The following is a 144179-nucleotide window of genomic DNA, read 5'->3' on the forward strand; positions in this document are numbered from 1 at the left end:
AATCCACACAACACTCATTCAAAAAAGGAACATGACTTTTTTTCCCCCTATTTTCTTCACAACATTTAGGGTTGGGTTTGCATTTTATGGGAGTGGGGAGGGCGTGATCTGCACTACATTGGGAGACTGCTGATGTCAGGAGGCTTCTGGAGATTGTACTTCACAGGGGTCGTCTGGGTATTATCAAAATTTCTTTGAGTATGGCACCTTGCTCAGCAGGGCTGGGGCACACACCCAGCCGTCAGCTAGAGGGCAGGCAAATTTCTTATGATGAAGGAAAGGGTACCACAGATTTACCCAGTGTAACTTCACCTCTGCACAAGCACTTGGCTAGTTAGTCAGGCAGGATAAACAGTTGAGTACTTACCCCTCCATTGAACATCTCTGTGTTAGATGTTTCCATCACACCCCTCAACATCCCACAAGTAGAGAATGCATCAAGAAATTAAGAGGAGAGATGCTTCATTTTCATGCTGTTGTACAGGATGTAATAAAGGAAGTATTCTGAATGGCTCACCTTTTATTGCTCTTCAAGATTTACAAGCAACAAGGTAAACAGCACAGTCCCATACAAAAGTCCCGTAGGACTGGGAGCTCCTGTTCTAAAGGCCAGCGATGTGAATACTCCTCAGGATGCCTCCACTGCGAACAAGGCCTTTTGCACTCAAAAGGCCCCCTGCATCTGCTGGGAGTATGTATAAGAGCCCACCACCCCTCTCCGTTCAGATTATTTACTAAATTCATAAAGTGATTCATGTTTCATAGGCAGCTCTCTCAAGGATGATTGGAAGAAACTATGGAGGATCTGGGTCAGCTGTCATGTATTGCTAGTAACAGGTGATAAATCATGGGGGCAACTTCTCACTAGGCTGTGCCTCAGCTTATCATGCAGATAGAGAGGAGCATTTACAGCGATGAGTTACAATGTGGGAGAATCTGATCTGCTGTGAAACATACTGAAATATAACCAAGACGAATAAAAACGATCTGCTGAAAAGACGGTTAGTCCCCTGCAAGTACTCTTCTGCACAAACCTCAGCATGAATAAAACCTGAATAGCCAAGTACAACCGTTTTTACTGAGTGAATCTGAATTTTATGCCGACAAGGAAAAGGGAAATACTACAATCGACATCTGTGCCAGTGATCTAGTTCAATTTGTTCTTTGTCAGAGGCACCTCTTTGCAACCAGGCAGACACATTCTGTTCTGGTGCAGGATGTGACAGTTACAGGACTAGTGTTAACGCAGTGAATAAATACAAATCTACAGCAAAAGATACTCAATTTAAAGGACAGGAAGTCTTGAAGTGGGACATTTGGTTTTCTTTTGTAAAGACAGTTACGGGAAAGTAATTTGCTGTTTCACAGATAGCTGCAGGCACTGATTTTCAAGAATTTTGTCTATGCTACATTTGGCACGAAACTTCTTACATTGCGAAAACACTAGGAAATGACAGTAAATCCTGAAGAACTAATAGCCAAGCTGTGACAATACAGGAAAGGGTGAGGGAAGGAACAGAGGTATTTAGAAAGCCCCAGAAAGAACAGTGTTTTCCCACGTACAGAAAAGTTAACACAGAACTTTGCTAATACATTTCACATATGTTGGAGCCAGACTTGAAGACTGCTTAGCTTCTGTGACTGAAAACTGGAGTACAATAGAAAATGAAACAACACTGGAAAACAAAGTTCACTAGAGATTTATGTTTCAGGTTTAAAACAAAAATGACAAGAGGGACTTTTTCAATCTGAATCCAGTCAGAGGTAAACTAACCTTTGGATTGTAGAAAACCAGATGTATGGACTGATCGTGTTCAAGAGTGCAAACAACCAAAACATCTTGGGAGGTTATCAAAGTTTGGTTGTAGCTTTGCTTATGACAACTCTCCTCTGGAAGCAGCTTGCGTTTTGGTTTAGGGTTTGCCTATAATGGCTGTTGTGGTGGAGTCCATTCACCACAATGTTGAAGAGCAGCTGGGGACTCACCAGACTTCAGCAGGTCCTCCTTATTTCTGAAAACTTTCCAAGCTGAGATTGTATAATGCATAGGAAAAGTAGTTCTTTACCAGTTTGGGATCAGCCCTTGATTTGAGCACAAGCCTTCAGAGGTCTGAGAGGTGAAGGAGCAGATCTGCCATACAAACCCAGGCCCAGCTTCACTCCTATCACAATCATCTGACAACTGGGGGGGGGGGGGCAGAGTGGGACACAACAGGAGGGGCACGCACAAAAAAAATTCTTAATATAGCATGTTGTCAGCAAAGCATTTTCTCAGGAAGCAGAAGAGGCAAGGAAAATTAGCCATTACTTACAAGAAATATATTTTTGTAATCCACAAATAATTTTAGCAAACTTGCCTGCTTCAGTGTGTGACCACCTCCTCTTGCTGACAAACACAAGCTCATTTCTGCTGTACAGATTTATATTTCCATGACTGCTTAGAGAAAAAGATAAAGTGTTTTGCTTTTTCCTTTTCCCCCCTTGGCCATCCAGAAGTGGATTTCACAGGGAAGGCAGCATTTGCCAGCACGGCCAGCAGCCTTCCTGATAAACAGATGTCACATAGCAAATCCATGTAAAATATCCCTCCATCCACTGTAGTTAAAAAAAAGGATACAGAGATGCCTACCTCACTTCCCAGGCTGTTTTTGAAGCTTAATAAATGGGTTAGTACCAGGTGTAACACCAACCACCTCTGACCCAGGGGAGGCCCCTTGACTACCACAGCACCTTGTGCAGGAGACAAAGCTCCATTGCAAAAATTACAGTTGGACTCCATGACCTTAAAGGTCTTTTCCAACCTAAATGATTCCATGATAATGATTTTATTTATGAAAAACGATTACGCCTGGAGACTTGAGGCTCTTTTCAACAGAGTTGAAAGTGGACTTGGTGATTTTCTTCCACTAAGCACCACAAATGACATGAGGTTTAGAGACAGTTCAGTGACAGAGAAACAAATGTCACGGTAGCTCTGTGCAGCCAGGGGTGGCTGTGGAAAATGTTTCATAATGGAGAAAGTCATATATAAATTAGGAAAAAAAAAAAAAAAAAGGCAATGTAGGATTTACTAGTAAATTAATGTGTGTCTGTGGAAAAGTCAATAAAACTCCACCTGTGATGCACTGAAGAAATACACATGAGGAAATCGAGACTCGGAGCCTCCTGCCACACTGCCCAGCCTGATGGGCTGCTCCCCGCAGACAGAGGGGACAATGCACCTGACCACAACCCTCCAGGATTCTTCCACAAGAAGCATCTAAACCCCACCTCACCCGCACGCTGCACCCCTCCCTTGCCCCTTACAGAGCCTTATGAAAGGGTCTGTTCAACCACGAGGCGACGCACCCGCCAGGAAGCAGCCGAGGCACCCAGGATGCCCGTCCGAGGCGTCCCAGACCCCGCGGCAGCGCTCGGCCTGGCAGTCTTTGTGCACCTTGTTTTTCTCAGTGTCATTTCCCTGTTTGTGACCCCCTTTGCAGACAGGACTGACCCACCACTTTGGCAGTCACGGCCTGTGGGAAGCGGCAGCGCAGCCAGGCTGCAGCTGGCATGGCGTCATGGCGGGCGGGCGGGCTGCATCACCCACTGCCACCAAAGTCGGGTTCAAATGCCAGGCAGGGCAGCCCTGCTGCTTAAAAAGGGACCTGAGAGAAAAAAAAAAGGGGGAAAATAATGCAAAAAGGAGGGAGAAAAGGACCCTCTCAGCATGTCAGGGGTGGCAGGTGAGGAGTTGGACACCCACAGGCCTTGCCTGCTGCTGGCCGCCATCTTCTGAGGGTCCCTTCCAGCCAGGGTGAGGGCAGGCCAAGAAGGCCGACGACCTCCTTGCTGCGGGCAGCCACTGGGGACCCATCTCGGAGAAGGGAACAGCCCCGTGCTGCCTTCCCCACCGTGTTTCAGGTATCGTAGCCCTGGGGCTTCGGGCGGCAGAGACACGGCAGCAACCGTTGCACCTCAAGCAGAAGCCCCCAAAGCAGCGTTGCTTTGGGCTGGTTGAGGAGCCCGCTGCAAAGTGCTGCACCAGCCGCTCCGGTGAATGAGGGTGACATTTCCAGCACATTTCCAGATGCCGCTGGAGGAGCTGGCCAACACCTCAGGGCCACCGGTGCAGAGTCTGGTGCCCATCGCAGGATAAAAAGCAATCAAAGAATTTGGGAGCACAAGCAACGGAGCAGTATCAGCAGGGCCACGGTGACCTTCTCAGCCAGGCTGGATAAAGCCGGGGCAGTTTGTCTTCTTGATGCCCTCCAAACTCTTTCCAAACACAGACACAACTCATTCAGGCCATCTGCCAAGAATGGGAACATGCAACTTTCATAATGAAGTTTAAATATATTTCCTAAAAATAACCCGCTGTTTGGGGTTTTAGTATCAGAAATAAATCCATATACACCCATAAAACCTGATTATAATTAGTCACGTAAGTAAAATTATGACTGTAATTAACTGCAGCAATTAATTGAAATGCCTTTGGGACATTATTTCCCTTCTTGCAGTTGAATGCAATTTGCATTTAAAGTTATATTATAAAAGACATAAGATTGTAAAAAGTTCGGGTTATTTTATTATCTTTTAGCTATTTATATCTTCTGAAATCATTTGAACATCTAGTACTCAAACACAGTTCTGATTTAATAAAAAATCCAGTTGTCACTATTTTAATAACTATGGGTTTTGTTTTCTAATAATCTATCTCCTCCTAGCCAAACTTTTCCATGCCCTTTCTTTTTATCATATGAAGAGAACCTTGCAAAAATATATTCGTTTCCATCGACTGAAATTACCTTCATAATGTCAACACCCATTTGCTTCCCACGTTACTAAGACTACTCGTCGTTCCCAGCACGTAGGAGAAAGATCTTGATTGATTAGTTTCCAGATATGTGTGGTTATGAAGAATTTATGAGAGAAAGGAAGGCAGAAGTTTTGCATTTTGCTGATTGTGCTGATGTTGAGATTAAGCCCTAAATAGATCATAGTAATTTTCTATCAAGAACGCTGTCTCTTTGAAAACCTGGAATCATTTGAGCTTGTTGTACATGAAAGTCTCAGCATTACACAAAATGCTTTCTTACATGTAGTAAAACATAATGTTTTATGTCCTGGAACCCAACAGTCACTGCTGAACCTATGAATAATCCTGGGAGAAAACCAGTAAGCTCCCTAAGGTCAGTGCTCCAAATCACGGACAGAACTCAAACATTTTGGGAACTGGATGTTGGGACAGTCCCAGCCGAAGGAGTGTCCCTGTGTACAGAGAGCTCAGATGAAGTCTCCAAAGCAGGTTGAAAGCAGAAAATTTGCCAAAGCTCCGTTTACTTCTATGGTTTTACAACAGTGTGACTGGCAGAACACGGTGTCTTATCAAGCACTGCAAAAAGGACTCCAGTGTCACTCACATAAAATAACCCGCAATGGGTTTCTATTGTCCTGATTGTTAATATTGCAGTGCCAGAGCATAAACGGGAAGTTCAGGTTTGTGATCCCACAGATATGAATGCCCATGCTATGGAACAAGATTGATTTATTTTAAAAAGCCAGCTATTAAAGCTCATAAAACACAAACATTCAAATTACATAGACACTTTAAAAGCCAGCACGATTTCTACTGCAACCATAGGAATGACTTGAGATTGTGACAGAGAAGGGTTGGTAGGACAACAGGCAATCCACAGTTCATGATTTACAATATATAGCTTATATAAAGCTTGTTAAAAAGAAAAATCACACTTGACCCTTTCTCAGCAAGTTCCGAACGATCTTGGTAACAGATTCAGCCTCAAGAAAGAGATGTCAGCTTGGGGAAACACAGCACCTTGTTTTGCTAACATGAGGCCACACATGTAGGTGGTCTGTAGAAGGGCTGTGCAACAGAAGCGTGCACAGAAGCACCTCTGACAGTTCAAATTCATTTACAAAAGAAAAATAGCACGTGTAGTAAGATATATAAGATGGAATTAGCTCTTCCAATAGTTCATTTTCCCCACTTTGACTAAGACATACACGGCTAAGCAAGTCTTAACTCCTGCAGAAGACAGAGCTGCTTAGAGTTTTCAACTTTCTGGCTAAACAGACTAAGTAGAGGCTTAAAAAAAGACAAAGACTGAGATGAGGGTAAAAACAAACCCAACACACGAGAAAGTAAAAGTTTACTTTACAAAAGTTATTTTGCCACAGCTGCCCCCAGCAGAGCCTATAGAAGCGATAGCTTAATTTGCTTCTCCATTGAGGAAACCAGGAAGAACAGTACAATAACAAAGTCTGCCGGTCGCATGGGCAGGGGTAATAAGAACTTCAGTATCAGTGCCTGCTTCGCTGCAACTTACTGCCAAGTTCCTGTCAAGAAAGCCGAAGTGGAATGATTAACACATCCTGTGCCCTCATTATAGAGCGTTCAATTATCCCAGTATACTCCAAGGCAAACAGATCATTTTCAGTACCAGACCGCGCCATGCTCCCTGCACTGCACACTCTGCAAAAGCTCGGCCAGCAGCGGTCTGCTTGTCTGCACCTGATCCTGGGGGCTTGTGTGTTTGTTTTTCTTGTCTTCAAACTTACCTGGAAAGGAATTTATGAAAAGGCTGTGCTCGTATACCAATGCTCTAACACTCCTCCCTTAGAATTTGTATTTAGTAATTTTTATAAGCAGCTCCTTACAGCATGTTCTTGAATAACAGTGCTGTTTGTTCTTAAGAGGAATTTGACTGTCACTGATGGCTTTTAAGAGTACTCTACCATCAGTAATACTATTTCTAATATTAGAAGGACGGCAGCTTCCTCTCCTCCCACCCCTTGCTCCTTTTTTTCACTTTTTTTTTTTTTTTTTTTTAAAAAAAAAAAACCAAACAATGACATAGAGCAAAATGCAGCACTAGCAGTCTTTCGTATGAGCAAAGCGGCGATGTAATACAACCCTTGACTATTAGAATTATGCCCTTCCTGACAGACTGGAGGAGCTACAGGAACTTGGACTGAATGGACAGAAGACGGTCGTAAGGCTCCAGACTTCTGTATGCACCTAGATATAGGCATAGACACACGTATACATACATCAGTGGAAGAAGTAACACGCGAAAGAAAAGGAAATGGCAAGTACATTTCTAAAACGTACAAGATATAGGGAGGATATTGTCATGTACAGCTACACTGTACACAGGAAGGGAAGGTTAAGTTTTAGGAGTAGGCAACTGCCTTCGCCTATAGCTGAAAGACTCAATCACCCATAAATAAGCTTTTATAACAGCATTTACTAGATGCAGACTGTAGATCGGAATGCTAGCAGCATTCCACAAACCCAGCCTGCTGCTCCTGCCTGTCATGTCACCATACGGTGCTGGGGGTTCATCGATCGTCCGTTCCTTGGCTCTCTACAAGGTGCTCTGGGGCAGGGAGTTGGAGAAGTGGGGCAGACACTGACCCAAATCAAATTTTTGTTTGAAAAGGTAAAGATAAATAGCAAGACAGCTGGGAAGAAATTGCCCTCTACACAAACTATTACAATAGCAATTTTTTTTTTTTTTTCCTAACTGATCTGTAACAATTTTAAGTTCATATTTAAGTTTCAATTTTCATTGGGGGAGAAGACAGGGAATCCAAACACTCACAGCCAGTGAGACTTAATATTGTGATGGGAGTCTGACTTCTTTGCCAGTATGCAGTAATGCCTACTGGCCTCTGAAGGTGGGTTCCTAACGCCTCTGCCAGAGACCAGCAGAAAACCAAGGAGTTCGAAGACAGCTTTGTCAATCCCACCGAATGGCACTGCTCCCCCGGACCACCTCTTCTCTAGAAAGCTGCTCTCCACTGGTTGTGTTTCCAGAGCCAGGCATTTGGGCTCAAAGCACCAAAACCACTTTAACCCACATCAGTCTGGAATGCTATTTGTTAAAGCCGGACATTGTTTACAAATTAAATCAAAAGTGATTTATGGTGTGAATCTGTAACCCAGGCAGGATCATCTATGTAAAGGCCAAAGGTCCACAGCTGATAGACTGAAGCGCACAGCTAGGGAATAACCTGCCACGTGAGGGTCTCTCCAGCAGATAACTGCAAAGGCTAGATGAAAATACTAATATTCTGAAAAAATAATTCAATCAGGGCGCTTACAAAAGATCTAAAGGGTACAGCACAGCACAGAGAAGTCAACACAGCTGTGCAGCACACGGAGGGTATGAACTCCGGCAAAGCAGAGAGCAGAGCTTTACAGTCGCCCTGTGGCAACTGCATCGTATGCTGTGAGAAGTTAAAATATCAAATACATTCCTCAGACTGACCTGATAACATTTATCAGGGCGCTGTGGCCCTGAGGAAAGCCAGACACGAACCGCAAGGCTCTCGGTTAGACTGTGAGAATAGGTAGCACCAGCCCTGTACAGAACGCAGCAGGAATAAGGGCTGTGAGCACACGGGGGTACGGGTTCCCTCGGGATCTGTTCGTCCCAGCCAGGGTGCGCAGCTGTGGGCGTGGAACAACTACAAACCGTACAAGCGACCTGCCCATAACACTCAGTTTTTGGTATTCCAATTATTTGGGGGATCCAAGTCGTAAAATGACTGGAAAATATTTGGTACAGCTTGCAAGGGGCTCTCAGCGTCAGGCAGTTCAGCAAGGGGAGGCATTCTACACTGAAAGTACCTGTGGTGAAGGCAGCTGCAAGCAGTTGAGGGTCTCCGTACATTGTGCAGGTTGTTCTGCAGGCCCGAACAGCCAGCCAAAATAAATCTGGCCTCTCTCTGCAAGTGTTCTTCCTCAAATACCTTCCTTTAGAGTAATCTTTTATTTTAAGTAAAATACATAAACAAAAGAAAATAATGTCAGTGGTTTACTATTGTACACGTGAATCCAAAATACCCGTTATAATCCTCACCAAAATAAATTATTGTACTGGTTTGAAATGGTGGGAAACTTCAGTTTCCCCTTCATTCAGAGGGACAACATTTTCTCATAAGGCATTCCTCTGGTATAATACATGTTTTCATGGATTCAGACAAAAGTTATTGTGTATTTTTTCATATCGAGGCTACATACATTAAATTTAATACTGCGGGAAAAAGAGCCCGGTGAGACTCTTAAAAGATCTTTTTTATGCAAATGAACAATGCCATCTCCAATGGCTCTTGCAAGAGCCCCTTAAAGCCACAGCTTTCCACAGACTTCTGAGAACAAAATATCAGATACATGTGCAAAGAGCCTGTTTTCATATTTGAATGACTGTACCCTCCTTCTGCAGGCCAGGGACTCTGTGCAGCATTTTTCCAGTAAGTAGTTTACAGCTGAATTGTAAGACAGAGAACCCAGCTCAGCGAACACTCCCCTGTCCCCCTTTTTCATCCTTTTTTTTTTTTTTTTTTTTTAACCACAAAGCAAAGAGAAAGAAGTTTTGTTTAACAGACTGGAGCAATCTGAAGGATCAGAGCTCATGTTGCGTACGTGTCAGCTTTTCCATCACCAATACTGTTTCCTCCAGCTATCCTGCATTTATTTTTAAAAGGTCATTAAGCAAGATACAAAAGGTGAAGTGCAACGTTACAGATTTATAACCTGCCTGTGCACTTGTTAGACAAAGGGTCAGTGCTGCCTCGACCACAAAAGCTCAGGTAAGGCAGGTGTCTGCTTTCTACCCTGAAACATCAAAGCCCAGCAGTTAAAGGAAGCAAGACCAAACCCAGGTGAGAGTGAAATGTATCAGGAGGGGATATTCACATCTGTGTTCTACCCCTCACTTTCCTTTAATCAACTCCTAATATATTTTATTTATTTATTCGAACTCTACCCTTCTTCACACCCAGCTTGTCTTCTGCTGTGTTAGACTGCCTGCCACTCACACAGAAGAGAAGGCAACTTTAAAATATAGCTAGCGTTTTTGTCCCAGGTAAATCAAATAGGTTAAACAACAGTCCAAGCTTCTTAACCTGACAGATTTTGTGCTAGAAGTGAATCATTCTTCTGGCCACTCTTAATTCTTACTACTTTTAACTGCTGCCAGTTTGCCCCGTGTCTCATTAAGCAGCCGCATCTCTGGATTATGCTAAAAGCAAAATGTAATGACTTCTGAGTCACTATTTGAAAATATCATATATGCTGAAGGCAACCACATCCTAGCTTTTATTTCATTCATAATCATTTATAGCAATACAATTAGAGGGAAAGGTAGGAAGCTTAAACACCCAGTGTGACATCTTTGTTCACATCTCATGGTCAAACTGGTCCTCTGATATGCTGCCAACTTTTTATCAAAAAGCTTCCACCAAAATTCTCTTTGTTACAAGTGAAATACTGGGGCTGCCTACGCTCAAAGAGGCTGCGGGCCCAAAGCTTTATTCCCTTGCGTACGTCTTTTTAAACAGGAACATTTTTATAATCAAAACTGAAGATTAAAAAAAGCAAGACCACACGGCAAGCAAGCATTTACAATTCACGTGCTCGTGAGCAAGGTCATAAACATGAGCACACGGTGATGGTGGATGTGCCTCCTTTGGGTCTTCCTGCGTGGAATCCTTTCCTGCCCCTTGAAGAAGCAGGCTCATACAATGGGAACAGTTTTGATTACAAAAATCTCCAAAGGGGTTTTATTCCATATCAAAAGGAAAACATCATCTAACAAATATTCATCTAACTTTCTGTTCCGGTTGCGAGCGGATCACATAGGAAAACCTCCAGCGTCTAGATGAAGCATTGAGCCGTGATTTAAACTGCTGCATGAACATCTGATCATCAGAGCTTAAACACTGAGCCAGCTCTACCCTTGTGAGTTTGGAAATGAGTTCAGATGGTAGGAGAACTCGGGCTGGAAGGGCCCTCAGAGGTCTCTAGGCCAGCCTCCTGCTCAGAGCAAGGTCAGTGTGCAGTCAGACCAGGCAGCTGAGGGTTTCATCCAGGTGGTTCTTACAAACCTCCAGGGACAGAGACCCACAGCTGCTGGGTCAGCCTGCCCTGCTGCTGCCTGCCCTCACCATGAACAAGTTTCTCCTCGTACCAGGTCAGAACCGCTCTCACTGAAATCTCTGTGGTCTCCAGCCAAAGAGGCCGGCTGCACCTTTGCCATTACCTCCACGCTCTCTTGGGCTGGAGGGGGCTCGGGGAAGTGCCCGTGCACTCTAGATACGGTCTGACAAGCGCTCAGCAGAGGGGGATAATCACTTCCCTCAATCCACTGGCTCAGCTCCTGCTGATGAGGCTCCGGGTGCTCTTCGCCTTCCTTGCTGGCAGGACACACCGCTGGCTCCTGCCGAGCTTGCTGTCCTAGTCTTTAGTTTACTTTGAGGCTGCATTGCATCTGTATACGTTCACATAATCCCCATGGCTGAGCCCTTCCTCCCTACTCTTCCTCCCTACTTCGGGCAAGCCTTCACACACCAATCCCGTGTGCTTCGTCCTCCCCATGGCACGCTCCTGTGTGGCGCTGGCGCTGAGACCGGCACACTGGGGTGATTGTCAGAACGTCAGTGGAGCACCTGGAGGAGGGATCTGCCTCACAATGCAAGGGCCAGATCTCTGTAATCACATTGTTCCTTGCATTGTCTCGTTACTCCAAACATCGTAATACAAACATCGTTTGTAAGGCTCTCTTAATTTGCCACTGGTGGTGTTGGATCCTGTTTCTGGCTCCGAGGCAGCAGCTTCCCTTTGTTGTTATCCAGCTCTTAACTAACATGCACTCCTCAGTTTTCCTGCAGTTTCTCACTGGGAGGCCAAGGTTTGTTTATAATACGTACAAATATTTTCTCCATCAAAACGTTGCATTAAGTGAAGGGGCAATTTTTAATCTGCAAACCGTCTCAGCTGTTGTATGCTAAAGGTAAAGAAGGCTTAGGTGAAAACTCTGCTTTCTATATCATATTTCAGCAAATTATAAACAAGGTTACCTGTGTACCCAGAGCTACTGAAATACCTGGCTGAACTTCTCTCTGACAGTAAGACTGAGTTAAGCCTGTTGCCTCAAACTATTCCTTTGACTCCAAACACAGCCAGCACACAATCCACCACCTTTCCAATTTATTTGCCAGCTTAGTTCCTTCCTTCTACCTCAGTTGGACCAAAAACCACTCAAATGGATGGTGTAAAGACAATATAAGCTGCCAGATAACTTGAGGAATTAAAGAGCTAGCGAAAAGTCAGTAAGAAGATATGTATTTGCAGACAAGATCTGAAAGTCTAGATAAGATGACCTGTGTGTGACAGAATACTGATAAAAGAAGGTGTTTCAGAAAAGAAAATATCTTCACTTACCTTTTTGTTTTAATTAAAAAAAAAAAAAACTTTTTTTAATCACTTGTATCTGCATGCCCAAATTCAGTGATGACACTGCTTTAAGCAGAAGGCTGGACTGGATCATCTCTTGGAGTTCCTTCCAACCGGAATTATTTTATAATTCAATAGTTCTATGCAAAATCATACACCGTGCTATTATTTCCTTTGTGTTAAGTCTATGCTACACTCTGTGGAAAAGGCAGATGGTATAAACCAACCCTGATCCCTTCAGTTCGAGTAAAAGGGAAATGTGTCTGTCTCTTCCACGAGAGAAAATGAAATCTGCCGTGGTAAGGCCCCCAAGAGCTGCCTGAGCTTCCCACCTTCTGGAAAAGAGAAGCAGGTTATTTTAGCGAGTTACACAGGACGGAGAAACAACCTAATGAGAAACGCGGAGAGCAGCTTGGAGCTACTATTGCCAGCATCCGGAAAGCCCAACGATCACACACGAGCTCTATGAGCTCTCTCATTTGTACTTTGCACCCAATAAAAATCTAATACTGAAAAAAAAAAAAAAAAAAAGTCAGCAGTACTACGACAACTAAGTTGGCTTGACTGAGCACAAGGAGTCCTGTCTCTGCAGAGAGCAGACAAATGCTTTAGCAAAAGCTGTGGAGCATCTACTGCTATATTTTATGGGTTTTTTTGCAGGAGGCGGAACTGCATGACCTCTGATAAACAAGAGCAGCGTGCACCCCACCTAGGGACATCTGTTTGCTCTGCAGCTGTGATTTTTAAATACAGCATTAAAAGTCCAAAGGCGAAGTTCAGTAACCCAGGTAACGTGGGACAGCAGACCCAGCCGCCTTCGCTCTATTTTTACAATTTCACATTGACAAAAGAACCGCTGGAGCCAGCCCTGAGGTGATGGTTTAGAGCTAAAGACTAAGGAGAAGAACAGAGTATCTGAGAGCTTTCAAGAACTGCTGTTCGGTACCACACAGCGCTGCCAGCCGGAAAACACCCACACCGGGCCTTGAAACCGCGCGATCCCTTCGTGTGGCCCCAAACGGTGACGGAAAGTCAGCAGTGACCGCGATGGAAGCCTACGCAGCGGTCCTCAGGCTGCAAACGCGCACCAGGATGGCAGCTTCAAGTCCACGGAAAGGAAGCAGTTAGAGATCTGTCTGGAACGATCCTAAATAAAAACAAAAGTTGTATTTTGCCAGTATTTTTCCTCTTTTGTTTCTACGCTAACAATTAACAGAGAGCCTGCTGGATGTACTTCTGTACAACCGGCTGTTCTTTTCCTACTTGTTTATTTATCTTTTTTTTGTCTTAAAATGAGTATCCACACGTGCTTTTGTTGTCTCTGCACTTCTCACAGGCTTGACTAAACACAGGAAAGCAGCTTGGGCCGGTTTTGCCCCCACGGCTGTTCTAGGGGCATCACCACCACACCGCCAGGCAAGATGCAAATGCTGCCGGCAACTGGTTGCCTGAAAGCACAGCCATTAACCGGGGTTTAACAAACCAATAGAGATTTTCCTTGTGATTTTCAGTCTCAAGGTCATTTTTCATGCAATCTAAATAAAAGACTAAAACTGGGCTTTCCAGCACCCTTTCAACTCTGCCTTTAGATGAACAATTACCTGAGCCTACGACACCCTACAGACACCCCGATGTCCTGCTCGGTTATCTTTCCTCAGAGCCTGTAGGTTTTGTTTGCCCAGACAAAAGGACTAACTTGCAAAAGCTAGGAAAACTGCTACAGTCTGTCTTGATGATAAACTTGATTTAACCCCCAAAAGACAAGAATCTGGAGCTTGTGTGTCCATATGATAAAACAGCCAGGATGTCACCCGGTTTAGTTTCTTCGTGAGCTACCAAGACTTGTGAAGTGAGCAACTGGCACGAGCAAGAGCAGCATTTCTAGATTCTTCAAATACGCTTGGAAAATTCTGATTTATATTAAATCCAGAAGGATCCTTAATATATTTTCTAGTTTGCGGCTGATTTTGCTGAAGGGACCCTATCACACATTGCTTTTAATTTTCACAAACAGGAAATCTTTTACACGTGAACAAGGAAGTTGGAGGCTTGTCCCAAACAAAAGGCACAATATTCCAAGCTTCTGTCAGGTTTTTACTTTCCTGAAACGATAAATCAGCAAGCATGGATGATTGCATTTTACTAACTTCTTGCTTCAATTTACTGGACCTAAGGGAAAAAACGTAACAAAAGCTGCAATTAAGACCTACGCTGATCCTCCGGGCCCTTGGCCAGCCGGGCAGCTGTGCCCGCAGCCCGCGCGCTTTCTCAGGACACGGCATGGCCCCGATCTGCAGATAACGACTAAATTATGATATAGAGAAAAGCAGCGACACAGTCCCCTGTGCCAACCAAAGGGAGTGCAGGGAACAGGAGGACACGCGCCGGCCAGAACAGATGCAAACAGGATGAAGATGAAAATTACTTTTGGAGCTGGGCTTGTGCGGCTTGAGGGGACATGACAGAGGTCAGCTCCTTTTGGGAGCAGGGCATTTTCAGGAGTTGGTGCATCCATGCTCCCCGTCACGCTGGGGGAAAAGAGGTTTTTGCCTCAGAAGGCACTTTCCTTGCTGTGTGTTTCCCCTCCCTCCCAGGAGAAAGGCCAAAAGCCATTCGGTTGATGGACTTGACTGGAGGTGGAGAGGAAGGCTGCCTCACTACCTTCAAGGGTAGGCCACACGCTTCTAGCACTGCAGGCACACATCAAGGTACGTGGGCAAAGTTCCAGCACAGCTCAGTTCAGAACTGCTCCTGTCGTGCAAAACGGGCTCTACTTTGGTGATGCTGATGTGCGATAACCCTTAGTTAAATATCCATTTAGCATCTTCAAGGGCCATAATATAAGAGCAATAGTTAATTTTCAGCTAAACACAACCACACTGGTTTTGGTAACATTCAAAAACCAAAGGACCCCAAGCAATGTGTGACTCCTGACAGACCAGTGGGCTTCAATCCAGTTGCCAACTTGTACGGTTTTGACCTGGGAAGCCAAAGGCGTTTGACAGCAGAACATGGCTGCAGATTTTTGGCAGTGCTATGATTCCTTCACCTATTTAACGGCCCTTCTGAATCAATAAAAGTTTTACTACTGAAAACAGCACGTATTAACATCTTGGTAATTAGAATTCTTAAGTTTTTTTTAAATTGCGCTTTCTCAAAGCCTTAACAGAGGAAATTTTTGATAGGAACACTAGATCGTATTCTTTGATTCAAATTAAATTTTCAGTGTTGAAAATGCACAAATGACTCAAACGACACTGGAATTATCACACTTGTGAAGAACAACCACTCTGAATGGGAACACTCTGAAAATTTATCACTGTCACACCGCATTGAGCAAGTGTCATCATTTAATGCTCCACAAATGCCCCAACTGCAGGTGACAAATACAGCCAGGGATGGCTTCATTTCGAGACACCAGCTTCTCTAGCATCATCCTTGGTGATGCTGATGTGCGATAACCCTTAGTTAAATATCCATTTAGCATCTTCAAGGGCCATAATATAAGAGCAATAGTTAATTTTCAGCTAAACACAACCACACTGGTTTTGGTAACATTCAAAAACCAAAGGACCCCAAGCAATGTGTGACTCCTGACAGACCAGTGGGCTTCAATCCAGTTGCCAACTCACCCAGATTCACCTCCTTCTGGAAAAGAGCACGGCTGTAATCGCAGTAAGTCTCTCATAGTCAGTGTCTGCTCAGAGGAAATGTCTCAACACGATATACTATCGAGAAGGAAATAGGTGAGCGAACATTCCTAGATGCAGAAGCAGCAGCAGGAGCCTATCAGCACACCAAGACTGTATGTGAATGAAGCACCTTCGGATCCTTGTTTCAAAGGCGCCGCTTCCGAGAGCAAAGCCTTCATGTACGTAAGGGATCATTTCACTTTTGAAATGGATCGTTTTCTAACAACGAGTGTCATTTTTATTAACGGCAACACTGAACAAGGGATTCAACTGAGAAAATGTCAAACTTACCTTTTCTAAACAACAGAAGAGTTTCAGGTGAAAATACAGTTCAGGTACAGTCTGCTTACCAGAGCTACTGGAGTTACCGTTGCCTTTCTTCCCAGAAATTCCACGAAGCAACAACTAGGTTCACCTTCTGCAGTTTGATTTTCTTTCTAGACTGCAATCTATCTGCAAGCGCACATGTCCAAGCAACAGCAAGACCAGTTTTGACCTCTAACTCCTGGATGTTGTGACACCTCCAGTGGTTAAGTGAAAAATTTTGCTTTTGATTTTCCACTTTGTGAGCCTTAAGGCTTGTACCTACTAAAACCTAGCAGTAGGATACCTGTAAAATACACTGGCAGACATTAAAACAATATACACAAACACGTGCATCACAAATGGAAGAAGATTCCAGAAGAAATCTCATATTCAACTCCGAGTAAAAAGCCTAAATATTTTCTCAGAGTATTCTCTTTCTTCCTTTCCTTTTTAAATCTCAGCCTTACAATTTGACACACGCAGGGAGCACTTCCTCTACCAGTCAGACAAATGAGACAGACCTCCAGTCGAATTTACCTTGCTAAACTCCGTTTGTATCCTGTGCAAAATTTTCCCAAGGACTTTTTGCCATTAGCATTGACCTCACAGTTATTCGGATTTATGATGAAGCACATCTTCCTAAACAGCCATCATTGGTCTCTGCGTGCATGAAACTCCATCTCGTTTCTGCAGGTGGTACCAGAAAGTGGGATTCAGGATGGCTTCAAGTTTTTTTTCCCTTCTTAAAGAAAAGGCACCTAGTGGCACAACTTGTAAAGACAAATAAAAAGTAACCAAACACGTCACCCTCTGTGCTGACCGCAGTACAGGAACCGCTACAACACACGAGCCAAGGCGTACTCAACGGCTAGATGGGGCAGATGACCTCCTTTGTTCCAGCCCGAGTTATCCTGGGATTTTACAGGCTTAACAGGTTACAAAACAACATCAGAGGAAACGATAACGGCCTGTGCTACAGCGTGTGACTCTTCCTTTCGCTACAGGAAAGAATTTCCTTTGCTGGCAAATGTACCAGTTTCATTCTGCCCTGATGCCAACCGCTATCTGGAGACAACCGGGCACCCACACTGAAGCAGTGCAGACACGTCACTTCTTATGAACTACATTTATTTTTTAACTCACATCTTTCCTTTTGCTCCGGTGTCTTTCGTATGAATCATATGTTGAGCGAGCTGCTTTTATCTCATGGAAACAGATAATCTGCCTGACCTAAATAGCCTACTGATCAATTATACGAGCCCACCTGCAGAAATACTAAGTGTCATTTCCTTCAGATTCTAGTGTAACATGAAAAATTTTAACTTCAGAAGTTGTTCCACCTGGTGAGGCAAAGCCCTGTGCTAATAAGCAATATGCAGACGATTCCCACTGCAGACAAACTTTATTTGCCCATTTTAACAGGTTAAAAATAAGTGTTTTGGTGAGAGCACGTTATGAAACATGAATTCAGGCTTTTGCTGGCAGCGAGGAGGAGGCGGGCAGCGCTGCCGCCGCGTGGCTGCGAGCACCGTTGCACTGCCCCAGCTCCAGCTGAAGGCAAAAATTCAGCACATGCCATTGAAAGATTTGTCTCACAACTTCCTATCAAACCCTCCAGTGACGGGATCTTTGCATGATTTTCTTATAGTCCCACTATTTCTGGAACATTTTGAGGACAAACTTCTATTTACCTCACTTCTGTTAAACTCAAAAGGAGCCTTATTTAGCAGGGCATGAGAACTTCGCATAAAATTATTACAGCTGGAATTTTAATTGTCCAAGTACACATACAAAAATTAAGCAATTAAATATTTCAAAAGACATTTAATTTTTTTCCCCACTTCAATAACCAGCAGAAGGATTCTCAAGAGGAGTTAAGAAGGGATCCCACGTGCAATCACCGTGCTTCTAAGTCAGCACTGACCTCACTTCAGATCTATCAAAATGACACCATGGAAAAATGTGAGAACGACTGAATTCATGTGGTTCAGTGCACCAGTTCTTCATGCTTACTTGTGAGAAGGAAAAGTCTCACGCTCACTGTCTCTCACGTACGCAGACACACATTCTAAACAAGTAAATGGATTAATCCTAAACACAATTAACAGAAGGTTCTCAAGAGGAAAACTAAACTTAAAAACAAAACTTAGCTGAAATATGTTGGTACTTGGAACTAAGTGCTATGCTGGACAACCTGCAAAGAACCGCTCTGTGTTTGCTCACATGTTTCAACTCTTTGGATGGACGAATACATCAAGTTTAATGAAAACAGCACAGGAACTTCAAAGCAGGAAAACAGCTATTAAAAATTATCTGACAAGAAGTGACACTTCATCTGCATCCACAGTATTTAATTTGTTTGAATAATATAGTTACAGATAAACAGGTTCACTCCATATACAATTACCGATACCTTTTTTAATACAGCTCATATTCCAGTACATCAACACTATTGTATTTACAAGGTATTTATGTACATTAACATCTTTCTAAAGTCAGTGCATTGTCAATAAGTTTTATACAATAATTTACAAAGTGAATGTAGTTAATAGTTAACTTAATAAATTTACTACTAATTCATGAATTAATTTAATTTAAAAAAAATTAATTACAACCAATGTAACAAACACAGAAGATCAAATAACATTAGTAGATTGTGCTACCTGCTTAAATAAAACATTTCAAAGTAAATCAGTTGAAAATCTTTCACTTTTCATGGAGTTTGCGGAGGGAGGAGTAGACAAACGGGTACTGAAAAAGCTTCTAACCTAGAAATTCACAAGTCGTGTTTGCTTTTCTTCAGTCTCAACGTTCAGACCACTTTAAAGATAAAAGCCCGTATAGGATAGGGAGCGACACTTCACAAGTAAGACAATACTTATTTTGGAACCAATCTGCTGTCTTCAAAGAGGCACAACCTCCAGCAAAGGCAGGCAGGTTTTTGCTCGAGTAAAGACAGCAAGTTCAGCTGATGTCATTTCTTAAATGGATAAAACTCAGGTCTTTCTGGAAATTATAAGCTTACTGGTAGGTTTGGCATTCTTTTAAGATACATTAAAATGAACCCAAACACACATTTCAGAGATCAACTGGGTAAGTTTTAATTTTGTTAGTGAAGACACAAAACCTAAAGAATTTGGAAGCTGACATACGACAGAATTAGTAAGCTGCTTAGACTCAGCTAAAGAACAAAAGGCCAGAAGAGTGAAACGTCTACCTTCATTCAGATATGCAAACAGTTTAACACTGAAAAGTTTAAAGAAATGCCTCCTCAAAATATAACCATCTTTTTTCCAGCCTCTGCCAAGACTCAAGTCATGCTTTCCTTCATGCAATAAGCCCGCTGACTTAAAAGAGCATGTTGCAAGGGCGCGGAAAGCAATTCTGGTTTAATTGCAAGTATATGCATAACCCGTTGTGGAAAAAAAAAAAAAAAAAAAAAATTCAAAAAGGCAACTAAATTTTGAAAAAAAGAAACTCCATTAACTTATGAAACCAATTTAAAAAGCCCATCCATGAATGCTACGATAGCTACCTGACAGCCACAGCTTCTTATTCGTTTGAAATACACAGTGGATAATTCACAGCCATTCACTCCAGAGCCCTTACAACAACAAAAACAAACTATGTTTTTGAATTTAATTATACGAATTTTTAAAAGTGCAAATTTAAAAGCAACACCAGTCATGAAACATAAGCTCAAGCATCTTTCCTTCCAAAAGCTGGGAACATTTTGTGCAATGTGCACAGTTTAAGACACCATGCGTATAACCACAACTACTCTCTTCAACCTGAAGTTTCTTTTTGAGCCATCTCAAGAGCGGAGATAGCGCTCCTCAGGCAGAAAAGCCATTCCTGAAACATGTTGATCTGCACAGCCAACACATAGAGAAAACACAATTATAATAAACCATTCAAGTGTAGAAATTAATCTCTTCTCAAATTATGATTTGGTTGTGCTCCCAACATACAGAAAGAAAGCAACTGACACACGTTAGTGGTGGCAAAACTGGGAACTTCTCTTACTCTGGATGATAATTCCTTAAGTTTGTGCACTTTTCATTCTCTTGCTTTCCCTGTTTTGCCAATAAAATGCAATAAAACTGCAGGAAAAAGGAGGTAGCAATATCATGTTGTCCAAAGACAACACTACAATTTTTTTTCCCCATTATCTTAAACCTAAAGAGAGCCTTAGGGGGTTGTTAGAACAGTTGGTAAACTCCACACTACTTTGTTTAGCTCTTATTTGGACTATTTAATTTAGCTCTTATTTGGTCCTAGTCGGCTTTTCTCAAACCATTTTATTTAAAGGCCAATGGCAGTCTCAGCCTGATGTCTAACATCAGAAATGTTTAGAGCATGTAGTGAGATAACAGAACAAAACAATACTATCCTTATATTAACTGCTATTTCATTAGGGTTTTCTGTTTGTGCTTTCAGATCACAGAGTAAAATAACTACACTTCGGTTACCTGTTTCAACATCGTTTTTGCCAAATGTAAGTTGCCGGATGTTAACCCTCCTCACATTCTCAAAACAGTCCACGGAAGATCATCTGCTTACTGTAAAACACAGTACTTCTTGTAATCGGACTCAAAGTCTTCATCCATGCTGCTCGTGTCTGCCATCTTTTTGCCGTCTATCTTTGGCAGAAATTGTGCATAGTCTACCCCCTGCTGCTCGTAGAAAAGAATGTAGGCAGAGTCGGTGTCGATCTCATCGGGATGCAATTCCTGAGCAAGAGAAAACCCTGGTCTGAACTACGCAACGGGACAACCGCGTCACTGAACTTCAAACACACACAGCTGCCCTGGAAACAGCCTTTTTAACTGGCTGTTACCACAAGAAGAATTGCATTTTCTACCTCCCTTCTCACAGTTATCAGGCTCCATTATTTACTGGTAAAGCATGACAAATTGTATAGTGATAAATGCAAATACTTAGAAATGTCGGAACTCAATTAACTGAACACAAAACTGCTAGCATCATGAAAAAACAGCCTCAGTAATTTTTCCATCTTTGTACAAAATAAGTATCTTTCATTAGCCATGGCAGCAGCTGATGAACAGATGTTTTCTTGAAAAAAATCTCATGTACAGTTTCAGTTAACAATTTCAATATTTATCCAATGCAACTTTTGAGATGCTCATGATTTCAAAGAACAGTTCCCACCAAACGTAAATTTCTTTGGTAACCAAGAACAAAAATTATTTGCTACAAAAACAAATGACTTACCTTACAGCTACTGTCATTGTAGCAGTACCACTTGTTGTTTGGGTTTTTGGCATAAGTGACGTAATGACCCCCTCCCATAATTCCTGAATGGCACTGAAGAAAACAAAGAAGAAAATAAATTCTGGATCAAACATCAAAACTGATAATTCACAGAATTGATTCAAAAATTCATAATCTTTAAGTCAGTGACAATGGCTCCTGACAAGCCATACATCTGGAGCTGACTAACTTTATACACTTAAGCAGAAAAAACCCACGATGCAGAGATACACTTTTCAGTTGTACTCAGTTTTATGGAAAATTTGTTCTGCTGCCAATGGCTCAACTTTGTTCTCCTTCTCAATAGATCCCTACTTTCTGTATCGCAAACAGCAGAGTAAAGGCATTTAGTCAAAACAACGCCACGTAAAGACAGTCCACTTGTATAAAAAAGGTCAACTTACCGAAATTGCATATAGATTGTAAATAGGGTTAACGCATACTTCTTCTCTTTGGTCATCTGTGATATCATCCTCGCTGTGGTTATCGACTTGACCGTTGATACTGCCGTTACTGTATGCATTCTGCTCACAGATGTATCCGTTGGCTAGAGGCATCTCATTGTCCTGAGCAGTATATAGTTCACTCTGGCTACCACCCAAAATCTGCCCTCTAGTGAGAGCATCACTCTGATCAGAAGTAATTCTCTGCTCCTGGTCAGTACCATTCTCCTTACTTGCATCCAAATTTTCTTTGCTACTTGACAGCTTGTTTTTACCCAGCTGTGGTAGCCGCAGACGCCCTTTACCTCTTCCTAAAGTCCCTGGGCTACTATTTGGGCTACTGTTTTTACTTGAAGGACAGCTGGTTCCACTTTTCCTCCCCAAAGACGGAGATGCTAAAACAGAGAACACATGGACTACTAAGATAAGTAAATACATACGTAGTCTAAGATTTTTTTTTTTAAGTGTTTCTTTAAACAACCAAACACTAAAAACCACTGTTTCACTGCAATGAATGAGGAGCATATAAAAGTAAAGCTATCTTTGTGTGCACACACACATACACCTCGAAACTGAAATGTAACTCTCTGATGCAGGAGCACATTGCTCACTCTGAACTCAGCCAACTCACACGAGCAGATGGTGCCGATACCTGTTGTCACCCAGTAACTTTTTTTCATTTTTTGGTAAAGCTTCACCAAGCTTTGCAGGGCAAACAACAACAGAAAGTGTTTCAACATAAATGCAGTGCTTTGGCCAAAGAAACATTAAAATTTTGTTCATAATATAATTTCCTCCCCTCCAAATATCAGTATTGACAGGAATTTTGCCTAGTTATTACTTACCTTTGATATTATTCAGGACAGTAGTGTTAAGGGAGGATGGACTTCTGTTCAGTACATCTCCTTCTCCCAGTGTGTAAGTGATCTGCAGGTCTGTTTTCCTAGACTCCCCCTGGAGAGCCCGTGGTTCAGGAAGGCTGTCAACCTGGAGCGTCAGCTGCTTTCTTTGAAAATGACTTGGATCCCTTTGTACCAAAAAGGCACTTGGGTCAAAATTTTCTCTGGGAAATTTAACAATCTTCTGAGATTTTATCCAGCGGCCATTTACAAACTGAAATCTTTTCAGGTGAATGATCTAAAGGAAAAACATGTCAGAGAATAAAGGAGGACAATTACATCACAGTCAGTAATTTCACTGTTTAAAAATATTTTTTCCTGGAACATACACACTTTTATCATACGCTAACACAGAACAGTAACAATGCTGTAATGGAACAATTTGGATTTGGGGATCAAACTGCTAGAACAGGGAACAAATATTTTCGTGAGGAAATGATGGAGAAATTTGCTTCAATTCAGTGATCAGCACTGTGTGTTTTGAATAACCTACCGAATTTGAAAAGCAACAAATGCAGGTGTTACACAACTAGACAAAAGACCATGTTACCAGAAAGACTGCCTGACCGTGAATTCTGCGTCAGAACAGATGACACTGAACGCAAACCACCACCATTTCCTGCTGTATCAGCTAAAAAGATTCAAAAGGATTTGAGGTTTGTTTTATTTGCCTGCATTACAGAAACGCATGAAGCAAACTAAGTCAATGCCCCTCCTGAGACTTTTGTGAACAAAAGCACATCTTATTACTCAGAACAAGGAGACATACCTAGCACTTCAAATTTGTGATCAATGTACTTTGGTTTTGTTGCTGTAGAGGAAAATTACACAAGATCATACCAAAATAGGGGGAAGTCTCCAAAGATCCAGTTTTTTGGTGGCCAAACAATGGGTCTTGCATTTGGAACAGTAGTACATCTCATCCTCCCCCAGTTCTTCCTCACTGGTGAAGGCTCTAAGACAACTATCCAGATTGATGGGCTCTGCTTGAGCTCGTCGGCTTTGCTCAACACTTTCATGTTCTTCTACGATCTAAAGTGAGATAAAACTGTATCTGACTTGGAAATATTGACAAACTGCTCAGAGGAAGGCTCTGTTCACAGTATCACACAAATAACGTCATATAGTTATTTAGGATTAAAAATAAAAACTAGATGCACTAAACTTTAGCAGAAATTTTATTTTAGTGATGAAGAGGCAGACATACAAATAGTGCACTGTCCTTATTCTTGGATTCTGTTTACAAAATTAACCATAAAGCACAAGTTTACAGACTCAACTCACAAGTTGGAAGAGCTATTCTAGATTGACTCAGCTACAGGCTTACCTTTAGCTATGTTTTGTTGACTCGATGAGGAAACAGATTTACTCACAGGCAGAACTGTTTATAGCACTGGTATGCTTAGAAAACCCATCAAATTAACGTATTTTGTGACAAACTGTGGAGGCTAGATCAAAAGCAACTCACAACAGACAGAAAATAAACTGCTGTGGTTTCTTAAAAGCCTCCCTTCCACATTATGCTATGTAAGAGGTCTAACATTAAGACATTAGTTTACCCAGAATATACTGTCTGATGATTACTGACTTTAACAGAAAATGGACAAAAGAAGCATCAAATAAAATAGGTGAAATGAGTCGTGCTTCAGAGCTATTAACAAACAACAAAGGGGTTTACGTTGAAATTTTACCCGTTCTTGCGACGTCTGGTAGCGCAGATGGAGTGCAGTTGGATCCCAGTCTACCGCAATGTAAGCATTCCCAACACAAGCTCTGTCTTCTGTGCACTCAATTTTACAGCCACGGCAAAATCTGATTCAAACAGTTAGATGAGGTAAGTAAACTGTCTAAAAACTAAGTCTTACATTACCTCACACTCCAATTCTGCTCCTTGTTTTGGAACATAGGCACCCCCAAAGTTTCAGGCCTTGCCTTCAGTGTAAGAGAGAGGCATTTTTATAAAACAATAATCAGTATCAGTTTGATATTTTAACTACAAAATTTTAATAGAGATGAGAAATTAAAGCAGTTGGGTGAGCCCAACCATCTACCTGTGTATAATGCTGACCAAGCCTACCTTCAACACCAAACATTTACAGCGCTCTGTCTCCGCAAGTATTTTACAACGCGATAGCTGATGTACTTTATTTATCTAGTTGTAACAGACTTTTTTTTTTTTTTTTTTTAATGAGTACATTGTCTGAATACCTTCCAGGAAGGGTCTGGAATTTTCGTTAGCATGTCTTTGTTCAGGGAAAATTCCAAGCACGATTCCAGTGTGAATTTCTTATTGTCCATTTTAGTTCTTACTCTTCAAATTTCACTAGCCAGGGTAGATGATTTACATCTAAAAATTTAAGTTTGTATGGAACCTCCACAAATCACCCAAATACGTACACATATGTGCCTGCATATATACACACACACACACACACGCACACAGAATATTGTAAGGGGTTAAGAGGTTTTTGATAATCTCATGTCTGTCTACTACAGCTCTCCAAGTCATAAAAGCTATTCTACAGTGAAAGCCTGCCACATGAAGGTTTTGGTTAAATGAGATTCTAGACTCTTACTGTTTGATATTACCTCTGAAGTCTGAAACGTATCACAAGCTCATTACTATAAATTACCTTTCTACTGGAGCGATTCCCATCCTTAAATCTAAAAAGGACCACTTACCGGTACCACGGACACCAAGCACAAGAATTGCCATCCTTCTGAACTACCCTTAGGGTGAACGGATACTGATATCCCATGCTATCATCACTGAAACAGAAGAGAACGTAACGTGAAACACAAGCAATCATTCAGACTGCCAACTACCTTCCTTCACTATGCTTGCTATGTTTACTTTAAAAGGGCCACACACATCCCCTCCTCAAAACTGTAATTTTTATTAGATTAAGCTATTAAAACAAGACCTGCCTTTACATCGCCTAAGTTTGAGAGACACAATCATCTGTCACTGGATGAGAACGAATCAACCGATTTGTGTAAAGCCAGCCTTGAAGTGCAGCTAGAAGGTATACTACATTGAACTGTATTAAAAAGGATTAGAAGTTATTTTTAATCATTGCCATTATTAAATTGCAGGACTCTCAAATGACTTCTTACAAAACCAACCCACTAAATGGAATCTGCAGGCAGAAAGCATTTGGGGTAAAAGTGCACACAGTTGTTCCTAAAGTTGTTGACATTTAAAGCTTAATTACACATTAAAACCCGTATGATCGTTCAACAGAGGTATTACGAGAAGTCAAAACAGATAAAGATCAAGATGAACGCAGTTTTACATCTTGTAAGGAAGTCTAAGCCACTGTATTACGTAATTCAAGCCAGAGGCTGCGATGCCAGACTCACCAGTCCTGGGCATGATTACTGGCTTCCTGAGGCGGCAGAGGGCTAGCAAGCCTGGAAACCTGAATCCACACTGCATCATACAGGTCTTTTTTCCGTGTATGAACAGTACAAGGAACAATCAGTGGCATTCCAAACAGACTAGGACGATTCTTCTGAGATGAAAGGAAATATAATTCTGTCCGCATCTGCGCATGTGAAATAAAAGAATGACTCAGATATAAGCATGCATTAACTCACGTTGCCATAATTACTACAATGCTGACCTTGTTACTTATTTCAGGCTCTGGTAATTAAAATAAACCATTAATTCTACTGAAAATACTCTATTTCATCATTTTTTTTTCCAAAATTAAATACTGTATATTTTGATCATTGACTTGGAAACTTTTTTGTATTTTATGATACGATGGCAATATTATTAAGGCATTAGACCACACCAAGCATGAAGCTGTGTTTCAACCATGTACCATATTCTATACTTCATACAATGCATGTTTCTTACTTTTCCCACCACATGGTGATATTGTCATGCAGACACGCACCTAATGATGCTGATACCTGTCCCAAGATGACCTCTACACCACGCAAGCTAATGTTTGCTAGAGAAAGAAAAGCTTCATGTCTAAAAGAGGCACAGACTTATACACAACTTACTGCAAGCAGACAAACTAAACTCCACCCTACATCTCCTATTTGTAAGGAAGATTTAACACGCCGACTCAAGGACACCAAGGTACAGCAACTGGCTACCACTTTGCATAAGTTAGATTTTTGACAATGACACAGGCGGATTTCTGGAACAGCTTCCCCAACCAACCTTTGCTGGTTTTTAAGCTGTATAACTAGAAGCTTGTAACAGCTCAAAAGCATTATACCAATCAGCTAAGAGATTCTGCAGAATTTGAGTAACAGTGATAACAGTGGTTAGTGGCTGCTGCTGGAGAGAATAAAGCAAAAAAAGCCTCATACAAACACACAGTAAAAAAGGAAGTTAAATGGCTTCCTGGCCCACATCCACCAGGCTCTAAATGTCAACAGACTCTTTAAGTCTGTACGCAGCGCACAGAACGCGTGGCTATTTGAGGTGTTCAGTCATCCAGCTTCGACATTTAGAGTTCTACAGATGCTTTTACAAAGAGTAGTTCATGCTAACAGAACGACACAGGAATGTACTATATATCTTCACTCTGTATACAAAGTAAGGCTTTGCCACATAATGGGAAAGAAATGCATTTCTAGTAGCTCCTCTAATCAGATTTTTTTTCTGCTCAAGGAATCTGGAACATTTAATCAGGGAGTTAGCAAACGCCCAAGTATGCATCTCAGCATTAAGGGACTGGGAAGCACGCCAGTACTAGGGAAAGAAAAATACACCAACATTAGACATTGTGATTTAAATTTACAAGAATTGTCTTTCTGTAGAACTTGGCGCTCACTTAAGAGGGAAATGTATTCATGCCCCCTCTTCTTGAGAAATAAAGATTAATTTATCATCTGGACATTTAAAAAAAAAATCCTCGCTGACTTTCAAGGTGTTACATGAACCATTTATAACAAATGCAAAATCTACTAACCATTTTTCTGTGGACTGCAATGATATACCCTGTACATGGACTATCAGAAAGCAAGGGCACATGACCGTTGAGAGTCCAGTTGGCAAGGTTACGCTCTGTTCCACATGGCACTACGGTATTTGGCATTCCGTTTGGAATCAGGGTTGGTTTAGGAAGGTCCCCATTCATCATTATGTTGGGTGCTCCATTAGCTGATGGCCCAGTGGAGACATCTGTAGATAGACAATCACACTCTCAACTACCTACAGTAACCAGAATTGATCACAAGATTTTTTTATCCTTTCCATTCTGTTCAATTCATTCCATGAAATATCTTCCAAGACCAACATCTAACCTTTTATTTGCCTACAACTTTGCAAAACCAGAGCATGCAAGAGCAAAGAGGTATTTACAACCCATACATGAATCACAAACAATAAAACCAAAACCATACTTCCTATTTTTTGTGTGTGGAGCCAATCCACAAGTAATAGAATATTTTGCCTATTTCTTGTGTCTTTAACTAAAATCAGTATATAGCGATCCTCAGACTGCTATCCTGGACGTGATCCTAAAAGGATCACAGGCTATCAGCAGATACTAAGATTGCTCACAGCTTCTCTGTGGATAAGAACTCCGACCTACTTGTCTTTCCTTTAATCCTCACTGTTTACTTATTACTAAGAAATTAAGTTTTCTCCAGTGCCTAAGCACTGTGCATTTTCAATGAACAGGAAAATAAACATGTTGTCTTTTACCTGTCTGCACAGGACTCGATGCTGATGTAGGGGATCCTGGAATTGGTATTTCAAATGCACACAAAAACCCACTCACTGATAACCGGACTTTCTGGTTGTCTTGAGGAAAGTTCTTCAGTAAAAAAGGGAAAGTTAGTCAGATGTGTATGTACTTCTATCTGTGACTCTGAACATGTTTTGTTCTTTTGAACACAGTGTATCTATCAGCTCATCTCTCCCCTCCCATCTGCTTTCTTACACCTTTCTAGAGGGAAATAAAAGAAGCTAACAAGCACATCTCTTTGCAGATCTCTGCAGCAAGACCTGAGAGAGTTATTAATGGTTCTCTAAACAGACTGAGAGCACCTAGTTTCAACAAGTTCTAATCCTATTCAATGACAGCAAAAAACATTATACACACATATGCATACACACTATATAGAACTAATCCAGTCATTACGTATGCCTCCAACGTCTTGACAGTGTTTAAACTCATCACAGCACTCCAACTTGAGATTACCTCAAGATAATTTTATCCTTTTTTTTTTCTTCCTAAAAATATAATTAGTAATCAATCCAATTATACTTCTGCAAGCTTCTATATCACTATCAATTTTGTTCACAAGTGGCTTATTTTGGTTCAGTTTACTCTGATTTTAATTCTATTTTAAAGCAATTACGGTTTAAGAACAAAATAAAAGTTCATACAGAGATATAACTAAGCTGACTTCTTTATCACATGTTCAGCTAGATTATTTCACAGCTCTTGTAAGCAAAGCTCAGTGTCAAAAAGAATGAAGAACTATGCCACTGTACACAAATAACAAACAGAAACACCGAAAGTATGTTGCAGCAATGATTTTTTTTTCTTTTCTTTTCTTCTTACCTTTATATTGGAGCTATGCACTTCTGCAAGTAGAATCTGTTCTGGCTTTAGCCCACAGAGTTCACTTAACTGTTTCTTCAAACCTGTATACTTTTCATCCATGTTCAATCTCAGGCCGTATCGAACAGGAGTAGTACCATCTAATTTAATTACTTTAAAGGGGAAAAGAAACACACCAGTCAGCAAACCAGGAAAGTTTTTAAAAGAATAATACATTACAGCTATTTGGCAATTTTTTCCCCCCTCTTGAAGATATGATTTTTTTTTTTTTTTTTTTTTTTTAACCAACCAACTTTTAAGGTCTGCAGACACACGTCAGGAAATGTCTTGCTGCACAGGCAGTAGAAAATGGTTTCAAAACCTGTTTCACTTTTTAACTATCTTGCCTTTTGCCTCTTTCCCAACAATACATGGGTTCTTCATAGTACAGTTCATGACCCGTAAAGTATCTTTTGTTTGTACATTCCCCTTGAGTCCTTCTTTTTCACTCTAGGTAAATTTAGGACCACTTCCACAACACAGTGAACAGAAGGAAAGTTCTCAGAATCTCCATTTTACATGTTTCTGTACTAAGTCCTTTAGTCAAGACTGAAAATGGGCCATCTATGCTGTTTTCAAAGGTTTTGTTTTAGTTTAAGTGTATTCTGATGAAAATTCTTATGCTTTATTATATTAAAACGGTTATATTATTTTCAAGCATAAGTACTAACACAAAATTTGGATGTTTTATAGCTGATCTACATATACAATTTTTATTTTAGCAATGACAGGTTTACAGGGAGGTTAAACACTACTACTCACCTGTGATTTCTAGGTGCATGTAGCTATCCATTGGCAAAGGCAAGGATAAAAAATTAAAAGGGTCAAATCTAACACTTATATGTCCACAAGTTTTACATTTTACTTGTGACTTCAGCTGCCCATGAAATAAATCTACAACAATGGATCTGTTTCTTCTCAGATGGTTTTCCCAGGCCTAAAATGAAGTACAAAAAATCAATACAAAGTTAGAAACTGAAGACTACTTGCTGGAACCACAGGAAGCAGAATATGCTGGAAGACCTTCAAACTGTCATTGGCCTATGAGAGTCAAATTATTTCCATATAAGTTGTTTACCAGTTTCTAATAAATAAGAATTCCTTAGTTTCAACGTGAGTAAAGAGAAGTTATTTCAATTAACACGGTAATCAAGGTATGACATCATTTAAAGCACTTCTGAAAGGCTCCATCAGGCATCTTGAGAAATTTTAATACATCATAATTCTGAGTTGTTCAAAATGATTGTGATCATCTTTATACCTCTATTATAATACCTAAAACTCATTTTCAGCTCAAAGGTGAAATCAACTCCTTAAATCACAGATCTAACAAGTTCCAGAAGATGGTACAGCACTGAAAGAGTACTGCCACAGCCAGCCTCATCCACAACTTAGCAGCTTAGTACCACAAGGGAAAAAAACCCAGCAAACAAATAAACACCAAACCCCAAAATTTTAACCCATACCTCTGCTGCTACTTCCCAGTCTGGTCGACCATCGCTGTCTTTCAGTTCAACATAGGGCTTATCATGAACTCTGTTCAAATCCTCATGAAGACCATCCAAAAGAAAAGCCAGAAGCTCCTGTGAGTCTTGCTGTTGAAAGCCATTAAATCTTGGAGCGTATTTTGCTATTGTCCACTATAAAAAATGCCAGAAAGTTCTTTTAACATCACATACAAAAGTTGTAACAATAAATCAAAATACTGTAGACAGACGCTGTCAACGAGCACAAATTCAACGGCCAACAGTTAGAGGTAACTCCCTATGCTTTCAGAACAAAAGACCGTTTACAGGCAAATGCATAACTTTTTGTTGACAACAAAGGCTACAGAAGCCACATCTTATACCACAACCTCTGACTCATATCGGGTAACTCCTTTGACCTTACAACCACTGAACCATGACTATCTTCCACAGAAAGCTGCTCAAGTCCTGAGCACCAGGACTGACGAATCTTGGCCTCCTCCAGATGGGCACGTTTCCCCTGCACAGCCCCTTCCTCCCCCACATTCATTACAGGCAAGAAAGCAAATTCTGTGACCAGTCTGGAGTAACATACGTGATGACTGCCCAGGATATGGTCATCGGCTTCACAGTCAACTTCTAACATGTGAAATAGATGTCCAAGTTTCCTTCCCTTTCTCTAGGGGAGATACTGACTGGAGTTCCAGAACCAATACAACCCAGGTAACATCGGGAAAAAGTGCATTAAAAGATTTCTGCTCTTCAAAGAAATTCTTGCTTTCTACCTTTAAATAACACACCACAGACTTACCCGCAGCTTTAATGGTGCTATATTCTTCTGTGTTCCACTCCACAACTCCTGAACCAAATCCCCATAGCACTTGGCCATGTGTCCTTTCATTCCTATTGGATTTGTCCTAGAAATCATAAAGTAATTACTACCATACTAAAATTTAAACAAAGCTCAAGCATGGGGACAAATGAGGAAGTGCAAAGGCTTCTTGCTGAACTGTTTTAACTCTCCCAGAAAGAAAAGAGGTTATATTTTCATGTACTTTATCTAGTATCCACTGTATAACTGACAGTTGGTAACATTGAACTTAAAAGGATTTATTCATACTATCTACTTCTGAAAGCTGAAACTCATTTTCAAGAAATGTTACAGCATCTAAAATGCCAATGGTCTCAAATAGAAAATTACCTGTTAAGTTCATAGAGGTGTCTTCCTGAGATGAAATACCGTGTTAGAGGTTGTGTGTTACTGACACACTGGATACTGGAGTTCATGAAGCATGTGTTACCCAGATTGCTTAATCCAGTAGCACCCTTTTCAGTAGGAACTGAGAAAAAGAAAACATAATTATATCAATTGTGTAATGTGAGAAACTCAGAATGGTGTATCAGTAAAGTTAAGAACACGACCTTTTCATGGTAATCAATTCAATTTAACCTGCTCCCAATTACGAGACTACAGCTAGCACAGATGCAACAGAGGACCAGCCTGTTCAAAATATCTGCTCTCTCAACTCTACTTAAGTTAACAGAAATTGAGGCACTTTATTGGATCTGATCCACCACAGACATCACTACAATCCGTACAAACTATTTTCAGGTAAATAATTATGGTACTGAAGTTTCTGGATTAATTTGTTAAAACTTTAACTATTCCTTTCCATAAAGCAATCCGAGGTAAACACAAAATCCAGAATCTGCTATGTACCATTTGCTACTGCTGCATCTGAACATCTATAAGTTTATCTACGTTAATAAAACAGAAAGAACAAGCAAAGGCATAGGCATAGGAGATCTCTTCCAATGATAAAAGCACTTACATTAAAAAATTGTTTCAACATAATATAGCCTCGTAAGATTTTTCTTCTCATCATAATTGAACTGCTATGCTGAAACACTTACCTTTATGTCTGTCTATTTTACTGCTGTTTGCTATAAAAGACATCTCCTCTGGCCAGCTCATGTCTTTGTTTCGAACTAGAAAGAGATATGGTATAAGGACTTTTTAAAATTGTTTGCTACTTACTCTGGAGAACTTACTACAGCTGAAGAGGTTTAATTAAAATTTTCTAATATTTAGTTGAGATTAGAAATTCACTTGATTTTAGTTATTCTTTTTGCTAGTTTTCATTTCAATGTTTCCAATCACTGTTGGAAATCATTCCACTACTGGCATCATTCCAGCCATGCCAGTAACATCTTTAGAAAGCAGCCTTGAGATTCCTTTCCTGTTGGATAACATTTTTTTTTCGTACTTACTCTAATACTTAATAAGGAACCCCCAGATTTGAACAAATCTGTTCACTTCGTAAGCAATCACTAATACTTGTTGTTGTTATGAACCAAAAAAAGTCTACTTCAAAATAGGAACAAATTACATGTGTTTCAAGATAAAGTGGGACAAAAAACCGCAAGCTTTCCTCAACTTTGCCACCACCTCCCCACAGGATCCCCCTGTAAACCTCTGCCTTGCAATGACACAAGCCATACAGTGAACTGGCTTAAGGAGCCGAGCTAGCTGAAGAGGGAGTTATTTTCTCCTGGATCACTTCTCACAGCCAGGTCCTCAGATAGGCATCAAGTAGTTGTCCGGGGGTAAGGCAGGTGGCATAACACACAGAGAAAGGGCAGACTGCTGCTGTCACTGGCAGTGTCAACTTATTTGTCAACACCGTTGCCCATTTGTTTATTCAACTACAGCCTCAGGGCTCTGTTTCACCTGACACAGCTAGGTGCAGCCCCTCTCCACTCTCTCTACATATAAATTCCCATTTCTTCTGTTTAGTGACAGAATGAACTGCACCAGCCACTCTGCCAGTTTTAAATTGATTAAGTATGGAGCAGCAGAGTGGATCAAGCATGTACACTTCTGTTTCTCAAACCAAAAAAATTAGCCAAAAAGGTGAAACTAGTTGAAAACTCAGCTGATCCATGCACCCTGATCCCTTTGACAAAGGCTTAACGTATTGTGACTGACAGCACTGCCTGGCATAGTAACGCATGGCAGGAGGATGAGACAACAGCCACAATCGGAAACAAGAAAGGCTGGGATTGTTTACGTTGCCTTATCACTATGGCAACAGTCAGTCAAGCAGTCAAGTGCAAATGTGTGAGGTTCTCTCCAGATGTGAAAACAAAAGCAGTTTGTCACAAAAATCTTAGAAATTAACCTGACATGGGCCGAAACATGCAGTTTTCTTCAGCTTGTGCTTTGTGAGTAAGAATGTGTTCATGCAAATATCACAACCTGAACTCTTGTAAAACTAGTGAAAGAAAAATCATATAATGAAAAAGTCTCAGATGCCTCACACCGCTTTTGTTACATCTCTCCTATTTTAGTTATTACTGTAGGGGCATTGGATTATTTGAAACTTTGGTATTTCTTCCTGCATTTCTTTCAATACAAACATATATACAGACATCTATTTACACTTACTCTTCCTTCTCAAAACACTTGGGCAGTAGGCCTACATATTTGTGTACTTTGGGCAATTACAGAAATGGGTACTACATACAATTTATTAACTATACATACACTCACATAAAACTATCCATTTTTAGTGTGAAAACCAATTATAGGCCCTTTTTATACCTTCTATTACTAAATGCTGCTCATCTTGGATTTTAAGATACTCCAGTCTGTGATCTTCATCATCCAGCAAAGTAAGATAGTTCTGCAGAAGAAAAAAATACTTCGTATAGTTACCACTTCTAGATTTACAGTTCTCTGAGGATATTTTAATCTTGAAGCAATGAAATTAAAACAATATTAAACATTTCTTCACAAAAATGAGAGCACCAGTTTCGTACCTATGTTAGTTAAATACAGGAGTTCACTGATGTTCAGAAGCGCCTAGTTCAATGCTTTAATTTCATGTGGTATTTCTTTAGAATGAGAGAATTACATGCACTGAACAATTTGGAGGAATACATTCTGTTTGGTCATTGTGATTTGTTCACACAAACATTTGAAAAAGATCCTGGATGGCTGCTGCCTTCTGTGCCAACAGAAGCATACAGCATCATGCGTGTCAACAAAAGAATGTATTTTTATTTCCATTTAAAACAGCTTCTATGAAACTTCTTATCAAGCCTTTTCATAGGTCAACCAATTGCCAATTTTAAAATACATCACAGGATAATTACATGTTTATCAGGCTACCAGGAAAACAAATGATCTATTCTCTGGGTTGTTAACACCAAAATCTAAATTTCACTGCTTCGAGTGCACAAAAAACTTTAGAAAGCAAGTGGCAAGAGTTTTCCAACCTGGGCAGTTAAACTGCAAAGGAAACTTACGCCCACTATTGGGTTTTTTTCCTCTGTGTGCGTATTTAATAGTTTCAATAAAAGAACAAGGCATATACCCAACAGCCGATTAAAAAACACACCAAAACCCCCCGACATTACCTCACTATTGTATAACCAGAGGCGCATATCTTCTTCTTTTATACGTAGCCTCTGGGAGAGATATTCATGTATCTCTTTAATTGTCTGCATTCGACTAAAGCAGCCGGTGTAAGCCAACACTCTTTTTAAAGGAGCATTCGGTGAAGGGACGTTCCCTGGATTTACAATCATAAGAAAAGGGCAAAAGATAATGTATATACCCATAGGCCACTGAAATCACACCAATAACAGCTTATACACTACTTATAGTATAAGTACTTTTTGTGAAAAAGAAGTACACACTTCTACTGCTTTTGTTTATGGATAAAATAATGAGTTAAATTGAAAGCTAGTTGTTACTAACCCTTTGGGACAACAAACTTGCTATCACAAATTTACCTCCCTTCTTACTAAAACCTGCTAGAAAACTGCTCCCCTAAGTTTCCCGTAGGAAATAAATAATTTAGAAGAAGTTTTAAAAGACTGGACTATTAATTTTTTCTCTTAAAAACAGTGTATCAGAGACGATGGTAATTTTCAAAATTAAGGACTTCAAAATTTCATGAGAACGTTCTTTTTGAGAACACTGTAAGTAAAAAATAAGATTAAAAAAATTAGTCTTGACTATTTTTGGAGGTAGTATGACCTTGCTTCAGCTTTTCTATGGAGATAAATGCTAATCTGCGAAGACAAAATCAACCCGGCAGTTTGACAATAAAAGTATTTTTGAACAACTGAATTCCTCAAAACATATTCTGTGAAGATGTCGAGGATTCTCACCAGAATTTCTCAATGATCTCATGTTTGTAACACAAATTAATACCATCAGTCAAGATTGTTGCTTTTTTTCTGTAATACGAGCTCATCTTTAAATAAAACATTCGCACAAGAGACCAACTTTACATGCTTTATTTCTTGAGCTTCTTTAGTTTAAACTTAGGAAGCTCCCCAGTCCTCACAGAGAGAGGTCTGTAACACATTAATGAAAAGCATTATTATACAGCCAAACCCAACTGGGCAACTGCATTATTTCAATAGTCAGAGAAGTGACGCAGTTCTACTTTCACTGCCAAAAGATTAAAATAAAATAAATAGTACTACATGAAAAGATGCAATATTACATGCAATTAGACAAGAGAGTAAAACTATACTGTAATCATCTATAAGTGAGCAAAGCATCAGTTTTGCTTCAGTATACCAAGCAAAGTATTCATTTTTTTTAAAGAAAACAAAAAAGCATTTTCTGAGATTAGGGGTCAGAGGATTAGTTGTAAGATTACAGCAAGAAAGCATATTTGTAAACTCAAAAAGATTAATCATTGATTGGACACATACATTAGTGCAGAGCAAAATAACTCCAAATCAAGATCAAATTTGGCACATCAGAAGATTCTCTTTATTTGAATTTGGGCATTTTAGAATGTCCAAACAAAGCAGTTTCCATTTTATCAGGTCAAGTAGGAAAAATGAATTTGGGTAGCAGGCAGTTTCTGTAGCGGAACTTGATCAAGCAGGCAGCCGCTATCTACACGTTAAGTTCTAGATTCTGTCAAAGCAGTGAAAAATTGAGCATTTGCATGAGATTTTTAAACACAGGCTAACACTAGCAAGGCTAAATAATTTAATTTTCATAGTCAGGTGAGCCCGTTTCTGGACATACGTTACTGTGGATGCACACGTACATATCTGTGTGTATCCAAACGCAGGTGCATGTGAACATCAGGTATTTCTTCAAACCTGTTGTGCAAGGCAAGTGTGCAACTGTGCATACAAACTGGTAACTGAAAACTCTTGCAACACTTTTCAGCTGAAATGCGAAGCTGCATTCTAAAGATTATTCTTATAGCCCTTTACTTGTACAATCCTTTGGTGAGCAGCACCACCACAACTATGGCACAGGTATTTCAGCTGGATGTTTACACTTTCTACTGAAATGTCTTTCTGAACTGCATCAAATCATACTCTTGGCATTCCATTAATTCAATCACTTTCTAAAGAGTATCAAAAAATTTGGGGCATTAAAGCCTAGCTGCCCAAGTAACTCCGAACCAGTCGGCTGAACAATTATTTCATTTATTATACCGCTGTACTATGAGATACACACACCCACCTCAATGCACAGATGCATCTAGTCTACGGCCACAAAATTCATTACCAACAGGATTAATCAGATCTGCCCTTCTTAGCTGTTTAGTTTAGGCAGTGCTCATTTCTCACTTTCAACTCGCCAATCTACGTGCAGTAACTATGCGACTTAACTGACTTCACTGAAAATGCTCCTCATGCCTCTTCCTCTCACGAGAAGACAGGAGGAAAGCCTTAAACCTTTACCAAACGCCGATTGTGCCTCACAGTTGATTAGCTGGTGCACAAGCACAGTGGCAGCAAGCTTCTACAGCTGGGGGTCTCGCTTTCTTAGAAACTGCGCATTTGTATTCTTGCTGCATTCTTAAGTTACCTCTAGGTAAATGCTGAGGAAACATTCTCAGGCTCATCATACCCATATTCACCCAGATGTTGGACTGCTGCGTTCGAGTGGCAGGCTGCTGTCTCAGGAAGAGCAGGTAGCGAGGAAATAGCTCCAGTTCAGGCACATTTGTTTTGCTGTTTTTGATCACCTAGTAAAGATGTTTAAAACACATTTTAGAGACTGCTGTTCCAAGCGTGTAGGAAATCCCAGTAGGAACAGGAAGCGATCATTAAAGCAGATGGTTAAAAAGAATAAACCATGTTTTATTAGCAGATCAGAAATCTTCTGAACAATCTTATGGGGTCTTAGGCAAATATCCACAGGAATAACAATTTACTGATCTCTAAGCACTTTTTGAAACTTATTAGTTGCAGATCATCAAAAGCAAACACCTTATTTAGCGGAGCATGGCTTCCTGTGCAACACCACAGGAAGAACATTTTTATGATTTCTGAAATAAGTGTGAATCTACAATGAACCTCATTAATTCTACTCAGTGGATACTTCAGTATGAAGGTTTCACAGCCGTTGAAAAGCTCACACATGCTGAACAAGATATTTGTTCTGAACTTTCTGAACTATAGGATTGAATTAAAACCTCCACATTGCAAGAAAAGACTGAAACTTACTTTTGTTGCATTTTGATACGTTGACAGAAAAAGCTGAAATTACCCCAGAGCGTGACTTGCAGCTTTTCAGTCACCATTTCTACAAAGATCTTCCTATCTAGATCCACCCAAACATAGACATACCATAAATGGCAGGAATGTTCACTATTTTTGTGACCATGTGATGCAGAAGAAAACACTCAGTTTAAGTTGTGAGAAGCAATATAATGCACTAAAGTGCCGCGGCACTGAACTTCAGCTACCACAAAAACAGTAGTGATGGCATTTTCTGGAAAGGAACAACGTAATGGTCCCTACTGTGGGGTGGGAGACTGGGACTGTAAGTGCCTGTATACGTGGTTGCAAGTAATCAAATGGTCTTCAAGTTGTCCAGCGTTCAGATAATTAAGGAATATTTTGACACTAAGTTGTGGACCGAAAAGTTATAGTTTATACATATATTATTTATATTTTTTTGCAGACAGGATACCCAAATTAAAATTCTCTCATTCTGAATAGAAGTCTCTTCAAATGACCCAACCACAAAAATCTCAAGCACACTAGTTTGTGTATAAAGAGATGGGGCCTCTTCTGGATCACAAAAGGTGTTTGTTTCCACAGAGAACATGTAGGAGCAAGGTAACAGAAGCCAGTGATTTTACACTGTAAAATAATTGCCAGTACTACAGCTAACAGATCAAATCATCAAAAATCATACAGCTAATTCTCTCCCATTTGTGACAGCAACCACCTAACCTCTATTGCTACCAACCAAAAAAATCCCCTCCCTTCCATCTTTTAGGGATAGTTCCTATAAGAGACTACCTGACATAGAATAACCAACTCCTCTATGCAACAAATATACTCAACAGAAATTGAAGAAACTTTCCAACGTTTCTAAGTGAACAGACCAGTTCAATTTTTCTTGATTCTAACATCAGCTACTTTTTTATAAATTCAATATTGATAATTCAATTACTCCAAATGATTACGACCTGTTAACTGTTTTGCTATATTACACACAGAGAAACAGAGAGATAGCTCAATAAATTGCGAGTAAATTACACAATTTGACAATGGCTATTGCTATATAATTACTGCTCCTCTTTCAGACATACTGTTGCATGTTACTGTTGTAATTGCAACCAAAAAAATCTCATTGGGATGACACAGACTAATTCTTAGTCCACTTAGTCAACTCCATTTAATACACACCACTTTCACATTGCAATTCGGCAATACCTTCTGCACTGTGCCCAAAATTAATTTTTAATTAAAGATATTACAGTGTTAAGTGACAAAAAGTCAAGTTCACCAGTCTGTGCAGTTCTTCAAGAGGTTTTTTTCTTACTTTTAACAAAACTTTAATGCAAACAAGTACAAATACCACCTTGTCTTTGATAGGTTCTTGCTAATAAATTAAATTTATTACAAGGCTTTCGGTGACTACAGGCAATTAAATAATTATTGATATAAAAATGCAGTAGTACCAATTTGTAAATACAATTTTTATTACACAATGAGAACATTACATTGATTATTTGTAAAACTATTTCACAATTTTATTTGTGGAATTTATTCACTGGCTTTTCTGCTTACTGTCAAATCTAAGAAATGTGAAAATTCACTATACATGAATTATTTGCTGACAAACGAGTATTCCATAAGTTTGGAGGAGCGCTACCGATTTTGTGCTGAAGAACGAGAATGATCATCCCTTGTCTTGCCAGTAAGATTTTTACTCATTAGAAAAAAATAAATCCAACTATCATTATACTAGGAGGAGAATGGCACAAAAGAACTACTTATTTTGAATATATGATCTGCTCAAAATAACATATGGCATCAATACATAATACCTGCAACAAGAATTAAAACAAGGCCCTGACTGGATGAGTGGTCTTTGCTTTTAGCACTCAACATGGTTAACCAGAATCGTGCTGATGCAGCCTCAGACTGTAGACGCCAACTCGAGCATCTGCTTCTTGAGGAATTGCTTATGATAAATGTTTATTGTCAAACTTTTGACTAGCAGCTGAACAACTTCACCAGTCTGTGCAGCGCTCAAGGGCTGGTATGTCCATACACAAATGCTATTTAGGAATACCTACTCCTGCAGCTACACTCCAAAGTGCTTCTGAGCAACCATTTTGACAAAGAATAGTCTTTGCCTGTTTTCTTCACTAGGATCACCTACTGCTATCTGCTTTTTAGATCATCACCAAATCTTGCACAGTGTTTTCCACGACACTGAACTTGAAAGACAGCAATTGTTACCTTCCCCGCACTTCATAAAACTGCGAGAGAAAGAAACGCATTTTCAAATCTGCAAGTGTCCCAGTTTTAATCTTATTGGTTTTGCAGACCAGTTGAGAATTTATCTTAGCTTTTGAACATGAGGGTTCTGATGCCAAGCCTTTTAAACTGATCCCAAGTTTACTTTCGTCTGCTTTAGTAATCATGATCAGTTGAGCAGCACTTCTGCCCTGTTGCAGTGTCTTCTGGGGACTGTGCTGCAAACCTCCTGGTAAACATCCACAACTTTCTATCCATGTCCATTTCTGAGACTGCTTTTGCCCAGCTTTCTCTTCAAGACTTTTCATTTAGACTATCTATTTTGGATGAAGTAGGAGATGACCATAAAAGATTACCTCGTGCAACTGGCAGAAGCTCAGACACATCGGGTTGTTTATATTATCTCAGTGGTCATGGCAAGTAAACAGCGCCTATAATCACAACTTACCGGCCTAGGCAAGGACAGATTTGCTCCATACCAATGGTAAAGTGCTCTCCAAACTGGTTCTGGTACCATTATGTAGTCCTTTCCTTCAACCAATTGTGGAGATCGCTTTAATCTTCCACCTTCCATTGTTAATGATGCAGCCTTTAAACAAAAAGGGATTTTTGTCAAATCTCAAGTGGAAAAAATAGTATACAGCTACAATGACCTTGGTTCATGAACACAAAACTTTAATTGTTAAAAAACTTCTAAGTAGCAATTAGCAACTGCTTTTCACACTGAAAGATGATATTTACATGTAACAATAATTAACACTCAAGCTTCACTGTTTACTACTTCTCTAAAAGGCTGTCCAGTACAAAAAAATGTAATACGTTCCTCTCTTGTGTCACCTACTCCGGCAACTTCAGATACTGAATACAGAAATCCAGTCTATGCTCATCATTGATGCTGCTGGTCTGCGTTTTAAGTTTTGTTTGCATGAATACTGGAAAAACTGTCAGTTTTGTTTTACTGTTTAGTTAACTAATTTCTGGTTTTATGCAACAGCAATAAAGCATCTAAACACTAAGACTGAAAAGACTTAAGTGTTTAATTATTAAAATATTTTACATTTAACACTGAAAGTTGTGTTTCCATAAATGGCTTTTACATTCATAAGTTTTGATTAAGAACACTTAGAATGTTTTGCTTCTCACAGAACGCTCAATGGTAGCCTCAGAAGCAGAATATTTTTTCCCCTTAAAATAAAAGTAAGAAACCCAAATTTTGTTATATGACAAAGCAGTGTTAATTTAGAATTAAGCCACTAGCTGAAAAAAACACCACATAAAAAGCTGTGCTAAAAAAGCATGTTAAAAGATACTTTTCCTATATTCACATGACTCGGATGCATTTACCTTCACTGGTTCTTGAGTTACTAGGGGTTGGTTATCAATAGCTCCTGGTTTCTGAGGATTAAGCTGTAGCAGAGTATTCCCATTGCTTCCAAGGAAACACTGGTTATTATTGTCTGAAGTATTATGCTGCCTAGCAAAACATACATCAGTCCCTGGTGTGCCAGGGTAAAGAGCATCTATAACAGAATATAAGAGAAAAAAAAAATTTTTAAAAAAATCTCTATTTCAGTTCATGACTCCATAAACCATAAACGAATTAATTAAATGCTTGTATCCTTTTTTTTTTAAAAAAAAAAATTGTTGAAGGAGTTTACTGTCCTTCATACTTCAGTAAAACACGCAACTCTTCCGAACTACAGAGTGACAAATATACTATTACTCTCAGAAATGTAAAGAGGTGGATATATGAGATCCAAATATTACAGCAGATGCTTACACAAATACTGGTTTGAAAACAGCCTAACTAGGTTTGCATGAGCAAATGTGTTTAGCATTTGCTTGTCATCTGGATGTTTGAATATCAAACTCCTGAAAATCTCACACACAAAACTGAATGTACATGCAATAATGCCTTATTTTTATTTTTTCTCCTTGAAAACAAACGTTTTTATTCCTACAGAATCTAAGAATATAAATATAGAATCCTTTGGTTATGCTGAACACTAAATGTAAATTTCAGGTTTAAAAAAAGAAAGAAAAAAGAAAGAACCTTTAAGCTAAAACTTCTCTCCTTTCCTGTCCTTCCTCTATCTCTCCCAACCCCCACCCCAAAAATGATCACAGTAATTTATCCACTTTAAATTTGTTACAATTTTAAAGACACAGATTTTAAAATACCAGATGCAACATTCAGCTGTCTTCCAAGAAAAAACCCAACATCGCAAATTCTCACAAGAACTGACCGAAAATTATCACTAAAATCTCTTCTTTCACAAAGACGGCTCCTAGAATCTGCACAAACTCATTTAGATCGCATGCCCTGTAACATTCTAAGTATGCTTTTCCTAATCTCTTTTTCTGCTTCTTTCCTCTTTGTAGTACCTGAGGTCACTCCATCACTAGACACAGTACAACACCAACTAGGTAGGAGCTAGAAACAACTTCATGTGATGAGGAGGAAAAACATCCACTCAGAAAATAAATGATAGGACAAAAACTATCTTGAAAACCATTCTGGAAACGAATCATAGCATAAAAGATGAACTGCTGTTTAAACAAGGCTGTTTCTTGTTTATCCACCAGAGTCTAAAAAATCCTAGTAATTCACCGACGTCCACACGTAGGCCACTTCTGCAATCTAAACTGTGTTATCTTTTCGCCTGGAGGAATCCATGCAGTATGTAGTTTCCTTAAAACCTGTTCTACATTAAACCTCCAAGGAAATAAGATGTTATGCTTACTGCTGCTAGTAGTCTCTGAGGCTTCTGATGCAGTAGAAATATTATCTGAAAACTTTTCTTCTGTTGCACTGAAGTAATTAAGACCTCCCATTTTGTCTTCTCCCTGTTCTGAAGTATTGGCTGCAGCAGCTACGAGTGAATTCTTACCTCCACTCAAGACAGATGAAGGCTCTATCACAACAGGGTTTGCATCCTAGAAGTGGTAGGCAAGTAGAAAAGTTAATTATAAGCCGATAGCAAAGATGTTTAGCATCAGCCAAACCAATCACCAAAATTCACAGCTACGTGACCACTTTTGCAGATCACAACAAACTTTATAGAAAAAAACCACAAAACCAAACAACTTTCTACATCTACTGATGAAAAAACAGCCAAAACTGTTTACCAATCAAAGTCTTCTGCTCAATACAAAAACTGTGAAATACCAGAATTATTTTCTCTATCTAGATACATAAAAAGACGACCATTTGAGACAGCTATAATTATGTAGACTATAAATATTTGAAGATTTGTCCTTGTTGAATTTCATATGATTAAATGAGAACAGCATGCACAAGAACAAAAAAACATTCTTTCCTCAAGCCTGCAACATTTTAGTGTTCCTTAACTTTGTTTTGAAACAAAGTTCCTTTGTTTCCTTTTGGAGGAACAGCATTGCAAAGGCAATCTGGCTCAGACTTAGGCAAGATAAAGGTGGAGAAAAATATTTCCAACCCCCCAAAAGGGTAACTTGCCTGCCCAGTACAGACAAGACATACAAAAAAATCCTACCCAATTTACAGCACCAGTTACAACAAAAAGTGGCAACAAATGAGAAAACAGAAGAAAAATAGAATTAACTGAGCCTTAGAGAGGAAAAGAGAAAAACTGTGCGATGAACATCACCAGTGAAGCAAGCCCCAGAAAAAGGGCTGTTTCTTGGTTTATGTTGTCCCCTATCTATCACATCAGTACTCATAGTATCTTGTCAAATAACAAAACTGTGCAGTAAAGCTAAAACTATAAAAATAAGACTAAAATATACATTGGAATCACAGTAATCATTGATAGAGTTTCACAGAAATTCTGAGTGTTGCCTTTGCTTGAGAGGTAGACAGAGTGACTAATGGCCTTGTGCTATTATGCAAAGGATTAGGCATGAAATCATGTGCACATCTGAGTGCTCATACTATGACATGGATCAAATTACCTACTATTTCAGGCACTTAAGCCATCATTTGTCCAATTCATTGTGCACAAAGAATAACTGCAATTACATGGTTAGTTAATACACACATTGCAGTTTCTGAATATTTTTAGTTATTCATATTTATAAAACAACTTAAATACTTACATGCTTACTTATCACTATATAAAACATCCTTGACAAAGACTATTTCACTGGTCTAACCTGCAAAGAATATTCGTCTCCACCTCAGTTAAATTTTATTAAATTTAATTTTATTAAATATGCTTTCTTTCGTAAAATTCACAGCGATGCTTTAACTGGAGTATTTTAGTTGGAAGGTATTAAGAGCACCCTGTAAATAGAAAGTTTTAGTAGAACTCCTTTGATCACCATCAGGTACTGGACTATTTTTCATCATTGCCAACAAATCAAGCTATACCAATTCCCTCCTTTATTTGTCCAGAAAATGCACTGTGGGTATCTGTGGCCCAAGCAAAGTCAAACCCAAAAAAGGTAGCTTTATTATCAAACAAATAAGGGTGGTAGTATTGTGAGAGTATGTTTTTATTCAAAAACTATTTTGACATGCAGGAATGATGAAACAAAGTACAGAAAGAGATGGCAGTTTAATGAAATTATAGTGCAAAGCTCACCATGTGACAGTGATTCAGCAAAACAATTATTTTCCACTGAGAGACAGGAGATGCTTAATTTCAAGCATTATTGGTTAAGCAGTCATTTGCTCCACACTCATTTTTCATCAACACATTCACAAATACAAAGAACTCGCTTATTCAGTATACACAATTATTATACTTACGTATTTGACATACTCTTTCCACTGGTGCCACCACGGCATTGCAATAAGAAACCAGTTGTGCCCTGGCTGAAGGCCATACCTGCTTTCTCTTTCTAACCAGCCTCTGCACATAAAGAATGAGCAACATGAAGTATTAGCTGAAACAGGGAAATTACAGTCCTTTCAAAAATATTAAAACCCATTTAAGATTCTGAGCAAAACACGTACCTAATAATCTGTCCCTCCTCTTCTGGAGTGGCAGGTCGCAGCCCCAAAACTATATGACACACCTGGAAAGAGAAAGTAATCCTTATTAAGAACTACACCACTAATGAGACAAGCATGAGGTAAACGAAAGAACAGGACAACTCTAATGGGACTTTTCAGAAAATTCTAATTGCGTAGCAAGCTTACCTAAAATCGAACAAATCACTGAAAAAAACAAGTATTTTGAGCTATGAGATTCCCAACCTGTTCCCCCTGTTAAGACAAAGATACCAAGAATGTCAAATGCCCCAAGCCAAATTAAGGTGAACAGAAAATGAATTTTCATTATTTTCAGGTCTGAAGCACACGCTGTGAGAGATCACAGTAACTGACATGGATCAGATATACAAAAATTTAAGATGTGTCTATGTCATGGGAGAGAGAGAATGAGGAATTGGGAGAATGTAAGCTGCTGCAAAAGGATAATCTAAAAAATAAAACAATCGGAAAAATAGGGAGAAGTGGTTATACAAGGGAATGAAAGGAGAACAAGCACATGAAGAGACAGAGGGAGAAGTTTAAAGCAGTCCAACCAATCAGTTACCACCGAAAATGCTCTCAAAATTGTAGAACATTCTCTGAATGTCTGATGCCTTTTTTTTTTCCCCTCCTTTTCTTTTTTTTTCCTTTTTGAAACATATGCAGAAGAAAAAGGCGCCATCCCCAAGGTGGCTGCCTGACTGGGGTGGGGTTTTATTCTGAGTACAAGACAGCAGTCCCAGATGGCTAATATTTTACTTCTCTCTTCCTAGTAAAACCATCCCGGCCTCGGCTGCGGTGACATCTCCGGCTGGTTCCTCCCAGCAGCTCCTCAGCCACAGGGCATGCAGCAGGGAGTGCTGAGCTGCTGAGCGGCGGGAACAGCCTCTGCAGGAGTCTTTGTTTCCCCTTGCAGGGAGGAGGTTCAGCTGTCTCCTCTCCAAGACGGTTTTCAAATTAGTTGCTACTCGTAACACAATTTATAGCCTTTTCCTTACGTCTCTTCTGAGGCCAGCAATTTGCATCTCAGCTGGAAATTTCTAATGACTGGTGAGATATCTTATTGAAATTTATATTACAGTGTGAAAGACCATTTCACATTCTGAATAAAACAAAGGCCATTAGCTGGTGGGAAGCAACAGATTTTCCAGCGCACACAACACAGCTGGCTCTGATGTTTCTTTTTAAACTCATGTAACACTGTGCTAGTATCAGATTCTTCATATAAACTAACCAACCAAACCGATTTGTTGACAAGCTTTCCGAGGCACTCTACTCAGACTACTTAGCTTTCCTCTCTGCAGATGAGACACACAGCTCATGACAGTTCAAATAAATGCCCAGACAAATCAACTGCAGAGTCTGTCCTGTGCGAGCGTGCTGTTGAGCCTGCAGCATGAGATGCAAGTACATTTCTTAAGTGTTCATTCATTCTACCTCAATAATACTTAGGTATTTGTTAATTCATCAAGATTAAGTTGTGGCAGCATATTTGATGCTAGACAGTCCAAAAATAAAGACAGCCCTTCTTGAGAAGGTTGCAATGTAAGCAAAACTTGCTGCAATTCGAGATAAAAAGAATTTGCAGAACTTGGACTTTATTCTTTTCAGCTGTGGTGTAGCTGTTGCCCTCAGAACCCTCTCACTCAGTCACCCTGAAGTTCCTGGAAAAGTACAGTTCAAAATAAAGTTTATAAAGTAGTCTAGGGTCACAAACAGAGAATCAGTAGTATGCTATTCAGGCAGCCTCTCACAGCTACTAATATTGTTAATAAAAAAAAAAAACAAACCCACACAGCTTCTCTCTCATGAAGTATTTTTCTGCTACAGTCTGACCCTATAACTGATTAAGCTTCATTGCTAAGATGAGAACGGAGCCCACTGGTTCTCCCTGGCCCTCCCTGGAAGAACTGAGACTGTCACTTGACTTTACAGGTTCCTTTCACAATTGAGGCTTTAGGCATCTCCATACACCGAAAAGAGTAACAACCAACCAGAGAATCACTCTGTCAAGGTAACGCACAATCGCAAAACCACGTAACTTACCGCAACAGACAAAACTGTAAACAGGTCGGCACAAATGCTGATGCTGCACTTTGTGGCCAAGCAAAAAGCTCGTGACTTAATTACCATAATTTTCAAGTTTAAATTTCCTCTAAACCTACCTGAAAGAGCAGATTTAAAAATTCATTGGCAAGTGCACTCTTCACACTCCATATCTGGTAGTCCTCCAGAGTGAGGTGTCCAAGCTTAGTTAAAGGGAAGAGAAGGAAAAGGGAAGGAAAAGCCATCAAACTACTAACCTATTTCTATGAAAATGCTCATTAAATCTGTCATACAAGGCATGACAAAGCCACTGATTTGATAAAAATTAGCATCTACCACTCTGATAATAAAATTTGATCCAATGAAAGAAGAAAAAATCCAGTTTTAGCACAATGTATGCAACCTAGAGAACCAAAAAGCTTTGAGAGCAGAGCAGATGAACTACAGACAGCATGTAACCTTCGCTCCTGCTCTCCATCATTCAGATTTAGTGTTCGTGCCCAACCGCAGCAGTCTCAAATCATGAAACCAGCAGAAGCAGCATGTGACTGCTCAGGGCGATCAACTTGTAGGAAACAAAACAAGACTAAGACGATCTAAGACTCTGATCATCCGAATAAGCTCTGCACATACAGATACTTGCATCCATTCACAAACCCACCATCTGCCTCTGTGGGTTGGGAAAAACGATTTTGGATCATCAAGTCCTTATGATCTTTCCTTACAACACAAGTCCTATTAATTCTTAACCACTTGCAAAGTTACAGTAGCATAACACTGACCAACATCAGAGGACCTTCTTATTTTCAAGAATGCAGTGACAGGATCAGTCTGAATTTTCAATATTGTAATATAATTCACCATTTTCACAGCAGTGGCAGCTACTCTGCCTCTTTTTACAGACTATTTTCACCAGAGTTCATAAACGTCAAAGCTAACACATGAAAAGAGGTTAAGTAATCTATGTAATTACTGCACCATCGGCTCTTTCCAATCGGCCACTGCATTCACAATGCAACTATGAAAGACATTCCAAAGACTTAGTCGTCTTCTTTAGCTCTTTGCGGAAACGAGACTGCTATACCCTTGCTTATAAGCCACCTTTTTTAAAAAAGGCAAATGATAAAAACCTCCAAGGACAGAAAAGAGCTCACTGAAGCTGTATTTTCTACTGCTTTGGTAATAAAAGAATTATAATAAAATATTCAGCTACCATTTTGTTGGAATACAAGCAGGCAAGACAACTATTCAAACAAGTAATTAAGCATTTCTAGACATTTCTAGGGTTTTTTAGATTATTTTTAGTTTCCAGACACTCTTCCTAATTAGTGAAGCAAAGGATGAAATAATGGAAAGATCTTCCCCTGCATTGTTTGCAGATGATAGCGACTCTCTCAAAAAAGCAAGACCATAAAGATTTACACACAGCTAACTATAAAGCACAATATAAACTACTCGGACTTTTTGCCATGTGTCATGACTGTCATGACAGATGCCTCCACAGCTTCACAGATACTGCTCTGAAACAATATTGTTGTATGTAGTTCACTGGTTGTATATAATATTACTGCAAACAAAGTGGTTTGACAATGATAATGCATAAGTTGCTACTCAATACAGTCCTGTTCCAGCATAGGAGGACAACGTGCCTTTACACAGCATAAAACATAAAGATATACTAATGCATCACCCCATTTTTCATAAGATTATTTTTAACATGAAACAAAAGAACAGTTTCTCCAGAACAAAAGTCAAGCATCAGATTTAAAACTGGTATTAATTATGCATAGCAAAGCCTTACAAACAGTATAAGCTTCAAATCAATCTCATCTGGTTATGTATTTTTCATTTAGTTTCATACACAAAAATAGCTTATAAAACTCAAACATGTTCTTTCTGTCACAGAACAATTTTAATTGGAAAATTTTAATGGAAACCTGACATTTCTTGAAAGAGATTCTTGTATTGACACATCTCTACTTTAAAGAAAGCACAAGATTTTATTTTGTTAAAAATAAATTGAAGATACTAGGGTATAAAAATGACAAGGAAAGAACAGCAAAATTCCTACCTTTGTGGTATCATGCATTTTCAAAATATCTTCAACAATTTCAGATAAATCCATGTCCAACTCCTTAACAAACAAAAGGATTAGAAAACAGAGTTAAATTCACACAGCACACTCTGGAGCTGCATGTGTTCAGAATAAAAACATAACTGGAAGAAATGCTGGTGACACCTCTATGTAATTCACAACCAAGTGCTTCCAGACAGTTGTACCTCTGTACCTAAGGCTTCTTCATAGGAAACAGCACACGTTACACTCAAATCATGCTGCTTTGGTTCATGGCAGGTCACAGTTACGCAGGCAAGTTACACCCAGTCATCAGCAGTCCTCAGCTAAGGTAGTTCAAGGAAGCCTGTACTTCACTGAAACCACGTTCAAGCAACATTCACATGCCTACTTTTGAAGGATGACTTTAAGAAACAGAATCAAATGAAGAAGAAAACAGATAAAACTTACCGGTATTTTATCAGTACGGTTATCTTTCCAGACCTCTAAAAGAGCAACCACCATTTCTTTAAGTTCGGTGCGAGACAACACACCATCCCGGTCAATGTCAAAAACCTTGAAGCAAACTGAGAAAAAAGGAAATTATTTTTCTATGCTAGAACTAAGCAACACCTTTTTTTTTTTTTTTTTCCTGCAGAATGTACGTCTGCAGAGGCACAAGAACACGATTTAGTGCTGACAGTTTTGATGAGGCAGGATGCATGTGTAGCAGCGAGGAAGTGGAGCAGCTGTGTTTAATAAACTGAAATCTAGATTCCTGCAATTCTGTGCTGTGTTTTCTGATGTGACATAGCAGGGAACATATGTGCACCCAGAAATTTCCAGTGAATGATAGCTTTTAAGTTGCAGCAATATAGCTTTGGGAAAGTATGGAACAAAGGTATTTCAACACACAAGAACATTGCAGGGAGCCAGCTGAAAACCGGACAGTAAAGCAGCCAGAACATGCTATTTGCCATAACACAATCAAATAGGACATTCTTTTTATATTATATATAACAAATAGCTAAGTGTTTGCACTTTCTATATCGAGATACACCTCCTGCATCATAATGCGGACACCGCAATGATTTCCGAAATACACTTTTCTCCCCAAACAGGTTGAAAATTTATACGACACTATGGATAAGTTATAAAATATACAGAATTAGGTTTAATCATCCTTTATAAAAGGAAGTCTTGATCTTTTAAATTCCTTTAATTTTTTAACTTTTAAAGCCTGTCCCCTTTCACAAATGCACACTTGCTCAGTGGAAAAAAAATTTCGAAAATGGTGGAAACAAATAAACTTCATTGCTGAAACTGAAAAACTTCTCTAAAATTAATAGTTAAGATTTTCCATACTTACACTTCTGTCTTTCTGCCAAGGGTCCCCTGCAACATGCTGAGAGCCCACAGGAAATTTCTTTAAAGTCTATGTGATTGTCTCGGTTTTCATCAAAAGCATTAAACAAACCTGCAAACCACAAAAGCATCTCCTGTTACAGCATCTGGCCAAAACAGCTGACAATCATACCTCGCATTCACATGACGGGTTAAGGTTAACATTTGCAAGGAGTAGTACAAACACTTGTAACTAATTCTTACTAAGTGTAATGAAGATAATTGAGCACTAAGACCATTTTAAAGGTGAATTAGATCACTCATGTATTGCTAGACAAAGCTGGGGTGGGAAGGGAATCAAGAATTCTGAACAGTAACCTTATTCTCATGCCTTCCTTGTAAGGACTGATTTATAGAGCATACATCTAAACCAGTACAGTCAGCACAAGCATTTCCACAAAAGCTAAATGACCAAAACAGTAAAGGTACTCAGATGCCAAATGCTCTGGCTTTTCCAAAGTGCCTGAGAGAAACTCCTATGAAAATCACTGAACACAATTGCAAATTTGGCCCTAAGTGACTTAGGAGTTTTAGTTATTGGCCTTCAAAGGATTTGTTCTATTCACTCAGCATATGTAACTTTTACTTATCCCACAAAATTTTTGTTGTAGTGACAATGACTCAGTTGCACTATCCACAGAAGACATACAGAATGACCAGAAACCACTCAAGTTTCCCCATAGCAGCTGTGTAAATTTATATCACTAAGTAGATAAAACACACTGCCACTTCGGGGATATATCCCTATTGAATTGCACCTAAGTTCTGGTCTTTTAATAGTTTGCATCCACTGCAGACAAATTTCCTATTTTCTACTTACTGCTGCCACTTGTCAGTAAAGCTGACCGTTTGGTGATAAAAAATAGCCTCTCTAGGACTGCAGACAAAAACTAGCATTTAAGTAGAATGTCACTTAATGTCCTTATGTTGCACAGTAAATGGCAATTAAACAATTGCTACCAGAGTGGCTTCAACTTGAAAGACTAGCTTGGTTATTAATGTCTGCATTGCAACATACCGATCTCCTGACCAAGTCTTCTGAACAAAATCTTCCTTAACTCACATTACTAGGGAAGACTGTTTCATTGACTGCATGATACAACTTCTGACTTGCATGGTGAATCATCATATAATAGATGAAGCTCACATCTGCCAGTTTAAAAATGGTCTATATCTCATTCAGGGTCAGCAGTATATTTTGTCATCACAGAACCTTAAGGAACCCAATGAAAAGTTTTAAGCAGCTACAGGGCAAATGATACATAAAGTTTGACATGTTTCCTGACAATTAATAAGAATGTAACACAGAAGCATCACTTCTTTCATCATCCCAGATTTCTCAACAAACAGAGATTTCAGGCATCTTTTATCATTTTCAAACATTCAGAACTCAGTGGAACGAATCTCTGCAATAGAAGTTTAATATACGTTTTAAAATAGGCCCACTTTTAAAGTCATAAAATCCGTATGTCAGTAGACCCATCAGGTACTGAACACCACAGCAACATCACACCCTCGCATGTTTCATTGATGTCCCATACCTTCACTCAGAGATGGATGAATAGGAGGGGAAACTAAGGGGGCAAATGTTTCTAAATCAAACCGTCCAGTTCTTGACTGAGCTTTCAGCAGCCAGTATCGTTTTTCGAGATCAATGATGTCGGATTCTTCCACTGTATAATCAACAAAAATAAAATAAATTTTTGGTAATATCTAGACAATATTAGAATTCAGCACCAAATAAAAAGTAGCATTATTTTGTCCAAAGAGAAATAGTTATTTTTTTTTATTTCTGACTCCTGCATATAAAAATCAAAAATATTTAAGAAATAAAGTTCCAATTTTACCTTCTTCATCTACAGAATCATCTTGCCTATTCACCATCTAGGAGTTCAACACAAACAACACATGATCACATGTGTTTACAAATACAGAAATGAACTTTTCCACTGCTAAAGGCTCCAGCAGTCTCTTCATTTTCACATATTTCTTCTTGGTGAATTGAACAGGTAGATTATATATGCAATATCTTATATTCCCAAGGTATTCAGTATTTAAATCCTCTAAAAGGATGTGAAGTAGCATTTAAAAAAAATTCCCAGAACTTTTAGGGAAAAAAAAATTTAGTACTTGGCTGCTCTTGAAAAATTCCTATTTAAAATTTTTAGGCTTCTTATACAGTAATAAGGCTAAATTTTAATGTGACATTTAAATGTTGTATCTCAGCATTATTTTTTTTTCCAAATATAAAATAGTTTGTTTCACTTTATTATTTATACCATGCACTTAGAAACTCGGTCAACACTGGGAAGTGATTATACAAACCTAGAAGGCATTTTATATGGAGGAACTTATGAGCTAATTGAAAGAACGGGAAAAAAACAAAACTCCAAAGCCAATGAGCAAAACAAGGTGCTGGGCAAAGGCGAATAAAAATAGCCAGAGGAAGAACATGTGTTTTCTTTCAAAACATTACATACAAGTGCTTGTCATCTTATGTTTTATCCTTGAAATTAAGTATATATATAAAACCAGTAAGTTTCTCCTCAACAATACTTTTAACCTTTTTACATATGCAAGTGTGTCACAAGACTGCTTTAGGTCAGTGCAAATTAATTGGTTCTCAAATAGATAGGTAATGACAAAGCTGTCTATATTAAGAACCACTACGTGTGATCCCATTCCCAGATGGTTCTGAGTCTTTAAATCCACGCCAGCTTTCTAATAGGTTTAACTTGAGCTATTTGGCCTGGTTTAGTCTACAGAAACAATAATAATCCTGTAAGGCTTAAGAACAGAAGAGACCCAAAAAAGTTATATGTCAAATAGAAATTTTCTTGATTTCTTTACCTATTTCTGTTGTTAGGAGTAGTAATTCAATCAGAACCGTAACTTAGGGAACCTACAGTAAGCATGAACTAGTTGTAACTACCCAGCCGGAACATCACATAATGCATCAAAAACTACACAATACTTTACCCTCGTCAGAAAGTCTGGACAAATTTTAACAAAAGCACGTTAAAGCAAATTTTAACATGAAGCAGAGTTGGAGGAGCAGAAGGGGGTTGCACCTTTCTGTAAAGTATTTTTAGATAGTCTAACCAGAAAAGTAACATCAGTGCAAACATGTCCTCCTTTTCCTCTGTACATTCAGCCCAATCACCAGACAGACCATGTACTAGCACGCAGAACACCCACACCAAAGCTGCAGCTCCGGGGTCACATCAAGCTGACATAACTCCAGGCTGAACACAGAAAGTTTACCTTCCCCCTTAACCCCAGGCACGTGCTGCAGCATCCTCACTTGCATCATGATCGGCTATTGTGCATTTACATGGTAAGTGAGGTACGAGAACTGATCCAGAAGAAAGACTAAACTGATTTCCTTTCTCCTACCCGCCCCCCTTCCTAGATGGATCAATTCCCTTACCTGGCTTACATCTCCTGGCTCTTGATTGTGATGTAATCGTAGAATCAGCTGGGTTGGAAGGGACCTTTAAAGATCATCTAGTCCAACCCCCCTGCAACACACATCAGGTTGCTCAGAGCCCTGTCCAACCTTGAATGCTTCCAGGGATGGGGCTTCTACCACCAATCTGGGCAGCCTGTGCCAGTGTTTCATCATGCTCATGATTAAAAGTTTCTTTTACATCTAATCTGAATCTCCCCTCTCTTAGTTTAAAACCATTACTGGTCATCCTATCACTACAGGCCCTACTAAAATGTCCGTCTCCAATACATAAGGAAGCAGTAATCGAAATATATAAAGGAACGTTATTCTACTAGAAATTGAGAGAAAAAGAGTCATTATTTCTTTGAAGATCAGCATACAGAAATATCATAGGTGCTTAGGGCTGCCATGGATGAAAGCAGCTTCATGATCCTAAGCAGAACAGTCAAGTGATGTAGAACTGCACCTGGTATGTTCCAAGGCATACAGGGATGTCTTGATGATTTAAGGACATACCTGCCCCATAACAGTCAGCGTAACAACAGGTGAGAGAAAATCTACCAAATAAAATACACTTTCCCCCAATCTTGTTGCCTCTACAGGTATCTGTGTGCTACAGCACTGATAAGAGCTCGCAAGACATGGCATTAGGACTAGAGTACCAGTATTCTGCAGGAAACACAAGAAAGTACATTCACAGAGTTTCAAGAACAGAATAAACTGAGTAAAATAACAAATGAAAGGCAGAAGCAACTTTATGAGACAGAACCTTAAGTACATGAAGAGAATCACAGTACTACTACACTACCTAAACAACTGCACATAAAGGGCAAGTTTGTACTGTCATTTAGAAGAGCTGCACATACACATTATTGCTCTCATTAGTGAATACAAAAGCATTATGCAAACTCTCTTGAGCATGAGCACGTAAATCACTTTGTTCCCTTTTAATCTGCCTTTGTGACCAGGAAGAATAACAAATGTGCTAGTTGCACTTCATTCTTGAAATGATGCAACACTAAGAACAGTCAAAAAATGTAAAGAAGCTCACATTGTCTTTACTGAAGAGTTAATCTGCAGAAACCTGCTTTCACTGGCAGGTGCATTATTTATCTTTAGTAATTAAGAATGGAAAGATTGTTTTATTTTGCCAGAGAACCCTTCTCAAATATCTATAGTAGAAGCTCACTGTAGTCCATTTTTTAAATCGTACTTCACAGACAGCTTCTACAGTGCTAACTTTATTGTTTTATTATTTAAATCTCAGAAAAGAAAGGTTATCAGAAAGCATCTTATCTGCATTTCTGTCATGCAGTGGTTGAAATTACATGGTCATTTAAAAGACAAAGAATTTTCAAATAATCATCTTCAAAAGAATAGCTGGCAGGTGTTAGTGTAAGTACTACACTGGTATTACAGCCAAGGTATTGACTTTCCACAGAAGAGCCAAACGTTTTAGAAAGTAAAACTGATAAAGTAGCAAAAAACATTCTGTGTACTGATTAGACTCACACAACATAGGTTGAATACAAGTAAAAACGTGACCAAAGAATATTTTTCATTCATAGTAACAATGCATTGTAGCCCACTGCAATAGTCTCACTTACATAAAATACAGAAAGATTTATTGGATTACAGCACACGTGAAAGTTTAACTCTGCAGTTAAAGGCCAGCCGTTACATAATTTGATTTCTCCAGAGTGATTTTTTTGCACATAATCTTGTCAATCAGTCTCAGGACATGTAGTGCACCATCTATTTCTCCATGACGGTAAACTAAGAGAAATCTCTTGCAATTTATGATATGTACATATAATCGTATTTGTTACTGAAGTTTAAATGAAGCATAAGAAAAGCAGACTGCTCTTATTATTCAAACATACTAATGTGTATTTAAGAAGGTCATATTCTGAAGGGGTTTTACACAGCTAAAGAATTTTACCTTTTTCAAAGTATAAAATTATTTTCCTAATGCCTGTTCCCATCACATCAGGACATGAGAACTGGGCTTTCATTCAGTAATTCAAATTTTAAATAACTTGCAATTATTTTTTTTTTAAAAAAAAGTATCTTATATCTACAATACAGTCTGAAACATCTGAACAGACTGGCTTTCTAGGCCAAGTAGGTATTAATTTTTGTCAATTAAATACATTTACGATTATTTGAGGTCACATGGAAATACTATGGACTTGGGAAATTTAACTATATACTACCAGTTTACTACCATACGCTATTTTATGTCTTCCTCATCACCTGTCCATCAAAAATATGAAAAACTTTCAGATCTGTAAAATTACGAATAGTGTTTGTTAGTTCAATTCTCCAAGGATCAGAGAAGTATAATCAGAGGAATGATAATGTCAAGTACATGTCAAGCTACAGTCTTCATATTGTTAAGGAACAACAGGTAAACACTTTCAGCAAAAATATGCATCTGAGAAACTGTAAATCTACTAAAAATGAGTTAATTTAAAACCAGCTGCCACACTGAGTGACAGTCAGGTTGCATAACAGTGATAAACACTAAAAATAAAGCGTCCTTCATTTTAATGCCATTTCCATGTCCTTAAATATTACATAGGTAGCCAGCTATGAATAACCTTCTCAGAAAAAAAATTCAAAAACATGTTTTCAGTTCAGGCACTATTTATTACAATTCTTTACAGAACCAGAATTAACAAAGTATTTCAATATGTTTTAAAACTCTTAAGTTTTACCCACCTATTGGTACAATCCTCTCTGGTTCACAGCAGTAGAAGCATACCATAGTCCCAACATTTTAACTGAAACTCAGTTTGTTTTACTGTTCAGCATGGTATCCTCCATGCAAAACCCAGTCCCCCGTCACACAGAGAGCTCTTCATCGTGCAACAGCAGAGTCAGAACCAGACATCAAACGCCCGAACACCGAACAGTGTTTCTGACTAAACACACTTGTTTGTCGCTTTCCAATTAACGCACAGAAGACCCTGGGACCTGGGCACAGAGAGCTGCTTTGCAAGACATAAAATAGCCTGGGAACTAAGAGGATAACAAAGTGCTAAGGTGTAGATTAAGTGACACTGAGGCTTTTTCTTATTGGCCTGGTCTGCTGTAATACTTTCATCGCTTTTTTTTTTCCTAATTGAAAAATGGACATGCAAAGAAGGGAATATCATAACTTGAACAAAGATCCTTGCAAGTGTCAGACAAGACCATCCAGATTTCATCTCGCAGAATATAGCGTACCACTGCCTTAAGATGGGAACCCATTCAGAAGAGGTATTAAACACCACAATTCCTCTCAAAGTGCAAGTGTTCACACACTTGAAGGAAAATAGCACAGAATGAAAGATGCTCTTTAAGGCACCTTTAATAAATCCAAAATCTTCAGAATTGTCTTCTAGCGGCCTTCCATGCATCATTAAGAGATGGTGTTTCAAGAGTTGGTACCACAACTGAAGTGGGCAAGCTACAGAACACGTCTTTAACGTCCACACAGCCTTTTGATGTGAGCAAAGGTAAGTGATCACTTCATTTCACTTTTCTTTTAGACTGGCATCTTCATCTTACCATAAAGCCCTACAGGTTTATAAACCCATCTCTGACAAGAGCGGTTACTTCCACAACATTCAGTTTCAATTTTATACTGTTTCAAAAACTCACTCTTCCATTTCAACCATGCTGTCTGGTTATCCCGGGCTTCTCTCATTTATTATGTTAAATTAATGTTCTAAAATATAATCATTATACTGATTACACACTGTCCTCCTGCATCTCGGTACGTAAAAGCTGTCAGAAAAAGCAGGAGTACTTTGATGAATTTTTCTAAGGACAGAAGAGAGTCTCTCCAATTCAAAGGAGAATTAGGATGCTATTCAATAAGAACCCAGTGACAAGAAACGCATAACAAAAAAGTACAAATTACATGGTCTGTCAGTTTGAAACCAGTAACCCCTCTGGTAAATGGGAATAGTTCTCCCCATGGAGAAGAACTGAAAACCTGAGCGTACAAGCCCATCACATGTCACTGAGATACACCAAAATGTCAGAGTCATAAAAAAGAAACCACCACATATCTTGCCACAGAAGAAGTATTTCCAGCCAAATGAAGGAATGAGGTCTCAAACAAAGCCAATGAGTATGACAGCAGCGTGTCACTCAAGTCTGAGATGGAACAGGGGATGGAGCACCTGCTCTGGGACAGGCCTGAACCAGGCTCATTTTACTTTGACAAAAAGGCCAAGAAGAAACATCCATCACTTGCATTTATACTGAATGGTAAAAAGGAAGGAGAGCAGAGACTGAAACCAAGGACAACATTGACAGAAAATTAAGACATAAGTTGCCCACAAATACAAGTAGAATATGTACTGGAGTAATTTTCCTCAACTGAAGGAAAAAAAAATTAAAAAATTAGCCTCAGTATCTTATGAAAGGAATGATACAGTACCCCCCAGGGTCTGCACTTGGTGGGAGAGGAGACCCTTCCATGTGTTTCATGTTCCCGTATGCCTGTCTGCTAAACTAAGCCACAGAAAGCTGTACTTTGCAGGTAGGACGGAGTCAGTTCCATTCTGGTACTTACAAGAGTACAAACCAGCCAGGGTAGGCAACAAAATGACATCTTCCAGTGGCCAAGAGTTGTTGTACTATTGAATTACTGCATTTGGACTTAAAGAGTACCACAGAAGATTAGGTGTTTAATTTGCACTTATGAAGGATGTATAATGATTTGTGGGAATATTCCCCTACAGAGTATTTTAGTGTTAGTAGTAGTCCCTGACAGGATTTATGGTTGATTTACACCCTCCACTACAGTGCTATTCAATATGGTGGGTTTTTAAATAAATAAATAAAATTCACAACGTACCCAACCGTGCTACGAAACAGAAAATCCAGACTACTGCTAGCTGCTCAGTACTTAATTGTAGGAGAGACTCATATCCCTGAAACTGGCTTTTTTAAAGGAACGAAGCTCCACGAGAAACTTAACTTTGGTAGCTTTCAAATGAAATGATTCATATTTCTGATTTAAGTGAAATGGAACAAAGTTTGATTAAATGCAGCAAGTGTGTGCAACTTCCTGTAACTTCAAAATTTAATTTCTAATTATGTGTTGAGAAATATAATTAAAGTCATCTGCATACCAAAATAAATGTTATTTACAAACAAAAAATTAGAATTCCTTTGTTTCCCTGATAGCGTGGCTCATTAAGCAAATTTAAATGGAGTCACTGATGCTGCGCAATAAAATGCTCACTGTCTGTTTCTAAACCAATGTTAATAACTTTCACTATTTTTATCAATGCAATTTTTCATGTCCCTGCCATATTATTCAAGATGCTTAATGGGAAGCACGCTCAGAGGAGGTAAGGCTGGGCGGGAGGGTCCGCAGCTGGAGCCAGGAGAGGGCGCTCCGCCCAGCCGGAGCCCAGCAGCCAGGTGAGACACCCGTCAGCGCGCTACCGCCGTTCACACATCAGTTTTCTTTTTACGGTAGAAGAAAGTTTTCAGTCTTTTACTTTATTCTGCTGACAGTGTTCGCCTAGGTTTACTAAACATCAGTTCGGTCACTTGCCTCACAAAGGGCCACCATTAGACTGGGGTAAAGAATTAAAACCAAGCCTGCATTTAGAGAAGAGGAACTGTTGTCACAGCTCTTACTGTTTGACATGTTCAGCTGCGGTAAGAAAACTTCCATACTAAATTTCTTATTGTTTTGATTGACCTGATTAGACTGCAATTATTAAACTTAAACAAAACAGCAAGGCCCCAAGTATTCACACTTTACGGCAATTACTTCCAAGTGCTCAAGCACTTATATTTTCCTTACTTTTGCATCTGTGGTATGAGATTCCTACACTAAATCACAAGGGAAATCATCGGATACGTTATAAAGAAAGTATTTGTCCAGACCTGGGGGAGGCTGGTTAGGTTCACGAGCAGGTTAGTTCACCAGTTCATCTTCCTACTATCTTAAATTCCTGTCAGTTTTCTGTTATCTGTCATTTGAAAGATACGGGGCTGCAGATATCCTAACACAGCACACTACTTTCTGTTTTTCAGCTTGTTAATCCTAACAATGGAAAACAATTTTTCACTCAGTTCTACCTTCAGTACACTCAGCCAACAGCTTATAAAAGTAAGTTGTCAGTAAAGAAACAGAGACCACCACCAACTACTAGAAAACACTGAATTTCTCAGTGGTCTGATATATAGCAACAGAAATTGATTTTTTTTTTTTTTCAGAAGTTACATTTTTTTCTCCCTGAGAACACAGGTTGTGTTGAAACACCCAGCAGAGACCCAAAACTGCAAACCTATTTCACAAGGCTTTAAAAATCTGGTAACTTCTCCAACAGAACATGTAGCCCTATGAACTAGCACATGTAAAAGAGCAACCATGCATGCATGTTTCCTAGAAAAGAAAGAACACTTTCTTCTGTAATTTGGTTTGTAGTATCAGATGCCGCAATACACAGGAGTGTTATGAAATTATTATAAACCAACTTAACCATAGAGAGATTGAAACCAAATACAGAAATGTGACTTGAACTTCTAACCTTGTAACGTAAGGAATTACAAGATATACCTTTCTAAGAGGCATTGAGCTGATTTCAAGATTGAAATTTCAACAGAGACTGTGCTACACTGAGGTAGGATCACCAAGTCTGCCATGAAAGTTTAAACAGAGCAAAACAGCTGGTTGCTTCATGAAGGAGTCCATACACGTAAGAGCAATTAAGCAAGATTTGAGACTGTACAGTCGAAAATGTCAAAGAGGTAACTGGAAGTTAGAGGGGGCAACAGACATCAGATGGACAACAGACTACGCCCCTGCAGAAGGTGTGCTCAGGAAAGGATTCTAAGGCTGAAATGGTAGCAGAGACACCGCGATTAGCTGATAGGTCCTTGCAATCAAAGAGGCTCAAATGTAAACCGACATGCTTGAGGCACTTTGATTTGATAGAGACTGATTAAGTAACTGGGATTCTGTTAAGACAAAGGTTGAGAAATCTGAGATGAGGACATGAAAATACTCTCTCTACAAAATGAAGAGGAAAAAAAAGCAATTTACTACAGTGATAACGAATATGGCATGGAACCACCTGAACAATTTTTTTTCCAAGAATTGGAACAGATTTTGTCCTCGTTCATTTTTTTCTAATATGCTTCTCATCCAGTCTCCTGAATTTTGCTTTTAACTATAGCACTTCAGTCTTAATTTCTCTAATTCTTTGTTTGAAGCTGAAAAAATCTCTTAGCCTATAAGTTGGAGAAAGAAAGACTTTCTTCTCGATAAACAAACATAGGTGTGAGGTGGCTCAAGTAGAATCTTACGCTCTTCAGTCTGAAGACCATTTCTTTCTCGAATCACCTATTTTGCACATCTGGCAATGCAGTTGAGGGCCTGGCTGCTGATGGTAACAGTGACAGGTATATCAAAAATGGAAGTGAGAACAAAATTAAATACGAAATCAAACGTATTATAACAGTAGCTCTTAATTTTATTTTTTTATTATAAACCTCAGTTCATAAGCCTTCTGCAAAAAGCATACTAAAAAGTGTTCTGAAACAGTTTCAATTTCAAAGCATGAAAAAAATCAAAGTAAGCTCTGAGGTAACATCCAGAGGCCTGGGGTGAAGCTTCCTTTGAACACTTAAGGCAAAGGAGACTTGACAAGGTTGGAGGCATGGCATATCTCAATTTGATACAGCTTGAGAGATTTTTCCCAGGGCTGGAGCCTAGAAAATTCAAAGAGGGTTTGGCTTGCTGGGGTTTTTTTAGCATACCTCTTTCTCTACCCTGTCTATTAGACCTCAGACTACTTAGTGGTATTGCTTGTCTATAAACTTCTAATTTTATTATGTATTTTCATTTCAGATGGTCAGAAAAGAATTTTAATGCTCATATTTAAACCAAGAGAAAAAACTTGCTTTATTCAAGTAACCTATGCATTAAAAAGATTGAATGCCATGCTGACACCAGCAAAGAAAATCTATGACAGTACATAAACACAACCAGATTGCTCAAATCACTGACATCTCAACAGCAAACACTCTCCTCCTAGGGATACCAGCAACCCTTAGATGCTTTAGTAACGTATGCTTACATTATACTTACACATCAAGTATAATTTATCAGCCTTTTGTTTTTACATTTAATTCTAAAAACAGATGCTCCTTCTTTTAAATGAATATAGACATAAGGAAGCACTTGTTCTTTGGAGATTATTCCTAAATGCAAATCCTGAGGAGGCTTCTCTTTAGTTAATTTAGTTCCCTGACTACATCACATGCCAGGAATATTACTTACGTTACTGCAAAAAGTAAAATAAGAGGTAATACGTATTTTTGAAACAAGCACTATTTTCAGAACTGTCTCAACAGTTTCACAATCCACTATATCTGAAACACCAAATATAAAACCACCATTAATACCAAGTCACTTCAGATACATGGATCTGTCAAAGAGAAGACATTTTCCTTTTTATTTTTTTTTAAATTTGCTCAGTAGCAAACTTCTACTGTAAGAAATGTTGTGATCTCAGTATTGTTATCTCTTAAAAATAATGACCCACGGCGTCCTTGTACATAATAATGTTTTACACATCAACACAAAAAAGCAGAGAACAGATTAGCATGGAGAAGAAATTCATCTTGCTGAACAGAACTGCCCGTATCTCATCAGACCAGTGAGATTTAACGAACAACTACGGCAAGGCAACAGGCTATGTCTGTGAACACAGAAACAGTTTTAAAAAATGCACATAACAACAAGCATCATTTACTTACAGTGTGTGACCCCGGCCAGGGTTTGATAGAAGGTAGGAGTATCACTATCATCAGTGAGTGTCACATACACACCTCCAGACAGCAGCCACCGGGAAAACGTGAAAGCATCTTTGTTGTGTAAGAGCCAAACCCTGAACTTCTCATAGTTTACCTTTTCACCCTGTAAGAAAAATACGAAAATGTGAGCTGTTTTTCTCTGCTTTCTCAGCACTAGTAAACAGGAACCATCCAGCAGCTGTATGAACAAGAATTGGGACAATCTCCTATAAAAATAAGTACTAAAATAATTTTGTTCTTTGGTGCCATGCCTGTTTTTCCATTTCATTCTGAAATACAGCACTGGGAGGGAAATTAGACTCCTCAGCTCTCTCTGCACTTCAACCACCTACTCAACATGGCCTTTGTAAAGTCATTTACTCTGAACCTCAGGTTAAAGGGATTAGAAGAAAAAATATGCTTACTTACAAGTCAAAATAACAGAGGTTATTTTTATGAATTTAAATTTATTACGATAGATAAAAGCTCTTATGTGCCAAATAGCAGGTGCCATAAAATCATAAACATTCTGTTACATCCGTGCCAGTACACAAATACTTCACACAGAAAAATCAGAGTTGTGAATAACTAATAGTACGATTAATCACTGCAGTAGCATGTCAATTTTTTGCCTCTATTGACCAAAACCCACTTTGGAGCATACATGTAAACATGACATTCACAGTATCCCCTAACTCAGTCTCTCTTGCTGGATGTCTCATGGAACTGCCTGCTCAGGAGTGCAAAACCCCTACAGATTCACAGAGTTTAAATGCTGGAGAGGCTGTTTAAACCATTTAGCTGAATGGTTTCCAAGCTGTGGCCATGAAACCCTAGGGGATCAGCAGACTAATTTCTACAGGACCGACAAAGCTAACTGAAATAAATGCAAACCTATTATCAGTAGACAAACTCATTATATGGAGATCCCAAACTCCATGGGAAATAAACATGGGTCTGCAAAGTGAAAGAGGTTTCAAGTCGTCCATTATTTAAATTTCCCTAATATCACAGACCATTAAACTTCACTGAATTACACCGCTACTGAATCCAACAGTTTGCATTTGGCCACACACTACCTGCAACTGCCAACTGCAGAAAATTGAAAATTCGCTACTGCCTTTGCCAGGTTGCTCAAACGGTTAATCACCATCCCTGCTAAAACATTTCTTCATATTCCAACTGTCATGGACAATTTCAGGTTCCAGATACTCATTCTTTTTATGTCTCTCTTTCCAAGCTAAAGCGTGTTACATTCTTCTCCAACAAATACATGCAGAAATACCCCAATACTTACAGCTACCCTCAGAGACTTCCACATGGTTATAATTCAAGGAAGCGAAGATGCTACATTGCTGTTTCATCACCAATTTAATCTGTTATATCCACACTACTGACTGACAGCATGGTCCTAACCTTCCTCTTACCAGCACCATTTCTGATCCTTCATCCTTTCTCTTTTGTGACAGCAATCACATTAGCGCAGTCATGTGGCAAAACAGATCTAGCTGAAAAATAACCTACAGGATTAGGAGCTACAGAACAGGGGCTTACTTCGCAGCCAGATCAGTTTCCCAATCCAGTTCACCAAGGCATCAAACAAATACTCGAGCCAGCACAAAGGCAGGAGAATGAATGACAGTCAGGAAAAGGTAACTCAACAACGTGGACTTCGCAGGAATTAACCCATTATGGAACCACTCTCTTAAGCAAAAACAACTCTGCTGCCAAATTAACAGAGAACAGAAAAGCGGCCTACAATTACTTTATTTTTTAATTTCTCTGAGAGTTAGGAGACTAGATCATTTTCTTACTATCTGTTCCACTCTACTTTCTCTCTACTTTTTGCACTGCTTTCTGTAAACAGTCAGTCACTAAGGTTCTGTGTTGTTCCAATTGATCAGAAGAAGAACAAGAAAGAAGAGAGACAGGAAAACTCTGGACAGGGGGGAAAAAAGCATTTGAAGCAAGTCATGTTCCCAGCTGAGCCATGATGGAACTTGAGCAACTAGAGCAATACAGGTATCACTGAATTTGTTTCCTGCATTTCAGAAACAAGAGTGAGAAAACTCAAGACATATTTTAAAGCTTATATTTCTAGACAAGTACATGCAATAATTCTGAAGAATTATTGTAGTACCTATAAACATTGAAGTACCTATAAACACCATCCTTGAAAGCACAAACTCATCTGCCATACAGCAGGAAGGTAGGCCCACAGCAGGAACATTAAACTTTCTCACTCTCCAGCAATGACCTAGTATTAACAACAGGCCAGTAAATCCTGCTGAGTGGGTTATTACACTATTTTCATTTTAAAAGAAAAATCAATATACAGCATTTTCTTGAACAGGAAAATGGTATGAAGCCATATTGATACTCCTCTTCCTGCAAGTCTTTATTTCTGGATTTCCTGGACAGTGTGCAATTAACTTTTAGGGTATAATTCATCACACCATATTGATGGGAAAATACAAACAGGAAATACTGAAGTGGGTCAGCTCCAGAAACTGGACCGCAGTATACATATGATTTCTGATTCCAGCCAAGAATGAAGAATGTCATCGTCACCTACAAAGCCAAGATAGTACCACCGCCAGATGAAATGGGCCTGCCTCAGCCAAGGCCCATAACCAAAGTTATCTTCAATATAGCACAATAAAATTTAAGGTAATTAAGTAATCTCATATCCACAAATAAAGCTTCTAGACAACTAGTTTTTCATTAGGAAGTATAATGATGACTAGATTTTGCTGATGTATAGTCCTCTGATAACACGTGAAGCAATCAAAGTACAAAACCCTGACAATTCATCAGGATCACTAGTGCCAAAGAAGTACCTGTGAATATTCAAAAGTAACAATAGCCTGTTTCAGAGGAGCACTTCAGCAAGCTTCATAAAGATACACCTCTCAAACAACCTAAAGCATAAATAAATGTTGTAGCTCCTGGCAGGCACAGTGAGACAAAAGCAATACTGTAAAACTATTATTTTAAGCAACCACTGCTGGCAGGCATTTTTAAATCCAGGATGCAGATTTTCTTTCCCCACTCAGATCTGTGTTCTAGATTTCTTCCCCGATTGTAATAAAACATCCACACCAATGAATAAAATTCCACTAGCAATATTAGTGTTTAAATTTACTTGATAACATGACTACCCTTGGGAAATGATACCTTTTCAAACCAGCACAGTAAGCAAAGCAGCACAGAGAATGCCTGCGTTTATATACCAAGCTGCTATTCACATCAATACAAATTACACGTAACATTACAACATAAGAAAGTATGAGCTTTTACCCAATTTAAACATGATCAATCTGTTCCCATACATGCATGAGTATGTGTATGTCAGATAAAAACAAATTACTCGTAATTTTCTCTTTTTTTTTTTTTTTGTGATAGGATAGGATTGCAATAGGATAAAACCTGTACGAAATACCTCAGAGAAACATTTCTTGAGTGACTCTGGGACTTTCCCATCAACCACATGCAGCATCTTCTCCATCTCTTCACGGACAACATAACTCCCAGATTCATTAGAAAAGAGACTGAAAATGTCTGAGGAAGTAGAAAAATGTTTAAGCAACTACGGTGGTCACAGTTTTCAAATATTAAGTTTACAACTGGCTGAGAATGCCTAAAGCTGTGCAACAACTAAAGGACTAAAAGATTAGACTGATCCAATTTCAATATAGCTCAACAAGGTTTAGGTCAAGTATCTCCTTTTTCTTTTACCATTGCCTCCTAACCAAAAGGAAGACAAATACTATCAAGTCAGATTAACAAGGGAGACAAAACAGAAGTCAGTAGGCAGATACTTTCAATTGTTTTGAAAAATATCAATGCTGTCCTCCTTCCTCTGCCCACATACAGTGATAAACAGTCTTTCCGAAGGATCCTATCATTTACATTCATGCTGACTTATCAAATATTTCATTTTGGTGAGTACAGAAAACCAAAATGCACTGAATTTCAAAATATACAGCTAAAAAAAAGTCTAAAAAAATACTGTCTTTATTGGCAAATGTATGCTCTGGCTACATACAGAAACAGGGACTTCATATATACCACAATCTATGTTTGCTTTACCTAAGTGTGTTGTATACTCACTATCCACTATCCTATTGTAACTGTTTTAAGTCACATTACTTACATTTTGCTTTCTCTTCCTCTCTGCCTCTTGTAAGTAGCACTAATCCGACTATCAAGTTATTGAAATGCAGCCCTTTGGATATTCCTCCAAATGAACAGTAGATAACCTAGATGAATAAAAGCAAGAAATTAATCAAAAAGTTAACAGGCAGGACAGTGATGTCAGAACTAAAAGCAACAACTTATGCTGAGGCTCTGTCTTATTAGGCACATTCACCGCACATGCAGCTGAACACACTTCTAATATTAATTGTGTTACACTTTTGTAGCTCTTCCAGTACCTATAAAATAGCCTTTTCAAGGTCTTTTTGTGAAACGCAGATATTTTTCATGAACAGCAGTATAAAAAAAAATTGTTAGAATCCCCCAACGAAGACAGCTCCTTGCTTGCTCACTGGTGCTATCTCCCCAGACTTCTTTATCAAGGTAATAAAGATGAAGTCTTCTCCAGAGTAGGCTGTGATAGTCTCAAATCCATCAAGAGGTTGTTGGAGCACAAAGTGTTTCATTGCCCCAGTCACAGGGGATGCACATTCAGTAAGCCATCAAAAACTGCTGCTTTGGAAACATGCGGCAAAAAAACCTTCCATCAACTATACCTTAATGACCTTAACACTGCAGCCGTTGGTAGAAAGACCATTCCAGTTTAGTACCCTGCTCTAACAATCGTATTTAAATCTTTCTGCCAACAGAAAGCTCTAGAAATCAAGACTTCTAACCAGAAGTTACTCCAAGATCCACAGAGCAGCCACCGGGAGCAACACTGCCAGTAGAAGGGCTGAAGCATTTACCTTCCCCATGAAAAGTCTGTACACTGCAGCTTCACTTACTCAACAGCATCCTAACAGTGATTCAACACTGATACAGGAGATACAAAGTCAGTCAGTCATTTTAGGACAAACAGCAACTTACTTTTAGTAGACAAGAATTACCAACTCACTTATTGCCATGTATTACTTCACCTTGCCTCTAACGCTGCAGAGCACAAATGAAAATATGTATGCTGTACTGCTCTTCAGACATGGACTCCTCCTGTAATCCCAAATCTATTGCTACAAGCACCAGTACTTTATCAGTACTGCAAGACACAAATTTGCATTAGGTATTAAAATTTAAACTAGTCAGAACCTATCAATTATTCTTACACAGAAGAATTATTTCAGTGTCTATGTCTTATAATTTGATTTTCTTATGGGTATCACGCTGAGCATCTAACCATAAAGAGAAAGTATTAAGTCTAGCTGATGGGGAGCTATTACTGTGAAAGACCAGAACAAAGTGATTTGTCACTGATAATGGTTTGGAGAGCAGACTTATTTGCTGAACTTGTTTTTTAAATACAACTTTTTCAGAGGGAAAAATAAAGGAACAGAAATCAACTTCTATTAAGAAAAGTGTTGTGCACATTTTAAAAAGTATTTTCTTTGCTGGTATGTGAATTACATTCTAAATAAACAATATTAAAACCAGAATGTGTACACACAGTTATGTACTGCTTTTTCATTTTTCTCCAATGAAGCCCTGAGTATATTCTTTATATAAGAATTTAGCCAAATAGCAATAGCAGACGTCAGGTCAGCAGGACTTCAGAATTATTGTGACAGATTCATTATTTTGTGCATTATCCACAAAGCAGAGTAAACCATGGGATGAAACCCACAGATCTTAACTGCAACACCTGTATCCCTTCCCCCTGCCTTTTGGGGGTTTTTTTAAACATATGAACTACAACCAGACACAATTCTAAACAGCTAAAGCAGCATTTTTAACTTTTTTTAACATCCTAAACTTTGTGTTTTGGTTTGGTTTGGTTTTTTTCCTTTGAAACTACAAATGCCTGCACAAAGAATTTTAGCCTTTTTTGCAAGCCTACCAAAGCAGCCACGACACATTGGGGCCCACAGACAAAAATCCACCCATCTACAGAACTGAAACAAGTTTATTTTTTTTTAAAACTTCCACCATAATCATAAGAAGGCATTTACACTCACAGGTGATTAGAAAACAACAGTAAGAGATGGTATGTGCAACTGGAGTGTTACTTGTCTTCTGTAAAAGTTCTGGAAAAAACACGTCACTAACATTACCTTAAGTGTGTGACATCCTGTGAATCTACCCAACAAGTTAAAGTTTTAAACACACCAAAACAATCTACTTTGAAACCACCATAAACCAAAGTAACTACATGGGTGTACAAATTCTCATATTAATTAGGACTTAGTTTTGAAGTATAAAAGTTGTTACAGCACAAAATCTACCCCTGTATGAGAACCTCCCACAAATAGCAGAATTAGGATCATAAACAGACTGGACACATCCAGGGAACACTCTAGTATAATAAATTCATCTTTGAAAAAGCACAGGAATAATTCTAAACCAGATTTAAAAAAATAAACCAAATTTACATTTCAGTATTAGAATTCTGCCTCTCTCTTTGCAGACACATACATCCTACAGTTTTTTAAAAAAAAAAAAAAAATATTAAGTACTTTCCATCTGCTGCCTCTCTAACACTGTAGTCTCACTGTTGGTTTAAACCAGCGATAGCCATTCCCCTAGCCATTCCCCTGCCTCCAACAACTCATTCCCACCCACACTCCACTTCCTACATCTCTGCCAAAACAAGCATTCATGTAGCAGGACTATGAATGAAATCGGGGAACGAACTTGGATTTGAATTAACCATTTTTGTTATCAGATTTCACTAATCCAGCTCAAAGGGGGAGACACTAAGTAGCCAGGATTAAGCTGCCTGTGACACTGGTACAAAATAACCACACAAAAGGCATTTCAAATATTACAAGAGACTTTCTATCCACTACCATAGCCAGGTAGGACATTCTGTGTAACCAAGCGCAGCCCATTATCAGTTGTGCCCTTCAAAGGAGTCAGACAGCACAACATGACAATTGAGTGAAGAAACCAATTCTCAACAGGCTGAAATCCCTTCGCAAAATGAGTGCCATGTCTCTCAAATAAGAATGAAAAAACTCACCATCTCACTGAGGCCAGTCTATATGACAGGAAATCAAGACCTGATAACCATCAATATTAGTAACTAACTAAGCTAAGAAATTAGTAAAGTACTTCAAAAGAATTTGTGCCTTTTACACTGATAAAGCAAAGTGCAACGAAATTTCTTGCCAAAAGATTTATTTACCTTAAAACAAATAGCTGAACACTGGAAACAGACATCAGAGAAAATAAAGTCTTCCTGTATTGTTAAAAAGAACCGGTTTTGAGGTCATCTGTTGACTATTTGTTATTAATAAAAGAAAATTTTGCTTCCTTAGTACTTCAATCACTTACAATAATGTTTCATAATAAATTACCTGTAAATCACAGTGACAGTAATCTGACATTTTTCAGAGACAGTTCTGAGTAAAGACAGAAACAAACTGACAGCAGTTACAGGAAACCTCTGTAAACAGGTGCAATAAGCACACTGTGAGGCTTCATACCTATAGTTTTTCCTATTAAAAAAAAAAAAAAAGAAGAAATCGGCTGAAAAATTCCCAAAGAACATGTTATATGCCTACTGACTTAAACATCTGCTGATGTTGAACATCTGCAGGGGCTGGCATATGTCTCCTTTAAGTCTCTTGAAGATAATGGTGTGCAGCTCAAAATGAGCTTCAGAAACATCTAACGACAAAGCTCAGACTGATCTGTGTTTCCTCAAGTACCTCAGCCTAAATGAGTTGGGATTCTACAAGTGGCTCACAAGGTTAAGTGGAACAAGAAGAGTTACTGGAACCAAAAGCCCTCTTTCCCCTCCAGCAACTGCAGTCACAACGCTGCAGCCAGAACCCTCAGGCACAAGGAAAGGAGGGAAGAGGAGGGTTGAATACCAGAACCACCTGAATGACACTCTCAGGTGCGGTTTCCATCTCAAGTAAAAATTAAGCCACGACTGGGAGTGACCAAGCAAAACCCACCGCTGGCCTGTCAAGGGCACTAGATAGATTCGGCTAAGCCACATAGGGCTGTAGCGGCAAAAAGAAAAGAAGGAAATACCTAAGAAAGAGTAGCCACATCGGACTGACTGCTCTGACTGCCCTTCATGCTTGGTGTCCAACAAGGTGTGGAAAAGTCTACTACTGTTGCCTTTCCAGCAATAGGAAGACAACTAGCAGAGTTCATTTGCAGAATGTGTTCTAGATGATCTCTGAAGAAGTATCAGGCAACAAGGTAGTAAAAAACTCTAAAATTTTGTTCACCTCTCTATCACATTTAATACCAGACATAATGCTGAAGCAGACAGATTCCCTGAAGACACTTACCTCTACATAGGTCTACGTGTTACCTTCAGCAATTCCTCCCCTTGTCCACCCATCAAGCTATCACTTTCCATTGCTATCCACTTAAAACTATTAAAAGATGTCTGAAGGCAAGTAAATGTAAATGAGGCTGATAGAGGGATCTAATTCTACAGAAACATTAGGTAGACCCTGAAGTTTCATTCCACTCTAAGACATAGCACTACCTAAATACATTCCCATAGGGTGCTCACATCATCCTCTTCTATTACTGAAGTTTAATTCATTTACAAATGCTTGAAGGGCTAAATTATTAAAACTAAATTTGCGCTCTATTTGGACACAATGATTGTATGTGCTTCATGGACAATGTCATGGCAGAGACTTGAATTCCGCACTTTCAACGTCTAATCATTCCGATTTCACAAGATGCCTTCAAGGCTATACTGCCTAAGTAAGCAATTTACCTTTATATTATATTGGAATCATTAGGGTTTTTAGAATATGCAGTTAGCTCTGCTGAACACCATAGCTTAAGTCTTAATACAACCATTTTTGATCAAAAAAAACCCACAAAGAGCACAAAAAAGAAGACAATTCTTACATTTCAGATTAACAAGACTTTCAAGACAAAAATATATATATGAATAAACAAATAGGAAATCAGCTTTTCTTTCACAAATTCTAATAAAATATGATCTTTTCTTTATACTTTATTCTCCATCACTCAAACATAACCTTTCTGTGCTTTTAGACTTTCTAAGAACAGCTATTTTATAAATTACCTTGAATAAAGCTGTCTCCTCCCTTCATCCATCTGAAAGTGTATTTCTAATTCATACCAATTTCTGAGGTTTTCCACCCACTTCTACTGAGCATTGTCCATCTTATGTACAATTATGATATCAGCTGAATACCAAATATTACATTTATCTATTATTTCAATGTAACACAATGACTGTTCACGATATAAACTCAGAAAAGGAATTCGATGGATAATGTCCAATGTGTTAGTATTTAACATATGTAATTACAACCATGGGCAGCTGACATTATGTTGAGTTTAGCTGCTTAATCATTCTTTGGGAAGAGTTTATTAACACTGAATAGTTACATAACAATATATAACAGAAATTAGTGTGCATTTCCAAAGAAGGAGCTCCATAATTTTTCACATTTATGAGCTATTTGGAAAATGTCCTCTAACAAGATGCACCATCAAAATATAATACAATTCTGTATTTTCCAAAATTACTTAACACTGCTGCAGCTTTACTTAAAATAGCCACACCCAGACAGTATCACAGTGATTTACATTTCAGAATGTAAAAATCAGTATCATTATATGGTACAGTCACCTTTTTTTTTTTTTTAATAAATTTTAAGTCCGATGTTATGTTTCATGGATAACTGAAGAGTGTAACGATACGGTTCCTTTTCTGTTAAAAAAAAATGGCTCAGTCTATCCAAACAGTTCCCTTCAGGTCCAAATCCCTGGCCCTGTGCCCATACACTCTAGTAAGCCTGCCAGAAGAGTAGGAGAGGATGCTCAAGGCATTCTTTCGGTTCCTTCTCTAGAGTATAAAATGTCCTGGATTCTTTCCTGATTTTATCCTTATGACCCCTCTTCTCTCTCAGTCCTTGAGAAGTCTGTGTTCCTGTTCTTTTGGCAGCCCCCTCAATGTGTCCTTCATGTTTCTGTTAGCATCATCCCTCTTCTCTTTGAATTACTTGGACTGCAGCTTGTTAACCAATTGGTCACATTTGGAGAAAAAGATGCACTGACACTGAACTACTTAGTAAGCATCACAGAAGGCTGTGCATAAACCGTCTCACAATCACAGCAGATGTAGGTATATATAAAAGGTACAATCTGATGAGTCATTTAAATAACTGCACGGGCCAAAGGAACAAGGTCCTTTCTCAACATTCTTCCCCTCCTCAGTCTAAAATACAAAGCTACTTTCTCTACACAATACTTTCTCTATCAAAGCGCCCGCAACCACATACAGTAACTGCAGTATTTCCTTAGATTTGAAAACAAACGCATCTCGCCACTTAACCAGCTTTCCTGCAGTTAAAACAACACAGACAGAGCACATCTCTTAACTTCATTTAATGAATATCTTCTATTCCATTTTTTTCTGGACATCCTTTCAGAACATAACCGCCCTGAACATTTTAAAAACGTTTCATGTGCACGACAATCATGCAAATTGTTTGACCAAAGTTCCACTGACTTCAGTTCACTGTTCTATGTCCCTGCTGTAAAACTGTTTTCAATTCAATGAATTCTTGAAGGCATAACACTACTCAGATATGAAAAACTATTATTCAGAACATGCAAAGAAGCCCAGCAATCTGAGGCTCAAAATGATCAATTTTAATTATTGAAAGGCTGAAAACTCAGAACCAGGCTTTAAGGTGCCTAATGACTTTGCCTGCCTTTCCACATCCTGAAGCCAGGAATTACAAGGCATTCCTTCAAAACCAATCCTATACAGTGTAGGATACACTTTTTTTGTTTAATCTGATGGGCTACTAACAGTCATAGCGTCCAGACAACATATACAGAAATTGATACTGAAGACACGCTTTAGGCTATGGCAAACCATATACTTTCTTTTGATTTGATAGTGCGAACACCCATTGCAATTTTTCCTGTTAAGCACTTGAATACCCACACAAAAATCAAACTGTCAACTGTATTACAGAGCTAAGTAACATCAGTCTCTTTATCAACACTCACAAAACCCAGGAAAAATAATGGAGAAAAGATTGAGCTTTGGAAAAAAGTAACGCTCTACCACAGTGAAACGCACCCTTCACTGCTGGCATTATCTAAATAAAACTGGAAGACTCGTATGCTGCCTGTGAGGTCAATAACACTGAAGATACAGAAATAGAAGCTGTGATTAGAAATGACATGGAGCAAGATATCATTTGAAAGGTCTGGCTAATCTTATTCTTCTCTACCAACAACATATTAATTCCTCTCTCAAGACAGGGGTAGCATTATGAAAGAAAATATTTTTTTTTAAACATGGACATGCGCAGGATGGTATTATCATTTTTTAAGATATAGACACACAATACTTATATCCAAATTAATCCATATTGTGATTCTGGGTGTTTTTCAGTTTATTTATACATTTATTATACATAAAACTATTTTTAAGAGCTTGTAAAGATTAATCTGCACTTTAGAAAACAAAGTAAAAGCCAATGGAAACCAAAAGCAAGTACATCTCCAGAGCAAATAAAATCCTCTGTTATAATGTTAAAACTTCCCAACATTTTACTTCCCCAAATCTGCATCTGGATATTATTCAGGTTTACTTCAAAGTCATCTACCACTCATTAGTTGGGTTGGAATCAGTAGCTCAGTCAAGCACAGATCACTGACAACCCATGATTCAAGTGCAGAACATTACCTTCAGATAGAGAATGAACATTGTGATATTGTATGGAAAATGGAAAGAAATTAAATTAGCTCATGCATCTGTATAGGCATATTTGTGTATGTACATCTATAGGTGTACATTATCAACTGCATACGCCTCACTAGAAAAACAGCAAGTTCATACGTTACCTCAGCAACTTTTGGAGGGACTCCATCACCAAGAACTTCCCTAATGAAGCACTGTTGAGTCATATAATATGAGAGTCCACAAGTTCTCTTGAAAGCATCTTTCAGTCGCTTTAGCTCTATGTCTGTAACTGTGTCGAGTGAGAAGAGAGGAGGAAAAAAAGATTTGGTCAACAAAGATGTTGCAGAAATGCAATAGCTTAAGGACTCTCAAAATCCTATACACCTTACATTTACAATAAAAAAAGATAGCAAGAAATTAAATGCATGATTTCACCTAAATAGTGGGAAGATCTGACTACTACAAAATGAGATCTAATAATCTAATCTTCCCAAATAAAAGTGAAGTAGAGCTAAAGTTAACATCAAAGATTACAACGGTTCACTGCCTATGTGTTCTCTGACTACAATAGCATATTATAATTTGTTCTAAATTCAGCACCGTTACTGTCACACAAAAGGAAAATAAATTAGCTTTATGATCAATTTTACATTGCACACAAGCCTGAGAAATTATCTGTAATCAACAGTGGTGATTATTATTAGGAGCAGCTCCAGCAGCATGCTTCAAGCAGTTTCATCTGGCAACCAGTCTACTTTTCTGTATTAAAACAAAATATTTAATCACCACTTACATGCTCATAAGACAGTACAGTTTAACAGGAATACTACAGTTAAACTTTGGACTAAATGTAAGTCTTCACCTAAGATTTTCTTGCACAGTCAAGATCTGCTTGCCAGCCAAAACCTGTTTGAACTTCTTCACAATCTGTAAATGTGAAAAGTTTGATGACATCCTATTTATACTTGCACATGAGCTTCCCGAAAAGCAGTCCCTGCTTTCAGATTTTTACAAGCATAAAGCAACTTTCTAACAAAGTGTTTAAGTAGTAAAATATCTCACTGAACAAAACAAGTCCTTTGTCAAAAATCAAGTTGCAGAGAGTAACACACCATGACCTGGATCACACGTAAGTTACCATGTAGTGCATGAAGAGCTATTTACCATCTCGAAGCCAAAGAAACGACGCTGTAGATGACGGTTGTTTCACTGTATTTATAGTAAGGCATTTTCCCTTACTCTGATACAACAAGCCAGACAGAAACAACACTGACACGGCCAAAAGCCTGTCAAGCTTTCTGTCTGCCAAAACAAAACACAACACTTGAGAGCTTAATCCAGCACTCTCTTTAAAACTTCTACATTTCAATTAATTCATTCATCAAAAGAAAAATCACTCTTTAAATCACATTGAAACATTGCTCCCTAGTTTTAATCCTAGTCAACACTGAAACAGACTAGTGACCTCACTTAACAACTGTGTGTAACAGAAACTGGGGTATGTTTCTTTTCAAATTTTGCTACAGGTTCTGGGTACTTTTGACCAGAAAAAAATACCAAAGGATCTAAGAAATAAACCTAAAGCATGACCCACACAGCACTGGAGCTATCAATTAACATGAATTTGGCAGAAGACATATACAAGTTATCACCATCATACATCGTGTTTTAATAAAACATGAATATTTCAATCATATGGCAGAAGAATGTTGGTATAATACTGTTACCTGCCTTATATGGTGTTTAAATTTCACTATTTGATATTAATATCTATCCATAGAGTAATCATCTTTTTGTCTTCACACGTGGTGCTTTAATGATGCCCAAACACCGTTAGGCATACCAGTTAGAGTTTTCTTCCAAGATTTTCCCTAGCTAACTGAAAACAGACTCTCAGATACGACATTTACAACCTGAAGCAACATTCTCCATGCTCCCCAGCTCTTCTGAATTACAGAAACAGGAAGCAAAATAGAAGATTCTGCAAAGAAACCCATCCTCACTCCACAGCCTTTCCTCCAAACACGTGCAGCAAACTAACAGAGGTGCTTCACAGCAGAGGGATGCTTCGGCCCATCTCCTCCACACCTCTGATGCACAACGTAACTACAGCAAATTTCAGCCAACAGGGACAAACCCCCACCACACATTCAATGAGTAAAAGCTTGGGATTGCTAAGGGGACATAAAAAGGGGAAGCTACTGGCTTCGTTATTTCGGCAAGGTGAAGCAAACAACCTAGACCCTAAACGAAATCTAACAACAGTTCTAATGACAGCTCTTTGATGAAAATATTTTAATTTCTGCATTTCTATATGCATGAGCACACACTTTTAATACAAATAGAGTCTGCATTTCGGTTTTTTCTCCCTCTGCTAACTTTTTTGAACTCCTCACCAGTTAATCCAATCTGGTTTGTGGTCATTCGGCAAAAAAGTTTATACACAAACAAAGCATTAACTAACCAGATGCTTACAGCTTTACATATATTATAATGGACTTTCAAGTAACCTAATTATTGCTTTCTGCAAAAATAAGATTGACACATACACAACATATAGAGCCACTTAATATAGCACTGTGTCATTATCGGTGTTTTCAGGTTTAGTTTTCTGGCTGCATAGAAGATTCAAATAATTTTCATAAGAAGTTATGAGGATTTTTTTTTTCCCAGCATTCATTTATGACTAGTGATTTTATGTCCCTTGATCCAATTCCTTAAAGTTTCTCCCCAGCATGGCAGCATGGTGGGGAGGACAAAGGAGGCTCCGTATGAAGTCAGTGGCACATCAGCACAGCTCTGCGTTCCTGTCGCATCGACAACCCCCACGATTTCTGGGGAGAGCATTTTCACACACCACCAGTCACCTTCCAGCTGCTGTCACTGCTGAGCCCACTTACTGCAAAAGCACTTCTCAACAGGAACACAACTACAGTCTTGTCGAGTTACACTTGGGCACTATTTTCTTGCTAGGATTAATTAAAAGAAATACAACAGCCCGTAGCCATGTAAAACTTCCAATTACTGTTTTAATAGAAAATTTTATTTATCTAATAAATGTGTACTGACGATATGTAATAGGCTAGAATATAAAGTGATTTTAGTAAGTCAAGTACTTTCATAATCATAAAATTTACTGGCCATTCCTTTATGAGACTCACACGTACCAACAGAAATTAAAGTAATTTGTAATCTGACAATCTGAACTGCAGATTGTATTAGCACTCCAGAGATATTTTACGTATGACATTACATCCCTAAGTGCATGAAACAAGCTACATGTTTCTAGGAGCCACCGAAACGCAACCACCGCTCTGGTGACAGAACTACGCAGAGAGGGATTTCTTGTGCTAAACTTCGGTGTAACAGAGAGCAGTGAATTAATTTAACCTTGGCAGGGTTGCTGTTTCACAGGACAGAAGGACTCTACTCCAAGCAAATAGGTCTCACTGTACTGATTAAAGACAACAAACAGAGCAATGAAACTGAGACCAACGACACCTTGGGAATACACAGCACGCCCAAAAGCACTGCAGGCAGCAGACATTGGTACTTCCTTGAGCACCTACGACTGCCAAGCATGTACTTCAGGCGATGTTCAAGAACAGGAGAATCCCATACGTACACATCTACCATGAAACACAGAAGTGATTGGAGCCCTAATGAAGGCGGGGAGAAGGCTGGGAAGATGACTTGTCAAACAACACTACTGAGACCTTAACAAAAAGAACTGTCAGCGTATCATTTAATAGTAGATGTTGTCACTGCTAGTCCATGTTACATTTCAAAAGAAGTCATTAGTGCTAGAGACCACTTAATATTATTGTTTGCATGCAGAAACTACAAAACAGGTCATGGAATTACAGGAAAGGTAACTACTTCCAATCCTTCCCCAGGACACATTAAAATGACTGATGCTGGCCATTTAAAATCATCTGCACAGCTTTGTAAAAAAAAATAAAAATAAATAAATAATAAAAAAATCGCTATACATTTAGATCCAGGCACATGAAAGCACTACTGAAATGAGCAGAGCAGAAATCAAAGACATTATCAATGTTTACTATGAGTCTGGAGGACAAATAAAATACTTGAACACAAAATCCCAACACCAAAGTACCAATTATTCAACATATAGATAGAACATGACGGCATGTTGAGAGGAAATAAAACTAAGTCTTAAATTGTGAAAGGACCATTTCTAGAATGTAATACATCTATTACCATAATAGTATTAAAAATTAGCACACTCACATACCCACAAGCTACCTTTTTTCTCTCAATTCCACAAGTCCTACACAGCAAGCATCACAGACCATGGAGTTATTTTTAATCCCACCTTTAGACATAAGTGTAGTTATCAACCCCGTTCCTACACTGAGTTAAGTTCCTTCATTAAGTACGCTCACTTTTTCCAAAGGCACAGTCTTAGCAAACACTTTCAGGACACCGTTGTCTACAAACACCTAAGAAAAGACCATTCACAAGCTGCTTTCATTAGACAGACAGACGCTACACTATCACACACTCTATTGCTGCATTCATAACCCGACAGTCAAAAACAGAACACGTAAGACTTCCCAAAATAAGTTTACGGTAGTCAACAGAGCAAAAACCATCTCCACATCACTCCTACCAGTAACAGGCAGCACAAGCTCAATATTATTGCAGAGAAATCAACACAATTGGACTGCACACCTAATTCTTTATACCTCAAGACTACAGAAGCTAACTTTTTATTGTAAGGTTTTAACTTAAAATAACAAAACCAGGTTTCAGTAGTTACATACTGCGTTCTAATTCTTAAAAATAAATCTGCCTACTTCCAAAACCCACTATTGAAACAAATGGTCTTTTCCACAAAAGGAAAATTCACAGACTATGTCATTCTGTCTAGGTAAATTTACTAATACAAGCCTTCTCAATGCTACCTTAGCTGGATGGTTTCCAATAAAGTTAAAGACAGTTTAACAGAAGATTAGTGCTGCATCCAACTCTCCAGGGAATATTCGAGCTTCAGTTTGTTTAATAATGTTTAAATGAAACCATGCAACCTCAGCTAAAAATGTCACTGCAACTTACAGCAATTGTAACAAACCTTCAGCTCATCCAACTGCTGAGGATATTTTTAGTTTAATAGTGTTACTTAAACTTAATGCTGCTTATATGGATTTATGACTCCACTATTCTTTTAAATTCACATCTGTCCAGGTAATGATTTGTGTAGTGCCTTCCAAAGCAGTCCTGTGCTGGAAACCACCCTCTCTGCATTGCTTTCACTCCACATACTTACCACCAAGTCACCCCAAAGTTTTCCTTTTAGAGTAAAACTGTATCTGAAGGTGAAACAAGAGCAAGCCTCGATGTCCAACACTAGACTTAAAACTTACTTTGCCACCCATATAAAACTGATCTGAATTTCAGAGAGGATCCCTGCCAGCTGTGTCACCAATATAAAAGGGAGCCGCAGGGAATCTGTCTCAGAAAAAAATATGCTACATTTATGTAGAAGCCTAGTGTAAGATACCCACATTCTGGACATTAGATACAAGGTTCTATTTAAAACAGGAAGGCAGAAAACACAGCTGAAGTTAGTCCTCCTCATCCTACTTAGAACTCACTGGGGTGCGTAAAAACAAGGTTAATTATCTGAAGTATTTACTGTCTAATACTCAAATTCTGTAACATTTACATGTGCTCCATCAGCTACTCTCAAATGTAAAGTCTGCTTTGTATAAAAACTGCAGTCCAAATAGTATACATAAACCAATAATTTACATATCACAATTTGTCTTGAGGCAGCAGATACTGTTCTTTTTGCTAACCCATCCTGCACATCTTCTGATGTATCTTAAGTTCTGTTTAACTAAACTAACGCGGAGGAAATCTACCCTTACAGTGGAGCGTTAGCAAGTTTTGCAGACACATTCTCTATTCTCTTTAGAAACTTTTTTCTTTCCACATCCTGTAGCACTAATCCCACCCCCACTTTCTTGTCTTTACCTTGGAAAGTTTTAAAATGCATTGTGAGTAACGTATGGTTCAACGTACAGCACAGCCTCCGACATCTGAAAACAAAGGTTGTACTGAAAAGCACAGGACAACTTTATGCAACGAACACCCGTGCAAAATTCAGCTAGCTGGGAAGCAAATACCTGTCTCAGCAAAAGTTACTCTGTTGTTACAAGACTGTTAGTGAATTTATCAGGAGTCATCATAAAAGCACGACTACATAACTGACAACACCGGTTATTGATACTTTCGCTTGTTCACTTCCCATTTTGGAAAAAGCGACAGAAGGATACAGGTATATCAAAGTCAATTCCTCACTGATCGAAGTACCCACGTTGCATACTCTACCACACCTCCTTAGAGACTCATGAATCTCAGCTAAGGTTTGCACAAGTTACTGCAATAGTATGTTTTATTCAAATATTGTAAGAAAGTAGTTAAAATCTTCCTTAATACTTTTTTTTTTAAAAAAGATACAACACTAGGAATGCTATTGAGGTCAAGAATATAAGAACTGTCATGCACTGCAGCCTCTGTTGGTACCAGTAACTAACTTGCACCTAAAGCAAGAACCCACAGAGTAACTTATCTTCCCATCTTTCAGCATATGGCTGCTCTCCAACACGCTTGCAAAGAAGTTTAAAGATTTACAGATGCACTGAAGAGAAGCAACACCAAGGTTTATGAGCAAGCACTGCTGCTTAAGATGCAACAGTTCACACGTGAATGCTAAGCATTGTAAGAAACAATATTCATTTTGAAAGGAGCTTGTTTAAAGGTTAAAAGAAGTGGTTAGTCAGGCTTAATGGATTTATTACAGCTTATATAACATAATTACTATATACCTTGCCTGTGATATGTGTAACAAGAGTGAGCACAGTAAATGCATTTTAAATTCCTATTTAATATTTATTAGGCAAGTCAGACCAGCCACAAAAAATACCTTCCTTTACAATGCTTCTTCCCCTACCCTTAAAAATCCAAGCACAATTATGCAAAATACAGAATGAGATACAAAATGCAGCTTTCAAAAGCATGCAGTTGTCTGCTGCTCTAAAGGATAAGAATAAAAGCATAGCATTTGAACCGTCATTGCTGCACAAGTCATTCAGGCAAGAGACACTTAGTCTCTCCATATCTTACTTGTCTCAACACTAAAATGAATATAAATTCTAGTCTACATCAGACAGATGTTTGATAAATGATCTAAGATACTCTATAGAAGTTCTATAAGCTACTACTAAAGAGCTGCTTTAATCAGTGACAAAGACAAAATCCCAATAGTTTAACTGAGGGTATGTGGAGTTAATCTGCCATGGCCACTATCAACTGTCAGCCAATTAACGTAATCTATAACAAACTGGACACAGAAACAACGCGCATAGCCGTTTTCTTTCCTTTCCTCTTACTAGAGAAAGCAGTGACTGCTGAAAACAAACCCGTGATTCAGTAACCTCTATTTATACCAGAATCACAAAAGTAACATGCAAATCATCACTGCCATTAGCATGAGTAGCAGTAACAGCACCAAAAAGCTGATAAAATATTTATGTCTCAAAAGCCTAAAATATTTCATTTAGCTACATGAAAAGAAACTTTTTTCTAGCTCACAGGTGACCGAAAAAAGAAAAAAAAAAAAAAGCCAAATCAAGGCAGAAAGCAGAAGACCACAATGTATCAACAATGCTGAAAACCAAAACAGGAAACAAATTACTGCATAAGCAGGAAGAAAAAAAAAAAAAAACACAACACACAACCCAACAAAGAGGATAAAAAGTTCAGTTAAGGTGAAGGGTCAAGAAACTTTGAGCTCATCTGACTAAAGTATCTTACAATATAACTAGTAGGGCTGGCACTTTTTCCCAGAATTGTAAGCATCAAAATGCCCTCAATACTCTACAAACACACACACACAACCTGAATTTCCAATGTCACTACTGGATGAGAAACAGCTTGCTATGTCAGTGCCTTATAAAACACCAGCCCTGCAGATCTCAACTATACAGAGCAAGCGATAATTTGCAACCATCAGCATAACATTGCATTTATTCTTTACTAAAAATAACCAAACCTGAATTTTAACAAAACAGACAACTTGATCATCCTTCAGCAAGCAAACAAGCTTCATCTACCTCAAGCTCTTCCTGACTTTCAGCTCAGGTTTCAATAGTTCTAATATTTCGATTTTTAAGTGACAATTTTACAGGTTCACTATCAAACTCATAGGGCATATAATTCTCTAACCAGACAATTATCTTCCCTGTAATCACTTGCTCAATATTTCCCCCAGGAATCTTCATCCTAGTTATACATGGAAATTTTATTACTTTTTTCATTAGTCTTTATTGTGACTTAATGGCTGCAGTTATGAAGTTGTCAAGAACTAAAGCAATTACTAAAAAGCTTCGAAGAGGCAAAATGTGCAAGTGAATGTAAAGCATGTTTGGGAACAACCCCAACTAGGAGGAACAAACTGCAAAATACAATTGAGATGAATGAACCAGCTATGACTAAAAAGACAACCTCCACACCCACCCACTCCTGCCAACAAGGAATCCACTTGAGAATATTTTGGGGGAGACAGACAAAAAAATCCTGCCTCCCCTAACAAAAAAAAAATAATCCACTCTTTTTTCATAACCAGAGTATCAAAAATGGCACCATTCAAATTACACAGTGTATCTCACTGAAGACTTAACAGTCTTAACATGACATTTACCAATAACAGGAATTTAAGGATAACAACACCACAGTTTTGCTATTTTTTTTTTTTTTTTAAATCAAATTATTCAATCCAGTTGTATATTTTTCCTCCTACCTATTCTTTGTTTTTTGGTAGTAGTGGCTCATCCTGGGGATGAAGCTTTTCTTGGTTCTATTAGACCTAACCATAATGCATATCAAAGGTTTAACATTTTGTGTGCAGAGAGCAGAAGAAGATTTAGTTATTACAATAGGATTTGCCAATTTTCTGTAACGTGAATACTTAGCATTTATGTGACGCTTTTAATCTTCAAAGAGCTTACTTCTCACAGCTACCATCCTCAAAAAGAATGCCATTAAGTATTACTAGCCTGTTTTATCCATCTGTGAAGTATCTCCATCAGGGCACACACTGTCACATTGCTATTTGGATTATGTTTGCTTCAAGCAAAGCTAATCAGTACATGTTCTGTGACAACCCTCCCCGCAAGACTAGTGTGGATAGGAATTGCTACATAATAGCCCCAACAGTGAAATAATCCTCCCACCATCTGAGCACTTAAATCTTATTGGCTATATTTTATATCCTCAGGAATTAAAGGAGCCTAGTTTTATATGCTTACTAGTCCAACCCTTAAGCCATAGAAGAAACCTGAAAATTCAGAAACCTCTGCAGATCACTAAAAAAAAACCTTTACCACATATACGATCGCAAATTTAAATATGATAGACTGCAATATTGGGGGTAAAAGTAATTACTGTTGTCAGTTAAAGAACCAGTAAACTCATTCTCAGTGACTGGACAAAGTGATTTCTAGCCCTAGTTAATCACAGGATGCCACCTTCCCCGGCCACAGGCCCCTGCCAGGGCATTTATCTCTTCTTCCAAGATGAGGTGCTGCTACTGCTCTAGATGCTTTTAGTAAATTATTGCTCACCTCGGAGAAAACACACGCAGACACCTGACCAGCACAGCTAGGCATGGAAACAGTACAGAAAAACAAAACGACAGGAGGCAGAGGTACAAGTTTTAAGTGGTTTTAAACACAAAGCACAAGCCATCTCGTGGCAACAGCAGCAAGAACCCTGAACTCCCCTCCAAAAGACAAAAGCATGAGCAAAAATGAATCAGGAGTCAGGGAAGCCCTGGAAGTAAGCAACCCTGTCTGGGACGCCTTCCTTCACCCGAGCATAGTCATCGCTCATGGCCCAGTTTCTAACCTCTTCATTCCTCATTTTTCTTTCCTTTTCCATTACTATTTTCTTCTGATACTTCTTCATAGTTTACGTAGTCTGGACATGATTTCCTAGGATGATGGTTTCAGCTCTCAAACTTTTCAGTATTTGGAATGGATAGTTACTCCGATTCAGATTAGATACAAAGCTGTGCTCTTCTAAGCTGTCCCCTCCTCAGTTTTCCTGGCAAACACACTGGAAGTTTGTATTGTCATAGGTGAGCAGAACAGCTTCTGTCACAATTCAGAAAAGCTGTTTCCACTTTATTACCACCACGAAAATCATCTAGACATTTATGCTCGGTAAGATACACAAAATTACACTATATAACTCATTTCCAAGAAACAAACACCTATTAATATGAAAGGCAAAGGCAAATGCCAACTATGTAAATGCAAACACCATGTAAGGATATCGCTACAAAACAAATTGTGATATAACAAAGATTTCATGTCCTGTCTCCCAACAGTGTCAAAGATACCAAATGCAGCTTTACTACGAATTGCTCTTTAATTTTAAGAATGTAGTCTAAGCCTGAAAGTTAAATATAACCCACAACTTCGGCGTAGGAAGGCAGCGTTTCCTATAGCCTTTAGTGAGGACTAAAGACAAGAAGTTCTGATTTGTGATTGCGGGTGTAGTTTTGATCAAGTATTTACTCAAGTGTTAGTCTCCGGTAGCTAAAGAGTCAACTCTAGTTAAGCATAGTACATAAACACTATGATAAGTAAAGAATAATAAAAGATTCAGCTATTTATACACTGCTAAATCTTAATTTCTAAACTTAGAAGAATAATATTACCCACTTGGAATTCAGGTGTTTTGGCACAAGCACATTACACACATGTATGTACACATACAGCTGATGGACAAGAGGCTCTGTATTTCTAGAGCTGTATCCCCAACTCTCGGGACTCTTTAGACATCTGTCCAAAATATAACCTCAAACTCAGACGCAAAGTAAACTATTCTAGTGTCACATGACAAATTCATGTCTTCCGTTACGCTGTTACAAACACGCAGTAACAGGTTTGCTTCGCAGTCTGTGAATGGCTGAAAAATAAAAGCGGAATCACAAATAGAGACACTAGCCTATGTAGTCTAGAAATAAAATAAAAACTAACGTGTGGTTAATTCTGGGACTCCATTACATGTTTAGCAGAACTCCCAAGAAATTAATCAGAGATGGTTTTTAACAGACAACAGCAAACAATTATCATCACTATTTCCAAACTCCATTTCCACTGCTGCGCCTCCTGTTAAGAGAATTCTCCACCAACGCTCAAGGACCAGTATTTTGAAGAACTATCCTGAAAGACGCCATACTAGTTTTAAGTATTTCTGCGCTCTATTACAAAATCTATCTCTAAAAATATCCATTGTTAGATATATACTGTTCCTAAGGTCATACACTCAGAAAAATGAAAAGGGGTATTTAGATACACCATGTAAGAGCTGCATGGGAAAACACCTCCCAGTAATTTTACTGCCGCTGACCAGTTTAGATTGATGTGATGACTCAAATGTCAGAGTTTCATGTAAACACACTGTCCATTGTTTAAGAGAAGAGAAGCACAGAAAAAGAAAAGGTATTACGACGACTCAAGACCAAGGAGCTACAATGCCGTGAACAGCGTCAGCAGTTGGAATCTGTCCCTGAATCCCTGAAAAGACTCACAAGATATCCCCAAGGACACTACAGTCTCTATTAGAAGCAGTACATTTACATAATAAATTATGAACATTTTATATTAAGAGATACTTATCATATATTTTATATTCTGCTTTTTAACCCCTATTTGTGTAATACTCTGGCTTCCACAATTATGTAGCCAGTGTTCTATATCAGAATTAGTGCATATTATGGTTCCCTCCTGCTTTAACCTATCTACACTGCAATCTACTCATTATTTAAAGAGTAAGATTAGTTCACACAAGACATTTACACAACTGTTCTTTAAGCAACGTGATCAGAAGACAACGCTGAATTGAAGGTAACACAAAAAAAGTGGGGAATTTGTTAGCGGCAAAAATCCTTTAGGAAAAGAAAAGTCATGTTGTTAGCTGCAAGATTGGGAAACAGGGACCAAAAAGTTCTTGGACTACTTTTCCACTGATACCAGCCTTCGTCCACATCCTCACAGAATACAGAACAGGCTATACTGACTGCACTAACTGCTGCTGCTGACTTTTCTTAACGCAACGCTGCTTCAGTTATGCAAAGTGCCAATTCACTTTTCTAATTTTTAAACTAAAATCTGGGATTTAACTGTATCACATTTTTAGGGAAACGTAGCAAAAATCTTCACAAGACGAGGAAATTTCCAGTGCAGAATAAGGTTCTGTTTCTGGATAACACCTCACAACTAGAAACATGAATTGAAAGGAAGTGCTTCTTCAGCCCAAAATAGATTCACGATGCCATCTTCAAGTTCATTTTTAGAACAAATTTAATCTGCAAAACTGAAGTTTTCATAATTACTATCCCAATACTTTCAGCTTTTTCTCTACATCCACAGACCTATTAAATCTGGCACTTCCTGTTCTGCTTAGGTTTCCGAGGTTCTTCCACATTTTCTTCATTCAAGGTTTCAGAATTTTAAAAGAACAAATTTTCCAAACTAACGCGGCAAAATGGATCATTTAAAACAACTGTTGAAAAATTCAACTATATCAGTCTTGTGATCATTTGTAGAGTTCCACCAAGACAGTAGCATATACCTGTTAAAGTACTCCAGTTCATGACTTGCTGCCAAAGCAGTCTGCCACAGGACAAAACCTAAGCATTTTCATCACTAGAAATTAAGATAAGGAATATCAATTCAAAACACAAAAGAAATGTAAGCATACATTCTATATTAAATACTTAACATGAAATTAAATTGTATGAGTGGATGACAACTGAAAGACCAGCTAACAAAAAGACAGATACAATGTGAATAAAAGACGACAGTTTGTGAGGAAGAATTCAAAAGGGCTTGTAATAGGTTTTATTTTTAAAAGACAAGGACTACATTTTTATACAGAATGCAATTCTCTCTTATTTTGGCCTGACGACATTGCCTTTCCTAACTTCTGGGTCCAATTCAGACTCTAAACTAAGTGAAACAGCTTCAAAGGATTTGGACATTAAAAAAAAAAAAAAAAAGTCATCAAAATAACTGTTATACAAGACACTGAAAAGTAGAGCTTCATTCTCCCTTTGTAGTTGATGTCAGAAGCCCTCTGGCGACTGATGTGGCTGCCCCGCTCCAGACCACTTCTACCCTGCCCTTCTCTGAGGCTCATGACATGCACCTGCAGAGAACCTGACCAGAAAAGAAGTCAAATCCCTTTTTAAGTACAGAACATCACACTGACTGTTTAAAACCATTCCAAAAGTCAGAGTTGGAGCGTATGGCAGTGTGCAAAGCCACATGATATTTCTGCCCAGCTCCTCAGTTTGTTCTAAGTTACCCACCACCAGTAAGGGGCTGCCCTGTTAGTTTCCACAGCATCCTTGTCCCCGGAACGCTGGACAGTTTGCAGCGCATTCCACCTTAATGCATTGCTGAGCATTAACCTCTGCAGCTTATGAATACCACGCCAGAAAAGAGATCGGTATTTTGCCCCAAATACACCACACGGTAAGCACAGGGAGTTGTTAGCCTCATCAGCACAGTTCCATGTGATAGGAGAGGCTTGTTATATGTTGGAAAAGGCTAAAAGGAGAAGGGAGAGGAGGATCTAAACATCTTAGAGATGGGGCATGTCACTTGATATGCCAAGTGACCCCCCTGTGATTGCTAATCACTTCAGCGGAGGTAATGATTCAGGTAATTAACTATTTCAGTGCTTTTGCCATTTTTACATTAAGTAACACATACAATGGGAAACAAACCCTGGTCATTACAAACTGCCCGGATTACCATTTGTCCAAACCCTTCTCAGGCATATCCTATTTTGCCTCAAAGCCAAATAAAGGCCTGGTTGCAAACATTAGCATAGTTTTAAAATAAAGTTATTTTATTAAACTATTATTTAACCAAGAAACACACATCTCTCTCCTAGAACTCAGCTACATGTCAGCATTACACTAAAATAATGAAGGAAATTTTTTTTGTCATTGTTTTTAAACAAATTTGACGAATCACTACCAAAACTGTATGCAGACATACTTTGTTTCAAACCAAGTTCTGAACCCATATTACACCCATTAAGAATCAGAAATCCAGAAGAGCTTCCACACCAGTTTAATAAAGCTGCAGTTAAAACAGAGGCACTCTTTCCAAACACGTTCCTACCTATCAGGACTACGCCAACCCTGCTCCACTATAAATACAAGCTCATAAAAACCCCCACTTCTCAGAGGTGTTAAAATTCATTACCTAAAAAAAGAAATGCTAAGTATTATTACACGGCTAAGCTGAAAACACTACAGCTGTACAGACACAGTCATCACTAACAGAAGTAAGATGTCCCTAAAGAAATCAGAAGAAAGAATGTGCACTCTTTAGGCAAGCAGGGTATTTTTATTCCAGTAAGTGCTAGCAATAATACAGCATTCAAAGTTTTGCGAATCAGACCCTTTCAAACTCTTAGGCAGAATCTACCTTAATGGATTTTTCTTCTGCATTCATCCTTGCCCAAAGGCTTCATTGTCTCATTATGTAAACGACATTTTCATATGAAAATTAAATGGTAAAGATGCTTTTTGTAGTTCTCCAATACTGCAAATATCACATGGACATTCACAGTAATTCAGATTAAGTATAACTTAAAGAAAAAGCAACTGCTTCAAGCAATGTAACAAATTAAGAAATAACTTGGGTTTAAATACTTAAAAATATAAAGTCTTATTTAGAATTAACCTCCAGAACTTTATTTCCTTTACAGAAACTTAAACTAGGAAATAATTGGTTTTATTACAAACAATATCAAAGACTAGATTGTAAAATGCAGTTCTGAGAACAGGCATGCCGACCCTGAAGACCTGCATACACACCTTCAGCGCACTTTCCATCTCACTAGATGCTCCTTGTAGAACCCAGCTAGCTGTCACCACCCCACTGCAGCTCACCTGAAGAGAGGCTGGGCAGTTCAAATCAAACACTGTAAGCTCCAGAGTAGCCTCCACTGAACACCAAGTCCCACACGTTGCTCAAAATAATTTTGTAAGTTACCACCACCTAGGCCAGCACTGCCAGCTACCTGGGGTGCAGTAACAGGGTGGGCAGCAAACACCACCGTGATGACAAAGGCAAAGACTTCCCAGTCAAGGACAGGCAGAAATGCTCTCACACTACTTCTACTCATTAAGAACACCACTTCATAGGTGCCCCTCAGTACCCAACTCTGTAAGGTTCCACGGCAAGACACCGAACATTTCTTGGTGCGCTCCCAGTCCCTCAGTCAGCAGCAGTAAAACCAGACTGCAGCTCCCAACCCACGGAGGAACACAGCACCTAGCTGGCCCAGGAGGACTAAAGCGGATGCACAGCTCCCTGTTGAGCAAATCTTTAAAATTAACAGACTAAATAACGCAGGAGGCCCTAAAAAACCCAACTGGGTAGCTCTGGTTTACAACAGGTCTTGAAATAACTTCAGTCAGTGGACAGAAACAATTCTGGTATTTGAAAATGCAGCACTTGTTCTACCCCACTTCCTCTTCCTTTCTTGATGCTCACTGCGTTTTGAATTTCTTCTCGGACCAAAACCAAGCAGGATTATTTTAAAAATAATTAGTAGCTAGGTCATACAAATGCCATGGTGAGAGCTCAAGGACACAACTCATTAGACCTACCTCCCATTCTCCATATACCAAATTAGTTAGAACGAATGTATGAATACACAACCTAACCAAAAATACACTCAATTTTGAGAAGATATTCTGTCATTTTTAAAATTAGAGACATAAGTAACATCTGCTTTTTTCAAATACAGAAAAATCATAATCAGTCCTATTGCAAAGCAGCAGTTGTACAATAATCTTAATTTACAGACTTAAATAGGCATATATATCACGCCTCACCTGAACACACTACTTGCTAATGCTGTGTTCTTTTTTTATTCTCACAAAGCTTGTCATCCCTTCACAAGCGCATTTTTTGAATGTGATTTCATTTTTTTGAGTACTAAAGAACTGAATGCCTTACTTATTTTATGAAATGAGACAGTAGGCTGGCTTCCCTTTGAGCTGAAGAAAGGGGGTGAGGGTTGTTTTACTCATTTCTCCCACTGTGCCAGTAGCCACAAAGCCTAATGCTGTTACAGGTCAAGTACAACAGGGCCCAAGTAGCCCCCTCTTTTTTTTTTTTTTTTCCTCCTTTCACATTTCATTAGACATGCTTCAGATCATTTTGAAAAGCTTCCTAGTTTTTATTTTTGTCTTATTTTGGTTCTGCTGTAGGACCCTGTCAAGTAGATTTAGGACCCTGATGTTGTATTTCATAAAAACAAGACTTTACAAAATTTGAGATGAACAGAAATATTTCATATAATCTATCAGGTTGGAAAGTATCTCAGGAGGTCACCTAGTTGAACCTTGTGCTTGAAACTGGGTCAACACTGAACTCAAACCAGCTGGCACAGGGCTTTGCCCAGGCAGGTCTTGAACACCTCTAAGGATGAAAGTTCAACAACTTTCTCTGGGCATGTCTATTTATTTTTTTTAAAAAAAAAAAAAAAAAAAAAGACCTGCTGTTACAGGAGTAAAAACTAGGCACTGATTAGAAAGAGGTGACCATGAAAATTACTGACTTCATTGATTACAAAATGAGAAATACAGCAGAACAAGCAACAGTTATATGAGCTATGAGATACACAGGCATATAATCTATAAAACAAATAAATGTTTTGAGTACTCAATTTTAGTCTGCATCAATGCAAGAAAACATATTACGTATCTAATAGCCTGATAGCATACTTTTAGCTTATATCAAGACATTTAACACACAAAATGAGGATTTGTTCAACTTATCTTTTAACTTCCAGCCACAATGGCTGGAAGGATATTATCTATTTACACTCATTTGGCAGCTTTCCTGACCACTTTGATTTGAATCTCTAGTAACATGCCAACAAGACAAAAACACATCTAATATTATGAGACTACAATTATTTAAAAAAACAGTTCACCTGTTGAAGTGAGAAACCAGAGGACTCCCAACATCTACTGAATCACATTTCAACATTTTGAGGGCTTTTTGCTTTAAGATGCTCAGCCGTTCCTTGTTTATGAAATGCCTACATTCATAAATCCTCTTTTATCAGACTTACATCACTGTGTGCACATCCAACATTGGAGCACTTACTCACCGAGTTATGCCATGCTTGGTACAGCTGGACTTGAGAAGCATCTAAGAATTACCAAAAACCTACTAAAAGACGCGCGATCAGCTCCTTCAGAACCACGGCACTCACAGAAGCCTAAGCAGGAGGCAACATTTTCCTCCAATTCTAAGTTTTCAACTGGTATTTCATAAGGAACTTCTGAAGACCACAAAGGCATCTCAGGAAAGGAAACTTACTGTGAGTTGACTTAAGTTCACTATACAAATGTTCCTCATTTCCAATAGGAAATAACATGGGCAGTTACAAGTAAGAAGAGATTGAAAACCACTGAGTACATGTCTCTAAATTTGGAACCTGAAGTAAAAGAAGAGAAAGTGGTCACTGTAACTTAGGAGATGAAGAATTGCAGACAAATAACCTCTAGCAGCAGCCTCTTCTCATCAGTTTGTGGAAGCTGAATTCCCCAAGTCACTTGTGCACTGTAGTACGTGTTCAGCAGAGACTACTGAGGTATCCTCCCAAAACAAGCACCAGAACTGAATGCCAAAGTTGTGAAATAATTACTGCTCTGTGAATTTGAGCAGCTACTTGCAGCTCTAGAGATTTATAAACAGGAAGTGTGAAGCTATGCATTCATACCTGCTTTAATCATATGACAGAGCCCTAAAGCCATCAAACACTGGCTGACATAACAAGTCTCGCTGTATAATCTAGACTGTTTCAACAGTGGATCCTATTCATCCTGATAGCTGAGAAGAAAAAAAGAAGGCTGAGAGAAATCTAGGCATTTCCATCACGTGCATCTGAAAACTCTCCTTAAACAGAAGGACACAGGTTTGTACCCCTAGAAAACAACATACCCTGAAAAATTCACCTACCTATGGTGTCCACGCACTGTTTTGCAGATACGAGAGAAAAAGCAGAACAACTGCCTTCATGGGATATAGAAAGAGGAAAATGAACCACTAAAACAGTTCCCTGATGACTTACCCTAAAAAGGCATCTGGGATTTAAAAAGTTAATTTCATAATCTGGAGTAACAAAAAATAGTCTTCTGTGGGCTCAAGCGTTGAGTCCGTGGATTTTGTCACCAGGCCGAGATCAAGACAACCTCAAATAGATGATTATATATTTGCACAAGTTTTCCATCATCCTTTTTCCAGATTTATTACATCTGTATGCTTGAGGGTGTTAATCAGACACCAGATACATATGCCTTGATTTAAATAAAACAAATGTAGCTATTTCTCAAATTCAATCAAGACACAAAAGGTCATTAACAAGATTTATCCTCTGCCCGTCACACAACATCAGTCATTATTGGACAGCGTACTAACTAACCTTTTTGTGGATTAAAGTGGGTTTTCACTGCTTTGACAGGCTTGTGTTCTCCAATTGGTGGCATCTTTGAGACACACAAACAGGAAAGAAAATTGTCTTCAACGACATTTCACGACCTCTCCAGAGGCAAATCCTACAGAACTCATACACCTGCACACTTCGCCTCAACGTTAGCTGATGTTTTTAACTGCATGGGCATTTTTGAAATATGATGCTATTTTGGTTCTTTCTTTTTGCTCTTTTTCTGAGAGACCATTGTGCACAAAACAAAACACAATGAAACGGATCTATCGGAAGCCACTCATTTCTCCAAACAGTGCAGTCACTGACCACACTGACACTGTGGCAGTTCCCCTGTCCCCCATCCCAGCATACATGCAACAAAAATTTTACCTTTAAGCAGAAAGAAAACCGTGCCTTCCTCTCTAGCACAGATATGACAGAGCCATGATTATTCACTGACATTTCTTGTTGAAGTGGTTACCTGACTATTTAGCATACATAAACTGAAAATGGCCTAAGTTAGCATGACCTGCTCTAAGTAGTGTTAACAGAAACTTTGACAATAGATTCTATAGTCTCCTAATTTTCAAGTACCTTCATAAATTTACATTCAGACTGCGATTATATTCTGAAAGTTACATAAGCAGAATACATTAACAGTCACTGGAAAATACAGTCCTTAGGGATCTGAAATAAACTGGCCACCAGGTAGCCATCTCTTCCGTGGGGAATTCTTACTAAAATATTCCATACACAACACAGCATAGTGCAGGAGCTGCTGTAACAGAAAGTTTTCCTTTTATAAAGTTTTATGGGCCCAAAGTCAGCCCTTTAAGGACTCGGGTGCCAAGGCTGCCAACAGAACAAGTAAAAGGTAAGGCAGACTTTAGAGGCACAAGGCAAGGCCTAACACCAGTCAATTCTCAGAGAGCGAGCAGCCAGATAGCCTGAGGAACAGAGTCAGGAATCGGAGGCAGATGTTGGAAAAGGCATGGAACCGAAAAGGGATAGTGACTGGGCTAGGGAAGCCTGCCTGACCTGCAGCACCACCCTAGGACGAAACCTACTGTTGGAGCTTAAGGCCAAGATAAAAAGCAACAAACTCAAGAGCTGCATTGTCAGTTTACCATCACAAACTTAAGTTTGACAAAATAACCAATAATCTCATGCCCAGTTTGGAATTATGCACTTCTGTTACTTCATCTATAACGGCGTGTCTGTGAACTTCACCTCCTTACAAAGAAGTCATCCTCAGAAGGAGGTCCACAGGGTCAGAAAGAGCTCTCACCACAAGTTCAGAACCTGCACCTTTTCTGCAGCAACAGGCAAAGTAGTGCCTCTGGCTACTACCAATAAGATGACTGTAGTTTGGTAATATTCATAACAAGAGAAGAGATGTCTAAAATAGCATCCCTTGCTTTTCACTCCCAAACTACACAAACAGACACACATTTTACAGGGCATGAGGGAAAAAGGGAGACTAACAAAACTCAGTGTGACCAGTACTGGTGGCCACAAGACAACTTCATCATGCCCATCCACAAGGCCACATCATCCACAGCGCAGTCAGCTGTCTGTGCCGATGAGCAGAAAAAAAAAAAAAATTGCAGTACTATCTCATGCTCAAGGGTAAAAAAGGCCATTAACACTGGGCTGCTCTCACATTTTCATCTCCTTGAATAGAAGTTACATTTTAGCTACACAGTTATTTATATTGTGAGTGTTTAACCACAAAAACTCTCCTCACCTTCACAGTCTTTGGTTACTTCCAAAATGGAATTGCACTAAATCAAATCGCAGCCATTCACAACTTAAAAGCCACCCTTATTTTTCTGAAGCTTACAGAACCAGCAGCACTCATTGCATTCTGAATGATTACTACATCTACAGGTACAATTAACCACTACTGATTACATATGAGGAATTCACAGTTGAAGAATTTGTACAACATTACCTAACACAAATCTTTCTCAGCATTTAACAACCAAGACACGACGTTAAGAGAAGGAAGATTAATCCAACATAAATATATTTGGCTTTCTTTGTTTAATGTTTATGTTTATCCATTATCACTGTTTGTGTCCACAGAGATGCCACAAGTACCAGCATGGTTCCGTGCAAGAAAGAATGGCCTAACAAATAATGTTTTGATAACTAGCCTGTTTTACACATACAATGATTCACTGGTTAAGTAAACATGACAGTTATTTAGAAAAACATCAATTTATATTAGAGAGCCTAAAACAACCTTTCTGTTCTCCTACAAAAAAACAGTATTAAATGCCTCATACGGGTAGAATAACATCAAAGAAAAATATTACGTTAACTGTGCAAGAAATAATTTTAAATAGCTTAAAAAAAAAATCAATCTTATTTTTATGTCAAGTAAACTTCTAATTACAAAATATCCAGATCAACTTCCTATATTTTGACGCAGTATGCAAGTTAAATCTAACTTTAAAATTCACAACATTTGGTTTTTCTTATTCATGAACTTTGGAATATACATCTTGACCAAATGAATGTATCTTCTACCAAAGAGCTTATTTCAAACAGTTCCTGTTACATACAACTTCACACCTCTACCAAGCTACATTCATGATTCCAGCTCCTCTAAAAATACATGCACCAATGCTTTTAAAGACTTCCTATACTCTCACTAGAAGTGAAATTCTTCAAAGCCGTTATGTTTAAAATCAGTAACGAAAGTGAGTTCGAGTCACATATTTGTTTCTTCTGCTTGACAGTATGCTGCTCCATTTCCTACTGACATGGCATCTCTCAGAGGCTCCTCCATAAAAAAAAAATAATGAAAATCCCGTTTCACATGTTTCTTCTTCAATTAACACTCCATGTTTCTTCCCAGCTTTCCCTTATCAATCATTACATGCTTCTCAGATGTAAGCAGAAACAAAAAAGGCAGTCATGTATTGGTTTGAGCTTATGAATTTTATCAACGCTTTAAATATCAAACAGGTGAACTGCTTTAACCGTCTGTACTATGTCACACGAATGCACAACGGTGCAACAATTACAAAAAACTATCCTCCCTGCAAACCATATACTGTTGAAAATTACTGTCCCTCTTTGTCCTTGGACTCGGATATCAGTTCTAGAGCAAGGTAGCTGCCAGGGTGTAGCTTGCCTGTCGCCTTGGAGCCCTGCAGCTGCAAGCATTCAGCGTTTCGCTTGTTTATGTTTTCCCTTCGCCAGTTCCTTTCTGAATTTTCCAGGAGGAATCCAGAAACGGACTGAACCAGCAACATACATAATAAAGCCACGCAAGCTACATCCGTCTTTCAACCTCGAGATGCAGATGCGTGCTCCCTGTCGCGGACAGCAGCAAGTAAACATGCGGAGCCAGCAGGTACGAGAGAGCCGGGAGCTGACAGGCAGCGCGGGGCGAGGAGCAGCGCGGCAAGTCCTGTCACATCGGGATGGCAGGATTTCCCAACGCCGGGCTAGCTGGGAGGGCCGGCGAGGGGCAGGCAAAGGCAAGGCCGAGGACCGCGAGACAGCGGGAGGGTCTGGCGGCACCAACGCACCCGCCGGGTGCCTCTGCCCCTCACCGACCTCCCCGCCTGGCTGTGGGGCTGAGCGGCGGGAGCGGGACGGCACCGCCGAGGGTGGAGGCGGAGGGGAAAGAAGATCTTCCCCGCGGCTGCCACCCAGGCCCCATGATTAAACCAGGGGAGAGGAATAAATAAATAAAGAAATAAATTAAGGGGGGGGGGGGGGGGGGGCGGAGGAAGGGGGCGGGGAAGGAGCCTGAGGTAGAGGAACGGCGCAAGTGCCTCCGCGCCGGGGTCTGTCATGGTGGTGCCAGGAACCACCAGACGCCGCCACCGCCGCCTCGCCGCGCCGCCCGCTGACAGGGGCAGAGCGGGGCCCGGTCCCGCCGCCGCACCCACCCCCCGCCGCGCCCCCCTCCCCGGCTCGCTCCGCACCCCCTCCCCCCCTTCCCCATCCCCCCCTCCCGCCCTCACCCCTTCGCAGGGCCTCGTCGTAGCTGAGGAAGCCGATGCGGGACTCCTTGGCGCCCATGATGCCCCTCAGTCCATGGCCTCCCCCGCCGGCCGGCTGGGCGCCGCGGAGCCCGGGCTGCGCCGCTAACGACTCCGGAGCACAGGGCGCGGGCGGGGGGGGGCGGGGCGGGCCGGGCCGGCCGGGGGGAGGAGGCGGCCGCGCTCCCTCCCCGCCGCCGCCTCCATGGCGGGTCACGTGAGGAGCCCGCCCGCCGCGTCACGTGACGCGACAGGGAGGGCTGTTATGGTCCGGCACCGCCGCTCCCCCACTCTCTTCCCCCCCCCCCCCTTGGCGCCTCCTAACGGACGTCGCGCGCGCGGGCGTGTGTGTGTGTGAGTCTCTCGCGCTCCCCACCCGCCACAGGGGAGCGCCGCGAGTCACGTGACGCGGCAGCACCCCGCCTCCCCCTCGCTGCCCGCCAAAGGCGCCGGCGCGCGCCTCCCGCCTCCCCTCAGGCGGCCCCTCCTCCCCCGGCAGCCGCTGAGGGGAGCGGCGCCAGCAGCGCCCTCCGCCCCCGGGGGCCCGGGTAAAGCGGGGCCCTACCCTTGGGGCAGCGAGGGGCAGCTGGGCCGGAGGTGCCCGGCTGGGGCTACGCAGCGCGGCCGGCGCCTCGGGCCCCGTCTTGAGGCCGTTAGGCGCTCAGCCGTGCCGCGCAGGGTGCGGAGGGGAACAGCTTTCCCCTCGCACCCGCGCTTCAAAATTTGGCACTTGCGAAACTGTCACCCCTTTTCCGTAGGTGCACTTGCCGAGAGAGAGGGGCAAAGCTGCGGTGCAACGGAGCCCCGGGGGAAACGACTTCTCGCCACGATGGCAGCGTGTGTCCCGGCCATAGGTCTGCAGCCTGTGCCTCGGCCCTTCAGCCCTCAGACCTCCCAGGGCAGCGCGGTTCTCCTCAGAGTCCTCTGCTGCAAGCGTGGGGTGACAGGAGGAGGTTCCTGTTCGATTAAAATGCTTTTTCCCTGTCTGAAATAGAAACACGGACTGAATTGTAAAAGGATCAAAAATACCCATGTCCTTCGCTGTTCTTCAGCATGTTTGCTTTTAGTATTCAGTCCAATACTTACACAGAATGGGAGGATTTCCCAAATGGCTTTGTTACAACATTAAGCCTGGTAACGTACCCTGGGTCATTCCTGAGCAGAAAGTAAGGAGTTTAAAAGAAAACATTGATTTCTAAGGGCAGCTCGTTCCAAGGATTGTTCCCACAAAGAAACAGAGCCTGTGAAAACACCAGTTGCGAGTCATTCCTACGTTACGGGTTCCGTACTGAACAATCTTACCACATCAGAGCTGGAGAAAGGTCAAGCCAAAGGTACTTTCTCTCTGATGTAAGTTCACACATAGGTATTTTTATAGCAAACATTCCAAACAAATTTCATATCTGATATGCAAAGCCAGGAATGCTGCTTACAGAGAAGCTAGCTGGAAGGCCAAATTTCTCCTCGTGTAACACAACTGAAGTGCAAAGACACTACAAATGCATTAAGGTTTGTAAAACCTCCTTACTTTTTCTTCTGCCACTCTCTGAATTGTTTATCATCTTAGGTTTGTGACAAAGAATCTCGTTATTACACTCAAGCATAAAAATCTGCCACAAAGGACCTTTTGCCTCTTTGGAATATAGACTGTGGGGGTGAGGGGGGAGTTTAAGTGCTTTTTAAAAATATAAATGAAATTGTTGGAAACATACTTCGCCCACCAGCCACTTGTTACATACTTATCTTTTAAAGAGGACATAAGCTGCCTTATATCCTCTTATTCCTATGCTACCCTTACATCTCTCTTCTCAGCACAGTCCCTCACCCAAGCAGCTTTCAATTTAGATACAATATAAAGTCTTTAAAAATATTTGAGAAAATGAATTCAACAAACATGGCAACACGTCAATCAAAAGCATAAGTTGGCAATATTAGAAACAGCTGGGAAAGTCTGTTTTATCTTGTGATTAAATCAAGTATTCCAACCCCTAACAATGGCATTCCTTGTGCCGTGCTCCGTCCGTGATGGATCGCTTTTTTGAAGTATTAACTTGCAGACAAGGTTTAATTCCTGACTTCACTGCGGTATTCCTGTGTGACCTTATGTCTAGTAATAACCTTTTAATGTTTTGGTTGCTCCTCTGAATTACAAAGATAACAATACACAGAGAGTCCCGTTTTGCTTGGCAGAGAAGTTACAGAAAGCAATTAGAGCAGGAAGCAACTACGATGGTGTTGTAAGGCAGCTTCACACTAATTTCATTTTCACATCCATTTCACTATGACTATTTATCCTTGCCTCACCTCCCTTAAGTCTCTTACTTCCAGTAACTTATATTTTAAAACAGCAACAGCACCACCCCAAGCACCAAGGCACACCGCAGAACTGACAGAACACTCCCAGCCCTGTTTCAGAGAGACACAGGAGCGAAGGAACCTACCAGGCCAATTCCCATCCCATGCTATTGCAACCACTGCAGCTTAACTGTGTCCTGCACCTACCGAATGCCGTGTTGCAGCACAGATGAATTGCCGACATCCCTTTCTGTTTGTTCACTGAAACCCAGCTATCTCTTTTCAGCTTTCAAAAAGAACTCGACAAATTAAGTTCTTCCAGTTGCCCCTCTCTAAGGAAGAACATCATTCCACCAATTCTTAGCAGACTCCCTCTATGCCAGTTTCAGATCACCTTTTTGACTATGGATAACCAGACTTCTATTCCGTTTTCAGCTGAGGCCTCACCAGTGCTTTGCAAAACTTCCATTCTTATCTGTTATGTCTTGACAGAACCTCTACTTGCCGCGTCACAAACCCTGTTCTTAAGCAGCAGAGATCGTTAGGCAGCACAGGGCTTTTAATGACAACTGGATCCCTTCCTAAATCATGAAAAAACGAATGTCTAAAATTATAATTACAAGTCAGATCCTTCTACCAGCTTAAAGTAGTCACAAACAGCTGACTTGGTATTTGATGCAAATGAGGAACCAGAAACCTCTAGTGAGGAGTTCCTTCCTCTAGAGGAAGGAAAATGGATTGCAATGATGGTTAATAATGATGGTTAACATTGCATATTTTTTAAAATGCTCTTTCCAAAATGGTTAACAATGTGTTAGATTAAAGCTTGCCGCTTTTTGAAGCTAGCTAAGTTGTTTAGACATACACTGCGTTTTTGTATGACATTTTTAAAAACCTAAACTAAAATGACATCTCTTTTACGTCCCAGAGATACAAATGATGTCTGACAAGTAGTCGAATTTTGTTTGAAGGGTGCTTTAAAGTAATTTACTTGATCCATTGTATGCACCATGGCTTGACCAAATTTAATAACAAAGATATTCTAGATTGGAAAATCAAACTGGAGGCTTACGATGGCAGCGTCTTTGTTCCGATTAAATTAAGCATGTTCTCAAAGGCATTGAAGCAGGAACCTAGAGATAAGACTTTGTATGCTAACCGTGGATTGGATCTGGCAGGAAGTTTTTAATGAAGCCTTATTGGGGAGCATAAAAGTATAGATGTTGCTATTATTTAAATGTTATGTCAAAGGTAAATCAAAGTAAGATACAGTGAATTTAGACTTGTATTAGATGAATTGAGCTCCTCTCTTCTGGTAGAAAAGTGCTGTACATGCAAATCAAACTGGAACTGTCTACGTGCTCTTTTGATTGCTGTAATTTATTTAATTATTCCCTAATCACAAATTGATCCATAAGCACTTAGCGAATATCTTTAAGTGTCTTTGCATCGTTGTCAAGTATCTGTGGAAAAACAGACGTTTACCGCTGCACAGAAGCTGCAGGAGGCTTGCAGCAGCATTGCCTTCTTGGCAGAGCGGCTGTGCGCCACCAGGAGGGTGACTGGCAGTCCACAGGGCTACCAGGGACGGGGAAGGAAAGTCACACGGACAGGCTGAAGTGGGCATCTGCTCAGGAGAAGGTGTTTTGAGTTGCACTGAAAAGGGCCTGAACTCAAAAAGAGATAAGCCAAGTAACTGTGGAACTGCTGCAGTGAATCAAAAACAATTCTGAGAGGAACGATAGAAGTCTCTAGGAAACGGGAACCAAAAATGCATGTTCTAGGCCTTGCTTTATTACTTGCCTCTAAATCTCTGCCTCTCCTTCCCCACTGCCTGTCTCCTTGCCCCAGGATATTATTAATTTCTTAAGGATCAGTTGATTTTTGCAAACTACCTCAAAATACATAAATGTATTATGTTCTTCTGTGCAAATGCTGCACTCTCTTCTCCAAAATAGTTGCAGTCTTTATGTTGAGGAAGATGTAAAAAAAGAAGATACAAAACATTGGGCTACTCTTTAGTATTGATACTTCATACAAGATTAGGAAGTGGTGCTGAAGGGGTTTTCAGCACAAAGATGAAAAAGCATCCAGAGAATTAAGACCAAAGCTGGAACTGCCATAATTGTTGTACAGAATCAAAAAAAATACAAAATAGCACGAGGGGATGAGGAACTGATAGAATAATAGGAAAACTCATACCAAAGGCCTAGGTCAAGTAGAGCAGAAGAGATCTCAGATTTTGTATTTCCACAGAATAGCAGCCCATAGCACCAAAGAGTCTCTCACTTTCCGCATCTCATAAATATTTTCCTATAATTATTACTTAGTTGTAACATTTTTGAAGAGTAGCTTCGTATTATTCTTATGGATTATTTGCAAAAAGGAGAATTCTGCTAAAACATGCTGTGGGGTGGGTCATCTTTAGGAATTTGTATAGTAGGAACTGAGTAAGGGAGTTTTCTGGGGTTTTATTACTCCAGAAATTGAACTTGTGGTCATCAAAATCAAATTTGTCTCTAGGAAAATACACGAGCATGTGAATGCTCAAATTATCATTTATGGCTTAAATTTTTACATGTCAAAGGTCAGCGTTTCAGTCTGCCCTCTGTTTAAGAACCCTTTCCCTGTCTGTCTTGATCTGCTCCAGGCAACTGGAGGCAGGGAGGGGAAGTCCACCCCAGGCATTTGAACTCGGTAAAACTTCCTGCCGCCCCCCCCCCCCCCCCCCCCGAAAAGAACCTGAACAAAACCACAGTCCCACACCAGAAGCAAGTAGAGAACAATTTCCTGAAAAATGGTCACAGAGTTAAGGGTAGAATTTGTAATTGCATTTAATGGATTCTGGCCAGACAAGTCCTACTTGCTGCACTAGGATTTATTCTTTTAGGACATTTATGTGCTTTTGAAATGTAAATCCCAAATCTCCAACACAGATGCAGCTAACAGAGCTATCTTCACCCCTCAGTCTGGAAGGAAACTTGGTAAGGGACTATAAGAGCTGATTATCATCTGTAATTTGCATTTATTGCCACCAGTGAGGATTTGAGACACACTGTGCTAGTCACTGTACAAACACGAGACAATTTCTACCCCTTCCTGCTTCACAGACAGTCCTGAGTGGAGTGCAGCAGAGCACATCTCAAATATTTGAAGAGAGCAGAAGGTGGGAGAGATACCAAGGCGCAACGAGAGGGTTCGTTCACTGTAGGCCTGCATGTTCCTAGCTAAATGGTTTCATATCTTTGAGTTATAATGAACTGAGGAATGAGAAAAATACCTCGAATCATTATCTGCCAGTCTAACTCTGATGTTACCAGAGGGAGAGGGGAAAACACAAAAGGCTTCCTCAAAGAACAACAGAGCTACATATGCAAATGGCAACTTCCGTCACATCCCACATTTTCTGGGAAGCAAGTGGTTTAGAGTAGTAGTCAGAGGGTGACATTCGCTACAGGTTCATATATTGGAGCTAGGTGATCTTCAAGGTTCCGTCCAACCCAAACCATTCTACGATTCTTTCTCAGGAAGCCCCACCCTTTTTTAAATAGATTTTGTGTTTAGTTTTTAACCACAAATACTCAAACAGGATTTCTGCAAACCCAGTAATCATCCCTCTTGTTGAAGGGACACGTTAAGGAATGCAGTGCTCACCAGGGTTGCAGCATGGTGTAGCCAGGGGACTCTCAGTGAGAAGATCTGGATTTCCCCCCCTATTTTTCAGTACAAGCACACTTCTCTACACCTGCCCTATAGATCCCCTCTTCCCAGCACTCTCATGACCTGTTCTTCCCGGCAGCAGCAGACGCTGCATACCTTCCTCTTTCCTGAGGAGTCGGTGCCATGTAAGCAGGGTAGGGAGGCAGGAGAGAACAGGGTGTCTCTGTGCCGAAGGGCTGAGCTCTAGTGACAGTACAGCATGGAGGTGACGACCACTGCTACGCAGGCAATAGTGACAGCACGGCCACCCGTGGCAAACACCATACCTGTGTACAGGTTGTGGCAGACATGGGGAGAGGGGTTTGGACAACAGTGCCCAGTCCTCTACAGGAAGAGACAGTAAGGGGAGTGGAAGCATCCCACGAGCCTTATTTGAGCGGCAGACTACCTCTTTTTAATTTTGCCACCCCTTTATAAGAGAATTAATTAATATTTTTGCTGAGCCACTTCTCTCTGGATGTTTTTGTTCGAGGAGTTCATGGCAGGTTTAAAGCTACTCAGAATTGCTGCTCGTATTACTACTCAATACATAATTTCAACTCACATTATTAATAGCATTATCTACATAACCAAAGAAAATGAGGTACATCACACACATTCTTAGCTATTTTAAGGCGTGTGGGTAAGCAATCCCCTACTTTTACTGCAGTTGCCTTTGAAAGATGCAGAAGAAAACACCATAAGGTACCCTCCACTCTTGATATTCTCTTAAGCAAAGCTTCCCTGCGTGTGGAGGGTGACACAATCACACTTGAGGCTCACAAAGAAGAGTAAAAAAACCCCTTTTTTTTTCCTGACAGATTTTGCTGACATTGCTCCAACCCAGCAGTAACAGGGTGCCACAGCTAATGAAACTCACAAGGTAAGTGTAATGTGTTAGAAATTGTTATAAATATCACATCCTTCCCCATTTTCTATCGACCTGTTTGATTGTGCCATATACAGGGAAAAAGTGTGATAGAATTAATCAGCCTGCTGGAGAGAACGCTAAAGGAAGAGATGAGCTTTGGCAAGACTGTTGCTAGCATTGAAAAAGAAAACCTGTGACAAAAAAAAAAAAAAAAAGGCGGCAGACCTAAATCCAGGAGCATGTCATTCAGAAAGTGAGACATGCTATGATTTATCAACGTAACAAAAATTGATGGGAACATAGATCTCCCATTTCAAAGCGTTGTCTTTGTGTAGACTAAGAGGAGTATCTGTCATCAGGAAACAATGGGAAGAGAACTATGTTTGATAAAAGCAATTCTGCTCTCTTGTAGATGGAAAACCACTGTGTTGTCGGAATGGAAGTAAAGGATTTCTCTGCAGTTCCATCCTCCGCAGTGAAAAAAAGTGTTGTGACAAGAGGAAGTTCAAATAATTAATAACAGAAGATCAAATGAAAGGAGTGGCTTTGCAAGAAGTGACTAATGTTTACTCCGTTTCAGAAAAGTCCAAACGGCATTGTCGAAAGAGGATGCTTGCATCGCCCCCAGAGCGCAACAGCAGACCCGGCGCACAGCAGGCAGTGGCTTACCACTGTGGCACAACAGGGCAACTTTCCCTTTCAAAGAAAGAGCTTCTTTCTTCTCAGCTCAACAGCTGCTGCACACAGAGTCTCCAACATCTTCGCGGTTTGATTGTTGTATGTAGAAAAAGCAAAACGAGAGCATGAAACACGTAACAACTTCATGAACGTTTTGCCAGCAGCTGATACAACGGAAAGCGCATCTCAAAACAGCAGGGCAGCAGAGTAAAACAAAAACCATGGAGCCAGTACCGTCATGTCATTTGGCACATCCTGGCCCTTCCCTTCATTCTGCCTCAGATCTTGGAAGGCAAGGCCAAAACATCTTATTTGCTAATTAAGGTTTCACACGATTCCAACACTGAAAAAAACAAAGGACATCCCCAAATAGAGAAACCTGCCAGCCTTTGTGACCTTGCCAACAGACTCATGTCTCGGTTCAGTGCTTTCACAACACAGATAGTAAAAGAACTCTGGACAACTGCATATACACACGTGTATGCACGTGCACACGTTTTTATGCTGGTATGCACACAGCTACCACTGATCATGATCCAAAAGTTACACCTCCCTGTTCGAGTTAAGGACACTGCAGACGCCCTACAGACAGGGGTGAAAAAAAGACATTAAAATAACAGACCTCTATTTTATGATGTCAAATGGCTAATGATAGTAATTACAAATTTTAAAATTATTTACCAAGTAGCATTATCTAAGACAGCATTGTGCCTGTAATCTGTCCAGAATCAACGAAGAACTGCTGATCAAGCCAACAAGGCAACAAAAATAGTCCGACAGCTTGCCATCTGCTTGAACCACTACATCACACCTCATTCCCCTAAATACAGCAGTAAGCCACAACAGGATGCAGACGACCAGATTGTTTAGCTGTCACTTCAGCTGGACACGCGGTGCCTGTTGATGTGTTACAGTGGACTCTCAAAACCAAACATGACACATCGCTGCTGGACAAATAGCTCCTTCAACGTTTGCCTTGCCATCTTTGTAGGTTGATGTACCCATGCAGCAAGGTAAAGCATTAGGGGTGAAGTGAAATTTTGCCCACTATATTATTTGCCTGTGTTTTTATTATATAAAACATACTGTTAAATGATCCATAAAAGCCTTTGGCACTCACTCTCCCTTTGGTTAGAAGCCCAGATACTCCTAGAAGAGCTTTTGGCCTAGCAGCTCCTTTCAGCTACTATAATAAAAATTAGGCCTGGAATATTGAGTAGATTCTCCAGCAGATTCTCAGCACTGGAAGACAAGTCCAGAGTAGCTGGAGGTTGCCAAATTGTTACAGCTTGAAAAAGAAAATTGGTACATTCAAGGAAAGAAGCAATTTGAAGTTCTTATAAAGCACTTGGACACCACGTTGATATGCAGGAGTTTCACCACTCATTTCTCTTTCTCTTATCACTTCCACTTTCAGGTAGTTTTGATTTATCCTTCCATTTTTACCCACGCAGTTACCTCACAACCTTCTGGTTGAGATTCTGCTAATTTAGTGATGAGGTACCAGCTGTGCAGCCCTGCAAGCTGGCGCATGTATGACCTTGAAATTTCCTGTGTAGCCAATCAGAAAATGCCTTTAAACAGTGTTTCCTATCTCCCAGAGAGCATCTCTCAACTTTTACCATTAGATATATGCCACTTTATAGCATCCAAAGCATTGGGCAAATGTTAGCCAGCTAATACCAACCAAAATTACTCACCTCCCAGCCTATACCCTGTTATTGTCTAAGTAACAGTTCCTCTGTTTCCCTGAAGCCAGCCTAGGGAGTTCTTTTTGCTTGCTCCTCTGCAGGAATATTAAAACAGAATGAGAATGAAGAGAGCTGTTAATTTTATGTCACAGCTAGGAAACTGAAGGCCTTCAGATCACACTTGCTCCTCAGTCTTTTAATTGCAAAATTATACTTCAAGATTTGACACGAGTTTCTCACCTCTCTATTTTCAAGCTACTAGCAAGCAAAACCAGACAAAAAATACTTTTTTTTTTTCTAATCTGCAGAGCCTTCACAATGATTTAATTTCAAATAGGTGAAATACTGCTAATTACTAACATATTCTAACAGTTGTTGCGATTTTACAGAGAGCTATGTCAAACTAAACTGAATTACAGGTCAGAATGTGCCAGTCTTTTCATCATTATCACTAATTCCCTTTGTGGTTTATGTCTCCCCTCAACATGTGTCCTCCCAGGTTCTTTGAGCTTCTGGCTAGCATCGCTCAGCCGCTCCATAATTATTCATCACACTAGATCCAGCAACAAGACTTATAGCATGCTCTTCTCACATTTTGCTTAAACGTTAGGTACAATAGCAGATAATAGAAAACTGAGATTTTGAGGCAAGAGACACACAGGAACTTGGGTGGAATCAGACGACTAACAAAATTTTGGCTTAAAAAAAAAAAAAAAAAAAAGAGGTAAAAAAAGATTCTTGAGCAGACCTAATGCCTTTCTTCCTTTTCCTGATAAGCCCTAACCTAGACCCTAGAATACTCCCACTTCTAGATATGATGCTTAGTAACCCGTTCCTAATTTCAGATTAAATTTTAATTAAAATAACAGGAATGTCCCCTAAATAAGTTAGATCGTGACTTCCTGTGATCCTCTTCCAGATCCCACACTTCTCGCCTTTGCCATCAGACCTGCATTAACTCAGCAGTGCATTGCCCAGCGGTGTCCCGAGACCCTTGCCCAGCATCCCGAGTCCTTCAGCCCCACCATTCCCTGTAGCCACCCACAGCCTCTTGCCCTGCGATGAGACTCCACCTCCTAAGGCAGAGGCGCATGCCCTGCGTCTGCACAGCCCCTAGCACAACAGCACCATACCATCGAGAGCCCTGGCTGTGTACTAGACAAGCAATACATCATCAAACCCAATTTTTTTCTGCAGATTACTGTTATGTAAGTTACGTCTGCCATGAAGTATAAACAACATAAAATGCACCTCTTTGCATTCCAGTGTGTTGTGGGAGATCGTAAAAGCACTTAATATATATTTTAGCCAGTTAAGCTAGATAGCCCAACTGCAGTAATTAGCAACAATTCTCCAAATCCCCATATGCCAGACAAAGGATCATGTTTAGCATTTTCAGGCTGGTCGGAGGCAATCAGAACATTGCAGAAATTAAATGGCATGCACTCTTTTTTGTTTCTTCTGCCTATCTGAGCAGAGCCTACGTTTCACTACAGCTACCCGCTGCACTATCAATACAAGAGACTGAAACCCATCATGTAAAGAAGGCTGGCCTTTTTTGGTTTTATTATTTTAAGCATAACAGGGTGTTCAATGCTTTGAGAAAGCAAGCCACTTCTCTTGGTAGCTACATTCTGTAGGCTGGAGGGGAATTTCCTTGCTTTTTTCTCTTTTTTAATAAAACCAAAATTAAAACATACCCCCAAAACTTGACTTCCCCTGGAAAATCCATGAACTGAAGTAAGTGTTAAGTGGAAATTTATAAATACTCCAAGCACTAGCCATCCTTCTTGCATACAGGGTCAGGCACGGGGCAGTGTGATGCGAGGCACAGGTGTGGGAGCAGGAGAAAGACAGGAAACAAAGTGGGGTGTGCACAAAAAGGGCATCAATGACAACAGAGGGATGAGACCCGAACACTACCAGGAGCCTGAATTTCATTACCCCTTGCAACCCTGGCACCCATCACGTGCCCAGAAGCCTCATCACACTGCGTGCCAGTGGGCAGACAGCCCAGTGGCACTGATTGCCCTGGGAATCATAGCCAGCCTGGCACTCCTGTGCAAAGAACAAGATCACTGGAGGCAGATAGCAAAATCTTCTAAAGGAGCCAGGAAAGTAGATACAGATTTGAGAGCCTCTGCCATAAAGGGAGGCTTTGAAATTGAGGATGCCGTGACTCAGAGCAGGGAGAGACCTGATGCAGACAGTCTCCTGGCTCCGAGCCCCAATCGCTCCGACCAGTTGTTATTTTCCATCCTCTTCGTATGTGCAGATACGACATGGCAAAAGTGTTTCCCCATTGAGCTGTTCAGAGAAAAAAGCCTTGAGACTGGGAACAAAAAACAGGACAGGAGAACCCCTTCTGGTGGCCTGACATTTTATTTCTCTATTGCAAAGAGAGGAAAATCCCTTTTCATTCCTCTACAGTTTTTATTATTTTATGGTTTTATTACTGTATTCCTCTCCATTGCAAAGAGAGGAAAAAAATCTCATGGGAGAGCAGCTGTTTGCTGAGGAGGGCTCGCAGCATGCCCAGGGCTGAGCTGTGAACGTAGGGCACAGGGCACACACAGAAGATCTGTAAGCTCCTCGCTTCATCTCCCCGGCACAGAGCTGTGTGCAAGGGGGCTGACACTTTGCTCTCTGAACCTGCAGGGTTTTTCCCAGAAGTTAATTTTCTTCATATCTAACTGAAAAAGGCATCACCAAGTTCTGTACAGCCTCCCTGAAGGCATCCTTGTCTTGATGGGCATTTCTCTACTGGGTTGTCTCCCTCTCTCTCTGCTTTAGACTTTTTTCTTCTGTTTTGAGACTAGGAGAGCTCTTTCCCTGGCTCCCAGAGCAACTGGGTTTCCCACCAGGTTATGCCCACCTTTCTCTCTTACTGTCACTTTTCGAGCCCTCTTCCCCTCCAAGCAGTGCTTAGTTCTCCCACCTCTCCCTCATTTCTTTTTTATTTGCTCCCTGCCTCTATACTGTGGGCTCCTATTTGGCTTCTACATTTGGCACCTCTCTGCACATCTTGCTAATCCCATGCAACCTCCTGCCACGGTCCCCAGGCAGAGCTGGCCTTGTGGCACAGGTGTACCAGTCCCATCATTTTCTAGGCTTCTCTGCGTCATTGCTAAGACGGTGGGTAAATTTGTTAGGGAGGGGAAGCAAACAAGGCAGATATCACCTAGGGCAGTTCATATTACATGATCCAAAAGATTAACAAAAGAAATTAAATTATTTTCAATATTAAGAGGTAACCAACTTGTTATAGATTTGATTTTATAAGCACCACCAAATGGATGGGCTTATTAACATCTTATTAACAATGCCTATTTCAATTTGCATAAAAATCTGAAAACTTATGAAGCACAATAAGAAGGAAAGCCTTTAACTATCCTGTTTCTTACAGGCTGCAAGTTGTGAAGTATGGAGGAAGGTGATAATGCTTCTTCAGTTCCTGGGTACTTCAAGCAGCTTAAAAAAACCCAGTTATGTGACATTAGCAAACAGCATTAATAAGCTCACTAACAGCTGGCTGAAAAGCTGAAGACAAACATCTTCAAAACTGTTGAAGCATAAAATAATATAGGAACACCTGAAGACAGGTGTCCAGCACACGAGGTTAGGCATTAGAAGCTCTGGGCACTGTGGAAGATTTGCCTAGCTGTGTCTTCCAGTATGGGAATACCTGGAACACGCCTGATCAGACTTTGCAAGAAGTGGTAAGAGATACAGATGTATTTATAGCTTCCACACACCACTGGTCACAAATCGTGTTTGGGTTCTTTACCACATTAATTCAAACAAGTGATTAAATGAGCCACTCCCAACATTTACCAAAAAGGGACTCCTATGGTATATTAAGATGCCTCTAATAATGCCACATAGAAACAATAACTAGGCCCAAATTCTCTCTCAGATCTCTTCCCCTAATACAAGATTTATCAACTTCAGCTGTGTTTATTGGCATCCAACTGCAGGGAGAAGACAGATCACCAGTTGGCTGTGAAAGTTTTTATCATCCTTAAGCACCAGGAAAGGAATTTCCAGATCCTATTAGCAAAGCCTCCACCCCTACGGCCTGAGCGGTTGCGCTGAGTATCATTAATCACTATCAAATGAAACATTCACCACCCTCCTGGTAAGAACAGGTTACTGAAAAACATTCCTCATTACAATCCCTATTTAGTATGACATTGCAATACATCTAGCAATGATATTTGTCTTTTAGGTTTTACTAAACCATGTGTACATGCAGTTGGTTTAAGTATTATGTAAAATACCTGTGTATTTAGCTGCATTTATCAGCTCTCCTTCCCTGTGACCTACCAGTAAATAAATATTGCATCAGATGCCTGCACATATTGTGTGCAACCTGACTCATCACATCGCACGTAGTATTCATGCTAAATCTGCCTGAAACAGCAAATAACAAACAGCAGCATAAACAGCATCTTCACAACTGTTTCCTTTTTGGCTCCATGCCTACTCTTTCACAGGAAGAGGTGCTGTACTAGGGAAGTTGGTTAAGGTTTGCACTTACACAGCTCCTGGAAGACTAAGACAGTCAAATAGCAGAAATTAATATTCACAAGAGAGCTGTCATGGGAAAAGGAAAAGTTTTCCCTAAGGTACACTGTTACAGTACAGTGCGCTTGACTGGCATTCCCTTCACAGGCAGAAACATGAGATGTATAATCTGTTTGTACTCCTGGCTTTTCCCCATCCCATTAGAACACTGTTTCAAAAGACTCCTGCCCTTAAGTAGGCAATGTAATAGGATAGATTCACATAGATGTGGTCTGAGCTATGCCATCTTCTGACATGATAGGCTTCAAAGCAGAAAGTAATGTTGTCTTCCAGAGAGGCAGGGGGAAGGGATACAACCACAGACTTCTGAGGACTCAAAGGCATGTCTCATGCTTGGTCTCATGGGGGTGGACTCGTTCACAAGACCTTACACGATAAACAAAACGAACCAAAATCTGACTCAGCGCTACCAATAAAAATTCAAGAGACAGGGAAGGTTTGTAGCTTCATTGGTCAAAGTATAGCTTTGAACATTACTGGACAGTTCAACAGAGGGGAAAAAAAGGCATTTTGCAACCTCAGCTGTTTAGTCTCCTGCTCTGCCACTGTACTGAGTAATGCCAGAGAAGACTACTAAGATCACTGCTCCGCTGCAAACCAGATTGATGGACAAATCCTAAATACAGCGAGATCCTCCGATGAAGGCTGGCCAGGGAAGCCCATCTATACCTCCTGCTTGTATATTCGTGGTGTACACTGAAAAGCAGAAGAACAGAGACTGAGATCTTCAAGGGGAACTCAAGGCCTTCTCCATCCTCTGAAACAGTGAAGTGTCCACACAAGCCAAGAGAGCCACTCCACGCTGTAGTCACATGCTCCATGGAAGCTGTAATCTCACAAGGACACAGATACGGCCATGCAGATATGGGTTATGCCTATGCTAACAACTGGCATACGTCCTTAGAGCTCCCAAATGGCTTCTAATCTAGCTGCTAATGCGTGTGAAAACTTGTGCTGAAGTAGCTTAATTTCTCTTGTGCTCCTGTTAGCCCGCAACCTGCGATGCCCTGACTTGAGAGGCGAGGACATAAGCTGGCAGCTTCTTGGTTTAAACCTTTGGGAGTGAAAAGGAAAGCAGCTGCCTGCCACACTGGGGACAGATGTCATGATTGCAGGCAGCAAACGCAGCAAGAGGGCTGTTGGTAACAGGCATTGAGAAAACAGCCGCATTTTCAGCATCCCCTTCAACCAAACCACCTCTAACGTAGTCCTCACACCAACCAGGCTGAAGCAGCATAGGTACAATGTGCTGTCACCACTGCTTTGCTCTGCATAGCTTACCTTGTGTTAAGTAACATATAATGTACCATAAAATCCTGGTGTAGGTCAAACGAGTTGTAGCGTACCTCAGATGGGCAAAGCAAACCTAACTGCAGAGCATTAGAAGGTAATTGTCTTTGTGTCTGCTCAGCACCAGCCTGTGCGAGGCACCTGCGTCAGAGAGTTGGCAGCAAAATTTCAGACGTGGGGGAGGAAGAAAGCAGACACAGGAGGGAAAAACACCACAAACATCTTAAGGGGAGGACTTGTCTTAATGGATTTTTATCATTATTGAATTCAATCATGGGTAAAGGCCTAACCTCCCTAAGACAGCATGAAAACAAGAACCTGTCTCTGTTTCAAGACTCATCGATAGATACTTTCCCGAGGTTGCTACCTGCACCAGGCATTTGACTCAGCAAGTACTCAGCATCACCGGCTGCACAGAGAGATGCTTCATCAAAAGCATCCAAACTTCTGCCAAGAGCAGTGCTGGTCCTTCCGCATAGCCACACCAGGGGGACCTGAGAGAGGGGGCCTTTGTACCGCCCTTGAGATGACTCCTCGTGCCAGAAGCGACCTGGCACAGGAGCGCGGCTGAATCACAGCTGCAGCAATTACACTAATCGTCCAAGGGACAAAACAATTGCACTTGTCTGACTGGTCAGGGCATGACAGGAGCCTGACACATTTTTCTTTGTGAAAGCATTTTGCCTTGAAGTAAATTTCCGAAACAAAGTCCCTTTAACTCCAAGCCTTTCCAGACTTCTTCCTGGCAAGTACAATTTCTTCTTTCTAAAAAAGAGAGCTTTAAAAGAGATGTTACCCAGGAGAGTGAGATCTCACTGCATTTGGCTTTCACCACCATCTGTGAAGGAGGTAACCCTGAATTTCCATTACACTGTGATGAGAACTGAGCCAGCTCCCTGAAAAACACCTAGAGTGCAGCCCAAGGTCCCTTTTCCTGGTTGCACCCCTGTTCCCCATCAAATAGGACTGCCTCCGTTACAGAGATCATCCCCAGCCTCACGTAAGCCAGGCTGTCTCACCCCTGCCTCAGGGCCAGTGCTTCCCCGCAGCACAGCTCAGCAGGTGCAGTGGAAGGGTTGGAGAAAAGCCCGTCTTGAACCTGCTGGTGCACAAGCCATAGAGTAAAATTGTGATTGCTCATGCCAAGAGCAATCCCACACTCGCAGATAGCCAACGCGGCGCACACAGCCACGCACGTGACTCAAGGAGCTGCTCTTTGCACCACCTTCAGAGGCCAAAATAATCTGGACTGATGCACAGTTACAGGTGCTGGACTTGCTGCAGGTGCACACCTAGCACCAACCAAGAGCCCCAGAGACGCCACCAAGCTCCCACAGATGCAAAGACAAGCAAGGGTCCTTTCCCTCCCATTGCCCACAGGAGCTATTCCAGCATTGAACATCCCGACCACCACCAGCATGGGGAAAATCCAGGGTTTTCTGTCTTTAGGACCACAAATAAAACCAATGGGTAGGGGTGACTCTGCCCCAGAGGGACGCAGTGTTGTGGGGCTGGAGGGCCCCAGCAGTCTCCATGGTTGGCAGAACTCGGAACTGGTATCCAGGCACCCCAGTCACCTTAGTCACCCCAGCATGTTTTGGCCCAAACAGTTCTGTGGCAGTTTTCCCTTCCTACCTGGCACAAGCAAGGCCCCAGGGAAGGGAGAGGGGCGTCTGTGTCCCATGGAGGAGATTGGCTTTAAGGATGAAGTGGACAGAGCCGGGGCAAGGGACAGCAGTGGGGACAGCACAGCCAGCCAGGTGAGCACGAGCAGGGAGATCAGCACACAGCAAGAGCAAAGCAGAGTCCAGCTTCAGTTTCACCTCTGAAATGTGGTTTGGGATCAAACTTGCAGAGAAGGAATCTTCCAAGGGAGCAGACATGTCAGAGAGAAAAGGACTTCTCTTCCTACACACTTCAGCATCTTTAAAAGGCAACATGAGTTTGTGTTTAAGTCAGTTATGTAAGTGTTTCTTTCCAAAAGATGAGTGGAGGAGTTGCCTACACAAATGTTGACACAGGGAAAACAGCCATTGCCCTTTGCAAGGGAAAATATCCCCCTCCTTGGACCAGGGAGGCATAAGTTCAGTGGCTGAGGATTTTGGTTTGTTTTCAGTCCGGCTTTGCAGCAGGTCAGCCACGGTACCTTTGCCATCAATAAAAGCTGCGGATGGAGCAGCGTGGCATTACAATGAGCCCATTGTAACCACGTATTTCCACTTAACAAGTGGCTGCCAGCCCGTATTTGATTAATGCCATTAGGAACGAGTGGCCATTGTTTACCTTGTAACTTATTAGAGGTACGGTTTCCAAAAGAGACTTCGAGTAGGCACCTAATTCTTACGGACTTTTAATTATAATTGAATACCTAGCTTCATTAAGCACCTTTGAAATCCCAATCTGAAGTGATTTGGCAGGAAGAAAAATGTTTCTGAGCCTTAGGAGAGGGTTTGTCCTTGGCAGTTTTTTAAAGCGAAGATGCAAGATTTACATGAACTGGAAGACTAACCTATGGCTTTGGCAATTTGTAGACCACAGAGAAGGATCTAGCTGGCACAGCGAAGAAAGCAGCCTTTGTAACAGGCAGTGAGAGTGCTCCACCATGCAAGACCCCGCTCATCTGCTGCGCAGACGACCTTGATGAGGACACCTTTAAAATTGTGAGATACTGAATAGAATTTAGGAGTAGAAAAAGTCAGTAGCATCTCGGGTTCAAGAGAGAGAGTGAGGGAGCAAATAAAACCCAGGAGTTTGGCAGAGGGAGCAAAAAAGCAGGACAAGACACTTTGTTCTGTAGCTTTCTTCCATATCTGAAAGTTTTTACCTCATCATTGTTTTCCAGTCATCTGGACATCACACTTTTGGTTTAAAAAACAAACAAACAAACAAACCAACCCACAAAAAAAGCCCAAACCAACAGCAAAATAATCACATTTCACATTCCAAAACAAGTACTGCTACATTATCACCTTACATGATGCCATGTGCTCCCTGGCTATGGTGGTTTGGTTCTTTTGCATCACCTGCACTGCAGCCACAAAGCTCCATCTCACACTGGGACACAACCTTCCTGTTCCTGGTGCACCATGGCACAACCACACATAACCCCAGTCACGGCCCAGCACACGTAACAGACAAAAAGATGGACAGAAGGAGGGCATCCAGATGCAGCGTTTGCTCCTACGTCACATGCAAATGTTTGCAACACATCCCAGGTTTGGCCACAGGAAGCAGCAGTGTGAGAAAAGCAGTAAAGCAGTTCCCTTTCCCCATCCCTGCAGAACAGCAGCTCTTCTGTAGCCTGAAATATATACCTTTCACCCTAATTCCTTAAAGAGGGATTCCCAGTCTTGGAAATCCCTCAATTCCCTTTTCAAGTCACCTTCAACATGCTTTGCCTGGGGTGTCACCAACCTTGGGACGTGCAGGAGCGACTCCTGCAGAGCACTGGGAGCGCCTGACAGAGGTCCTGCTGAAGACCCACGTCAGCGCCCCTGTGTCCACCCAAAGACACTCACCAAAACACAATGGTCCTTCAGGGCTTCCCCAGCCAGCTATTTAATCAATTTATTTAGTGAAAAGGAACACCCAAGACCTGGATTTAAAGTGCTGAATACCTATGCTGACACTTTCTTTTACAGTGCAAGGAGTTACTGAGACCCTATAAGAAGTCACTCAGGAGGCTGCATTTGCCCCAGCACCTCCCCACAGAGAAAAAAGTGAAGGACATGAAGGAAAGTTTGACCATCATCGGGGACCGCATCAATCTGTTTCTCCAGCAGTACTGCAAAGCCTGGGAAGTCCAGCACTGGCAGAAGTAAGGGTCTCCTCTTCGCTGGCACCAGTGGTACTGCACTGGCAATGCTCCCAGCATGAGGGGCTCCTGCCCCTGCGGCTCCCAGCAGACATTTAGACACCCACTTTGGCCCTGTGTTTCCAGGCACTGGAAATGAGGTTGGGTGTCAACAAGAAACCTGCATAGCTTGCTCTAACTACTGAATGCTCACAGGTTTTGCAGGTAATTTTAGCAGAGGCTGGGTGGCACTAGTCCTGCCCAGCGCAAGGCCAGTTTTGATGTGCTGCCATCAGCAACGTCCCTTTGCAAGTAAAGGGCTCCTATGTGGCCACCCGAGTTAATGGGTAATCCTTCTCATGCTTAGGGAAGAGCAGTTCTTTAAAAGTTTTTAAGTTTTGGAAAGGAAAAAAAAAGGGGGGGGGGGCAGAAAAAGAGCTGTGCAAAGGGTACGTCAGTGGTTACACACACCAAGCCAGCCCTAGGGAGCAGAACGAGGAAGAGGATGAAGTTGGTACTCACATACGTGATCCGTGTGTCTGTCTTTTCCCAAGGATGTTCTGGCAGTTCGTCTCCCTCTTCTCAGAGATGGATGCAAAGCAACTGCAGAAGCTGTACAAGTACATCAAGAACAACCGCATGGAGAAATTTCTGGTAAGCAAACAGGAAAGTCAATATCCCGTACGGTGTTCCTGTTGGACTCACTTTAAGGGTATAACTACACCGTGCAGCTTACACAGGCTGATCCATGTCAAAGGAGAAACCTGCTACCGACAAGTCTGTTTATCAGAAGGCCCTGAATCCTGCAGATATTGCCAGTTCCTACCATAACATGGGCACTGAGCTATTGCAGCCACCAGCAGCTTTCCCTGGCTAGCTCTGGGAAGCTGAGCTGGTGTCCCCAGCACCGTGGTTTACAAATTTTTGGAGCTGTTTGCTGATCCCATGTTTCCAGTCATGCTTTGCAGACCAAATCTGATCTGTAGTTCTATCTGATGATATAGGAGTTAAACTTTGAAACAAGCAACTAGTTCAGGTAAGGCCTATGTTTGCCAAAGCTGATTTCTGTGTCTGAGCATCAGCCAGACAAGGAAACTATAACAAACAGTTTCCTCAAGAACACCGACTGCAAAGGGTTAACCCATTTAAGCACACTCATAGCCAGCCATAAACATATCTCCTGAGCAAAGGCCTAGTACACCAGGAAGTTCAAAGGTCCACAAGAAACACATACTTTGAAAAGTTTATTAAAAAATAATCAAAACCAGATCTAAAATTAAAAAAAAAAAAGTCAACTAGGAAATTGTTTTGAGACAATTAGAAAACGGCAGCAGGCGAGACCTCATTGGGTTACTGGGACACTGCTTGCATCGCGTTAAAAGGGGAGCTGTGGTCATCTGATAGCTGGCAGTGATAAGGCCATAAATAAGTTTGAGGCCCCAGGTAAACAGCTCTCTCCTCCAGTTAGAGAGAAAGGGAGAAGCTGGCCATGCAGCTCTTCCTTTTAGTTTACGGGAAAGCAAAACTATTTTTTCTTTTTTTTTAAGGCTCTAAAAAGGTATTCCAATAATAAGGAGATCAAACCTACCATAAGGAAAAAAAAAACCCCAAACACAAATTCCTGTTGCTGGTGTGAGACACCCGAGATTAATTGGGAGATATTAAAAAAGCAACTGGCAGCTCCGAGAGCAGGCAGCCACAGGCATTCTTGCTCCCTTAAACTCGTGAGCGCTGTGGAGAGGGAAATGGAGCTCCATTTCCAGCACGGCCCTTCTCAGAGGCTCGGCCAAGCCCAGGACACGACCTCAGCTAAGGACAAGCCCTGCTGCTCCCGCAGGGCATGTGGCTGAGGGTAGCTCCCCGTTGCCACCTCGGAATGAGTATTAAAAAGCAAATAATGCCCCAAAACACCTTCCCATCCTTTTGCTCCCCTAAATAAAAACCACTACCAAAACACACAACTCCACATCTTCCTTCCCAAGGAGGAAGGAAAAAGAATTAAAAAAAAAAAAAAGGGGGAAGGGGGTGCAAAAACGGAGCAGTGGGTGACAAGCATTAGTCACACTGCGTCGTGCGCTGTTGGGATGCACCGACGCATGCTGAGGAGCGTGCACCAACCTGCAGCCAGCAAGAGCCCGCCAGCTACGCGGTGCTGGGGACGAGGCTGCTTCCAAAAAGGCCGACAGAAGCAGCGACAAATTCTGCCGTTATGTAACGGTTGACAAATGCCTTTTGTTATGCAAGACAAGTGGGAGAAAAAGAAGCATCTTTGCCCTTTGTGGGAAGGGAACAGCAGTCGGCTCCCTGCTAGAGCATAAACAACAGGCTGCGGATCCGGGGGGCGGGGGGGGACCGGCGCATTCCGTGCAACAGAAATAGATTATTTGGAAACGTCTCATTATTTAGATGAGTAAGCATAAAAATACAGAATCAATATGCAATTAGTAAGCGATTGAGGTTGTCAGCATGGTAATTTGATGATTTTGTGAGTTTTGTTAAAGGAGAGAGGCTAGGGAGCAGCCGTCTGCTAGCCTTGCTCGCGTAGAACCAGGGAGCTGTGTCCCCTACATTTGCGCTTTTAGGCTTTTTTTTTTTTTTTTTTAGTTAAACAAACAAACAAAACCAACCACATCTGAATTTAAACAGTGGTCCTAACTCTCTGTTTTTAGCTTTACTTAAAATACCAGACCAGACCCACTTCCCAGCTTAGAGACAGAACATTTTCCTTTGCAATCCACTGGCTCTCATGCACTGCTGAAAGCTGTAAAAACCAGCCCGACGTCTCAGTCTGAGAGTAAAGCAATAAGTCTTGTGGGCTATCTGGGGCTCTAGAAGGGTCAGACAGCGTGACCACTGGCAACACAAACATCCTTTTCCCCCGGGATTGCCTAGGAGGATGCCCAGCACGGGCGGCCGCTCTCCATCCAGCTTGCTGGTACCATCCCACCACACTTAGGATGTCCAGGGGACCCATGGCCACCCCTGGCTGTCCTCCCCGTGCACAGCGTGCCACAAAGCGACAGTGACATCCAGTGGCAGCGCACACCCGCCCACAGCACACACACCACACCCCTTCTCTCCACAGCAGTGGGGCCCAGCAGCACCCACCTCCCATCACACGCGCGTGGGCCTTGGTTCAAATGCAGCCACAAAACGGCACCGTCAGCGACTGACCATCTCCCCAGCGTGCCTGAAAACTGATGGTCCTCACACCAGGGCACTGAGAAGGGCTCTCGTGTCAAAACACAGATTTTTAGGTGCGTAGGGTGGGCTTGGGGGAGCCAGGCTGCACAGCCAGCTGAGCGGGGCGTCAGCGCAGGGCGAGAGAGCGTGCAGAAAACAGCTTCACCGAGGCCAGCAGGACACACTGCTGGGGGGGAGCGCAGCTGCGAGGAACAAACACTTTTTGCAGGGCAAGAATTTGGGCAGACAGCGTAGTCACCCCTCAGGTCATTTCTGCTGCCACCCAACAGGACCATGGTTAAGCAAGAGGTATTGCCCAAGCATGAGTCAGTGTGCGGGGTTTGCTCACATAAGTATCTTTAAAAATGTTTGGGTTTTTGTTTGTTTGTTTTTAAAGAAGTTATGCTGTCCTTCAGAAGAGCCAGATTCAGTTCCAGGACTCGAAGATAAGAAACTGAAGCAACTTGACATCAGTTGGGGTATCCACAGAGGTAAAACAGACCTGCAGGAACACCCGGGTCAAAGCAACCATCATCACCAACACACCCATGAAGTCACCACCCAGCAGCAAGAATGACAGGTGAGAGGTACTCACACAGCCACTGTCATAGTGGCACCAAGCAGGAAAAGTATTTTCCTGCTCAGGTAGAGCCACCTACACGTGGCATTTTTGCCAAAGGATCAGCAGGTGAAGACATGATCAGTGGTGGAGCCAGAGGAGTCGGGCAGGTTGAACTGCTGTCTTGGAAGAGACATGGGAGGAGGAAAAGCAGCAGCAAGAGAACCTAATACAGCATATGGCAGCAGTAAGGAAGGAGAAGACATCCTTTTGTTGGCCCACATCTGTTGGCATTAATTAGCGTGTCTTTACACGGCAATCTGGATGCTCAAAACATAGTTGTGGTTTGCCTTTGGGCCCAGCCTGGCAAAGCCACACACGCTTGTCTTCTGGAGCAAAAATGCAGACCGACCTGTAGCAGGCGTGTTTGCAAACCAGTCACTGGCAGCCTGTTTGGTCCAGCCAGAACGGCGGCATACGCAAACCCCGAAGGAGGAAAAACAGACACGACAAGCGATTGCTGACGAGATCGGCTTTGCCACAAACAGGTGCCGCAGTCTGCCTGTGGAAGGAGGATTTGTCCCACATAAGCCTATTTTCAAGCTGCTAAAATGCAATCACATGTCCTGTGGGAGTTCTCATGCACACATAACCATCTTGCTCTTCATCTCTTTTCTCCCCAGTCTGTCTATTTACCTCTAAAAAAGTCCAATCTGGTATGTAACAGCGCTGAGGGAGCACTTAAAATCCAAATTGATAAACTAAAAGTCAAAAAACAAGAGCCAGCTAGACGGCGTGATCTGGGAGGCTGAGTAGGAGTCCCACACTAACCTGTCGGCTGTGTGGCTCCAGGCGATCCTCCTCTGCTTGTCTACTCCCCCGTAAGAGTGGGGAAGACACCAGCCAACCAACTCTTACGTAGACAAATGCACCAGAGACACAAAGTACATGAAATACTAAAAAAATAGTGCAACTGAAACGTAATGAACACAGCAAGGGTTTGGGATTGCAGGTTGCTCGAGAGCCTGGGTGGCGAGCCCGGTGTTCCTGTGTGTCTCTGGTGACAAAGTATTTGTGGGATGGAACCATGTGCAGAACCCACCCAGTAAAACCCCAGAGGACAGTTTGGGCACGTCACTATCAGCTCCTGTAAGAGACAGAGCTTCTCAGAGGAGTTATGCCTTCCATTCACTCTGTGTTTTTCTTGTTTTTAAGGTTCCCAGACAACTTCGGAGGTCAACAGAAATCAATTAATAACAGTATCACGACCTGAACAAAAAGCAAGGAATAAAGACGATCTCCATGGTTTCCCAAAACCACAAAATACTGAAATACTTGCAGCGTCATAGCAACAAGCTTCTACCCAAGGAAAGTAAAACCTATGTTATTTTAAACCATGTGATCTTATTTATTCCTATCCTGGAGTTTCCCAACAGCTGTGCACCAGCATCAAGAACTGATCAAGCATGTGTAAGTACCAGACCTACCTTTACTACCTCATTCTTTTTGTACAAACCCCAGTAAACCTCAGTGTTTGTGAGGAGGCAGGCAGCTGCTCCTTCCCTTCCTATGGCAGAAACCCTCTTCTGACGTGAGCAGGCTGTTCCCCGTTCGTTTCTACCACAACATATGCACCCACACAGGCAAACCCTCCACATGGTCAGCAGCCGTATCGACTGGGGAGGGGGGAAGAAAATAGGAAGGGAAGAGACTGGTGTATAGAAAATATTCTGGTAAAAAAAAAACCCAAACAACCAACAAACCCCAAGCTTCACAACTTTTATGCATAGGCTTGCCATTTCCAACTGTTCTAGGCAAACAATCGCCATGAGCCCGTACACCCATCTGGTTCTTGGCAGGTGCAGCAGCTGACATCCATTGATCCAGACCAAGATGGCTGTAGCCCTGTCCGACTGCTGTGGCACGAAAAGACTCAACTGAGAGCTAACACTTCAGGTCAGGAGTAGTGAGAAGAGCAAATAGTAACAAAACCAGCTGGTTCAGGCTTTATGGTTGGCTAGATCTGATTTATGGTGGAATCCAGGTTTTAAGAAAATGTCAGAAACATCAATAGCTTGGCACGGAAAACTTAGTCTGACCAGTAAAATAAACCCCAAAGGTCCTTCTCTCCTACATGCTAAAAATCAGACAGTTGGGTAGGGGGCTCAGTTATGGTCTTCAGATCTGAATCCAAGCAAGAAAAATCCCTCCTAGATAGATCCCTTCAGAAAGGCAGATAACACAGGCCATTTTTAGCATCAAGACAACAGATTTCCTTTCTAAACGGTATCTTGGATCACATCCACCAACCTTGGTGGGAGGCTGAGCTCCCTGCCCGTGCAGGCACTGCTGCCCAGCACAGACAGAAACCCCGTTGGTGAGAGGCTGTGAAGGAGGATGTCGCATGTTGCCTTCACCGGGCAACAGATCGGGCTTCCCATATCACGTTTCATCGTGCCCAAGAGCAGACACTTGGGTGGTGCAGACCTGGTTCAGAGCAGAACATGAGGAATTTTCTTAAAGTAACAGAATATTTCTTTCGGCTAAAGGGATTGAACTTTCTCCACAGCGCACACACTACGAAACAAATGCAGTAGCACATGTAGCTGCATCAGAAAGACGCCATATGCCCTCAAAATGTTACACCTGTGTAAGACAGAACTAAGCAAGATTAAAGCCTGCTCAAGACTTGAATTATTCTACCATTTTTCCAGTAGGACATGAGGCGACTTAGAAGCTACAGGAAAGCTCTCAAGGAAAACCAAGCTCTGCCAGAAATAACCCCAGAGATTTCCTGACCAGATGACTTGGCCAAGGAGAAAACATTTCACCTTTGGAGGTCCCTGCTCTAAATGTACAATGAGAAAACCTTCCGTATAACCTATGGGACACACCGTGCTGCTCGCACAGTAACGCAGGGATTGCTTTTTCCTGCTGCTTAGTTCTGGAGGCTGGCGGGCAGCGGTGCCACCACAGCGGCCTTGCACAACCAGGCGGCTTGTAGTGCTCAAGGCGCATTTCCCAACTCGGGCTGTTCGCTCTTTTCCATTTAAATGGAGCACCAGGGAATTCACGGAAATGTTGCACAACCTTGGCTTCGGCTCTTAAGGAAAGTGAGATTTTCATGCGTTTTATACAGTGTCAATGTGTAACGTAGAAAAGATGAAGAAAAAAGCAAAGACGACACAAAATCCCATCTCCCCCCTCCAACCCACAACCTGAAGAGGTGCAAGCAGAGGCCGCTGTTGACTGTTCAGTTCAGGACAGCAAACACCCATTTCGTGCCATCAGAAGGAGAAACCTGGTTCAGTAGGAAACAAGAGACATCAGGAACACACAGATCTTGTGCTGCCCACGGCCCCGCAGCAGTGACGCCTCATGGCAGCCAAGATGCACTAGATGTTCTGCCAGCCAGAAAGAGCTCCCCGTGCTTCAGAAAGTCCACCAAGTCCAAGGGAGCATTTCTCTTAACACTTAAATAAACCCAGCCAAACCACCCAGAAACAAACCAGCCACCCCCAGGCACCTCGCCTTAGGCCAGTTTTAGGGGCGTCGTGGTTACATTTCATCAGCACGAGGAAGAGCATGATCCTCGCTCATGTCAGGGTTTTGGACTTTGCTCAGACTAACCAGGGGCAGAAAGTCACTGCGGGGGGGGGGGGGGCAGCTTTTACTCAGCTTGTTAACTCCCCAAAAATCAGCAGTACGGCCCCATCCCTCTGTTTTCAACACCAGGTTACCCCTAGGAGCAGTTTTTGGGTTGCTGTTGTTAATCCATCCTTCACACCAGCTGAAGGAAAGAGATTTTTTTACTGAATCTCCCATTATTGGTTTGTGCTTGGTAGTTTGGCTTCAGCACTCCCTAGATGTCAATGTTTCCCTGGGGAAAAGGGAAAGAATTGAGAAAGTTGCAGGAACACATGCAGAGACCTGGGGACTCACATCTTTCACCCATTTAAATTTGCATGGATAGGGCATATCAGGCTCCACAACCACAAAGGGCACTGCTACAGCCCTGAGGACGCCAGCATCACCACCTCTGGAGTCATCCTCATTTTTTCAAGGGGTGAACAGGACCTTACCTGCGTTCTTCAGGGTGCAGCACCCTTCACTTGCACTCGGCCTCCTACCAGCTGTCTTTGAAGGCATTTTTCCTTTGAAAATCGAAATCGCAGACCTGTGAAATGGGGAGAGCCCTCTGCCTGAGCCCAGCGCACAACTGGAGGGGGGTTACAGGTCATTTACAGGCAAATGGAATACAACCTCAAATGACTCGGAAACCTGATAGTTTAAAAGTAAAAGCTCCTAGAAATGCTGATTTCCAACCCTCCCCGCGTGCAGGCACACACAGGAGATGCCTTTGTGTGCCCCTTGCTACTTTAAGGGGAGAAGAGACCAACAAGCAGGGAAGGATCCATGTTTGACAGCGAACGAAGGCTCCCACCCTCTTGTTGTTCACACTTCCCAGGCACCCAACAGGCCCAGTCAGTCACTGCCGCAGCTCCCAACCACCATCTAAAACCATTTGCCTGTGGAGGCTGGTACCAACACCTCCACATTGTGCCCTGTGGTACCCCTGGAACTGCTGGAGCATCAGCAGATCCTGGGTGAAAAAGCAACCTCAGTTACAGCCCAACATACAGTAAAGAGCATCAAACACAATGCAAAGCGGACAGCTACCATGGAAGCACCCCAAAGCTGCATGACCAGAGATTTATGGAAACCAAGTATCTTGCTCAAGGACAATCAGCCAGTCTTGCGCGGCTTCGTCCAGTGAGAATGGCAGCAATGATGGTATCGGAAGTTCTCCAGCCAACATTCACCCTGGTTTTGAAATTATCTGAATAAACCAGACTGACGGCATGACCTGCTCTCCCTATGGTTAGTTAATTAAACCAACAGCCATACAGCCTGTCCTCGCATCCCGGGGGAGTGCGGTGCAGCGAGGAGGTGCAGCTGACAGCACAGGGGGCTAACTCGCTCCGAGGGGCGCGTGTGCCGCTCTCTTCCCCCTCCAAGGAGCCAGCGGGACGCACACCGGGGCTGCACTCACCTGAGGAGAGGCAACCTGGGCAAAACAGCTGAGAGGAAACGACGAGGGCAGACCCGCTGCAAGCCAGCCTCAGGTCAGCTCAACTTCCAGCCGCGCTCGGACTTGCTGGTAAAAACCAGATGCGGCCCAACACCCGCTTTCACACCCGTGACAGCAAGGCGGGGGTGTGGGGGAGCAAGAGGGTGGCATTTGTCGAGAGTAAAGTTTAAACCGAATTCAATGCAGATACTTCAAAATGCAGGAACACTCTATTTATTAGGTCAATATTTCGTTTTAGCAATACAGTTACAGAATATCACAATGCTGGTTACAAACATAGTATGGGACGATGGTTACAAATAATGTCGGGCACTGCAGTCCGTGAGAAGTAGGGTACGGAACGTTAAGTCTTGACACGACAGGGAGGGTGGTCTTCAAAGCCTAGCGAAGACCAAGGTACTCTCACACAAATGAATGTGGCACTACAGGTAGAGATTCTGGTTTAGAGGTGGGCTTTGTCGAAGTAGTTCGATTTATACAGTTATACAGTTCAAGCAACATCTTTTTTTTTAAAATGCTATTAAATTAAAATCCCCTGTAGTTCAATAAAGTATAAAAATAGTACTGAACCTGGTAATATTCAATAAAATGTAGAGTTCATTCACATCATTAAGTAGTAAAGAAATTGTAAAGTTGTAGTTACCATGGCAACATCGCTTCCCATAAAGGAACATACATAAAAGAAAGAAGTTACACATATGGTACCTGCGACAATTATTTAGCGATCCAACACTGAACTTGTGCACCACAAACCAAGTTTCTAAATATCTCTATATATTTATATAGTATATATCTTTTTCTTCTTAAAATTTACTTTTAAAAAAAAAATGTGCACTTCAACAAACTCACTAAGGCCACTCATGCTATAGATACCTAGGATTGCCATGAAATAGTTAAACAAGACCCTAGAGCACGCACCTTTGTATCACCAAGGGAAACCGGTTTCACTGCCTAAAACATTCCTGAGATTTCGGGACAAAAGCGTTACCAGTGCTGCCAATTTTTCCTTTTAGTTTATTTCTGGGTAAACGAGATCCTCGCGAGGCCAAGAAACACAACGTGCGACAGGCTGGTCGTGTTGCGCACGGAAACACCCACCACAAAACGAGTCAGATGTGCAACCAACATTTGGTGAGGAACTTTCTTCTTACAAAACATCAAGAAAAAAGGGAAAACCACCACCTTTACATAAAGTGATGTTTCTGCACAGGCAGCAGAGGGGAGGACCTCCGTGTAAGGACCAAGAACTGCAAGTCTCCCCCCCCAACTGCCGCTGGCCTGTGCAGTCCCACCCGCTCTGCGTCAATCAAGTAAAGTTTTTGTCAACGGCTTCAATCATGTTTTAGGCACGACGCGTTGTCCCTGCTGTACTCTACCGACACGTACGACTATAAAGAGGAACTGAAGGTAAATGTGCATTTTCTGTACCAGGAGCAGCAGTGCAATGGCACCTTTCGCAAATTTCAGACGGCAGCACATGGAAAGAAAAAAACTTCATTTTTAAAGTTACAAAAGAACATCATTGTCCTAAAACACTAGAATTCAATAACAAAAACCCTTCAAAAATTTTGTTAACAAAAACTGTGTGCAAAAAAAAAAGTCTCAAACAACAGGTATCAATACGGGGCAGAGCAGGCCTGAAGAAGAGGACACCGCAGCAGACACTCGCCCGTTGTCATTAACTTCACGCCATCGAAGTGACCAAACAACTGTTTGGGGCTAAACAGTCACTAGTTGCTTTACTTCAAGCAGCTGAGGAATGTATTTATTTTCCAGTATCTTTCCGCAACTTTCCCCTCCTGTCAGCTCTTAAAAGCTTCGTGTCCTTTCCCCCTCCCGTAAGGGGTTACCCAGAATAGCTCCAGTCCCAAGAGCAGCAGAGGAATCCCGACATCACCTTCCCCCCTCTCTTTATGTTCGCATAAAACAGGAGATACAAATTACTGATCCCAACATCATGCCGAAAATTATTAAGGGTTTAATTTAAACAATAGTTAAAATAGTTGTCCTCAAAGTGACACCTGTCCTCACTGCTTGCATCCAACCACTCCGCTGTCATTAAATGACTTACCTTCAAGAAAAACCCAGAAGATGTGGAGTTTTGCTGGATTTCCACTCACAGCTCTCCCCCTTTTCTGCCAGCACCGAATGGCCCCACCAAACGCCAATAACTCCTTCGCTTCATCTAGCGTTTCACAGCGGGCTGCCCGAGTCCCAGGGCCCCGAGCTCTCCCAAGTGCCAGGCGAACGTACAGCCCCGTCCCCAGGACCTACATGCAGATGTGTGTGGGAAACTTGTGCAGGGGGGAACTCCCCAGCTCTGCCTCCGAGGGGAGGGAGGTGCAGGGTTCGCGTTGGCAAGTTCTGCACTGGGAAACTGCACGGTGTTGAGAACGTAGGGGGCTACAGCCTCCGCTCCCTGAGCTCTGCCCGGCACAGAAGTCATGGAACATTGCAGTAATCCTACAAGATCTACCGCACCCACACGGGCATGGAGGGACAAGTCACTGACCTTCCTCTGCAGTCATCCACCTGGGCTCCTACTTCCTCAAAAATATCAAACAGCAAACTGTAACAGCAGAGACAGTAACAGTAATTAACGACTAACACCACGACAGTCCAAATAGTCTCCTGACGCCAACAGAGAGGTCTTCTGAGAACTCAAATTCAGGAGACAGAACCCCAAACTAGGAAGGTCAGTTCTATGTTATTATGTGGAGAACAAGCATCACATCTGCAGCAAGGACAGCGTGGGTGAAGGTTCCAAGCTACAGCATGCAGAGTGGGCAAGTGAGCATTTTGTAGGCAGCTGCAACGTTGGTCAGCAAACCTCCTGCGCTTCAACAACTCGAGCGGTCAGCCACAGCCACCCTTCTCCAGAACACACGTGCCTTGGCATGACTGGGGTTGTGGAGGTGCTACAAGGGGAAGTTCAACTCAAGAGGATTCAGTTCAGTCGCACGAAAAGCGCGCTGGTAGGCCTGCGAGGACCCCGGCAGCTACTCTCGGCCAAAGTCCATTATCAAAGAGAATTCTGGGTGACTTTTAGGACCTCAATCCCTTCCAGACAAGCCAATGCACCAAAGTATGTAACATGCTGGTGAAGTAGCTTTAGAAAGAAAGAACAGTACATCTGCCCAGCGAGACTTGAGAATAAAGCTACCGATTAAAGACATTGAATGAAGGCGTTTGGTTACCAGACAGAAGCGTAACACCTCCCTGACCTGCCCCATGCTGGAGCTCTCCTGGCTGCCCTAACCTGAAGGCAAACCACGGAACACGTACATGAACCAGAGCCGAACGAACAGCAGTGGTTCGTGCAGACACTGTCAACGCTCTCAGTCACATCATCCCAAACACAAAACCTTGGGATCTTTGGGTTTCCTCAGTCAAGAGCTGGAAATGGGAGACCCAAGACTGGGAACCCTGAGCACGTAAATGGTCTCCAGACAACGGAAGTATAAATCCACGTACCCAGTTTGAAGCCTTTGAACACTTCTGCAGTACAGAAATCACACGGCTTCTGCAGGACAATTTTAAGCCTGCCTCCCCTGCCTAACCTCTGACACTAGTATTACATATGGGTTGAATTTTAACTAGTTTCAATAGGACTTAAGAAAAAAATTAGTAGGAACTGTATAATTCACCAGCACCCTGCTATATGGGTAAAAAGGTTTTGCCTCATAGACAGCCACATTTGTTTGTTGTACCTAAAGCAGTCATAAGCAAAAATTGCCATAAATTAGATTTTTAAATCCATGCACAATTTTAAGTCGGATTTTTGCTGAACAGCCATTGAGGATACCCTGCAGTCTAAGACTTAATACCACAGGGGTTTCTTATGCAAATACTTCTTTTCACATGAAGATATTCCAAGTATGTGATCATTAAAGCTGCATTCACTAATCAGTCCGTACTATTCAGCCTTTCCCCCCAAAAAATACACTTGAAGGCACTAGTATATGAACTATTGGCCTGTAAAATTCCAGTTCTTGGAAGAGCCACTAAGCTTAGAGTCATGTCTGAAACGTCTGTTTCTTCTCTGCACTCTGTCTTGAAGACCAACAAGCAGCTTCCCCCCCGTTCCCAAACCTCATGAACAAATCAAAAACCAGACCCCACACACAACATCCAGTCCAAGCCCCGCAGGAACTGCCCTTGCTGAGCCCCAGCTTGGGCTGACCTTCCACAGCCAAGTTACAAACCCCTGAAAATAGGGGCAGGGGGGGGAAGAGAGAAAACCCAAACCAGACAATCCTGACCATAGGAGCACCGTCTGTGCCGCTGCAAGAACTGAGGTAACAGCAGTGAGTTGCTTCTAGTTCACTATGTTACACAGACTTCCAAATGACTATTACCTCAACGTTAAAACAAAATAAACACCAAACCCAACACCCAAACCAAAAAGCCACACAACCAAGCAGCCCCCCAACAGAAGAAAAATTAAGACAAGCTAGTGAGATAGGCATTATTACAGGATCTTTACAGCTGACCTCTGCTTTTTAAATAATATAAAGGAATCAGTTTCTGGTTGTACTGTTGTTTAATGTAGAAACGAAGCATCACCAAAAAAAAAAAAAAAAAGACCTGTTGTGCTTTTTGGCATTTTCCACTGACCCCTGCAAACTGTACAATAAGTCGTGTTCTCCGGAAACGTAAAACTGAACTGGACTGTAATACAAAACTGTAACCGGTATAAACAAATGACTGCCTCGGTATTTGAGCAAGCCCAGTCAAAAAGGAAAAAAAAAAAAAAATGGCTGCAGCAAATCGTTAAGCGCTTCTAGTTTTTGCTTGTGGCATTGACATGACTATTTGTGTAAGCTCACTAGGTAAAGACATGCCATCGCAACCGCTACAGAACGTTCACTTCCTAGTTTTGTATCTATTACATGAATATAATTTTGCACTGATCATACATCTAAATGAAATAATTCTACTGTAAAAGTGAAGGCAGGGGCAGAAATATTAAATTAAAGCCACTGGTCCAAAAACTGTTTCTAGCAGGCTGGTCCACTTCCGATTTTCCTGGTCCTGTTCAGAAGATGAGCACTCTTGGTCGGCACCAAGGAAAGCCAAGATCGCTGGTCTACTGGGTCTTCTATCGCTCCTAGATGAACACTGGTCCAGTTCAGGGTATCAAAACCAACACATGGTGGTTACTCGCTCAACAGCCTATGGCGGGTCACACAGACCACGTTGCTCTCCAGAGCAGCTCCGTGCCACGCCGCTCCGTAAGGCAGCGGCCAAGGCTGGGGCACGCGCCCTGTTCTCGCTATTTACGACCACCTTCGCTACAACGCACACAGCAGAAAGACCTTTCGCGTCCAACTTCTCATAGTACAGCACTTATTCTTTCTATACATCAGAAGAAAGCTCTTGATGAAACCTTCCATTCGTAATAAGAATGCAACTCTTTTGAACTCAAACAGTTTTATTTAACGTTTTCTTGCAGACTTTCTGCAAAGGAGCTTCTTTCGAAAGAAGAGAGAAAGAAGGGGTTTTCGGGAATACCGAGTTAAAAGTGTGAGCCGAACTAAACATGCCAGACACATGCTGATAAGAATTTAACACACATTCATCCGTATGGGCACTCTTCAGTAGACTGGACCAGTGTTTCAATGCAAATTCCAGCCCCCAGAGAACTACATGGTTTAGATTTCACAGTATGACTTTTCCCCCTGTAATCTGGGGGAAAAAACCGTAACTGGTTAATTGACCAAGTTCTTAGCTACTCTGTCCATCAACGTTCTGAGACATCAGAAAAGACTGGACCACTTCCTCAGTGGATTGAGGGCTGGTGCTTACGTCCTCCAGAGCATCTGTGACTGAGAACTGCCGATCCCGCAACCGGTTCCAATTGGCCAAAATATTGTGGTATTCAAAAACTTTCTCATAATTGCCAATGGAATTGTACAGTTTAATGAGACCTCTGTAATCATATTCAAGTCCACTGTATCCTTCGCCAAAAAGCTTCTTTCCTAAACAAATCCAAAAGAAAACAAAATTAAGAGGTCATCCACCCATAGGTTGCATCGCATTTCTCACGTCACTGTTAGCAGCAACACGAACCTTTTTGTTCGGTTAAACCAAGAACACAAGCAACACGCAACCCTCCCGCATGACTGACTGACTTCTGCCCACCTTCTCCTCTAAGGTGCTGTAACTTGTCCTCAGGGACACTACGATCAGATCGTTAATTGCACCACAGCTTCACAGGACAGAATCCACCAGTCACACAAAAGGCGGCTGTCGTTTTGTCTCCTGATTAACTCTGAATTCAATTTAAACCGCAAAGTTTTTTTCAGTTTTCTACCTTAAATCATAAATGTTTCTGTAACGCGCTGCACAGAACAGCATGCAGTAAGATTGCCTGTCTCAAAACTGAGCTACAGCATGGCCCAAAGCTGCGTCTGATTTGGAATCGTAAGTTCACTGCAAACGATAACAGGCAAGAAAAATATTTAATGAGACTATAGTTAGGCTGACTGGCACAACGGTTTTCCATTTCTTTCAAAACTGAACTACATTCTCCGCTGAAGGTGTAGCCACCACTCCAACATAGTAGGTCTCAGACTAACACCCAAGCTTTTTACTAGTCGGTTTACGGATGCTTTCAAGAGTGAATTCTGATAGAGCCCGGACAGCAACGCAATCCCAGAATTCAGTCCCCAAGAGAACACTGCATTTACATTGAACACACATACACAACAACCGTCTTGCGGTTCATTAAGGTCACAGAGTCACAGCCTGGTTTGCGTTGGAAGGGACCTTAAAGATCATCCAGTTCCAACCCCCCGCCGTGGGCAGGGACACCTCCCAGTAGAGCAGGTTGCTCCAAGCCCCATCCAGCCTGGCCTTGGACACTGCCAGGGGTAAGAGCTCTTTCCTACAAGCTGTTCCCTGCAGTATCAAACCAGCTAGTGTCACACGTTGTAAGAATCACCTACCAATCGCTATGGATCTCAAATAAAGCTTTTCAGCGTTTTCATACTGATTCATGTCATAGTTATAGAGAGAAGCTAGATGACCCACTGACAGGGCAACTTCATAATCTTCTTGACCTAGAAGCTGCTCCTTAATCTGAATTGCCTTGATGTGCATTTCTTCTGCTTCCTGTGAGGATCAAATTCACACAGGTCAGTCAGACACCACTCACCATGCCATAAAAAGAGAGACAAAAACAAAGGGAAGGTTTAAAGAAACCTTCTTAAATGTAGTGGCTAAATAATCAGTAGCATTTTATAAGAGGCGGAAAGCAAGAAAGCCCAAACCAGATCAAGTTCTCCAAATTCTTAGTTAAGCAAATAGTATCACTTTTTGTCATCGAAATCGCTGTCACCCGTCTCTGAAGGCATCATGCATCTTGATGGACTGTTGTTGCACAAAGCTTTGGAGAGATGAACAATAAAGTACAAGTTTCCCAACCACAAAACTACCAACTGAACTTACGGATTGTGGACACTGTCATTTGCTGTGACAGATTTGCAGACGTCTGGCAGATTTTTTAAGTCAAGACCTTTCCATCAATATAATCTTACCTTAAACTTCCTCATGGACTGATAGAGCCTTCCAAGGTTGCCATAGTGTTTTGCTGTTTGTACATTAAACTCCCCGAAGGCTTTTTTAGCTAACTGGAGTGAGGACAGATGCAAGTCGTGAGCTTCTTGAAGTAACCTCTGCTCAGTTTCCTTGTTGTGACAGTCTATTGCAATCTCCTCCAGGATAAGTGCTGAGTGTGGGAGAGAAACACGACATTACTGTGTTCCAAACACCAAGATGTTGACTGCAGGCAGCAGAAAGCAGTCTACACAAGACATCTCATCAGGCTTCCTGTTTTCAATATGTACTTCCCAATACATAGTCTTATATTCTGTAGTTTTACTTTCCTCCCCTTCCCCCACCTCCCCCAAAAAAAGCCTTCCAGCTAAGTTTTACATAAGGTTTTTTTGTTATTTTACAAGTGTGTTAACAGAGGACAGAACTGCAAGGGATAGTCTCGGGTCCCCCCCCACTTTAAAAGGAACCTCAAGTCACACTGCCTCTGCTAGGGATCAGGCTGAACACATCCGAGTGACTGATTCCAAACCGCCCCAGCACTGCAGTTGAGGGCACTACCTTTAACTCTCTTGGAAGACGCCAAGAGAAGGTGGTCTTCCGGGAGAATGTGAGTTATAATGCCAATAGCACGTTCAGCATGGAATCTGAAAGTTTAAACAAAAAATTTAAGAAATGTATATTTAAGTTAGCAGCTGACTGATAAAATATTAGACACATTAATGCAAAACACAGATGCATTTCAATCCTAGTTAGAAAGTCTGTATCATTTAAGAATGTTTTTCTCCATTTGTGGTACCAAATTTGCTGCCAGTACCTCACACAGCCGTACTCACAGTGCATTGTCAAATTTTCCAGAGCTGTACTGGTGAACATACGAAGAGTAAGCCAAGTCTTCGTGAGCTGTAGCTACATGTATGTTTTTACCTCCAAACACCGACTGCCGGATATCAAGCGCTGTCTGAAAGAGTCACGGGAACACCATTTTATCAGTTAATACCGAAAACCCCTTAATGAATCTCTCCCACTCTTAGGAGGGGAAAATAAGTAAATCTACTGGCTCTGAGATTCTGTAGGCCTGGACCTACATACCTGAGGCAGTGAATATATAAAAGCCACTTAAGAGTTGAGGGGGGGGAGAGGCGAAACCCCACAGCTGGGGTGGGTTTGGATCTATCATCCACAAGTTACGAGTATGTGAGTTTCAGCAGAAACATTTAGGAGATCAGGAGTATCAAGATAAGCTGGAGACAGACGTTTCGCCCTGCCGCATACCTGATAGATGGCAACAGATTGGCATATATTGTCTACGTTGAGCAAGTAAAATCCGTAGTCTAGTAGCGTGTCAGAGTATTTGGGGTGCTTGGCTCCAAAATGCTCCCTGTAGAAACACACTTGTATTACAAATTGAGGCAAGTTAAGCAACGCTTTAAAAGGGTTTGGGTTTTATTTTTGAATGCTACTTACCGGGCAAGGTATACTGCATGTTTTATCAGCTGTTCAGCCTTCTTAAACTCCCGCTTTACAACGCAAGCCTAAACAGGTTGAAAGGAGGCCTATGAGAAGGTGTACACTCAGAACTCATCTCCTCCAGATCCCGGCCCAATTGCTAACTACTGTTTTCCATTTCAAAATACCATCCCAGTTACTAGAGGACTTTTCAGTTATTTAAGGAAAGGTTCACAGATAACATTAATAAACTTGTATTTTATTCTGCCATAAATGCCTAGAGGGCTAGTACTGTACCTAGGCTAGACCAAACAGGGGAACCACCACCTCTGTGTGGAATGCTCGCGGGTTAGCTCTGTCATGATGTCTGTCTGAACAGCTGCAACTGTTTCGGGAAGAAGGAGAAAACCCAAACCCCCCACAGGTCTGAGACTGAGATGGAACTAAACACAAATAACAAGCCACAGGGCTCATGAAACGGTCTGGGCTACCCAGGTACGCTGGAGGTACTACCTACCCTCACCCATTCTTGGTAACAACTCAGCTACAAGAGAAACACGGGAGATTTTAAATTCACCTTTGAAGCTTGTCGTAAAACATCCACTACGACTTTTACAGGGAGGCCGACTGTGATCTCCTTCATAGCTTCTATACACCATTTATACGCCTGTTGAACAAAGTACCAACATAACGAAGCTGGAGCTTCACTACATCGCGACATTAAGAAAAGCATTACTTGGCTCTGAAGAATAAACTGGTCATTTACATCACAAAATTTAAGAAATTGTTTAATTGCTTATTGTAATGGAACTTGTTCGCCTAAGTCTTAAAAGACAGACTTAAAAAGCCCTCAAGGTTAATACTGAATGTCTAAGTATTTTATACTAGCCTAAGGCATGTATTATTACAATGATTTTTACAGACAAAAAAGGTTATTTTATAATCTAAGTAATCCTCACAGTTCCTGTTGTGTAGGACAACTAGTCAGCGTACTCAGGAGCCAAGGGAAAACCACCGTTTCTATACCAGTTACACTTATGACACAGTTTTTATAAAGCAAGTGCAAAGAACTGTCACCTGTGCTTTGCTATCCACTTTTACCTACTAAAATAAGCTTTTAATAATACCTCATTTACAGATGACCAACTCATACCACCAATGTACCAGGCTTTGTTTCTTAATGTTGGTCAAAGTATCATTAAGAGCTTGTACATGAACTCAGAACAAGACGCAGAAAATTCAGTAAATCAAGCCTTCTGGTACCGCCACACAGGCACCAAAAAAAGACCAGGAACTCCAGCTAGAAAGAGAAGGTGAATAACAAGCCCGTCACGGAACATCCGAGCAGGCGTCAGAACCAGTTTCCTGAAGAAAACCACCACCAAAACTCCACTCACCTCATCATAGTGGCTCTTGGCAAAGAGCAGCGCGCACAGCTCCCCGTAGAGCGCCGCTTTGTTGGCTTGCTGACCGTGCTTTGCAAGCTTGTCCATGTAAGACTGAGCGAGTTTGAACGTTTCTTCTCCCAAGTGATATTTACAGTTACCGTTTCGAACGTGCAGCAACCTTAGGAAGATGCAAACAGACCTTCTACACGGTGTCCAAACAAATCATTTCAATATACAGCAGTACTCAAAAATACAACTTGGTGCTGTACTTACCACAGGAGTGGGCTGTCACCCCACAAGACTGCACTGTCTGAACTCAGAGACACAGAGGCCTAGTTACAGAGCATGGTTTCAGCACACCACGCTTTGTCTCTGGCGTGGCAAGATTTTTCACTGTTGGAGATGTCCAATGATTTTACGCATTGATGCAGGTTTATATATCCAGTGTTTGAACCACCACGGTGTGGTGGCTTTGGGTTTTATTTTTCATAAAATCCATTCTTCTCAACGCTGATAGAATTCCATTTCCAAAACCCAGCAATATACCGTATTAAATCCCTTCTACCTCCTTTCCAAAGGATGGTTAAACTGAAACAGACACCGAGGCAGCACAGGCACAGCTGGCTTTCACACAGCTCTGTGCTTTTTCCTCAAACCCTAAGCAGCACAGGGCTTCACGAGCGGGCTTTTTGTGGTTTGGGGGTTTAGGAGGTGGAGAAGGGGGGTGTCTGCACAAGGGATTCAATTACATCCATTCGACACGATATCCAGCCCTGACTTAGCACCACCAGAAAGGACTACTTTGCTGACCCAGTTCACATCAGCTCTAAATCCCTCTCCCCGCGCCTTGCCCCGTCACTGAACCCGCTGCCTTTCCATCTGAAGGCTCAATAGAAGCTTCATGAAACAACAGCCAAACGCAGACAAAGCACGGCACCACCGAAGCACACTCTTGTTTCTCTAGAGAAGTAACAATTTCAGCTTTTGGCATCTATTTAAAACAAAAGTAAAGAATTTTTTCTCCCCACTGTAGGCTGATGCTTATTTACTTTAAAGAGGCACATGAGAAATGTGTGTGTGAGGCACCGCGCGCCTGAAGGGCAGAACTGTACTCCCACCACTGCAGGCAAAGAGGAGACAGCTGTCCCTTCGCTAGCGCCAATGCCTCCCGTTTAGCACACGAAGTTTTGGTAAATCAGCCTCCCCTGTTCCCCCTGGAAATCTGGGAGCAGACAAGGAGTTACAGAGTTTGAAACCCATCAGGCAAGCCTTTGCAAATCAGGAGGACAACGTAACGCAGGAGGAGGAATACACAAAGCGAAGCGAAGCCGAATGCAACGCCGTACTGCAGAGAGGCTACAGCCCTGGGAAGGTGAGCTCACTGTGGAGGCACAGCGTTTTATACCTCTTGTGATACACGATGATAGATCTCCCAGAAACTGTTAAGGGGGGAGGAAGGAAGCCAGAGTTTTGATCAAGAGTTTCTCTTCTCTAAACCCGTTTCTTGTTCCCATTTACTCCAAGCAGAGAGTTCAGTTACTGCAGCCATGCCTCCTGCAACGGCAAACTACGAAGTTGGCCCAGTAACGTCAGCCTGCCTCTCACAGAGCCTCTTCCTGCACCTTCCTACTGAAACGTATCGTCATCAAAACACAAACACTAACAAGAAGGAAACAAAGCTCACATTTTCACAAGAAGGGAGCGGCAGGCGAGCGCACAGCAGATGTGCATTAGCCACGCAAAGGGAAGATCAAAAGAAAAGACCTTTAAAAAAAAAAACACCCTGAAACAAGCTACATAAACACCAGCTTTCCAATGAGAAACACAGCAAGGTGGCTCGAGAGCAGAAAGCAAGCAAGCCACAGTAATATTTTCCCTTAAATAAGGTCTGAGAACAAAGTGTCGTGTAGAAGTGCTTTGTGTTCTTGGTCACAGGCAGCAGAAAACGACCTAACATTCAAACAACAAGAGGCAGAAATTTTAAAGAAACTAGAGAGAAAAACTAAGCAATTACAGTCTCCCTGAAGAGGGAAACTGTTTGCCTACACCATGCAACCAGGAGCTGCTGTGCAACATCAAAAATATGAAGCCCAAATCCCACGTAATGGTATGAGCCGGTAGGGATCGTGCTGCAATTCAGATAAATGCCTGGGAAAGATCATATCCAATACCTGGATGCTTCAGCGATAGCGTCTAAAAACAAGGAAATCGACCAAAAAACAAGCTAAACCTAACCCAGTCCTCTAGGATAAGCAGAGTTTATGTGATCCAGTTTTGAGTAACAAAAAAATCCTTTATTAATCCAAAGGAATTTTAGAAGATAAAGCCAAGAGGAAGAAAAACCGCCTTAGGTCATTTATGCTAATAGCTAGGAATCTCCTTTGATGTCTGCAGTAATAGCGCTTGGGGAGTAACTTCCCCCCTCATGAAATCATTCTCTTAAGAGCATACAAACGTAGCAAACACAATGTTACACAGCAGCCTAGGAAGTCTAAAAACATCAGAGAAAACGCCAAGAATCGGCAAAATGTGAAACAATGAAGCCAGAGAGCCACATGTGTCTATTTGTGCCTTATTGTTTAACATCCAATAATGACAGAAAACAACCCAAAAGGAGCACAGCACATGCAGGAAAGCAGTACACGAGCTTGCAGAAATCTCAAGTCTTCACATTTTCCTTGAGTTTCTCCATATAATCGACTACCGCTAGTACAAAGAAACGTGAAATTATGTCTAAATAACAGAAAACTTTACATGTTTTTAAATCGCACTGTTAATAATTCAATGTATTAAACTCCCCGAGATGAGGCTTTCCAGCTTTCAGAATAACAGCAGCCACTTTTTTTTTTTTTTCAAAATGTCATATTTTCAAAAGCTGGACTTAAATTTTGTTCTCTTAAAACTCCACCTAACGCCAGTGCCCGCACAGTGGTGAGAACACGATATTCTACAGCGGGTTGAGATGGTGACAACAAAAAGTTTATCCTACTGCCTCCTGACTTCTAAGCCGAGTGTAATTACCGTGCTCTCCCACAAAAAGGTGGGTAGATTTTACATACTTAGCACATCTGAAAGTGTTTCAAATTCTTTCTATTTGACACATTTCCAAATAAGCCATGCTGCCATTTGATAGTCTGGGAGCTGCCTGAATAGAAAGCAGTGTCTCCTCACTCACACCGCTGCCCAGAGGGACGTTATGTTACACACAGGCCACCAGCTTCCATTACAAGAACAACGTCTGTCTCCACCCAAACAGAATCAACATCTCCAGTCCAGAAGAGTTCCTTCTATCACAGGAGGGTTTTTTCTAGCATAAAATGAAAATCTTTCCACAGCCGTGTGGGCTGTACACTGCTGTCCGGACAGAGTTAACATTTTTCCCTTCCTTTACCTTCTCTTCTTTTTTCCTGTTTGGAGAAGGGGAGGGAGTTTATTTTTAAGGCAACTTCCTCAGCTTGCCAAACAGACCGATTCAACTAGGAAACTTTTTTAGATTAATTAGAAGGCAAAGGACTAAGTTCTAGCAGTGGTGCTATATCTGTCATTCCCCAGTTCTAGGAAAGCGTGTGTTCATGCCCAGCCTTCTCCTGGCATCCTCTCATTTCTGGAACGAAAGCCAGTGGGAGCTGGCTGAGCAGAACAAGGCAGAGCAGCAGCCGTTGCCATGGCCCTCCGGTTGGCACATCAAATAAGCAGCTCCTGGCAAAGCCTATTTACTCTTCATATTTGCCCAACCATAAACAAGATGCAGGGCTTTTGGGGAGCAGTTTTCCAAAACAAGTTTTGCCCTATGTTCAGATAAATACAGCACATACTTTGTTGTTCGTTACAGCAGCCAAAAAAAAAAAAAATCTCCTGTTTTGACTACGCTCACTAGCACACACGTGTTTAAGTGCATACCTGTAGCATGCAAAAGAGGTCAGTCTTGGTGTTGCCAACAGAAACAACCCGGCTACTTGCTGCAGACTGCATCAGCATAGCACACGTCTGCACACAGGTGTAGGAGCAGAGCAACTAAAAGACTGAAAGTGATAATCTCCGAGGCCTCTGTGAACACAATTTGGATCTCAACGGACCCCACGGACCTTGAGAAACAAGGCAGGTACAAAGCCCAAAGGCCAATTCTTTCCCCAGTGTTCAAGCCTGTGAAGGTGTCCACAAGAACTGGACATCCCAGTGTTTACCTGATCACATAGGTAAGTAGCTCAGCACAGAGCACGAGAAATCATCGGATCAGGAATCAGGAAAGGTATGTTTTCCTTTTGTTTCTGCTCGACTTTATTTATATAATTTGTGTTTGGATTTGGCAGATTCTCCTCGTGGTAACTACAGTTTCAGGAAACACCAACACATCACACTCCTTCACACGCAAAACTCCTGAAAATCGCAAGGTGCTGGACCGCTCTTACAGGCCAGCTCCCGTCACCTACGGTACGTCACGCAGAAAGGCAAAGCCGTGGGGTTTCCCGTTGAACTGGGCTGCCAGTTTACAAGATGAAAACCCAGGAGTCGTGTAAAACGAGCACCTTCTGATCGTCAGCTCTAGCCAGGAGAGCACTTTGGTGCAGCACAACACTAAAGGGAGCGTCTGAAGCTTGATGGCTCCAAGGTGGTTGGTAACACATTAATGTGTATTTCACAGCACGACACAGAGGCATTAAAGGCGAGCTCACCTTACACAACATTCTACGGCACGAAACCAATGAAGGATTTCATCATGAAGGGTGCACAACTGAAGGCAGGAAAGAAATACCTTCTCGGCATCACTGTACCAGCCTGCATCCGACAGGAACCCCCCTGGGGGGGAAAAACAAACAAACAAACAAAAAAAAATCAAGAACAAACAGAAGTTTAAACAGCAGAACATCTTTTTAAGAGAAAAAGGCTTTGCTCGGGACTTGCAAGACTACTACTAACTTCAGAGAACTGCACGCTACCTATGGGAATTAAACCCGCCAGTCCTGAATTGAAAGGCGTGAAATATAACAGCAGAAGAATTCTCCTTCAGTTGAGGGTGACTTCTTGGTATTACATAGTTTTCCTACAGTTTTCTTTCAAGAAATACTTACCAATACTAAAATTATGCAAAGTCTTAATGTTAAGCATCACATCTGCAAACAAATTTTAAGTCTAAAATATTTGAAATAGCAAGGACAAGCCTACATATGCTCAGATATTAAACCCCAATATATTTTCCTTAAGACACTGAGTAGTTTTCTAATTACATTCCAAAAACCCCACACATGTTCTTTAATCTCTGTGATTTCTTTCTAACATGAAAAAAAAAATTAGCATCATCTTAACTGAAGCTTGTATGAAAGAAAGTACCACACTTTAAACAGCCTATCATCGCCAGTTACCTAAAACAAAACCAATCTGGATTGCTTTTTCTTTCACAGCAGAATCCGACTCTGCTATGTAGGAGCACCGTCTGCTGAAAGAATAGGCCAGTACAGAAGCAACTTTTACTCCATGGTCCATCAAAGCCTGAAAACAGTGATGAAGCAGATGTCTGGAACAAAAGAAAACAGAATTTGATTACACATGGAGTTTTTAAAACACCACAGTCAGTTGGCTCTTGAGTGCCATGAATTCAAATGGGTAGTGATCCAGAGAAATAACTCCAACCCTCTCTCAAACCAAAACCAGATGAACACAAGCGCAATTGTCAGTCTCAAGGCTAATGGATTACAGTTGCTGGATGACCCAACAAATAAAGGGAGCGTACACAGAGTTCTTCACAAGGACACCCTCCCGTGTAAGCAAAATATGAGCTACCCACACGGTGTTAAAACCGGAAAACAACAATTTCAGCTAAAACTTAGAGGGGGGAAGCCTCAAATCTATCCTCACCCCACGACTCCCACAGAAACTGCAGACAAATGAGCAATGACGAAGCCATTAACATCACACGCACGCAAACAATGGGAGGGAGGTACGTCTAAAGGCTCTTTGTAACCAGAATGAGCTTTGAATCTGATCTAAAAAAGTCAACTTCTGAGCATAACACCACAGATTGGAATATTTAATGACAGGAAAACTCTTTAAACTGGGGCGAACCCATCAGCTTGATAACCTTTCACTTTGGATTTGCTCCAAGAGCAAGAAACAGGTACTTGTGACCGCCACTGCTCAGCGACTGGCCGGGCATTGACCTGCAGACAGTGAGCGACTGGGCTGTTCTGCATCACTTGTTTTGCTTGTTTGTGGGTTTCCCCCCCGCCCCCTTGTTTTCTTTTTCCTCTTTTTTTTTTTTTCTTCTTTAATTATTAAATTGTCTTTATGTCAACTCAGGAGTTTCCGCACTTTTACTCTTCCAGTTCTCTCCCCCTTCCCACTGGGTGCATGAGCGAGCGGCTGCGCGGTGCTCAGCTGCCTACCCAGGTTAAACCACGACAACTGGCTGCACAGCAGTAATGAAGAAAGCACTTTGGGAACCAAGCTGGTACATCGACACAGAAGTTCTGATTGGTTTATTTTTTTGAGACAAAGACCATTGTAACTTAAAAGTTCATCTGTAAATCTAACGAGATACTCTTACAGTTATTAGGTGAGCTAGTAAAACTAAGAAAATTAGAGACATCTTCCAAATTCAAAACCTAGAACAGGAGGTAAGAGCTGAAATGAGAATTATTGATATATTAAGACACCTACCTTTTATCTAAAGCTCGTAGCACCTTTGCAAAAACTTCTAGTTCACAAAATTCACTACCCAGTTGGCATAAGCGGCCCTGTTGGTAAAGCTGAAGGAAAAATATAAATAAATTTTAAAATTTAAGACTGAGTTATTCTGGGAAATTTAGCTTAATGGTAAAAGACGAAACCTAGACGTGAAAGCACTGAAATACCGCAGACTCGGAAGCAAGAGTTCCACTATCTTCCCACAGGAGCACAACTTCAGTGTTTAAAAACTGAGCACACAAGCTACAGGAGCTCCACAGGTGTTTTCAAGCTGTTTTTATCTAGAAATGTTTTTTTCGAGCATCTACTATGTCCACCTCCATCACAAAACACTGCAACACCTAAGCTAAAAAGCCAAGACAAAACCAAAAGCTTCCTGAAGTTCACAAAAAAATACAATCAATGGCTTCTTTGATACCAAATGCTTTGAAAACATTTCTGAAATGACAGAAAATCTAACATACAGCAGTGCAAACAGATTTTATATTCTATATTGACATTTATAAATAACCCTCAAACCCACAGGTTCTGCAAGGGGTGACTCACCAACACCCAGAGGTAAAGAGAGGCGTGAGCCCTGGCCCCAGTAATACCTGAGCTGACACAAGTAATTCCTGCAGTGAGTAGATGGGAACACTTGAGTGAACCTGCTCATGTATTTATTAAAATCAATGGCTACTTTTATGTCCAAACCGATTTGTGTCTGCAGATAAGTAAATACATCAGGTGACTGGCTCATAAACAACAAGCCCTGGAGACAGGCCTCTACGCAATGCACAGTTAAGCAGCAGAGCTTTCTATAGCTTTCTGCTATAAATACCAAGAATTTACATAGGTACGAAAGCGACTGTACAAATACACGGCAGAAAGCTCCACTGCGGGCTGTTCATGCCTGCTGCCGTGGAGCCCCTGGAGCAGCACGGGCAGAGCAGGGCACACAGCCCGAGGAAGAACCGCTGCACACTTGCTGTAGCCATACGTGCCATCGCCAGCCTCTGCTAGAGGCACAGCACTGGATCCCACAGGACTGCTGCAGTACAACCGCTTGTTATTTGGGGTCATTTCAGGTGTTCTAGAAACACCCCCCCCCTTTTTTCTTACAAGAAATCTTTCTGTGAGGCAGTAAATCCATGGGGAAGAGGTAGCTCATGTCTCACAGGCACTTCTCTCTAGAAGCTGCATCTTTCGACGCAGGCTGTTCCAGTCTCCGCTCTTCTGTGGTGTCTGTGCCAAGCCACCCAGGGCTCGGAAAACACAGTTTGCCAACAGACTCACACGAGGTTACACACTCAAGTTTCATACCACGGGAAGCACTCTGAACAGTGACTCAGAAAACCCCACCTCGTAGTCCCCACGTCAAGGCGTTCAAACACCCACAGTCCAAGAGGGGCCCATTCACACCCACAGCAAGACCCCCCGTGCTACCTAAGTGGGGTTCAGGGCCACCAGGAACTCTGATGTGAGGAGTGCAGCCACCCTCACTGTGTAAGCAAAACTAAGGCCAAGAGAACATGTTATTTAGAGGTGCTTGGTTACAAACACAGAT

General features: G+C 41.1%; 2 protein-coding genes across 2 annotated transcripts in view; both read right to left on the minus strand.

Moving 5' to 3' along the window:
• Window positions 1-19318: 19318 nt before the first annotated feature.
• USP32 (ubiquitin specific peptidase 32) lies at window positions 19319-97860 on the minus strand. Its single transcript, XM_086475413.1, has 34 exons — window positions 97803-97860; window positions 75411-75538; window positions 67561-67666; window positions 66847-66965; window positions 63369-63528; window positions 52678-52809; window positions 51102-51209; window positions 50204-50319; window positions 49751-49813; window positions 47799-47882; window positions 45616-45677; window positions 45409-45511; window positions 43421-43613; window positions 42021-42196; window positions 41125-41265; window positions 37804-37921; window positions 35325-35479; window positions 34507-34588; window positions 32817-32891; window positions 32104-32242; window positions 31714-31819; window positions 30903-31076; window positions 30199-30373; window positions 29398-29549; window positions 28533-28644; window positions 27796-28007; window positions 26222-26406; window positions 25541-25627; window positions 24550-24670; window positions 23699-23890; window positions 22805-23096; window positions 21921-22354; window positions 21478-21570; window positions 19319-20975 (listed from the first exon to the last, which is right to left on the minus strand). The coding sequence occupies exons 1-34, from the start codon at window positions 97858-97860 to the stop codon at window positions 20802-20804; spliced, it is 4827 nt and encodes a 1608-aa protein (XP_086331539.1). The 3' UTR covers window positions 19319-20801.
• Window positions 97861-130139: 32279 nt separating this feature from the next.
• Window positions 130140-144179, minus strand: part of APPBP2 (amyloid beta precursor protein binding protein 2) — a 22835-nt gene continuing 8795 nt past the window's right edge. The window contains exons 2-13 of the mRNA XM_086475031.1: window positions 142607-142695; window positions 141313-141464; window positions 140626-140749; window positions 135962-136130; window positions 135142-135231; window positions 134583-134650; window positions 134391-134496; window positions 133952-134076; window positions 133677-133762; window positions 133100-133290; window positions 132509-132674; window positions 130140-131539 (exon numbers count right to left, since the gene is read on the minus strand). Of these exons, the coding sequence (XP_086331157.1) occupies window positions 131286-131539; window positions 132509-132674; window positions 133100-133290; window positions 133677-133762; window positions 133952-134076; window positions 134391-134496; window positions 134583-134650; window positions 135142-135231; window positions 135962-136130; window positions 140626-140749; window positions 141313-141464; window positions 142607-142695 (1620 nt within the window). The 3' untranslated portion in view covers window positions 130140-131285. The remainder of the gene's footprint in view (window positions 131540-132508; window positions 132675-133099; window positions 133291-133676; window positions 133763-133951; window positions 134077-134390; window positions 134497-134582; window positions 134651-135141; window positions 135232-135961; window positions 136131-140625; window positions 140750-141312; window positions 141465-142606; window positions 142696-144179) is intronic.

This window comes from Leptosomus discolor, chromosome 18, assembly GCF_034619465.1.
Source record: "Leptosomus discolor isolate bLepDis1 chromosome 18, bLepDis1.hap2, whole genome shotgun sequence".
In the NCBI taxonomy this organism is placed as follows: Eukaryota; Metazoa; Chordata; class Aves; order Leptosomiformes; family Leptosomidae; genus Leptosomus; species Leptosomus discolor.

Coding starts and splice junctions, on each gene's coding strand:
- USP32 (XM_086475413.1), bottom strand. CDS start 97,860: ATGGGCGCCAAGGAGTCCCGCATCGGCTTCCTCAGCTACGACGAGGCC. Junction 47,883..49,750: donor AAATGCATGATACCACAAAG/GTAGGAATTTTG, acceptor CCTTTAACTAAG/CTTGGACACCTCACTCTGGA. Junction 45,678..47,798: donor TTTTAAATCTGCTCTTTCAG/GTAGGTTTAGAG, acceptor TTCTCTTTCCAG/GTGTGTCATATAGTTTTGGG.